Genomic DNA, 144179 nt, shown 5'->3' with positions numbered 1-144179 from the left:
TTTTGCCCGCTTGCCCTTATGGGGACGAAAGGACTGAGGCTGAAAAGACGTTGTCTTTTTCTCCTTTATACGGCAATACTTCCATGTGCCGTTTGGAATCTGCATCACCTGACCACTGTCGTGTCCATAAACAACTTCTGGCAGATATGGACATCGCACTTACTCTTGATGCCAGAGTGCAAATATCCCTCTGTGCATCTCGCATATATAGAAATGCATCCTTTAAATGCTCTATAGTCAATAAAATACTGTCCCTGTCAAGGGTATCAATATTTTCAGTCAGGGAATCCGACCAAGCCACCCCAGCGCTGCACATCCAGGCTGAGGCGATCGCTGGTCGCAGTACAACACCAGTATGTGTGTATATACTTTTTAGGATATTTTCCAGCCTCCTATCAGCTGGCTCCTTGAGGGCGGCCCTATCTGGAGACGGTACCGCCACTTGTTTTGATAAGCGTGTGAGCGCCTTATCCACCCTAAGGGGTGTTTCCCAACGCGCCCTAACTTCTGGCGGGAAAGGGTATACCGCCAATAATTTTCTATCGGGGGAAACCCACGCATCATCACACACTTCATTTAATTTATCTGATTCAGGAAAAACTACAGGTAGTTTTTTCACACTCCACAAAATACCCTTTTTTGTGGTACTTGTAGTATCAGAAATATGTAACACCTCCTTCATTGCCCTTAACAAGTAACGTGTGGCCCTAAAAGAAAAATACGTTTGTTTCTTCACCGTCGACACTGGAGTCAGTGTCCGTGTCTGTGTCTGTGTCGACCGACTGAGGTAAAAAGACGTTTTAACGCCCCTGACGGTGTTTAAGACGCCTGGACAGGTACTAATTGGTTTGCCGGCCGTCTCATGTCGTCAACCGACCTTGCAGCGTGTTGACATTATCACGTAATTCCTTAAATAAGCCATCCATTCCGGTGTCGACTCCCTAGAGAGTGACATCACCATTACAGGCAATTGCTCCGCCTCCTCACCAACATCGTCCTCATACATGTCGACACACACGTACCGACACACAGCACACACACAGGGAATGCTCTGATAGAGGACAGGACCCCACTAGCCCTTTGGAGAGACAGAGGGAGAGTTTGCCAGCACACACCAAAACGCTATAATTATACAGGGACAACCTTTATATAAGTGTTTTCCCTTATAGCATCTTAATATATATAATCATATCGCCAAATAAGTGCCCCCCCCTCTCTGTTTTAACCCTGTTTCTGTAGTGCAGTGCAGGGGAGAGCCTGGGAGCCTTCCCACCAGCATTTCTGTGAGGGAAAATGGCGCTGTGTGCTGAGGAGAATAGGCCCCGCCCCCTTTTCGGCGGGCTTCTTCTCCCGTTTTTCTGAGACCTGGCAGGGGTTAAATACATCCATATAGCCCCAGGGGCTATATGTGATGTATCTTTTAGCCAGTATAGGTATTTCATTGCTGCCCAGGGCGCCCCCCACAGTGCCCTGCACCCTCAGTGACCGCTGGTGTGAAGTGTGTGACAACAATGGCGCACAGCTGCAGTGCTGTGCGCTACCTCATGAAGACTGAAAAGTCTTCTGCCGCCGGTTTCTGGACCTCTTCACTTTTCGGCATCTGCAAGGGGGTCGGCGGCGCGGCTCCGGGACCGGACTCCATGGCTGGGCCTGTGTTCGATCCCTCTGGAGCTAATGGTGTCCAGTAGCCTAAGAAGCCAATCCATCCTGCACGCAGGTGAGTTCACTTCTTCTCCCCTAAGTCCCTCGTTGCAGTGAGCCTGTTGCCAGCAGGACTCACTGTAAAATAAAAAACCTAAAAACTTTTTCTAAGCAGCTCTTTAGGAGAGCCACCTAGATTGCACCCTGCTCGGACGGGCACAAAAACCTAACTGGGGCTTGGAGGAGGGTCATAGGGGGAGGAGCCAGTGCACACCACCTGATCCTAAAGCTTTATTTTTGTGCCCTGTCTCCTGCGGAGCCGCTAATCCCCATGGTCCTGACGGAGTCCCCAGCATCCACTAGGACGTCAGAGAAACCTTTTTTATCTTTTTATTGAGGTGGGACGCCATGTAGTCCACCTGAGGCAGTTCCCATCAATTTGCAAACTGCGTGAAGACTTCCTGATGAAGTCCCCACTTTCCCGGGTGGAGGTCGTGCCTGCTGAGGAAGTCTGCTTCCCAGTTGTCCACTCCCGGAATGAACACTGCTGACAGTGCGCTTACTTGATTCTCCGCACAGCGAAGAATTCTGGTGGCTTCTACTCTCGCCACCCTGCTCCTTGTGCCGCCTTGGCGGTTTACATGAACCCCTGCGGTCTGACTGGATCAGAACCGGTTGGTCGCGAAGCAGGATCTCCGCTTGACTTAGGGCGTTGTATATGGCCCTTAGTTCCAGGATATTGATGTGGAGGCAAGTCTGTTGACTTGACCACAGACATTGGAAATTTCTTCCCTGTGTAACTGCCCCCCACCCTCGGAGGCTTGCATCCGTGGTCACCAGGATCCAGTCCTGAATGCCGAATCTGCGGCCCTCGAGAAGGTGAGCACTCTGCAGCCACCACAGGAGATACACCCTGGCCCTGGGGGATAGGGTGATTAACCGATGCATCTGAAGAGGTGATCCGGACCACTTGTCCAGTAAGTCCCATTGGAAGGTCCTCGCACGGAACCTGCCTAAGGGGATGGCCTCGTATGATGCCACCATCCTTCCCAGGACTCAAGTGCAGTGATGCACTGACACCTGTTTTGGTTTTAATAGATTCCTGACCAGTGTCATGAGCTCCTGAGCTCTCTCTATCGGGAGATAAACCCTTTTCTGGTCTGTGTCTAGGATCGTGCCTAGGAGAGGCAGATGAGCTGTAGGAACCAACTGCGACTTTGGAATATATAGAATCCAGCCGTGTTGCCGTTACACTTCCAGAGAAAGTGATACGCTGTTCAGCAACTGCTCTCTTGATCTCGCTTGTATGAGGAGATCATCCAAGTACGTGATAATAGTGACACCTTGCTTCCGCAGGAGCACAATCATATCCGCCATTACCTTGGTTATGACAATCCCGTACCGCAATTCTAAAGTACGCCTAATGAGGTGGATAAATGGGGACATGAAGGTATGCATCCCTTATGACCCAATTCACGATAAAGTCTCCCTCATTTTAGGCTTGCCCTGACCGCTCTTAGCGATTCCATCTTGAACTTGAACCTTCTCAGGTCTATGTTCAGGGATTTTTAATTCAATATGGGTCTGACCGAACCATCTGGTTTCTCGATTACAACATGGTCGAATAATAACACCCTCTTGTTGAAGGAGGGGACCCTTGACCACCACCTGTTAAAGATACAATTTGTGAATTGCAGTTAACACTGGCTCCCTCTCTTGGGGGGAAGCCCGCAGGGCCGTCGGTGAGGGGGCATCTTCTCACAGTCCAGCTTGTATCCCTGAGACACAATATCTATTGCCCAGGGACCTAACAGGGAGTGAACCCACTTGTGGCTGAACTTACGAAGGCGTGTCCCCACCGGGCCTAGCTCTGCCTGTGGAGCCCCAGCGGCATAGGTGGATTTTTGTAGGGGCCGGGGAGGACTTCTGTTCCTGGGAACTAGCTGTGTTGATCCCGGCTCTGACAAGAAAGGACGCACCTCAGACTTTCTTGTTTCTTTATTCGAAAGGCTGCATTTAATAATGTCGTGCTTTCTTAGGCTGTGCAGGAATATAAGGCAAACTAGCAGAATTACCAGCTATAGCTGTGGAGACCAGGCCCGAGAACCCTTCTCCACACAATCCTCTGTTATGCACACCAGTGCCAGCAGGAATGTACTGGTGTCTGAACGGTGAGGGATGCAAAACAAATGAACTCACAGACAGACTGGGGAATATGACATTACATACACAGAAGGTGATAGGGTAACAAAATAAACACAAAGTGAACAGAGAAGCCCAAAGGCTAAGAAACTGGGTGTCTCCCTAGTATTAGGAATGCTCAGATGGAAAGAAGCGAGATGTAGTGATTTAATACGTAGAGAACCCGAAATGCTGTTGCTAAGGGCAACAGCAAAACCCTAAAGGGTTACCAACGGGTGTGCAGTAAACTCCTTGGTCAGAGATGGAATAATAGACACAAGGAGAGTCTCCACAATCCTAGTCCTCACTTGCAGTGCACTGGTTCAGCTTACTGCCACTAAACTGACACCTGAACACCTTGCACAGTGAGAAAGGATTTTGGCAGGCAAGTCTGAGAATACAGTCGCAAACTTGCTAGGTTCACAGAGTAGCAAAAGAACCCCAGCAGGTTAAACGACTGACTCCAGTCTTACTGCTAGGTCTGGATTGGCAGAGTGTAATACCAAATCCCAAGGCCTATTTGCAGTAAGCAACAAACAAATACAAAGTTTACACAGTACTAGCTAGCTTTCAGGAACTGACTAACCAACAAAGATTCAGCAGCATCTGCCTAACCTGAGAAGAGGGTTTATATAGCAGGTGCTGTCCACGCCCCACACAGACCTCACAGACTGTGAGCACAAAAACCAGCACCGGATCCCCTGCCGTGCACAGAGCCTGTAACCACTGCACAGCAAAAGACCCGAACCGGAGTATCCGCTACGCTCAGGTTACTCCGCTAGCACTTGTCTCCCGGTTGCCATGACGACGTGGCAGCACAGAGCAGGAGACCCTAACAGTACCCCCCCTCTGACGAGGGGTCAAAGAACCCCTACCACCCGATTTATCGTGGAACTGCGAGAAGAAAGAGCGTAACAGTCTGGGGGCATGAAGATCACAACTGCGCACCCACGACCGCTCCTCCGGGCCATACCCCTTACAGTGCACCAAAAATGACAGCCGACCCCGAACCATCTTGGAGTCAAGAATCCTTTCAACAACAAACTCCCTCTGGCCACGTATCAGAAGAGGGGAAGGTCTTCCACTGGAAGAAGGATTACTAATCGCCCATTTTAAAAGGGAACAATGAAATGTTTTATTGATACCCAAAGAACGGGGTAGATCTAACTGAAATGCCACCGGATTGATAACCCTAGTGATCTTATAAGGACCGATGAACCGGGGGCCTAACTTATGAGATGGCTGTCTCAACTTCAAATTCTTGGTAGACAACCAGACGCAGTCTCCTAATTTGAAGCTGCAGGGTCTTTTCCGCTTATCAAAAACCCTTTTGGTCACTAATGACACAGACACAAGGGCTTTCTTCACTTTCCTCCAAATACCTCTAAGGACCGAAACCACAGAGGAACCACCAGGCGTGGAGTCCAGGGGGTCAAAAGAATTGGCCTTAGGATGATGCCCATACACACAAAGGAAGGGAGAGATCCCTGTAGCAGAGTGAGCCGCGTTGTTATAGGCAAACTCCGCCATGGACAGATGAGCAACCCAGTCAGTCTGACACTTGGAGACATAACACCTGAGGAACTGCTCCAAGGACTGGTTCACCCTTTCAGTCTGCCCATTAGACTGCGGATGGTAGCCTGACGACAAGCTGACAGAAATCTGGAGATCGGAACAAAATGCCCTCCAGAATTTGGCCACAAACTGGGATCCGCGGTCAGAGACCACATCAAGCGGCAACCCGTGGAGGCGCACAACATGCAGCATAAATAATTCAGACAGGCGTCTGGCCGATGGCAGCCCAACCAATGGAACGAAGTGCGCCATCTTCGAAAACCTGTCAACGACAACCCAGATGGCTGTCATCCCCGAGGATTTGGGCAAGTCCACCACAAAATCCATTGAAATGTGGGTCCATGGCTTAGATGGAATAGAGAGTGGATGTAATGGGCCAACAGGAACCCCTCTAGGAGTCTTATTTCGGGCACAGATGTCACATGCCCGAACCCACTGATCCACATCCCTAGCCACCGAGGGCCACCACACCGCCCTAGATAGCAACTCCCGAGTTCTGGCAATACCCGGGTGACCTGCCGACTTCTTGGCATGGAATTCCAGGAACACTCGCTGTCTTAACCTAGGAGGCACAAACAAAAGACCTACCGGAAGGTCTGGAGGAGCCTGCTCCTGTGCTCTAAGGACTAATGACAAGAGGTCCTGGGTAATGCCCACTTTAATACATGATGGGGACACAATGGGCAATGGCTCCTCAGTGGTCTCCTGGATTGGAGCAAAACTCTGCGAGAGCGCATCAGCCTTGATGTTTTTTGACCCAGGGCGATATGTTATCAAAAAATTAAAGCGAGCAAAAAACAAAGCCCATCGTGCCTGCCTGGCATTGAGGTGCTTCGCTGACTCTAAATATGCCAAATTCTTATGGTCGGTGAGAATTGAGACCACAAACTTAGCCCCCTCATGCCAGTGTCTCCACTCCTCGAGTGCATCCTTAATAGCCAACAATTCACTTCCGGTTCCGGCCTCATGCTGTGAGGAAGCTTCACAGCAGAGCTCCGCTGAATCCCGACTCCGGCACCGCTATATCGACTGATTTCTCAGTCTCCAAGAGCCGGTATTCTACCCACAGCCTCAGCTGACCCGTCACGCAGGCCCCCGCTGGTTTCAAGTACCGGCGACGAGCTGCCCTCCTGCGGCGAGAGACTCCCGTCAGCCGGCGCGTCACTGCAGTGAATCTCGTGGAGCGATCAGTGTCACAGACCAGACACCACGGTCTGTAGCGCTCCCTGCACCCAAACGAGCCTGCAGAACATCCCGAAGACGGAGTGAAACCAAGCGTCTCACGGACATAACCAGGTGTGGTATCCATAGCAACCGCAGCAGGGCGTCTATTACTACACTGCCTCTCCACGCTGTCTCTGGGCTCCCTCAGCTAGTTAATAATCAATAACAGCTGCACACGTAGGGTTATAAAATACAAAGACCAAGTGCCTCCTCACGGACCCCCTTTTCATTACACTGACGGGGAGTTTTATTATCTGTACGATAACTCCCGCCACGCGGCTCACAGCAGCAGAATCCGTCTCAGAGCGTGAGAAGCACAGACCAGTTGCCACGGTCTATAGCGCTCCCAGCACCCGCACTTACTCAGAACACCGCCGGCTGATCTCCACATAGACGGGCTCAATAATCTCCCGTCTCACGATCAGATTGGTAACCATAGCAACCGTAGTACGGAGATTATTCTTACACCTCTCTTCACTATTACTAGGCTCTCCCTGCCTACCAACCATCTACAGCAGCTACCCACCAAGTGCTGCTCATTCTTATAATTCCGCACCACACCTCAGTGGACGCAATAGGGAACGATCCGCACTGCAAAACACTATCCTCCAATATATATGACAATTCATCTCAGGATTTAACCACAATAATTCACGTTGCAAGCTCAGTTCTCGCAGCTCCCAGTCTCCTCAATTTATTAAACAGGAACAATCCTCTTTCATAAGACACCCAGCCTGTTCGTATTTTACAAGACAGAGAAATTTGTTATCTGATCCTTCCTCACCCCCATTTGTCAATGGACCGTTTCCTTTCTCCCAACCCTGCAGCCACGGCAACTCCTTCTTCCCTCCCGGTTAGACAAGAAAAAAGAAGAGCCAACTCTACCATGGCTCCTGGCATAACCACCCCCCCTTCGTCTCCAGCTCCAAAAAAATTAATTGCGTCTCAATCTTCCTCCCGTAATACTCCTAATAACAGATCTCCTGATTCACCTATCACGTATGCAGACCTTACTGAAGCCATAACCCAAGCTATCTCTCCATTATTGTCGAAAGCAGTCTCAGATATTTCACTTCAACTGCAACACCTCTCGCATAAAGTCTCTGTTAACGAAAATAGAATTGGGGGCCTTTGCCACGATATGGCTGATGTTCAGGGCTGTGTCAAACGTCTTGAGAAAGAGAACTACCAGCTATGGATGAAGCTAGACGACGCAGAGAACAGGTCCAGACGGAATAACATTAGGCTAGTAGGACTACCAGAATCGGTAAAAGGAGATGAACTATCCCACTTTGTACAGACAACTCTCCCAGCACTCCTCGGTATTACCGAATCATGCAAAGACCTAGTGATTGAACGCGTACACCGTGTTGGTCCCCCACCTCGTTCCGCTGAAGGCCGTCCCAGAGTTACCCTGTTCAGATGCCTCAACTATCTTCACAAAGTTGCCATTTGGTCTGCGTCTAGAAAAATTCGGTCCTTACAATGGGAAAACAACCGCCTTCTCATATTCCAAGACTTTTCCGCTGAACTTTCAAGAGCAAGGAAGGCCTTCAATCCAATCTGCTCCAGATTGGTGTCCTCCAAGCGTAAATTCTCTTTACTCTACCCAGCGAAACTGCGGATTTACGATGGAGACAAACACTTGGATTTCTCCACTCCAGAAGACGCAACTTCATACCTTCAAGAAAGATCTACAGAAGACCATGATGACATCGCTGACGCCGCCCCATCCTCTAATACTTGATTTTAAGGTTCACATCATAATGTTGCTATCTTGAGGCCTTCTACCTCTGTTTGTTCTTACCTAATTCACTTCACCTAATTCAGTTTTATTGTGCTATAAATCTTGTGATAATTCTTAGCTTGATGGTTAATGCCCTTCAAGGCTTTAAACCCATTATAGTCTCTTGTAAACCATTTTAACAAGTTACCGTCAATAATATTGATCCGAGTTTTCAGACCATCTTATAGTCTACCAATGATTATCACAACATTTACGCTTATTGATACCTGTTATTTAATATAAATATATTCCTTAATATACCCTATGCCTACCGTTTCATCTCTTAGAATAGCTCTACCATATTTTAGAGCAACTTTACCCAGATGCCGTAGTCGGGAATTCATCTGGAGTGTTGAACCGGAATAGTAGTAATGTTTGGAATAATTTCTATTATTATTTTGAATTACTGGCCCGGAAGTTTGTTTGCATGCCAAACGTTAATTAAATCTTCTTGTATATATGTGTATTTTCCCCATGCCCCTCCCCCTCCTATCCCCAAGCCATACTCCCCTCACCGAATCCAATCATTTGATACTCGGTTGATCTTTGTATTCTTTTACCTCTACTGGTTATTTCAATGTCTAACCTAAAGATTGGCACCCTGAATGTCGGTGGAATTAATTCTCCGTCTAAACGCCGCAGGATCCTCATGTATTTATCCAAAATGAATATCAATGTAGCATTTCTGCAAGAATCCCATTTGTCTCTCCAGGAATCCATGAAATTGCAGATGTCACATTGGTCCCTAATAGCAGCAGCCCCATACAACTCTAAATCTAGAGGAGTCGTCCTACTAGCAAAACGTAATCTTAATATCACACTATTATCCTCTGACATCGACCCCAACGGCCGATATTTAATCGTCAGTCTCTCTATTGAGTCGTATGTTCTGGTCCTTTGCAATATTTACGCTCCCACTACGTACAAAAAATCCTTTTTTCAGATGTTAATAGCCAAATTATCCCCATTTTCTAATGATAATCTCATTGTATGTGGAGATTTCAATTTAGTATCTTCTAATTATTTAGACCGCTCTAACACCTCTAGAAATCCCCAACGCCTCCCTAAACTTGGTATACCTACCTTTTCGGAAGCCTTACAGCTAATCGATATATGGCGTGCACTTAATCCCATAGAAAGAGAGTTTTCCTGCCACTCCTCTGCACATGACACGTTTTCTAGAATTGATTATACGTTTGTCACCCAAAAGCTTTTTCCCTCAGTCACAGATTCAACCATCGAACCCATTATTATTTCTGACCATGCCTTGATTTGGTTTACTCTCACTTTACATCCCTCTCAGTCTCCATCCCCCCAATGGAAATTCCCCTCTCATCTTTCTAACTCTAAAAAATTTTGTGATTCTCTGCAGGCGTCTTGGGACACCTTTTACTTCTCAAATAACCAACACTCAGAATCAGACCCCTCTTTATTTTGGCAAACAGCCAAATCGGTCCTTCGGGGCAATATTATTTCATACTCCTCTGCCTTAAAGAAAAATTATACCAAATCTTACCTAGAAATACAACGTGCACTTTCCTCAGCCTTCCAAGTGTTCAAATCCCACCCCTCCCCTTCTAATAAATCCTCATATTTAACATTAAAACTCCAATTTAACGAGTTTCTTTCTCAGATGGGTGATAAATATAAATTTAAAGTCGATTACCGGTTCCACAAATTCGGGAATAAAACAGGGAAGCTTCTCACAAATATGTTGAAAGGTTCTTCCCCCCCCTTGTTAGTACATCCTTTGAAACTCCCTGATGGGTCCTTAACTAACGACCCCCAATCCATCACATCTCTAATGAAATCATTTTATGAAGAATTATTTTCTAATCCATCTCTCCCCACTGATGAGCTCCCACAACCTTGGTCTTTTCCCCTTCTTCCCCAGATCCCGTCTACATTTCTTGTCTCCCTAAATGAACCCATCACATTAGAAGAAGTTCGCTCAGCTATTACTCACTTGAAACCTAACAAAGCTCCAGGCCCAGACGGCTTTTCTAATGAGTTTTATAAACTCTTGATAGATAAAATTGATAGACACCTTCTGGCATTGTTCAACTCAATAATTAACTCAAAATCCATTCCCCTATATTTTAATAGTGCCATAATCAAAGTTCTTTTGAAGCCAGGTCGCGACCCTTCCCTCCCAAGCTCCTACCGCCCAATTTCACTATTAAATTCTGACTATAAAATCTTCACAAAAATCTTAGCCGACCGTCTAAAATTCTCTCTCCCCCACATAATCCACCCAGACCAAACCGGGTTTATATGGGGCCGTCACTCTGTGACTAATGTCCGCAAAGTGCTTTCTATAATCCAACATTCAAAATTGCATTCGACCTTATCAGATAACTTCGTTTTAGCCTTAGACGCAGAAAAGGCGTTTGACCTCTTGGAATGGCCACACCTGTTTAGATCCATGCATCTTTTTGGTTTTCCCTCATCCTTCATCTCGGTTATCCAATCCCTATACTCCTCTCCGTCCTCCCAGCTCTATTGCAATGGTCACATATCTACTCCTTTCGTAATATCTCGAGGTACCCGCCAGGGATGCCCCCTTTCTCCACTACTCTTCGCCATTGCTATTGAACCATTGGCAATCTCTATTAGAAACTCCCCTAACATCCACGGGATCCAAATCGGAAATATCCCATTAAAACTGGCTTTATATGCGGACGACCTATTACTTTTTCTATCTAATCCCTCTTCCTCTTTACCTAATTTGTTTTCACTGATAAATAATTTTGGAGCTCAAGCAGGATTCAAAATAAATATGTCTAAATCTGAATCCCTACAACTTGAAGGCCCTAATACTAGCACTCTTCATCCTACACCCCCTCTTCTCTCTCCTATTCTCAAAACAGAAATTAAATATCTAGGTTTACACATCCCCTCTGATCTCTCCTCTTTATATAAACTGAACTTTACTCCGTCCCTCATCAAAATTTCTTCACTATATGATTCATGGCTAAACCTCCCATTATCTATCATTGGAAGAATAGCGGTAGTCAAAAGTATAATTTTTCCTAAGATATTTTACTTATTACAAATGCTTCCTATTAGCCTCTCTATATCTGACTTGAAACGCTTTGACCAAATTACCTCCCGATTTATATGGCAAAACAAACGTCCTCGAATTGCTTTCCAAAAGCTACAGTCTCACAAATCTCACGGAGGTATGTCTCTTCCAAACCTGAAATTATATACTTTAGCGATTCATTTCAGATATATTTCAGATTGGCTCCTTTCTAAATCCACATATACTTCAACTCCTCTAGACACCGCTCTCTTTAATCCATACTCTCCAAGCGCCCTTCTTCACTCCAAAAAGTCTGATATTCCTTCTAACATTTTGCATCATATCATGTTTCACGACACCTACTTTTCATGGATTTCAATCAATAAAAAATTAACAAGACACGCATCTTCTTCTCCATATAATACACTCTGGGGTAACCCGTCATTTCATCCCTCATTATCCAACCCAACTTTCCACACATGGAAAGAAAAGGGCCTCTCCCTCACCTCCCAGGTTTTCGACCCAGGAGGCCAGATAATACCTTTCTCTACTCTCCAAGCGCAGTTTTCTCTACATACCTCTGACTTCTACATGTACTTACAGTCACGGCACTACGTTTATTCTCTGGACCCCAAAACAAGACATCAGAACTCTCTTGATCCCATTAATTCCCTGCTACGCCTACTATATTCTTCCCCCTACCGTATAAAATATATATATACTCTGTTATTACCGACCTCCAACACTAAACCTTGGCAATTACTGGCACTAACCTGGCGAAGTGATATCCCGGACATTGACTCCCCCTCAACTCTTTTTACACATAGCTCTAAAACCATGAAGTTTCTGAAATCCTCTTACCTTCAGGAAGTTCACTGGAGAACATTACATAGAGCCTATATTTCCCCTGCTCAAAGAAGTCATATGTTTCCAAACTCCTCAGGCTCCTGTTTCAAATGCCATAGCTCTCATGCAAATTTTTTCCACTGCTTCTGGGAATGTGGGAAAATAAAACGTTTTTGGAATAAACTAATTGTTTACCTAAACTCTTTATTCTCTACACACATTTTCCCTGACCCATTAGCGTGTTTGTGTGCAAATTTTAAAAATTGGCTCCCCAACAGCGATATCTCCCCCTATATCCCGCTACTGGCCATCACCGTGACACTTGCAAAGAAAATCATTCTCATCCATTGGATCTCTTCATCATCTCCCTCCCTACAAGAATTGAAATTGAAACTCTTACAACTACTCTATTTTGACAGAAATAGTACCTTCCCTGAAATAGATAAACATGTTGATCGATTCTATTCCAAATGGTCCCCATTCATACTCTCTTTAGACTCGTCTACCCAAGACAGAATTATGAAAGTTTACGAAAATTCTGATTGGCATCATCTACGTATTATTGCAAATTCCTAATTCCACTATACAATGATCTACTAACAGTACCGATTAGGCGACTACAAACCATTTCGACCCTCTCTTGAAGATAAAGATTGGACCCTTCCTCTCCTCCCTCCCCCCTCCTCCGTCCTCCCCCCTCTTCTTCAATAATTTCTCTTATTTTCCCTATTTCTCTTTTCTCTTTCTCTCAACATTATCAATCTCTAGTTATTACATCGTCTCTATGCTATAAGGATAATTATATTTGAACCTTCAATTTGCAATCCAATCTACAATATATTTCTCAGTGTTTGCTCCCAAAGTATTGTACAATAATTGGAACTGTTTTTTCATGTCAAGAGACTATGTTCTCCCAGATTTCTGTTCTACACATATCTGACGATGCATCCTCTGTTTATATATCTTTATATTTGTACAATAAGCAAAATAAAAATGTATTTACAAAAAAAATAGCCAACAATTCCCGGTTACCCACGTCATAATTCATCTCGGCAAGCGAAAATTTACAGGAAAAGTAAGCACAGGGATGAAGGCGATTATCAGACACCCCCATCTGAGAGAGCACTACCCCAATACCCATCTCAGAGGCATCCACCTCCACCACAAAAGGACGCTCTGGATCTGGGTGTCGCAGCACCTTGGCCGAGACAAATGCCCTTTTGAGACGGGCAAAAGCCGCTTTGGCCTCACAAGACCAGTGAGCAACATCCGCCCCTTTCTTAGTGAGTGCCACCAAGGGCGCCACTATAGACGAAAATCCAGCGATAAATCGTCTATAAAAATTCGCAAAGCCCAGAAAACGCTGAAGCGCCTTCAAACTAGTGGGCTGCACCCAATCCAGGACTGCCTGTACCTTGGAACCCTCCATTTGGAAACCTTCTGGGGAGATAATATATCCTAGAAATGCGATTTGCTGAACTTCAAATTCGCACTTCTCCAGCTTCGCCCCAAGCCGGTGGTCTCTGAGTTTCTGGAGGACTAAGCGTACATGCTTCCGATGTTCCTCCAGGGAATGGGAGAAGATTAGGATGTCATCTAAGTATACAACTAAGAATCTATCCAAATATTCCCTGAGCACATCGTTCATGAAGTCCTGGAAGACTGCCGGGGCATTACAGAGCCCAAAAGGCATCACCAAATATTCATAATGCCCTGAGTGGGTATTAAAGGCAGTCTTCCATTCATCCCCCTCTCTTATTCGGATTAGATTGTACGCACCGCGTAGGTCAATCTTAGAAAAAATGGTGGCAGTACGAAGCTGGTCAAACAAGACCGAAATGAGAGGCAGTGGGTATGAGTTTTTAATCGTGATACGGTTCAATTCCCTGAAGTCAATGCAGGGTCGCAACGAACCGTCCTTTTTACCCACGAAGAAGAACCCCGACCCAACTGGAGACTGTGAAGGTCTGATAAATCCCTTAGCCAAGTTCTCCTGAATGTACTCTGCCATAGCCTGAGTCTCAGGATGTGACAGGGAGTACAACCTGCTCTTGGGAAGCTTAGCATTCGGCAACAAATCAATGGCACAGTCATAGGGGCGATGGGGAGGTAGTACCTCTGCAACTCTTTTGGAGAACACGTCCGCAAAATCTGCATAACATCCTGGCAATCCTGGCAAACTTAGCTGCGAAAGCCTGACTGGAAGGCTCAAGCAACTCCTGAAACAATCAGTACCCCAACTAAGAATCTCCCCAGAGACCCAGTCAAATTGAGGATTGTGGGCCCTTAACCAGGGTAACCCCAACACCAATGGGGCAAAAGTACAGACAGTCACATAAAAGGACAATTTTTCAGAGTGTGTGGCTCCAATAAACAAGGAAATCTGGCTAGTGCAAGAGGTAATTTTACCCTGGGATAATGGTTCCCCGTTTAACCCACAAATCTCAATTTCCGATGCCAAGGGTACTAAGGGAACAGAGTGTTTCAGGGCGAATTGGCGGTCCATAAAAACCCCGTCGGCCCCACTGTCCACAAAGGCCTCAGTCTTGACAGTTTGACCAAGGATCTTCAAGGTCACCGGAATGATAAAAGTCTTCTTGGGAAATTCTGACTTCTGGCCTGACAGGATATTTCCCATCACCCTCAGGCCCTGAAGTTTTCCGGCTTTTCTGGGCATGATACTACCACATGACCTTTATTCCCACAGTACAAACATAACCCCTGCTGTCTCCTCCGCGTCTTCTCATGCGAGGAGAGGCGGGTAGCCCCAATCTGCATAGGCTCCTCGGAAAATTCCTCAGAGTCTGAGGTTCCCTTGGGAAAGAAGGAAACCTCGGTCTCCCTTTCAAGCCTGCGCTCTCTCAGCCGTCTATCCACCCGAATGGATAACTGCATGAGCTGATCCAAGCTATCAGGCAAGGGATATTGTACCAGTTGGTCTTTTAACTGGTTAGAAAGACCTCTTCGGTACTGGTGTCTCAGGGCTGGGTCATTCCACTGGGTATCATGGGCCAACCTCCGAAACTCCGTACAATAAACCTCAACTGGCCTTCGCCCTTGCTTAAGGATCGAAATCTGAGCCTCGGCTGAGGCCGTCTTGTCAGGGTCATCATACAACATGCCCAGTGCCGTAAAAAAAGCATCAACACTTTTAAGCGACGGACAGTCAGGCTGCAACCCATATGCCCAGACCTGTGGGTCTCCTTGTAGCAAGGAAATCACTATGCCCACCCGCTGAATCTCCGACCCAGAAGACTGAGGCCTAAGCTGGAAATATAGCTTGCAGCTCTCCTTGAAACAAAAGAACTGCGAACGATCTCCAGAAAAACGATCCGGGAGATTTACTTTCGGCTCTTTAACCCCTGAAGGTACTGCTGCTGCGGGAGCTCCGCCAGCGGCCTGTGAGGTGTGCATTTTAATGGACAAATCATTAAATTGTCGAGTCAGGACCTGCACCTGATCGACCACCTGTTGCAAAGTATTTTGAGGGGTATGCTCCATATTCCCACAAAATTTCAACAGGAGTATTGGGCTGCTGAATATGTTATGCACACCAGTGCCAGCAGGAATGTACTGGTGTCTGAACGGTGAGGGATGCAAAACAAATGAACTCACAGACAGACTGGGGAATATGACATTACATACACAGAAGGTGATAGGGTAACAAAATAAACACAAAGTGAACAGAGAAGCCCAAAGGCTAAGAAACTGGGTGTCTCCCTAGTATTAGGAATGCTCAGATGGAAAGAAGCGAGATGTAGTGATTTAATACGTAGAGAACCCGAAATGCTGTTGTTAAGGGCAACAGCAAAACCCTAAAGGGTTACCAACGGGTGTGGCAGTAAACTCCTTGGTCAGAGATGGAATAATAGACACAAGGAGAGTCTCCACAATCCTAGTCCTCACTTGCAGTGCACTGGTTCAGCTTACTGCCACTAAACTGACACCTGAACACCTTGCACAGTGAGAAAGGATTTTGGCAGGCAAGTCTGAGAATACAGCCGCAAACTTGCTAGGTTCACAGAGTAGCAAAAGAACCCCAGCAGGTTAAACGACTGACTCCAGTCTTACTGCTAGGTCTGGATTGGCAGAGTGTAATACCAAATCCCAAGGCCTATTTGCAGTAAGCAACAAACAAATACAAAGTTTACACAGTACTAGCTAGCTTTCAGGAACTGACTAACCAACAAAGATTCAGCAGCATCTGCCTAACCTGAGAAGAGGGTTTATATAGCAGGTGCTGTCCACGCCCCACTCAGACCTCACAGACTGTGAGCACAAAAACCAGCACCGGATCCCCTGCCGTGCACAGAGCCTGTAACCACTGCACAGCAAAAGACCCGAACCGGAGTATCAGCTACGCTCAGGTTACTCCGCTAGCACTTGTCTCCCGGTTGCCATGACGACGTGGCAGCACAGAGCAGGAGACCCTAACATCCTCAGCCTTCCACATGCCTCTTAAGTCGGCATCATCTGTCCAATGCATATTCTACAGGACACGTCAAGCAGAGATCGACATAGCTTAGACTCTAGGACCCAGTATACTCATGTCTCTTTGGGCATGCTTTATAACTATATATCTATCGCTTAAGACAGCATCTTTAATATATTTACTAGGGTCTCAATCTCTGCTGATAAGGTACCTGTCCACACTGCCACAGCGCTATAAACCCATGCCAACACAATCGCCGGTCTGGGTAGTATACTAGAATGTGCACGCTATCTGCAGGATCCCTGAGAATAGCAAGTGCTACCATCTGTGCAAACAGGACACCCTAGGGGAAGATTCTCAACACATCCTGGCCCTAGTGGGGAAAGGATACAGCCTGAGAATTCTCTTGTGGGAAGCTGCCGTCTCTTGTCTGGAGATTCCCGCTCTTTTTCCTCATGAGAGGAGGGAAATTTACCTCAGCATTCTTCCCCTTAAACATGTGTACTCTCGTGTCAGGGACAGATGAGTCATCAGTGATATGCAAATCATCTTTTATTTCAATAATCATATATTGAATACCTTCTAGCCATCTTGGCTGTAACTTTGCATTGTCGTAGTCGACAGTGGAGTTAAACTCCGTGTCGATACCAGTGTTTGTTATTTTGGATAGTGAGCATTGTGAGACTCTGAAGGTCTCTGTGACATAGGGACAGACATGGGTAGATTTCCTGTCTGTTCCCTAACCATTTGTGCAATAAATTCACCTTAGCACTTACACATATCCAAACAGGTGTCGGCGTTGTCGACGGAGACACCCTCTCACACACATATCCGCTCTATCACCTCCTTAGAGGAGCCTTTTACCTCAGACATGTCGACACACGCGTACCGACACACCACAGACACAGGGGATGCTCTATTTGAGGACAGTTCCCCCACAAGGCCCTTTGGAGAGAAAGAGAGAGAGTATGCCAGCACACACCCCAGCGCTATATAACCCAGGGATTACACTACAACTCAGTGTTTACCCAGTAGCTGCTGTATATACAATTTTTGCGCCTAAATTTATGTGCCCCCCCCCCCCCCCCTCTCTTTTCACCCTTTGTGTACCAGGATACTGCAGGGGAGAGCCTGGGGAGCTTCCTTCCAGCGCAGCTGTGAAGAGAAAATGGCGCTGGTGTGCTGAGGAAGAAGGCCCCGCCCCCTCAGCGGCGGGCTTCTGTCCTGTTTCTGACTAAAAATGGCGGGGGTTTTACACATATACAGTCACAGACTGTATTATGTGTATTTTTATGCCAAAGGTATTTTTTATTGCTGCCCAGGCCCCCCCCCCCCCCCCCCCCAGCGCCCTGCACCCTACAGTGACGGGAGTGTGTGGTGTGCTGTGGGAGCAATGGCGCACAGCTGCGGTGCTGTGCGCTACCTTAATGAAGACAGGAGTCTTCTGCCGCCGATTTCATCACTTCTCTTCTGTCTTCTGGCTCTGCAAGGGGGACGGCGGCGCAGCTCCGGGAACGGACGATCGAGGTCAGGCCCTGTGTTTGAACCCTCTGGAGCTAATGGTGTCCAGTAGCCTAAGAAGCACAAGCTAGCTGCAAGCAGGTAGGTTTGCTTCTCTCCCCTCAGTCCCACGTAGCAGTGAGTCTGTTGCCAGCAGATCTCACTGAAAATAAAAAACCTAACAAATACTTTCTTTCTAGCAAGCTCAGGAGAGCCCACTAGGAGCACCCAGCTCAGGCCGGGCACAGATTCTAACTGAGGTCTGGCGGAGGGGCATAGAGGGAGGAGCCAGTGCACACCAGATAGTACCTAATCTTTCTTTTAGAGTGCCCAGTCTCCTGCGGAGCCCGTCTATTCCCCATGGTCCTTACGGAGTTCCCAGCATCCACTAGGACGTCAGAGAAATACACATAATACAGTCTGAAAACTGTATATGTGTAAAAAAACCCCGCCATTAAGTTACATAAAACGCAGGACAGAAGCCCGCCGCTGAGGGGCGGGGCCTTCTTCCTCAGCACACCAGCTCCATTTTCCCTTCACAGCTCCGCTGGAAGCAGCTCCCCAGGCTCTCCCCTGCAGTATCCTGATACAAGAAGGGTAAAAAAGAGAGGGGGGGGGCACATAAATATAGGCGCAAATAAGATATTTAAGCAGCTATTGGGTAAATCACTTTTTATAGTGTAAATCCCTGTGTTATATAGCGCTGTGGTGTGTGCTGGCATACTCTCTCTCTGTCTCCCCAAAGGACTTTGTGGGGTCTTGTCCTCAGTCTGAGCATTCCCTGTGTGTGTGCGGTGTGTCGGTACGGCTGTGTCGACATGTTTGATGAGGAGGGTTACGTGGAGGCGGAGCAGGGGCAGATAAGTGTGGTGTCGCCCCCGACGGGGCCGACACCTGATTGGATGGATATGTGGAAGGTCAACTCCTTACATAGTCAACTCCTTACATAAAAGGTTCGATGACGCAGCAGCCTTGGGACAGCCGGGGTCTCAGCCCGCGCCTGCCCAGGCGACTCAGAAGCCGTCAGGGGCTCATAAACGCCCGCTAGCTCAGATGGTAGACACAGATGTCGAAACGGAGTCTGACTCCAGTGTAGATGAGGATGAGACAAATGTACAGTCTACAAAAGCCATCCGATGCATTATTACTGCAATGAAAGATGTATTGTACATTTCTGATATTAACCCGGTTACCACCAAGAGGGGTATTATGTTTGGGGAGAAAAAGCAGCCAGTGACTTTTCCCCCATCTGATGAATTAAATGATTTGTGTGAAGAAGAGTGGAGTTCCCCTGATAAGAAACTAGTGATTTCTAAGAGGTTACTGATGGCGTACCCTTTCCCGCCAACGGATAGGTTACGTTGGGAAACATCCCCTAGGGTGGACAAGGCGCTAACACGCTTATCTAAAAGGGTGGCACTGCCGTCTCAGGATACGGCCGCCCTAAAGGAGCCTGCGGATAGAAAGCAGGAAGCTATCCTGAAGTCTGTGTATACAGTCACTCTGGTACTCTACTGAGACCTGCTATTGCTTCAGCCTGGATGTGTAGTGCTGCAGCAGCATGGACTGATACTAGAGATGAGCGCCTGAAATTTTTCGGGTTTTGTGTTTTGGTTTTGGGTTCGGTTCCGCGGCCGTGTTTTGGGTTCGAACGCGTTTTGGCAAAACCTCACCGAATTTTTTTTGTCGGATTCGGGTGTGTTTTGGATTCGGGTGTTTTTTTCAAAAAACACTAAAAAACAGCTTAAATCATAGAATTTGGGGGTCATTTTGATCCCAAAGTATTATTAACCTCAAAAACCATAATTTACATTCATTTTCAGTCTATTCTGAATACCTCACACCTCACAATATTATTTTTAGTCCTAAAATTTGCACCGAGGTCGCTGTGTGAGTAAGATAAGCGACCCTAGTGGCCGACACAAACACCGGGCCCATCTAGGAGTGGCACTGCAGTGTCACGCAGGATGTCCCTTCCAAAAAACCCTCCCCAAACAGCACATGACGCAAAGAAAAAAAGAGGCGCAATGAGGTAGCTGTGTGAGTAAGATTAGCGACCCTAGTGGCCGACACAAACACCGGGCCCATCTAGGAGTGGCACTGCAGTGTCACGCAGGATGGCCCTTCCAAAAAACCCTCCCCAAACAGCACATGACGCAAAGAAAAAAAGAGGCGCAATGAGGTAGCTGTGTGAGTAAGATTAGCGACCCTAGTGGCCGACACAAACACCGGGCCCATCTAGGAGTGGCACTGCAGTGTCACGCAGGATGTCCCTTCCAAAAAACCCTCCCCAAACAGCACATGACGCAAAGAAAAAAAGAGGCGCAATGAGGTAGCTGTGTGAGTAAGATTAGCGACCCTAGTGGCCGACACAAACACCGGGCCCATCTAGGAGTGGCACTGCAGTGTCACGCAGGATGTCCCTTCCAAAAAACCCTCCCCAAACAGCACATGACGCAAAGAAAAAAAGAGGCGCAATGAGGTAGCTGACTGTGTGAGTAAGATTAGCGACCCTAGTGGCCGACACAAACACCGGGCCCATTTAGGAGTGGCACTGCAGTGTCACGCAGGATGTCCCTTCCAAAAAACCCTCCCCAATCAGCACATGATGCAAAGAAAAAGAAAAGAAAAAAGAGGTGCAAGATGGAATTGTCCTTGGGCCCTCCCACCCACCCTTATGTTGTATAAACAAAACAGGACATGCACACTTTAACCAACCCATCATTTCAGTGACAGGGTCTGCCACACGACTGTGACTGATATGACGGGTTGGTTTGGACCCCCCCCAAAAAAGAAGCAATTAATCTCTCCTTGCACAAACTGGCTCTACAGAGGCAAGATGTCCACCTCATCATCACCCTCCGATATATCACCGTGTACATCCCCCTCCTCACAGATTATCTTCACGTCCAGTGTTGGGAAGGTCAGGCATCGCAACCGACACAATTGGACTCTCCTTGTGGATTTGGGATTTCGAAGAATGCACAGTTCTTTGCTGTGCTGCTTTTGCCAGCTTGAGTCTTTTCATTTTTCTAGCGAGAGGCTGAGTGCTTCCATCCTCATGTGAAGCTGAACCACTAGCCATGAACATAGGCCAGGGCCTCAGCCGTTCCTTGCCACTCCGTGTCGTAAATGGCATATTGGCAAGTTTACGCTTCTCCTCCGACAATTTTATTTTAGGTTTTGGAGTCCTTTTTTTTCTGATATTTGGTGTTTTGGATTTGACATGCTCTGTACTATGACATTGGGCATCGGCCTTGGCAGACGACGTTGCTGGCATTTCATCGTCTCGGCCATGACTAGTGGCAGCAGCTTCAGCACGAGGTGGAAGTGGATCTTGATCTTTCCCTAATTTTGGAACCTCAACATTTTTGTTCTCCATATTTTAATAGGCACAACTAAAAGGCACCTCAGGTAAACAATGGAGATGGATACTAGTATACAATTATGGACTGCCTGCCGAGTGCAGACACAGAGGTAGCCACAGCCGTGAACTACCGTACTGTACTGTGTCTGCTGCTAATATAGACTGGTTGATAAAGAGATGTCTATGTAACTATGTATGTATAAAGAAGAAAGAAAAAAAAACCACGGTTAGGTGGTATACAATTATGGACGGACTGCCTGCCGAGTGCAGACACAGAGGTAGCCACAGCCGTGAACTACCGTACTGTACTGTGTCTGCTGCTAATAATATAGACTGGTTGATAAAGAGATGTCGTAGTAGTATGTATGTATAAAGAAGAAAGAAAAAAAAAACCACGGTTAGGTGGTATACAATTATGGACGGACTGCCTGCCGAGTGCAGACACAGAGGTAGCCACAGCCGTGAACTACCGTACTGTACTGTGTCTGCTGCTAATATAGACTGGTTGATAAAGAGATGTCTATGTAACTATGTATGTATAAAGAAGAAAGAAAAAAAAACCACGGTTAGGTGGTATACAATTATGGACGGACTGCCTGCCGAGTGCAGACACAGAGGTAGCCACAGCCGTGAACTACCGTACTGTACTGTGTCTGCTGCTAATATAGACTGGTTGATAAAGAGATGTCTATGTAACTATGTATGTATAAAGAAGAAAGAAAAAAAAACCACGGTTAGGTGGTATACAATTATGGACGGACTGCCTGCCGAGTGCAGACACAGAGGTAGCCACAGCCGTGAACTACCGTACTGTACTGTGTCTGCTGCTAATATAGACTGGTTGATAAAGAGATGTCTATGTAACTATGTATGTATAAAGAAGAAAGAAAAAAAAAACACGGTTAGGTGGTATACAATTATGGACGGACTGCCTGCCGAGTGCAGACACAGAGGTAGCCACAGCCGTGAACTACCGTACTGTACTGTGTCTGCTGCTAATATAGACTGGTTGATAAAGAGATGTCTATGTAACTATGTATGTATAAAGAAGAAAGAAAAAAAAACCACGGTTAGGTGGTATACAATTATGGACGGACTGCCTGCCGAGTGCAGACACAGAGGTAGCCACAGCCGTGAACTACCGTACTGTACTGTGTCTGCTGCTAATATAGACTGGTTGATAAAGAGATGTCGTAGTAGTATGTATGTATAAAGAAGAAAAAAAAACCACGGTTAGGTGGTATACAATTATGGACGGACTGCCTGCCGAGTGCAGACACAGAGGTAGCCACAGCCGTGAACTACCGTACTGTGTCTGCTGCGACTGGATGATAAATGATATAAAAAATATATATATATCACTACTGCAGCCGGACAGGTATATATTATATATTATATAATGACGGACCTGCTGGACACTGTCTGTCAGCAGAATGAGTTTTATTTTTATAGAATAAAAAAAACAACAACACACAAGTGAAGTCACACGACGAGTGTTTAACTTTTTCAGGCAATCACAATATAAGTATACTACTAACTATACTGGTGGTCAGTGTGGTCAGGTCACTGGTCAGTCACACTGGCAGTGGCACTCCTGCAGCAAAAGTGTGCACTGTTTAATTTTAATATAATATTATGTACTCCTGGCTCCTGCTATAACCTATAACTGGCACTGCAGTGCTCCCCAGTCTCCCCCACAATTATAAGCTGTGTGAGCTGAGCAGTCAGACAGATATATAATATATATAGATGATGCAGCACACTGGGCTGAGCCTGAGCAGTGCACACAGATATGGTATGTGACTGAGTCACTGTGTGTATCGCTTTTTTCAGGCAGAGAACGGATATATTAAATAAACTGCACTGTCTGGTGGTCACTCACTATATAATATTATGTACTCCTGGCTCCTGCTATAACCTATAACTGGCACTGCAGTGCTCCCCAGTCTCCCCCACAATTATAAGCTGTGTGAGCTGAGCAGTCAGACAGATATATAATATATATAGATGATGCAGCACACTGGGCTGAGCCTGAGCAGTGCACACAGATATGGTATGTGACTGAGTCACTGTGTGTATCGCTTTTTTCAGGCAGAGAACGGATATATTAAATAAACTGCACTGTCTGGTGGTCACTCACTAGTAAACTCTCTGCACTCTCTACACTTCTACAGTACTCCTCCTAGTCCTAAGCTCCAGTAAATCTCTCTCTCTTATAATCTAAATGGAGAGGACGCCAGCCACGTCCTCTCCCTATCAATCTCAATGCACGTGTGAAAATGGCGGCGACGCGCGGCTCCTTATATAGAATCCGAGTCTCGCGAGAATCCGACAGCGTCATGATGACGTTCGGGCGCGCTCGGGTTAACCGAGCAAGGCGGGAGGATCCGAGTCTGCTCGGACCCGTGAAAAAAACCATGAAGTTCGGGCGGGTTCGGATTCAGAGAAACCGAACCCGCTCATCTCTAACTGATACCCTGTCAGACAACATTGATTCCCTCGACAGGGATACTGTTTTGCTAACCATCGAACATATAAAAGACGTCGTCTTATATATGCGGGATGCCCAGAGGGACATTTGCCTGCTGGCATCTAGAATTAATGCAATGTCCATTTCTGCCAGGAGAGTATTATGGACTCGGCAGTGGACAGGTGATGCTGATTCTAAAAAACACATGGAGGTTTTGCCTTATAACGGTGAGGAATTGTTTTGGGACGGTCTCTCGGACCTCGTATCCACAGCAACTGCTGGGAAGTCGACTTTTTTACCTCGGGTTCCCTCACAGCCTAAGAAAGCACCGTATTATCAAGTGCAGTCCTTTCGGCCTCAGAAAGGCAAGCGGGTCAGAGGAGCATCCTTTCTGGCCAGAGGCAAGGGTAGAGGAAAGAAGCTGCACCAGGCAGCCAGTTCCCAGGAACAAAAATCCTCCCCTGCTTCCACTAAGTCCACCGCATGACGTTGGGGCTCCACAGGTGGAGCCAGGTGCGGTGGGGGCACGTCTCCGAAACTTCAGCAACCAGTGGGTTCGCTCACAAGTGGATCTCTGGGCTGTACAAATTGTATCTCAGGGATACAAGCTGGAGTTCGAGGCGACTCCCCCTCGCCGTTACCTCAAATCAGCCTTGCCAGCTGCTCCCCGGGAAAGGGAAGTAGTACTGGCGGCAATTCACAAGCTGTACCTCCAGCAGGTGATAATCAAGGTCCCCCTCCTTCAACAGGGCAGGGGTTACTATTAGAGATGAGCGCCTGAAATTTTTCGGGTTTTGTGTTTTGGTTTTGGGTTCGGTTCCGCGGCCGTGTTTTGGGTTCGAACGCGTTTTGGCAAAACCTCACCGAATTTTTTTTGTCGGATTCGGGTGTGTTTTGGATTCGGGTGTTTTTTTCAAAAAACACTAAAAAACAGCTTAAATCATAGAATTTGGGGGTCATTTTGATCCCAAAGTATTATTAACCTCAAAAACCATAATTTACACTCATTTTCAGTCTATTCTGAATACCTCACACCTCACAATATTATTTTTAGTCCTAAAATTTGCACCGAGGTCGCTGTGTGAGTAAGATAAGCGACCCTAGTGGCCGACACAAACACCGGGCCCATCTAGGAGTGGCACTGCAGTGTCACGCAGGATGTCCCTTCCAAAAAACCCTCCCCAAACAGCACATGACGCAAAGAAAAAAAGAGGCGCAATGAGGTAGCTGTGTGAGTAAGATTAGCGACCCTAGTGGCCGACACAAACACCGGGCCCATCTAGGAGTGGCACTGCAGTGTCACGCAGGATGGCCCTTCCAAAAAATCCTCCCCAAACAGCACATGACGCAAAGAAAAAAAGAGGCGCAATGAGGTAGCTGTGTGAGTAAGATTAGCGACCCTAGTGGCCGACACAAACACCGGGCCCATCTAGGAGTGGCACTGCAGTGTCACGCAGGATGTCCCTTCCAAAAAACCCTCCCCAAACAGCACATGACGCAAAGAAAAAAAGAGGCGCAATGAGGTAGCTGTGTGAGTAAGATTAGCGACCCTAGTGGCCGACACAAACACCGGGCCCATCTAGGAGTGGCACTGCAGTGTCACGCAGGATGTCCCTTCCAAAAAACCCTCCCCAAACAGCACATGACGCAAAGAAAAAAAGAGGCGCAATGAGGTAGCTGACTGTGTGAGTAAGATTAGCGACCCTAGTGGCCGACACAAACACCGGGCCCATCTAGGTGTGGCACTGCAGTGTCACGCAGGATGTCCCTTCCAAAAAACCCTCCCCAATCAGCACATGATGCAAAGAAAAAGAAAAGAAAAAAGAGGTGCAAGATGGAATTGTCCTTGGGCCCTCCCACCCACCCTTATGTTGTATAAACAAAACAGGACATGCACACTTTAACCAACCCATCATTTCAGTGACAGGGTCTGCCACACGACTGTGACTGATATGACGGGTTGGTTTGGACCCCCCCCCAAAAAAGAAGCAATTAATCTCTCCTTGCACAAACTGGCTCTACAGAGGCAAGATGTCCACCTCATCTTCACCCTCCGATATATCACCGTGTACATCCCCCTCCTCACAGATTATCAATTCGTCCCCACTGGAATCCACCATCTCAGCTCCCTGTGTACTTTGTGGAGGCAATTGCTGCTGGTCAATGTCTCCGCGGAGGAATTGATTATAATTCATTTTAATGAACATCATCTTCTCCACATTTTCTGGATGTAACCTCATACGCCGATTGCTGACAAGGTGAGCGGCGGCACTAAACACTCTTTCGGAGTACACACTTGTGGGAGGGCAACTTAGGTAGAATAAAGCCAGTTTGTGCAAGGGCCTCCAAATTGCCTCTTTTTCCTGCCAGTATAAGTACGGACTGTGTGACGTGCCTACTTGGATGCGGTCACTCATATAATCCTCCACCATTCTATCAATGTTGAGAGAATCATATGCAGTGACAGTAGACGACATGTCCGTAATCGTTGTCAGGTCCTTCAGTCCGGACCAGATGTCAGCATCAGCAGTCGCTCCAGACTGCCCTGCATCACCGCCAGCGGGTGGGCTCGGAATTCTGAGCCTTTTCCTCGCACCCCCAGTTGCGGGAGAATGTGAAGGAGGAGATGTTGACAGGTCGCGTTCCGCTTGACTTGACAATTTTGTCACCAGCAGGTCTTTCAACCCCAGCAGACTTGTGTCTGCCGGAAAGAGAGATCCAAGGTAGGCTTTAAATCTAGGATCGAGCACGGTGGCCAAAATGTAGTGCTCTGATTTCAACAGATTGACCACCCGTGAATCCTTGTTAAGCGAATTAAGGGCTGCATCCACAAGTCCCACATGCCTAGCGGAATAGCTCCCTTTTAGCTCCTTCTTCAATGCCTCCAGCTTCTTCTGCAAAAGCCTGATGAGGGGAATGACCTGACTCAGGCTGGCAGTGTCTGAACTGACTTCACGTGTGGCAAGTTCAAAGGGCATCAGAACCTTGCACAACGTTGAAATCATTCTCCACTGCACTTGAGACAGGTGCATTCCACCTCCTATATCGTGCTCAATTGTATAGGCTTGAATGGCCTTTTGCTGCTCCTCCAACCTCTGAAGCATATAGAGGGTTGAATTCCACCTCGTTACCACTTCTTGCTTCAGATGATGGCAGGGCAGGTTCAGTAGTTTTTGGTGGTGCTCCAGTCTTCTGTACGTGGTGCCTGTACGCCGAAAGTGTCCCGCAATTCTTCTGGCCACCGACAGCATCTCTTGCACGCCCCTGTCGTTTTTTAAAAAATTCTGCACCACCAAATTCAAGGTATGTGCAAAACATGGGACGTGCTGGAATTTGCCCATATTTAATGCACACACAATATTGCTGGCGTTGTCCGATGCCACAAATCCACAGGAGAGTCCAATTGGGGTAAGCCATTCCGCGATGATCTTCCTCAGTTGCCGTAAGAGGTTTTCAGCTGTGTGCGTATTCTGGAAAGCGGTGATACAAAGCGTAGCCTGCCTAGGAAAGAGTTGGCGTTTGCGAGATGCTGCTACTGGTGCCGCCGCTGCTGTTCTTGCGGCGAGAGTCCATACATCTACCCAGTGGGCTGTCACAGTCATATAGTCCTGACCCTGCCCTGCTCCACTTGTCCACATGTCCGTGGTTAAGTGGACATTGGGTACAACTGCATTTTTTAGGACACTGGTGAGTCTTTTTCTGACGTCCGTGTACATTCTCGGTATCGCCTGCCTAGAGAAGTGGAACCTAGATGGTATTTGGTAACGGGGGCACACTGCCTCAATAAATTGTCTAGTTCCCTGTGAACTAACGGCGGATACCGGACGCACGTCTAACACCAACATAGTTGTCAAGGCCTCAGTTATCCGCTTTGCAGTAGGATGACTGCTGTGATATTTCATCTTCCTCGCAAAGGACTGTTGAACAGTCAATTGCTTACTGGAAGTAGTACAAGTGGGCTTACGACTTCCCCTCTGGGATGACCATCGACTCCCAGCGGCAACAACAGCAGCGCCAGCAGCAGTAGGCGTTACACGCAAGGATGCATCGGAGGAATCCCAGGCAGGAGAGGACTCGTCAGAATTGCCAGTGACATGGCCTGCAGGACTATTGGCATTCCTGGGGAAGGAGGAAATTGACACTGAGGGAGTTGGTGGGGTGGTTTGCGTGAGCTTGGTTACAAGAGGAAGGGATTTACTGGTCAGTGGACTGCTTCCGCTGTCACCCAAAGTTTTTGAACTTGTCACTGACTTATTATGAATGCGCTGCAGGTGACGTATAAGGGAGGATGTTCCGAGGTGGTTAACGTCCTTACCCCTACTTATTACAGCTTGACAAAGGGAACACACGGCTTGACACCTGTTGTCCGCATTTCTGGTGAAATACCTCCACACCGAAGAGCTGATTTTTTTGGTATTTTCACCTGGCATGTCAACGGCCATATTCCTCCCACGGACAACAGGTGTCTCCCCGGGTGCCTGACTTAAACAAACCACCTCACCATCAGAATCCTCCTGGTCAATTTCCTCCCCAGCGCCAGCAACACCCATATCCTCCTCATCCTGGTGTACTTCAACACTGACATCTTCAATCTGACTATCAGGAACTAGAGATGAGCGGGTTCGGTTTCTTTGAATCCGAACCCGCACGAACTTCACTTTTTTTTCCACGGGTCCGAGCGACTCGGATCTTCCCGCCTTGCTCGGTTAACCCGAGCGCGCCCGAACGTCATCATGACGCTGTCGGATTCTCGCGAGGCTCGGATTCTATCGCGAGACTCGGATTCTATATAAGGAGCCGCGCGTCGCCGCCATTTTCACTCGTGCATTGAGATTGATAGGGAGAGGACGTGTCTGGCGTCCTCTCCATTAGAATAGAGATAGATAGATTAGATAGAGAGAGATTGTGCAGAGTCGCAGACAGAGTTAGTTTACCACAGTCAGTGACCAGTGCAGTTGCTAGTTAACTTTTATTTAATATAATATATCCGTTCACTTCTCTCTGCTATATCCGTTCTCTGCCTGAAAAAAAAAACGATACACAGCACAGTCAGTCACACAGTGTGACTCAGTCTGTGTGCACTCAGCTCAGCCCAGTGTGCTGCACAGTCATCAATGTATAAATTAAAAGCTTATAATTAATTGTGGGGGAGACTGGGGAGCACTGCAGGTTGTTAGCAGGAGCCAGGAGTACAATTATATTAATTAACAGTGCACACTTTTGCTGCAGGAGTGGTGACCAGTGCCTGACCACCAGTATAGTATTGTTGTATACTACTAATATCTCTTTAAATATCAACCAGTCTATATTAGCAGCAGACACAGTACAGTGCGGTAGTTCACGGCTGTGGCTACCTCTGTGTCGGCACACGGCAGGCAGTCCGTCCGACCAGAATTGTATTATTTATTATTATATACCTACCACCTAACCGTGGTTTTTTTTTCATTCTTTATACCGTCATAGTGTCATCCTAATTGTTACGAGTATACTACTATCTCTTTATCAACCAGTGTACAGTGCGGTAGTTCACGGCTGTGGCTACCTCTGTGTCGGCACACGGCAGGCAGTCCGTCCGACCAGAATTGTATTATTTATTATTATATACCTACCACCTAACCGTGGTTTTTTTTTCATTCTTTATACCGTCATAGTGTCATCCTAATTGTTACGAGTATACTACTATCTCTTTATCAACCAGTGTACAGTGCGGTAGTTCACGGCTGTGGCTACCTCTGTGTCGGCACACGGCAGGCAGTCCGTCCGACCAGAATTGTATTATTTATTATTATATACCTACCACCTAACCGTGGTTTTTTTTTCATTCTTTATACCGTCATAGTGTCATCCTAATTGTTACGAGTATACTACTATCTCTTTATCAACCAGTGTACAGTGCGGTAGTTCACGGCTGTGGCTACCTCTGTGTCGGCACACGGCAGGCAGTCCGTCCGACCAGAATTGTATTATTTATTATTATATACCTACCACCTAACCGTGGTTTTTTTTTCATTCTTTATACCGTCATAGTGTCATCCTAATTGTTACGAGTATACTACTATCTCTTTATCAACCAGTGTACAGTGCGGTAGTTCACGGCTGTGGCTACCTCTGTGTCGGCACACGGCAGGCAGTCCGTCCGACCAGAATTGTATTATTTATTATTATATACCTACCACCTAACCGTGGTTTTTTTTTCATTCTTTATACCGTCATAATGTCATCCTAATTGTTACGAGTATACTACTATCTCTTTATCAACCAGTGTACAGTGCGGTAGTTCACGGCTGTGGCTACCTCTGTGTCGGCAGTCGGCAGGCAGTCCGTCCATCCATAATTGTATTATTATTATAATATATACCACCTAACCGTGGTTTTTTTTTCATTCTTTATACCGTCATAGTGTCATACTAGTTGTTACGAGTATACTACTATCTCTTTATCAACCAGTGTACAGTGCGGTAGTTCACGGCTGTGGCTACCTCTGTGTCGGCAGTCGGCAGGCAGTCCGTCCATCCATAATTGTATTATTATTATAATATATACCACCTAACTGTGGTTTTTTTTGCATTCTTTATACCGTCGTCATAGTGTCATACTAGTTGTTACGAGTATACTACTATCTCTTTATCAACCAGTGTACAGTGCGGTAGTTCACGGCTGTGGCTACCTCTGTGTCGGCAGTCGGCAGGCAGTCCGTCCATCCATAATTGTATTATTATTATAATATATACCACCTAACCGTGGTTTTTTTTTCATTCTTTATACCGTCGTCATAGTGTCATACTAGTTGTTACGAGTATACTACTATCTCTTTATCAACCAGTGTACAGTGCGGTAGTTCACGGCTGTGGCTACCTCTGTGTCGGCAGTCGGCAGGCAGTCCGTCCATCCATAATTGTATTATTATTATAATATATACCACCTAACCGTGGTTTTTTTTTCATTCTTTATACCGTCGTCATAGTGTCATACTAGTTGTTACGAGTATACTACTATCTCTTTATCAACCAGTGTACAGTGCGGTAGTTCACGGCTGTGGCTACCTCTGTGTCGGCAGTCGGCAGGCAGTCCGTCCATCCATAATTGTATTATTATTATAATATATACCACCTAACCGTGGTTTTTTTTTCATTCTTTATACCGTCGTCATAGTGTCATACTAGTTGTTACGAGTATACTACTATCTCTTTATCAACCAGTGTACAGTGCGGTAGTTCACGGCTGTGGCTACCTCTGTGTCGGCAGTCGGCAGGCAGTCCGTCCATCCATAATTGTATTATTATTATAATATATACCACCTAACCGTGGTTTTTTTATACCACCTAACCGTGGCAGTCCGTCCATAATTGTATACTAGTATCCAATCCATCCATCTCCATTGTTTACCTGAGGTGCCTTTTAGTTCTGCCTATAAAATATGGAGAACAAAAAAGTTGAGGTTCCAAAATTAGGGAAAGATCAAGATCCACTTCCACCTCGTGCTGAAGCTGCTGCCACTAGTCATGGCCGAGACGATGAAATGCCAGCAACGTCGTCTGCCAAGGCCGATGCCCAATGTCATAGTACAGAGCATGTCAAATCCAAAACACCAAATATCAGAAAAAAAAGGACTCCAAAACCTAAAATAAAATTGTCGGAGGAGAAGCGTAAACTTGCCAATATGCCATTTACCACACGGAGTGGCAAGGAACGGCTGAGGCCCTGGCCTATGTTCATGGCTAGTGGTTCAGCTTCACATGAGGATGGAAGCACTCAGCCTCTCGCTAGAAAACTGAAAAGACTCAAGCTGGCAAAAGCACCGCAAAGAACTGTGCGTTCTTTGAAATCCCAAATCCACAAGGAGAGTCCAATTGTGTCGTTTGCGATGCCTGACCTTCCCAACACTGGACGTGAAGAGCATGCGCCTTCCACTATTTGCATGCCCCCTGCAAGTGCTGGAAGGAGCACCCGCAGTCCAGTTCCTGATAGTCAGATTGAAGATGTCAGTGTTGAAGTACACCAGGATGAGGAGGATATGGGTGTTGCTGGCGCTGGGGAGGAAATTGACCAGGAGGATTCTGATGGTGAGGTGGTTTGTTTAAGTCAGGCACCCGGGGAGACACCTGTTGTCCGTGGGAGGAATATGGCCGTTGACATGCCAGGTGAAAATACCAAAAAAATCAGCTCTTCGGTGTGGAGGTATTTCACCAGAAATGCGGACAACAGGTGTCAAGCCGTGTGTTCCCTTTGTCAAGCTGTAATAAGTAGGGGTAAGGACGTTAACCACCTCGGAACATCCTCCCTTATACGTCACCTGCAGCGCATTCATAATAAGTCAGTGACAAGTTCAAAAACTTTGGGTGACAGCGGAAGCAGTCCACTGACCAGTAAATCCCTTCCTCTTGTAACCAAGCTCACGCAAACCACCCCACCAACTCCCTCAGTGTCAATTTCCTCCTTCCCCAGGAATGCCAATAGTCCTGCAGGCCATGTCACTGGCAAGTCTGACGAGTCCTCTCCTGCCTGGGATTCCTCCGATGCATCCTTGCGTGTAACGCCTACTGCTGCTGGCGCTGCTGTTGTTGCCGCTGGGAGTCGATGGTCATCCCAGAGGGGAAGTCGTAAGCCCACTTGTACTACTTCCAGTAAGCAATTGACTGTTCAACAGTCCTTTGCGAGGAAGATGAAATATCACAGCAGTCATCCTACTGCAAAGCGGATAACTGAGTCCTTGACAACTATGTTGGTGTTAGACGTGCGTCCGGTATCCGCCGTTAGTTCACAGGGAACTAGACAATTTATTGAGGCAGTGTGCCCCCGTTACCAAATACCATCTAGGTTCCACTTCTCTAGGCAGGCGATACCGAGAATGTACACGGACGTCAGAAAAAGACTCACCAGTGTCCTAAAAAATGCAGTTGTACCCAATGTCCACTTAACCACGGACATGTGGACAAGTGGAGCAGGGCAGGGTCAGGACTATATGACTGTGACAGCCCACTGGGTAGATGTATGGACTCCCGCCGCAAGAACAGCAGCGGCGGCACCAGTAGCAGCATCTCGCAAACGCCAACTCTTTCCTAGGCAGGCTACGCTTTGTATCACCGCTTTCCAGAATACGCACACAGCTGAAAACCTCTTACGGCAACTGAGGAAGATCATCGCGGAATGGCTTACCCCAATTGGACTCTCCTGTGGATTTGTGGCATCGGACAACGCCAGCAATATTGTGTGTGCATTAAATATGGGCAAATTCCAGCACGTCCCATGTTTTGCACATACCTTGAATTTGGTGGTGCAGAATTTTTTAAAAAACGACAGGGGCGTGCAAGAGATGCTGTCGGTGGCCAGAAAAATTGCGGGACACTTTCGGCGTACAGGCACCACGTACAGAAGACTGGAGCACCACCAAAAACTACTGAACCTGCCCTGCCATCATCTGAAGCAAGAAGTGGTAACGAGGTGGAATTCAACCCTCTATATGCTTCAGAGGTTGGAGGAGCAGCAAAAGGCCATTCAAGCCTATACAATTGAGCACGATATAGGAGATGGAATGCACCTGTCTCAAGTGCAGTGGAGAATGATTTCAACGTTGTGCAAGGTTCTGATGCCCTTTGAACTTGCCACACGTGAAGTCAGTTCAGACACTGCCAGCCTGAGTCAGGTCATTCCCCTCATCAGGCTTTTGCAGAAGAAGCTGGAGGCATTGAAGAAGGAGCTAACACGGAGCGATTCCGCTAGGCATGTGGGACTTGTGGATGCAGCCCTTAATTCGCTTAACAAGGATTCACGGGTGGTCAATCTGTTGAAATCAGAGCACTACATTTTGGCCACCGTGCTCGATCCTAGATTTAAAGCCTACCTTGGATCTCTCTTTCCGGCAGACACAGGTCTGCTGGGGTTGAAAGACCTGCTGGTGACAAAATTGTCAAGTCAAGCGGAACGCGACCTGTCAACATCTCCTCCTTCACATTCTCCCGCAACTGGGGGTGCGAGGAAAAGGCTCAGAATTCCGAGCCCACCCGCTGGCGGTGATGCAGGGCAGTCTGGAGCGACTGCTGATGCTGACATCTGGTCCGGACTGAAGGACCTGACAACGATTACGGACATGTCGTCTACTGTCACTGCATATGATTCTCTCAACATTGATAGAATGGTGGAGGATTATATGAGTGACCGCATCCAAGTAGGCACGTCACACAGTCCGTACTTATACTGGCAGGAAAAAGAGGCAATTTGGAGGCCCTTGCACAAACTGGCTTTATTCTACCTAAGTTGCCCTCCCACAAGTGTGTACTCCGAAAGAGTGTTTAGTGCCGCCGCTCACCTTGTCAGCAATCGGCGTACGAGGTTACATCCAGAAAATGTGGAGAAGATGATGTTCATTAAAATGAATTATAATCAATTCCTCCGCGGAGACATTGACCAGCAGCAATTGCCTCCACAAAGTACACAGGGAGCTGAGATGGTGGATTCCAGTGGGGACGAATTGATAATCTGTGAGGAGGGGGATGTACACGGTGATATATCGGAGGGTGAAGATGAGGTGGACATCTTGCCTCTGTAGAGCCAGTTTGTGCAAGGAGAGATTAATTGCTTCTTTTTTGGGGGGGGTCCAAACCAACCCGTCATATCAGTCACAGTCGTGTGGCAGACCCTGTCACTGAAATGATGGGTTGGTTAAAGTGTGCATGTCCTGTTTTGTTTATACAACATAAGGGTGGGTGGGAGGGCCCAAGGATAATTCCATCTTGCACCTCTTTTTTCTTTTCTTTTTCTTTGCATCATGTGCTGATTGGGGAGGGTTTTTTGGAAGGGACATCCTGCGTGACACTGCAGTGCCACTCCTAGATGGGCCCGGTGTTTGTGTCGGCCACTAGGGTCGCTAATCTTACTCACACAGCTACCTCATTGCGCCTCTTTTTTTCTTTGCGTCATGTGCTGTTTGGGGAGGGTTTTTTGGAAGGGACATCCTGCGTGACACTGCAGTGCCACTCCTAGATGGGCCCGGTGTTTGTGTCGGCCACTAGGGTCGCTAATCTTACTCACACAGTCAGCTACCTCATTGCGCCTCTTTTTTTCTTTGCGTCATGTGCTGTTTGGGGAGGGTTTTTTGGAAGGGCCATCCTGCGTGACACTGCAGTGCCACTCCTAGATGGGCCCGGTGTTTGTGTCGGCCACTAGGGTCGCTTATCTTACTCACACAGCGACCTCGGTGCAAATTTTAGGACTAAAAATAATATTGTGAGGTGTGATGTGTTCAGAATAGGCTGAAAATGAGTGTAAATTATGTTTTTTGAGGTTAATAATACTTTGGGATCAAAATTACCCCCAAATTCTATGATTTAAGCTGTTTTTTAGGGTTTTTTTTAAAAAACACCCGAATCCAAAACACACCCGAATCCGACAAAAAAAATTCGGTGAGGTTTTGCCAAAACGCGGTCGAACCCAAAACACGGCCGCGGAACCGAACCCAAAACCAAAACACAAAACCCGAAAAATTTCCGGCGCTCATCTCTATCAGGAACTGGACTGCGGGTGCTCCTTCCAGCACTTGCAGGGGGCGTGCAAATGGTGGAAGGCGCATGCTCTTCACGTCCAGTGTTGGGAAGGTCAGGCATCGCAACCGACACAATTGGACTCTCCTTGTGGATTTGGGATTTCGAAGAATGCACAGTTCTTTGCTGTGCTGCTTTTGCCAGCTTGAGTCTTTTCATTTTTCTAGCGAGAGGCTGAGTGCTTCCATCCTCATGTGAAGCTGAACCACTAGCCATGAACATAGGCCAGGGCCTCAGCCGTTCCTTGCCACTCCGTGTGGTAAATGGCATATTGGCAAGTTTACGCTTCTCCTCCGACAATTTTATTTTAGGTTTTGGAGTCCTTTTTTTTCTGATATTTGGTGTTTTGGATTTGACATGCTCTGTACTATGACATTGGGCATCGGCCTTGGCAGACGACGTTGCTGGCATTTCATCGTCTCGGCCATGACTAGTGGCAGCAGCTTCAGCACGAGGTGGAAGTGGATCTTGATCTTTCCCTAATTTTGGAACCTCAACATTTTTGTTCTCCATATTTTAATAGGCACAACTAAAAGGCACCTCAGGTAAACAATGGAGATGGATACTAGTATACAATTATGGACTGCCTGCCGACTGCAGACACAGAGGTAGCCACAGCCGTGAACTACCGTACTGTACTGTGTCTGCAGCTAATATAGACTGGTTGATAAAGAGAAGATGTCTATGTAACTATGTATGTATAAAGAAGACTGAAAAAAATCCACGGTTAGGTGGTATACAATTATGGACGGACTGCCTGCCGAGTGCAGACACAGAGGTAGCCACAGCCGTGAACTACCGTACTGTACTGAGTCTGCAGCTAATATAGACTGGTTGATAAAGAGAAGATGTCTATGTAACTATGTATGTATAAAGAAGAATGAAAAAAAACCACGGTTAGGTGGTATACAATTATGGACGGACTGCCTGCCGAGTGCAGACACAGAGGTAGCCACAGCCGTGAACTACCGTACTGTACTGTGTCTGCAGCTAATATAGACTGGTTGATAAAGAGAAGATGTCTATGTAACTATGTATGTATAAAGAAGAATGAAAAAAATCCACGGTTAGGTGGTATTACAATTATGGACGGACTGCCTGCCGAGTGCAGAGACACAGAGGTAGCCACAGCCGTGAACTACCGTACTGTGTCTGCTGCGACTGGATGATAAATGATATAAAAAATATATATATATCACTACTGCAGCCGGACAGGTATATATTATATATTATATAATGACGGACCTGCTGGACACTGTCTGTCAGCAGAATGAGTTTTATTTTTATAGAATAAAAAAAAAAAAAACACACAAGTGAAGTCACACGACGAGTGTTTAACTTTTTCAGGCAATCACAATATAAGTATACTACTAACTATACTGGTGGTCAGTGTGGTCAGGTCACTGGTCAGTCACACTGGCAGTGGCACTCCTGCAGCAAAAGTGTGCACTGTTTAATTTTAATATAATATGTACTCCTGGCTCCTGCTATAACCTATAACTGGCACTGCAGTAGTGCTCCCCAGTCTCCCCCACAATTATAAGCTCTGTGTGAGCTGAGCAGTCAGACAGATATATAATATATATAGATGATGCAGCACACTGGCCTGAGCCTGAGCAGTGCACACAGATATGGTATGTGACTGACTGAGTCACTGTGTGTATCGCTTTTTTCAGGCAGAGAACGGATATATTAAATAAACTGCACTGTGTGTCTGGTGGTCACTCACTATATAATATATTATGTACTCCTGGCTCCTGCTATAACCTATAACTGGCACTGCAGTAGTGCTCCCCAGTCTCCCCCACAATTATAAGCTGTGTGAGCTGAGCAGTCAGACAGATATATATAATATTATATATAGATAATAGATGATGCAGCACACTGGCCTGAGCCTGAGCAGTGCACACAGATATGGTATGTGACTGACTGAGTCACTGTGTGTATCGCTTTTTTCAGGCAGAGAACGGATATATTAAATAAACTGCACTGTGTGTCTGGTGGTCACTCACTATATAATATATTATGTACTCCTGGCTCCTGCTATAACCTATAACTGGCACTGCAGTAGTGCTCCCCAGTCTCCCCCACAATTATAAGCTGTGTGAGCTGAGCAGTCAGACAGATATATATAATATTATATATAGATAATAGATGATGCAGCACACTGGCCTGAGCCTGAGCAGTGCACACAGATATGGTATGTGACTGACTGAGTCACTGTGTGTATCGCTTTTTTCAGGCAGAGAACGGATATATTAAATAAACTGCACTGTGTGTCTGGTGGTCACTCACTATATAATATATTATGTACTCCTGGCTCCTGCTATAACCTATAACTGGCACTGCAGTAGTGCTCCCCAGTCTCCCCCACAATTATAAGCTGTGTGAGCTGAGCAGTCAGACAGATATATATAATATTATATATAGATAATAGATGATGCAGCACACTGGCCTGAGCCTGAGCAGTGCACACAGATATGGTATGTGACTGAGTCACTGTGTGCTGTGTATCGCTTTTTTCAGGCAGAGAACGGATTATAAAGTAAACTGCACTGTCCTCACTAGTAAACTCTCTCCACTCAGTCTCTACACTTCTACAGTAACAGTACTCCTCCTAGTCAGCTCCAGTAAATCTCTCTCAGTCTCTTATAATCTAAATGGAGAGGACGCCAGCCACGTCCTCTCCCTATCAATCTCAATGCACGTGTGAAAATTAGAGATGAGCGGGTTCGGTTTCTTTGAATCCGAACCCGCACGAACTTCACTTTTTTTTTCACGGGTCCGAGCGACTCGGATCTTCCCGCCTTGCTCGGTTAACCCGAGCGCGCCCGAACGTCATCATGACGCTGTCGGATTCTCGCGAGACTCGGATTCTATATAAGGAGCCGCGCGTCGCCGCCATTTTCACACGTGCATTGAGATTGATAGGGAGAGGACGTGGCTGGCGTCCTCTCCATTTAGATTAGATTTAGAAGAGAGAGAGAGAGAGAGAGATTGCTGTGATACTGTAGATTAGAAGAGAGTGCAGAGTGCAGACAGAGTTTAGTGACTGACGACCACAGTGACCAGTGACCACCAGAGACAGTGCAGTTGTTTGTTTTATTTAATATATCCGTTCTCTGCCTGAAAAAAACGATACACAGTCACACAGTGACTCAGTCTGTGTGCACTGCTCAGCCCAGTGTGCTGCACATCAATGTATTGTATATAAAGCTTATAATTGTGGGGGAGACTGGGGAGCACTGCAGGTTGTTATAGCAGGAGCCAGGAGTACATGATAAATAATATTATATTAAAATTAAACAGTGCACACTTTTGCTGCAGGAGTGCCACTGCCAGTGTGACTAGTGGTGACCAGTGCCTGACCACCAGTATATTAGTAGTATTGTATACTATCTCTTTATCAACCAGTCTATATTAGCAGCAGACACAGTACAGTGCGGTAGTTCACGGCTGTGGCTACCTCTGTGTCGGCACTCGGCAGGCAGTCCGTCCATCCATAATTGTATTATATACCACCTAACCGTGGTTTTTTTTTTCTTTCTTTATACCGTCGTCATAGTCATACTAGTTGTTACGAGTATACTACTATCTCTTTATCAACCAGTGTACAGTGCGGTAGTTCACGGCTGTGGCTACCTCTGTGTCGGAACTCGGCAGGCAGTCCGTCCATCCATAATTGTATTATAATATATACCACCTAACCGTGGTTTTTTTTCCGTTCTTTATACCGTCGTCATACTAGTTGTTACGAGTATACTACTATCTCTTTATCAACCAGTGTACAGTGCGGTAGTTCACGGCTGTGGCTACCTCTGTGTCGGAACTCGGCAGGCAGTCCGTCCATCCATAATTGTATTATAATATATACCACCTAACCGTGGTTTTTTTTTCGTTCTTTATACCGTCGTCATACTAGTTGTTACGAGTATACTACTATCTCTTTATCAACCAGTGTACAGTGCGGTAGTTCACGGCTGTGGCTACCTCTGTGTCGGCACTCGGCAGCCCGTCCATAATTGTATATACCAGTGACCTAACCGTGTTTTTTTTTTCTTTCTTTATACATACATACTAGTTACGAGTATACTATCTCTTTATCAACCAGTCTATATATTAGCAGCAGACACAGTACAGTGCGGTAGTTCACGGCTGTGGCTACCTCTGTGTCGGCACTCGGCAGCCCATCCATAATTGTATATACCACCTAACCGTGGTTTTTTTTTCTTTCTTTATACATACATACTAGTTACGAGTATACTATCTCTTTATCAACCAGTCTATATATTAGCAGCAGACACAGTACAGTGCGGTAGTTCACGGCTGTGGCTACCTCTGTGTCGGCACTCGGCAGCCCGTCCATAATTGTATATACCACCTAACCGTGGTTTTTTTTTCTTTCTTTATACATACATACTAGTTACGAGTATACTATCTCTTTATCAACCAGTCTATATATTAGCAGCAGACACAGTACAGTGCGGTAGTTCACGGCTGTGGCTACCTCTGTGTCGGCACTCGGCAGCCCGTCCATAATTGTATATACCACCTAACCGTGGTTTTTTTTTCTTTCTTTATACATACATACTAGTTACGAGTATACTATCTCTTTATCAACCAGTCTATATATTAGCAGCAGACACAGTACAGTGCGGTAGTTCACGGCTGTGGCTACCTCTGTGTCGGCACTCGGCAGCACGTCCATAATTGTATATACCAGTGACCTAACCGTGGTTTTTTTTTCTTTCTTTATACATACATACTAGTTACGAGTATACTATCTCTTTATCAACCAGTCTATATATTAGCAGCAGACACAGTACAGTGCGGTAGTTCACGGCTGTGGCTACCTCTGTGTCGGCACTCGGCAGCCCGTCCATAATTGTATATACCAGTGACCTAACCGTGGTTTTTTTTTCTTTCTTTATACATACATACTAGTTACGAGTATACTATCTCTTTATCAACCAGTCTATATATTAGCAGCAGACACAGTACAGTGCGGTAGTTCACGGCTGTGGCTACCTCTGTGTCGGCACTCGGCAGCCCGTCCATAATTGTATATACCAGTGACCTAACCGTGGTTTTTTTTTCTTTCTTTATACATACATACTAGTTACGAGTATACTATCTCTTTATCAACCAGTCTATATATTAGCAGCAGACACAGTACAGTGCGGTAGTTCACGGCTGTGGCTACCTCTGTGTCGGCACTCGGCAGCCCGTCCATAATTGTATATACCAGTGACCTAACCGTGGTTTTTTTTTCTTTCTTTATACATACATACTAGTTACGAGTATACTATCTCTTTATCAACCAGTCTATATATTAGCAGCAGACACAGTACAGTGCGGTAGTTCACGGCTGTGGCTACCTCTGTGTCGGCACTCGGCAGCCCGTCCATAATTGTATATACCAGTGACCTAACCGTGGTTTTTTTTTCTTTCTTTATACATACATACTAGTTACGAGTATACTATCTCTTTATCAACCAGTCTATATATTAGCAGCAGACACAGTACAGTGCGGTAGTTCACGGCTGTGGCTACCTCTGTGTCGGCACTCGGCAGCCCGTCCATAATTGTATATACCACCTAACCGTGGTTTTTTTTTCTTTCTTTATACATACATACTAGTTACGAGTATACTATCTCTTTATCAACCAGTCTATATATTAGCAGCAGACACAGTACAGTGCGGTAGTTCACGGCTGTGGCTACCTCTGTGTCGGCACTCGGCAGCCCGTCCATAATTGTATATACCAGTGACCTAACCGTGGTTTTTTTTTCTTTCTTTATACATACATACTAGTTACGAGTATACTATCTCTTTATCAACCAGTCTATATATTAGCAGCAGACACAGTACAGTGCGGTAGTTCACGGCTGTGGCTACCTCTGTGTCGGCACTCGGCAGCCCGTCCATAATTGTATATACCACCTAACCGTGGTTTTTTTTTCTTTCTTTATACATACATACTAGTTACGAGTATACTATCTCTTTATCAACCAGTCTATATATTAGCAGCAGACACAGTACAGTGCGGTAGTTCACGGCTGTGGCTACCTCTGTGTCGGCACTCGGCAGCCCGTCCATAATTGTATATACCAGTGACCTAACCGTGGTTTTTTTTTCTTTCTTTATACATACATACTAGTTACGAGTATACTATCTCTTTATCAACCAGTCTATATATTAGCAGCAGACACAGTACAGTGCGGTAGTTCACGGCTGTGGCTACCTCTGTGTCGGCACTCGGCAGCCCGTCCATAATTGTATATACCAGTGACCTAACCGTGGTTTTTTTTTCTTTCTTTATACATACATACTAGTTACGAGTATACTATCTCTTTATCAACCAGTCTATATATTAGCAGCAGACACAGTACAGTGCGGTAGTTCATGGCTGTGGCTACCTCTGTGTCGGCACTCGGCAGCCCGTCCATAATTGTATACTAGTATCCAATCCATCCATCTGCATTGTTTACCTGAGGTGCCTTTTAGTTGTGCCTATTAAAATATGGAGAACAAAAATGTTGAGGTTCCAAAATTAGGGAAAGATCAAGATCCACTTCCACCTCGTGCTGAAGCTGCTGCCACTAGTCATGGCCGAGACGATGAAATGCCAGCAACGTCGTCTGCCAAGGCCGATGCCCAATGGCATAGTACAGAGCATGTCAAAACCAAAACACCAAATATCAGTAAAAAAAGGACTCCAAAACCTAAAATAAAATTGTCGGAGGAGAAGCGTAAACTTGCCAATATGCCATTTACCACACGGAGTGGCAAGGAACGGCTGAGGCCCTGGCCTATGTTCATGGCTAGTGGTTCAGCTTCACATGAGGATGGATGCACTCAGCCTCTCGCTAGAAAACTGAAAAGACTCAAGCTGGCAAAAGCACCGCAAAGAACTGTGCGTTCTTTGAAATCCCAAATCCACAAGGAGAGTCCAATTGTGTCGGTTGCGATGCCTGACCTTCCCAACACTGGACGTGAAGAGCATGCGCCTTCCACCATTTGCACGCCCCCTGCAAGTGCTGGAAGGAGCACCCGCAGTCCAGTTCCTGATAGTCAGATTGAAGATGTCAGTGTTGAAGTACACCAGGATGAGGAGGATATGGGTGTTGCTGGCGCTGGGGAGGAAATTGACCAGGAGGATTCTGATGGTGAGGTGGTTTGTTTAAGTCAGGCACCCGGGGAGACACCTGTTGTCCGTGGGAGGAATATGGCCGTTGACATGCCAGGTGAAAATACCAAAAAAATCAGCTCTTCGGTGTGGAGGTATTTCACCAGAAATGCGGACAACAGGTGTCAAGCCGTGTGTTCCCTTTGTCAAGCTGTAATAAGTAGGGGTAAGGACGTTAACCACCTCGGAACATCCTCCCTTATACGTCACCTGCAGCGCATTCATAATAAGTCAGTGACAAGTTCAAAAACTTTGGGTGACAGCGGAAGCAGTCCACTGACCAGTAAATCCCTTCCTCTTGTAACCAAGCTCACGCAAACCACCCCACCAACTCCCTCAGTGTCAATTTCCTCCTTCCCCAGGAATGCCAATAGTCCTGCAGGCCATGTCACTGGCAAGTCTGACGAGTCCTCTCCTGCCTGGGATTCCTCCGATGCATCCTTGCGTGTAACGCCTACTGCTGCTGGCGCTGCTGTTGTTGCCGCTGGGAGTCGATGGTCATCCCAGAGGGGAAGTCGTAAGCCCACTTGTACTACTTCCAGTAAGCAATTGACTGTTCAACAGTCCTTTGCGAGGAAGATGAAATATCACAGCAGTCATCCTACTGCAAAGCGGATAACTGAGTCCTTGACAACTATGTTGGTGTTAGACGTGCGTCCGGTATCCGCCGTTAGTTCACAGGGAACTAGACAATTTATTGAGGCAGTGTGCCCCCGTTACCAAATACCATCTAGGTTCCACTTCTCTAGGCAGGCGATACCGAGAATGTACACGGACGTCAGAAAAAGACTCACCAGTCTCCTAAAAAATGCAGTTGTACCCAATGTCCACTTAACCACGGACATGTGGACAAGTGGAGCAGGGCAGGGTCAGGACTATATGACTGTGACAGCCCACTGGGTAGATGTATGGACTCCCGCCGCAAGAACAGCAGCGGCGGCACCAGTAGCAGCATCTCGCAAACGCCAACTCTTTCCTAGGCAGGCTACGCTTTGTATCACCGCTTTCCAGAATACGCACACAGCTGAAAACCTCTTACGGCAACTGAGGAAGATCATCGCGGAATGGCTTACCCCAATTGGACTCTCCTGTGGATTTGTGGCATCGGACAACGCCAGCAATATTGTGTGTGCATTAAATATGGGCAAATTCCAGCACGTCCCATGTTTTGCACATACCTTGAATTTGGTGGTGCAGAATTTTTTTAAAAACGACAGGGGCGTGCAAGAGATGCTGTCGGTGGCCAGAAAAATTGCGGGACACTTTCGGCGTACAGGCACCACGTACAGAAGACTGGAGCACCACCAAAAACTACTGAACCTGCCCTGCCATCATCTGAAGCAAGAAGTGGTAACGAGGTGGAATTCAACCCTCTATATGCTTCAGAGGTTGGAGGAGCAGCAAAAGGCCATTCAAGCCTATACAATTGAGCACGATATAGGAGATGGAATGCACCTGTCTCAAGTGCAGTGGAGAATGATTTCAACGTTGTGCAAGGTTCTGATGCCCTTTGAACTTGCCACACGTGAAGTCAGTTCAGACACTGCCAGCCTGAGTCAGGTCATTCCCCTCATCAGGCTTTTGCAGAAGAAGCTGGAGGCATTGAAGAAGGAGCTAAAAGGGAGCGATTCCGCTAGGCATGTGGGACTTGTGGATGCAGCCCTTAATTCGCTTAACAAGGATTCACGGGTGGTCAATCTGTTGAAATCAGAGCACTACATTTTGGCCACCGTGCTCGATCCTAGATTTAAAGCCTACCTTGGATCTCTCTTTCCGGCAGACACAGGTCTGCTGGGGTTGAAAGACCTGCTGGTGACAAAATTGTCAAGTCAAGCGGAACGCGACCTGTCAACATCTCCTCCTTCACATTCTCCCGCAACTGGGGGTGCGAGGAAAAGGCTCAGAATTCCGAGCCCACCCGCTGGCGGTGATGCAGGGCAGTCTGGAGCGACTGCTGATGCTGACATCTGGTCCGGACTGAAGGACCTGACAACGATTACGGACATGTCGTCTACTGTCACTGCATATGATTCTCTCAACATTGATAGAATGGTGGAGGATTATATGAGTGACCGCATCCAAGTAGGCACGTCACACAGTCCGTACTTATACTGGCAGGAAAAAGAGGCAATTTGGAGGCCCTTGCACAAACTGGCTTTATTCTACCTAAGTTGCCCTCCCACAAGTGTGTACTCCGAAAGAGTGTTTAGTGCCGCCGCTCACCTTGTCAGCAATCGGCGTACGAGGTTACATCCAGAAAATGTGGAGAAGATGATGTTCATTAAAATGAATTATAATCAATTCCTCCGCGGAGACATTGACCAGCAGCAATTGCCTCCACAAAGTACACAGGGAGCTGAGATGGTGGATTCCAGTGGGGACGAATTGATAATCTGTGAGGAGGGGGATGTACACGGTGATATATCGGAGGGTGAAGATGAGGTTGACATCTTGCCTCTGTAGAGCCAGTTTGTGCAAGGAGAGATTAATTGCTTCTTTTTTGGGGGGGGTCCAAACCAACCCGTCATATCAGTCACAGTCGTGTGGCAGACCCTGTCACTGAAATGATGGGTTGGTTAAAGTGTGCATGTCCTGTTTTGTTTATACAACATAAGGGTGGGTGGGAGGGCCCAAGGATAATTCCATCTTGCACCTCTTTTTTCTTTTCTTTTTCTTTGCATCATGTGCTGATTGGGGAGGGTTTTTTGGAAGGGACATCCTGCGTGACACTGCAGTGCCACTCCTAAATGGGCCCGGTGTTTGTGTCGGCCACTAGGGTCGCTAATCTTACTCACACAGTCACCTACCTCATTGCGCCTCTTTTTTTCTTTGCGTCATGTGCTGTTTGGGGAGGGTTTTTTGGAAGGGACATCCTGCGTGACACTGCAGTGCCACTCCTAGATGGGCCCGGTGTTTGTGTCGGCCACTAGGGTCGCTAATCTTACTCACACAGCTACCTCATTGCGCCTCTTTTTTTCTTTGCGTCATGTGCTGTTTGGGGAGGGTTTTTTGGAAGGGACATCCTGCGTGACACTGCAGTGCCACTCCTAGATGGGCCCGGTGTTTGTGTCGGCCACTAGGGTCGCTAATCTTACTCACACAGTCAGCTACCTCATTGCGCCTCTTTTTTTCTTTGCGTCATGTGCTGTTTGGGGAGGGTTTTTTGGAAGGGCCATCCTGCGTGACACTGCAGTGCCACTCCTAGATGGGCCCGGTGTTTGTGTCGGCCACTAGGGTCGCTAATCTTACTCACACAGTCAGCTACCTCATTGCGCCTCTTTTTTTCTTTGCGTCATGTGCTGTTTGGGGAGGGTTTTTTGGAAGGGCCATCCTGCGTGACACTGCAGTGCCACTCCTAGATGGGCCCGGTGTTTGTGTCGGCCACTAGGGTCGCTAATCTTACTCACACAGCTACCTCATTGCGCCTCTTTTTTTCTTTGCGTCATGTGCTGTTTGGGGAGGGTTTTTTGGAAGGGACATCCTGCGTGACACTGCAGTGCCACTCCTAGATGGGCCCGGTGTTTGTGTCGGCCACTAGGGTCGCTTATCTTACTCACACAGCGACCTCGGTGCAAATTTTAGGACTAAAAATAATATTGTGAGGTGTGAGGTATTCAGAATAGACTGAAAATGAGTGTAAATTATGGTTTTTGAGGTTAATAATACTTTGGGATCAAAATGACCCCCAAATTCTATGATTTAAGCTGTTTTTTAGTGTTTTTGGAAAAAAACACCCGAATCCAAAACACACCCGAATCCGACAAAAATAATTCGGTGAGGTTTTGCCAAAACGCGTTCGAACCCAAAACACGGCCGCGGAACCGAACCCAAAACCAAAACACAAAACCCGAAAAATTTCAGGCGCTCATCTCTAGTGAAAATGGCGGCGACGCGCGGCTCCTTATATAGAATCCGAGTCTCGCGATAGAATCCGAGCCTCGCGAGAATCCGACAGCGTCATGATGACGTTCGGGCGCGCTCGGGTTAACCGAGCAAGGCGGGAAGATCCGAGTCGCTCGGACCCGTGAAAAAAAAACATGAAGTTCGGGCGGGTTCGGATTCAGAGAAACCGAACCCGCTCATCTCTAGTTACTATTCCACAATGTTTGTGGTAGAGAAACCGGACGGTTCGGTGACACCCATTCTGAATAGAGATGAGCGGGTTCGGTTTCTCTGAATCCGAACCCGCCAGAACTTCATGTTTTTTTTCACGGGTCCGAGCGACTCGGATCTTCCCGCCTTGCTCGGTTAACCCGAGCGCGCCCGAACGTCATCATGACACTGTCGGATTCTCGCGAGGCTCGGATTCTATCGCGAGACTCGGATTCTATATAAGGAGCCGCGCGTCGCCGCCATTTTCACACGTGCATTGAGATTGATAGGGAGAGGACGTGGCTGGCGTCCTCTCCGTTTAGAATTAGAATAGATTAGAGAGACACTTGATTTACTAATTTTGGGGAGCATTAGGAGTACTCAGTAGTGTACAGTGCAGAGTTTTGCTGATAGTGACCAGTGACCACCACTTTTATTTATAATCCGTTCTCTGCCTGAAAAAAGCGATACACAGCACACAGTGACTCAGTCACATACCATATCTGTGTGCACTGCTCAGGCTCAGGCCAGTGTGCTGCATCATCTATTATCTATATATAATATTATATATATCTGTCTGACTGCTCAGCTCACACAGCTTATAATTGTGGGGGAGACTGGGGAGCACTACTGCAGTGCCAGTTATAGGTTATAGCAGGAGCCAGGAGTACATAATATAATCCGTTCTCTGCCTGAAAAAAGCGATACACAGCACACAGTGACTCAGTCACATACCATATCTGTGTGCACTGCTCAGGCTCAGGCCAGTGTGCTGCATCATCTATTATCTATATATAATATTATATATATCTGTCTGACTGCTCAGCTCACACAGCTTATAATTGTGGGGGAGACTGGGGAGCACTACTGCAGTGCCAGTTATAGGTTATAGCAGGAGCCAGGAGTACATAATATATTATATAGGTGAGTGACCACCAGACACACAGTGCAGTTTATTTAATATATCCGTTCTCTGCCTGAAAAAAGCGATACACACAGTGACTCAGTCAGTCACATACCATATCTGTGTGCACTGCTCAGGCTCAGGCCAGTGTGCTGCATCATCTATATATATTATATATCTGTCTGACTGCTCAGCTCACACAGCTTATAATTGTGGGGGAGACTGGGGAGCACTACTGCAGTGCCAGTTATAGGTTATAGCAGGAGCCAGGAGTACATAATATTATATTAAAATTAAACAGTGCACACTTTTGCTGCAGGAGTGCCACTGCCAGTGTGACTAGTGACCAGTGACCTGACCACCAGTATATAATATTAGTAGTATACTATCTCTTTATCAACCAGTCTATATTAGCAGCAGACACAGTACAGTGCGGTAGTTCACGGCTGTGGCTACCTCTGTGTCGGCACTCGGCAGCCCGTCCATAATTGTATATACCACCTAACCGTGGTTTTTTTTTCTTTCTTTATACATACATACTAGTTACGAGTATACTATCTCTTTATCAACCAGTCTATATATTAGCAGCAGACACAGTACAGTGCGGTAGTTCACGGCTGTGGCTACCTCTGTGTCGGCACTCGGCAGCCCGTCCATAATTGTATATACCACCTAACCGTGGTTTTTTTTTCTTTCTTTATACATACATACTAGTTACGAGTATACTATCTCTTTATCAACCAGTCTATATATTAGCAGCAGACACAGTACAGTGCGGTAGTTCACGGCTGTGGCTACCTCTGTGTCGGCACTCGGCAGCCCGTCCATAATTGTATATACCACCTAACCGTGGTTTTTTTTTCTTTCTTTATACATACATACTAGTTACGAGTATACTATCTCTTTATCAACCAGTCTATATATTAGCAGCAGACACAGTACAGTGCGGTAGTTCACGGCTGTGGCTACCTCTGTGTCGGCACTCGGCAGCACGTCCATAATTGTATATACCACCTAACCGTGGTTTTTTTTTCTTTCTTTATACATACATACTAGTTACGAGTATACTATCTCTTTATCAACCAGTCTATATATTAGCAGCAGACACAGTACAGTGCGGTAGTTCACGGCTGTGGCTACCTCTGTGTCGGCACTCGGCAGCCCGTCCATAATTGTATATACCACCTAACCGTGGTTTTTTTTTCTTTCTTTATACATACATACTAGTTACGAGTATACTATCTCTTTATCAACCAGTCTATATATTAGCAGCAGACACAGTACAGTGCGGTAGTTCACGGCTGTGGCTACCTCTGTGTCGGCACTCGGCAGCCCGTCCATAATTGTATATACCACCTAACCGTGGTTTTTTTTTCTTTCTTTATACATACATACTAGTTACGAGTATACTATCTCTTTATCAACCAGTCTATATATTAGCAGCAGACACAGTACAGTGCGGTAGTTCACGGCTGTGGCTACCTCTGTGTCGGCACTCGGCAGCCCGTCCATAATTGTATATACCACCTAACCGTGGTTTTTTTTTCTTTCTTTATACATACATACTAGTTACGAGTATACTATCTCTTTATCAACCAGTCTATATATTAGCAGCAGACACAGTACAGTGCGGTAGTTCACGGCTGTGGCTACCTCTGTGTCGGCACTCGGCAGCCCGTCCATAATTGTATACTAGTATCCAATCCATCCATCTCCATTGTTTACCTGAGGTGCCTTTTAGTTGTGCCTATTAAAATATGGAGAACAAAAATGTTGAGGTTCCAAAATTAGGGAAAGATCAAGATCCACTTCCACCTCGTGCTGAAGCTGCTGCCACTAGTCATGGCCGAGACGATGAAATGCCAGCAACGTCGTCTGCCAAGGCCGATGCCCAATGGCATAGTACAGAGCATGTCAAAACCAAAACACCAAATATCAGTAAAAAAAGGACTCCAAAACCTAAAATAAAATTGTCGGAGGAGAAGCGTAAACTTGCCAATATGCCATTTACCACACGGAGTGGCAAGGAACGGCTGAGGCCCTGGCCTATGTTCATGGCTAGTGGTTCAGCTTCACATGAGGATGGAAGCACTCAGCCTCTCGCTAGAAAACTGAAAAGACTCAAGCTGGCAAAAGCACCGCAAAGAACTGTGCGTTCTTTGAAATCCCAAATCCACAAGGAGAGTCCAATTGTGTCGGTTGCGATGCCTGACCTTCCCAACACTGGACGTGAAGAGCATGCGCCTTCCACCATTTGCACGCCCCCTGCAAGTGCTGGAAGGAGCACCCGCAGTCCAGTTCCTGATAGTCAGATTGAAGATGTCAGTGTTGAAGTACACCAGGATGAGGAGGATATGGGTGTTGCTGGCGCTGGGGAGGAAATTGACCAGGAGGATTCTGATGGTGAGGTGGTTTGTTTAAGTCAGGCACCCGGGGAGACACCTGTTGTCCGTGGGAGGAATATGGCCGTTGACATGCCAGGTGAAAATACCAAAAAAATCAGCTCTTCGGTGTGGAGGTATTTCACCAGAAATGCGGACAACAGGTGTCAAGCCGTGTGTTCCCTTTGTCAAGCTGTAATAAGTAGGGGTAAGGACGTTAACCACCTCGGAACATCCTCCCTTATACGTCACCTGCAGCGCATTCATAATAAGTCAGTGACAAGTTCAAAAACTTTGGGTGACAGCGGAAGCAGTCCACTGACCAGTAAATCCCTTCCTCTTGTAACCAAGCTCACGCAAACCACCCCACCAACTCCCTCAGTGTCAATTTCCTCCTTCCCCAGGAATGCCAATAGTCCTGCAGGCCATGTCACTGGCAATTCTGACGAGTCCTCTCCTGCCTGGGATTCCTCCGATGCATCCTTGCGTGTAACGCCTACTGCTGCTGGCGCTGCTGTTGTTGCCGCTGGGAGTCGATGGTCATCCCAGAGGGGAAGTCGTAAGCCCACTTGTACTACTTCCAGTAAGCAATTGACTGTTCAACAGTCCTTTGCGAGGAAGATGAAATATCACAGCAGTCATCCTACTGCAAAGCGGATAACTGAGTCCTTGACAACTATGTTGGTGTTAGACGTGCGTCCGGTATCCGCCGTTAGTTCACAGGGAACTAGACAATTTATTGAGGCAGTGTGCCCCCGTTACCAAATACCATCTAGGTTCCACTTCTCTAGGCAGGCGATACCGAGAATGTACACGGACGTCAGAAAAAGACTCACCAGTGTCCTAAAAAATGCAGTTGTACCCAATGTCCACTTAACCACGGACATGTGGACAAGTGGAGCAGGGCAGGGTCAGGACTATATGACTGTGACAGCCCACTGGGTAGATGTATGGACTCCCGCCGCAAGAACAGCAGCGGCGGCACCAGTAGCAGCATCTCGCAAACGCCAACTCTTTCCTAGGCAGGCTACGCTTTGTATCACCGCTTTCCAGAATACGCACACAGCTGAAAACCTCTTACGGCAACTGAGGAAGATCATCGCGGAATGGCTTACCCCAATTGGACTCTCCTGTGGATTTGTGGCATCGGACAACGCCAGCAATATTGTGTGTGCATTAAATATGGGCAAATTCCAGCACGTCCCATGTTTTGCACATACCTTGAATTTGGTGGTGCAGAATTTTTTAAAAAACGACAGGGGCGTGCAAGAGATGCTGTCGGTGGCCAGAAAAATTGCGGGACACTTTCGGCGTACAGGCACCACGTACAGAAGACTGGAGCACCACCAAAAACTACTGAACCTGCCCTGCCATCATCTGAAGCAAGAAGTGGTAACGAGGTGGAATTCAACCCTCTATATGCTTCAGAGGTTGGAGGAGCAGCAAAAGGCCATTCAAGCCTATACAATTGAGCACGATATAGTAGGTGGAATGCACCTGTCTCAGGCGCAGTGGAGAATGATTTCAACGTTGTGCAAGGTTCTGATGCCCTTTGAACTTGCCACACGTGAAGTCAGTTCAGACACTGCCAGCCTGAGTCAGGTCATTCCCCTCATCAGGCTTTTGCAGAAGAAGCTGGAGGCATTGAAGAAGGAGCTAAAAGGGAGCGATTCCGCTAGGCATGTGGGACTTGTGGATGCAGCCCTTAATTCGCTTAACAAGGATTCACGGGTGGTCAATCTGTTGAAATCAGAGCACTACATTTTGGCCACCGTGCTCGATCCTAGATTTAAAGCCTACCTTGGATCTCTCTTTCCGGCAGACACAGGTCTGCTGGGGTTGAAAGACCTGCTGGTGACAAAATTGTCAAGTCAAGCGGAACGCGACCTGTCAACATCTCCTCCTTCACATTCTCCCGCAACTGGGGGTGCGAGGAAAAGGCTCAGAATTCCGAGCCCACCCGATGGCGGTGATGCAGGGCAGTCTGGAGCGACTGCTGATGCTGACATCTGGTCCGGACTGAAGGACCTGACAACGATTACGGACATGTCGTCTACTGTCACTGCATATGATTCTCTCAACATTGATAGAATGGTGGAGGATTATATGAGTGACCGCATCCAAGTAGGCACGTCACACAGTCCGTACTTATACTGGCAGGAAAAAGAGGCAATTTGGAGGCCCTTGCACAAACTGGCTTTATTCTACCTAAGTTGCCCTCCCACAAGTGTGTACTCCGAAAGAGTGTTTAGTGCCGCCACTCACCTTGTCAGCAATCGGCGTACGAGGTTACATCCAGAAAATGTGGAGAAGATGATGTTCATTAAAATGAATTATAATCAATTCCTCCGCGGAGACATTGACCAGCAGCAATTGCCTCCACAAAGTACACAGGGAGCTGAGATGGTGGATTCCAGTGGGGACGAATTGATAATCTGTGAGGAGGGGGATGTACACGGTGATATATCGGAGGGTGAAGATGAGGTGGACATCTTGCCTCTGTAGAGCCAGTTTGTGCAAGGAGAGATTAATTGCTTCTTTTTTGGGGGGGGTCCAAACCAACCCGTCATATCAGTCACAGTCGTGTGGCAGACCCTGTCACTGAAATGATGGGTTGGTTAAAGTGTGCATGTCCTGTTTTGTTTATACAACATAAGGGTGGGTGGGAGGGCCCAAGGACAATTCCATCTTGCACCTCTTTTTTCTTTTCTTTTTCTTTGCATCATGTGCTGATTGGGGAGGGTTTTTTGGAAGGGACATCCTGCGTGACACTGCAGTGCCACTCCTAGATGGGCCCGGTGTTTGTGTCGGCCACTAGGGTCGCTAATCTTACTCACACAGTCAGCTACCTCATTGCGCCTCTTTTTTTCTTTGCGTCATGTGCTGTTTGGGGAGGGTTTTTTGGAAGGGACATCCTGCGTGACACTGCAGTGCCACTCCTAGATGGGCCCGGTGTTTGTGTCGGCCACTAGGGTCGCTAATCTTACTCACACAGTCAGCTACCTCATTGCGCCTCTTTTTTTCTTTGCGTCATGTGCTGTTTGGGGAGGGTTTTTTGGAAGGGACATCCTGCGTGACACTGCAGTGCCACTCCTAGATGGGCCCGGTGTTTGTGTCGGCCACTAGGGTCGCTAATCTTACTCACACAGTCAGCTACCTCATTGCGCCTCTTTTTTTCTTTGCGTCATGTGCTGTTTGGGGAGGGTTTTTTGGAAGGGACATCCTGCGTGACACTGCAGTGCCACTCCTAGATGGGCCCGGTGTTTGTGTCGGCCACTAGGGTCGCTAATCTTACTCACACAGCTACCTCATTGCGCCTCTTTTTTTCTTTGCGTCATGTGCTGATTGGGGAGGGTTTTTTGGAAGGGACATCCTGCGTGACACTGCAGTGCCACTCCTAGATGGGCCCGGTGTTTGTGTCGGCCACTAGGGTCGCTAATCTTACTCACACAGTCAGCTACCTCATTGCGCCTCTTTTTTTCTTTGCGTCATGTGCTGTTTGGGGAGGGTTTTTTGGAAGGGCCATCCTGCGTGACACTGCAGTGCCACTCCTAGATGGGCCCGGTGTTTGTGTCGGCCACTAGGGTCGCTAATCTTACTCACACAGCTACCTCATTGCGCCTCTTTTTTTCTTTGCGTCATGTGCTGTTTGGGGAGGGTTTTTTGGAAGGGCCATCCTGCGTGACACTGCAGTGCCACTCCTAGATGGGCCCGGTGTTTGTGTCGGCCACTAGGGTCGCTAATCTTACTCACACAGCTACCTCATTGCGCCTCTTTTTTTCTTTGCGTCATGTGCTGTTTGGGGAGGGTTTTTTGGAAGGGACATCCTGCGTGACACTGCAGTGCCACTCCTAGATGGGCCCGGTGTTTGTGTCGGCCACTAGGGTCGCTTATCTTACTCACACAGCGACCTCGGTGCAAATTTTAGGACTAAAAATAATATTGTGAGGTGTGAGGTATTCAGAATAGACTGAAAATGAGTGTAAATTATGTTTTTTGAGGTTAATAATACTTTGGGATCAAAATGACCCCCAAATTCTATGATTTAAGCTGTTTTTTAGTGTTTTTGGAAAAAAACACCCGAATCCAAAACACACCCGAATCCGACAAAAAAAATTCGGTGAGGTTTTGCCAAAACGCGTTCGAACCCAAAACACGGCCGCGGAACCGAACCCAAAACCAAAACACAAAACCCGAAAAATTTCAGGCGCTCATCTCTAATTCTGAATTTAAAATCCTTGAACACTTATATAAAGAAGTTCAAGTTCAAAATGGAATCGCTCAGGGCGGTTATTGCAAGCCTGGAAGAGGGGGATTTTATGGTGTCGCTGGACATCAAGGATGCTTACTTGCATGTCCCCATTTACCCACCTCACCAGGAATACCTCAGGTTTGTGGTACAGGACTGTCATTACCAATTCCAGACGTTGCCGTTTGGTCTCTCCACGGCACCGAGAATATTTACCAAGGTAATGGCCGAAATGATGATACTCCTTCGGAAGAAGGGAGTTATAATTATCCCGTACTTGGACGATCTCCTCATAAAGGCGAGGTCCAGAGAGCAGTTGTTGGTCAGCGTAGCACTCTCTCAGGAAGTGTTGCAACAGCACGGCTGGATTCTGAATATCCCACAGTCGCAGCTGATTCCTGCGACGCGTCTGCTTTTCCTGGGCATGATTCTGGACACAGAACAGAAGAAGGTGTTTCTCCCGGTGGAGAAGGCCCAGGAATTGTCATCTCTGGTCAGGGACCTCCTGAAACAAAAACAGGTGTCGGTGCATCACTGCACGCAAGTCCTGGGAAAGATGGTGGCTTCTTACGAAGCAATTCCCTTCGGCAGGTTCCATGCAAGGATCTTTCAGTGGGATCTGTTGGACAAATGGTCCGGATCGCATCTTCAGATGCATCGGTTGATCACCCTGTCCCCGAGGGCCAGGGTGTCTCTGCTGTGGTGGCTGCAGAGTGCTCATCTTCTCGAGGGCCGCAGGTTCGGTATACAGGACTGGGTACTGGTGACCACGGATGCAAGCCTCCGAGGATGGGGGGCAGTCACTCAGGGAAGAAACTTCTAAGGACAGTGGTCAAGTCTGGAGACTTCACTACACATAAATATACTGGAACTAAGGGCCATTTACAACGCCCTGAGTCAAGCAGAGCCCCTGCTTCAAAACCACCCAGTACTGATTCAGTCAGACAACATCACGGCGGTCGCCCATGTAAACCGCCAGGGCGGCACGAGAAGCAGGATGGCAATGGCAGAAGCCACAAGGATTCTTCGATGGGCGGAGAATCACGTGCTAGCACTGTCAGCAGTGTTCATTCCGGGAGTGGACAACTGGGAAGCAGACTTCCTCAGCAGGCACGACCTCCACCCGGGAGAGTGGCGACTTCATCAAGAAGTCGTCACACAGATTGTAAATCGCTGGGAACTGCCACTGGTGGACATGATGGCGTCCCGCCTCAACAAAAAGCTAAAAAAATATTGCGCCAGGTCAAGGGACCTTCAGGCGATAGCTGAGGACGCACTAGTGACACCGTGGGTGTACCAGTCGGTTTATGTGTTCCCTTCTCTTCCTCTCATACCCAAGGTACTGAGGATAGTAAGGAAGAGAGGAGTAAGAACTATACTCATCGTTCCGGATTGGCCAAGAAGAACTTGGTACCCAGAACTACAAGAAATGATCTCAGAGGACCCATGGCCTCTGCCTCTCAGACAGGACCTGTTACAGCAGGGGCCCTGTCTGTTCCAAGACTTACCGCGGCTGCGTTTGACGGCATGGCGGTTGAACGCCGGATCCTAACGGAAAAGGGGATTCCAGATGAAGTGATTCCTACGCTGATAAAAGCTAGGAAGGATGTGACAGCAAAGCATAATCACCGCATATGGCGGAAATATGTCGCTCGGTGTGAGGCCAGGAAGGCCCCAACAGAGGAATTCCAGCTGGGTCGATTTCTGCACTTCCTACAGTCAGGGGTGACTATGGGCCTAAAATTGGGGTCCATAAAGGTCCAGATTTCGACCCTATCTATTTTCTTTCAAAAAGAACTGGCTTCACTGCCTGAAGTTCAGACGTTTGTAAAGGGAGTGCTGCATATTCAGCCCCCTTTTGTGCCTCCAGTGGCACCTTGGGATCTTAACGTTGTGTTGGATTTCCTGAAATCACACTGGTTTGAGCCACTTAGGACCGTGGAGCTAAAGTATCTCACGTGGAAGGTGGTCATGCTGTTGGCCTTAGCTTCAGCTAGGCGTGTGTCAGAATAGGCGGCTTTGTCATGTAAAAGCCCATATCTGATCTTCCATATGGACAGGGCAGAATTGAGGACTCATCCCCAATTTCTCCCAAAGGTGGTATCAGCGTTTCATTTGAACCAACCTATTGTGGTGCCTGCGGCCACTCGGGACTTGGAGGATTCCAAGTTGCTGGACGTAGTCCGGGCTTTGAAAATGTATGTTTCCAGGACGGCTGGAGTCAGGAAAACTGACTCGCTATTTATCCTGCATGCACCCAACAAGCTGGGTGCTCCTGCTTCAAAGCAAACTATTGCTCGCTGGATCTGTTGCACGATTCAGCTGGCACATTCTGCGGCTGGACTGCCGCATCCTAAATCAGTGAAAGCCCATTCCACAAGGAAGGTGGGCTCTTCTTGGGCGGCTGCCCGAGGGGTCTCGGCTTTACAGCTTTGCCGAGCTGCTACTTGGTCGGGTTCAAACACATTTGCTAAATTCTACAAGTTTGATACCCTGGCTGAGGAGGACCTTGAGTTTGCTCATTCGGTGCTGCAGAGTCATCCGCACTCTCCCGCCCGTTTGGGAGCTTTGGTATAATCCCCATGGTCCTTACGGAGTTCCCAGCATCCACTAGGACGTCAGAGAAAATAAGAATTTACTCACCAGTAATTCTATTTCTCGTAGTCCGTAGTGAATGCTGGGCGCCCGTCCCAAGTGCGGACTCTCTGCAATACATGTATATAGTTATTGCTTCACTAAAGGGTTATTGTTATGAGCCATCCGTAAAAGGAGGCTCAGTTATTGTTCATACTGTTAACTGGGTATGGTTATCACAAGTTGTACAGTGTGATTGGTGTGGCTGGTATGAGTCTTACCCTGGATTCCAAATCCTTTCCTTGTTGTGTCAGCTCTTCCGGGCACAGTTTCCCTAACTGAGGTCTGGAGGAGGGGCATAGAGGGAGGAGCCAGTGCACACCAGATAGTACCTAATCTTTCTTTTAGAGTGCCCAGTCTCCTGCGGAGCCCGTCTATTCCCCATGGTCCTTACGGAGTTCCCAGCATCCATTACGGACTACGAGAAATAGAATTACCGGTGAGTAAATTCTTATTATTAACGCATCTTATCTGTGGGTAACCAAGTGCTACATTTTGGAACTGTCTTTGAGTGGCAGCCACCATTGATAACATACAGTAGCACAAACACACATACACATACAGTATATACACACACACACACACACACACACAGCAGAGGCACACACACACACCGATAATAGAAAAAAAAAACTGCCTCCCCCCAAATACACAGCATACATACACATAGCAAAGACACAAATACACACCAATAACTGAAAGCACAACCTCCCCCCGAACCTCCTCCAGGAATCGGTAACCGGTATGTGACTCACTCGGCTGCTACCTTGCGCCTTCCACGGCAGTCTCTAAGCAAGCACTGCCTGAGAGGAGCTGAGTGTACGCTGCCGCTGCAGCTCCCCCTGCATGCGGCCGACGGCCAGCCTCCAAGTGACACTGTAAGGAGGCAGCTGCCGAAGCCGTGTTAGATACACAGCGGCCCGAGTGCCTCCATTTAAAAAAAATAAGAATTTACTCACCGGTAATTCTATTTCTCGTAGTCCGTAGTGGATGCTGGGTACTCCGTAAGGACCATGGGGTATAGACGGGCTCCGCAGGAGACTGGGCACTCTTAAAAGAAAGATTAGGTACTATATCTGGTGTGCACTGGCTCCTCCCTCTATGCCCCTCCTCCAGACCTCAGTTAGGGAAACTGTGCCCGGAAGAGCTGACATTACTAGGAAAGGATTTGGAATCCAGGGTAAGACTCATACCAGCCACACCAATCACACCGTACAACTCGTGATAACTATACACAGTTAACAGTATGAACAATAACTGAGCCTCTCTCAACAGATGGCTCATACAATAACCCTTTAGTTAAGCAATAACTATATACATGTATTGCAGAGAGTCCGCACTTGGGACGGGCTCCCAGCATCCACTACGGACTACGAGAAATAGAATTACCGGTGAGTAAATTCTTATTTTCTCTGACGTCCTAGTGGATGCTGGGGACTCCGTAAGGACCATGGGGATTATACCAAAGCTCCCAAACGGGCGGGAGAGTGCGGATGACTCTGCAGCACCGAATGAGCAAACTCAAGGTCCTCCTCAGCCAGGGTATCAAACTTGTAGAATTTTGCAAAAGTGTTTGAACCCGACCAAGTAGCAGCTCGGCAAAGTTGTAAAGCCGAGAGCCCTCGGGCAGCCGCCCAAGAAGAGCCCCCTTCCTCGTGGAATGGGCTTTTACTAATTTAGGATGCGGCAGTCCAGCCGCAGAATGTGCAAGCTGAATCGTGCTACAGATCCAGCGAGCAATAGTCTGCTTTGAAGCAGGAGCACCCAGCTTGTTGGGTGCATGCAGGATAAATAGCGAGTCAGTTTTTCTGACTCTAGCCGTCCTGGAAACATAAAGTTTCAGGGCCCGGACTACGTCCAGCAACTTGGAATCCTCCAAGTCCCTAGTAGCCGCAGGCACCACAATAGGTTGGTTCAAATGAAACGATGATACCACCTTAGGGAGAAATTGGGGACGAGTCCTCCATTCTGCCCTTTCCATATGGAAGATCAGATATGGGCTTTTACATGACAAAGCCGCCAATTCTGACACACGCCTAGTCCAAGCTAAGGCCAAAAGCATGACCACTTTCCACGTGAGACATTTTAGCTCCACGGTCTTAAGTGGCTCAAACCAGTGGGATTTTAGGAATACAACACACGTTAAGATCCCAAGGTGCCACTGGAGGCACAAAAGGGGCTGTATATGCAGCACCCCTGTAACAACGTCCGAACTTCAGGCAGTGAAGCCAGTTCTTTTTGAGAGAAAAAGGGATAAGGCCGAAATCTTGGCCTTTATGGATCCTAATTTTAGGCCCATAGTCACTCCTGACTGTAGGAAGTGCAGGAATCGACCCCCCTGGAATTCTTCTGTAGGGCCTTCCCGCCACACACCAAGCGACCTATTTTCGCCATATACAGTGAAAAAGTCTTGCTGTCACGTCTTTCCTAGCCTTTATCAGCGTAGGAATAACTGCATCCGGAACGCCCTTTTCCGCTAGGATCCGGCGTCCAAACGCCATGCCGTCCAACGCAGCCGCGGTAAGTCTTGTATCAGACAGGGTCCCTGTTGCAACATGTCCTGACTGAGAAGGCAGAGGCCATGGGTCCTCTGAGAGCATTTCTTGCAGTTCCGGGTACCGAGTCCTTCTTGGCCAATCCGGAGCAAAGAATATTGTTCACACTCCTCCGTTTATTACAATTCTCAGCCCTTGGGTCTGAGAAGAAGAGGAGGGAATATATAGACCGACTGGAACACCCACGGTGTTACTAGTGCGACCACAGCTATCGCCTGAGAGTCCCTTGACCCAGCGTAAAACCTATTTTATCTTTTTATTGAGGTGGGACGCCATGTAGTCCACCTGAGGCAGTTTCCATCAATTTGCAAAACTGTGTGAAGACTTCCTGATGAAGTCACCACTTTCCCGGGTAGAGGTCGTGTCCACTCCCGGAACGAACACTGCTGACAGTGCGTTTACTTGATTCTCCGCCCAGCTAAGAATTCTGGTGGCTTCTACCCTCGCCACCCTGCTCCTTGTGCCGCCCTGGCGGTTTACATGAGCCCCTGCGGTCTGCCTGGATCAGAACCGGTTGGTCGCGAAGCAGGAACTCCGCTTGACTTAGGGCGTTGTATATGGCCCTTAGTTCCAGGATATTGATGTGAAGGCAAGTCTGTTGGCTTGACCACAAACCTTGGAATTTTCTTCCCTGTGTAACTGCCCCCCACCCTCGGAGGCTTGCATCCGTGGTCACCAGGACCCAGTCCTGAATGCCGAATCTGCGGCCCTCGAGAAGGTGAGCACTCCGCAGCCACCACAGGAGAGACACCCTTGCCCTGGGGGATAGGGTGATTAACCGATGCATGTGAAGATGTGATCCGGACCACTTGTCCAGTAAGTTCCATTGTCCTTGCATGGAACCAGCCGAAGGGGATAGCCTCGTATGATGCCATCATCCTTCCCAGGACTCGAGTGCAGTGATGCACTGACACCTGTTTTGGTTTTCAATGGATTCCTGACCAGTGTCATGAGCTCCTGAGCTCTCTCTATCGGGAGATAAACCCTCTTCTGGTCTGTGTTTAGGATCATGCCTAGGCGAGGCAGATGAGCTGTAGGAACCAACTGCGACTTCGGAATATATAGAATCCAGCCGTGTTGCCGTTACACTTCCAGAGAAGATGATATGCTGTCCAGCAACTGCTCTCTTGATCTCGCTTTTATGAGGAGATCATCCAAGTATGTGATAATAGTGACGCCTTGCTTCCGCAGGAGCACCATTATATCCGCCATTACCTTGGTGAAATTGGTAATGACAATCCCGTACTGCAATTCTGAGGTACGCCTGATGAGGTGGATAAATGGGGATACGAAGGTATGCATCCCTTATGTCCCGATTCATTTCAGGCTTGCAATGACCGCTCTTAGCGATTCCCTCTTGAACCTGAACCTTTTCAGGTATATGTTCAGGGATTTTAATACAATATGGGTCTAACCGAACCGTCTGGTTTCGGGATTATAACATGGTCGAATAATAACACCCTCTTGTTGAAGGAGGGGACCCTTGACCACCACCTGTTGAAGATACAATTTACGAATTGCAGTTAACACTGGCTCCCTCTCTTGGGGGGAAGCCCGCCGGGTCCTCGGTGAGGGGGCATCTTCTCACAGTCCAGCCTGTATCCCTGCGATACAATTTCTATTGCCCAGGGATCTAACAGGGAGTGAACCCACTTGTGGCTGAACTTACGAAGGCGTGTCCCCACTGGGCCTAGCTCCGCCTGTGGAGCCCCAGCGACATGCGGTGTATTTTTGTAGAGGCCGGGGAGGATTCTGTTCCTGGGGACTAGCTGTGTTGTACAGCTTCTTTCCTCTGCCCCCGGCTCTGACAAGAAAGGACGCACCTCAGACTTTCTTGTTTCTTTATTCGAAAAGCTGCATTTAATAATGTCGTGCTTTCCTAGGCTGTGCAGGAATATAAGGCAAAATATCAGAATCACCAGCTATAGCTGTGGAGACCAGGCCCGAGAACCTTTCTCCACACAATCCTCAGCCTTCCATATGCCTCTTAAGTCGGCATCATCTGTCCAATGTATATTCTACAGGACACGTCAAGCAGAAATCGACATAGCTTTTGTCTCTAGGACCCAGTATACTCATGTCCCTTTGGGCATGCTTTATAATTATATATCTATCACTTAAGACAGCATCTTCAAATATTTATATGCATACTAGGGTCTCAATCTCCGCTGATAAGGTACCTGTCCACGCTGCCACAGCGCTATAAACCCATGCCGACACAATCGCCGGTCTGGGTAGTATACTAGAATGTGCACACTATCTGCAGGATCCCTCAGAATAGCTAGTGCAAACAGGACACCCAAGGGGAAGATTCTCAACACATCCTGGCCCTAGTGGGGAAAGGATACAGCCTGAGAATTCTCTTGTGGGAAGCTGCCGTCTCTTGTCTGGAGATTCCCGCTCTTTTTCCTCATGAGAGGAGGGAAATTTACCTCAGCATTCTTCCCCTTAACATGTGTACTCTCGTGTCAGGGACAGATGAGTCATCCGTGATATGCAAATCATCTTTTATTCCAATAATCATATATTGAATATCTTTTAGCCCTCTTGGCTGTAACTTTGCATTATCGTAGTCGACAGTGGAGTTAAACTCCGTGTCGATACTTTGTTATTTTGGATAGTGAACATAGAGAGACTCTGAAGGACTCTGTGACATAGGGACAGACCAGGGTAGATTTCCTTTCTGTTCCCTAACCTTTTGTGCAATAATTTTACCTCAGCACTTACACATATCCAAACAGGTGTCGGCGTTGTCGACGAGACACCCTCCCACACACATATCCGCTCTATCACCTCCTTAGAGGAGCCTTTTACCTCAGACATGTCGACACACGCGTACCGACACACCACACACACAGGGGATGCTCTATTTGAAGACAGTTCCCCCACCAGGCCCTTTGGAGAGACAGAGAGAGAGTATGCCAGCACACACCACAGCGCTATATAATACAGGGATGTACACTATACTGAGTGATTTTTCCCCTATAGCAGCTTATATACACAGTTTTGCGCCTAAATTTATGTGCCCCCCCCTCTCTTTTTTACCCTTTGTGTACCAGGATACTGCAGGGGAGAGCCTGGGGAGCTTCCTTCCAGCTGAGCTGTGAAGAGAAAATAGCGCCGGTGTGCTGAGGAAGAAGGCCCGGCCCCCTCAGCGGCGGGCTTCTGTCCTTTTATGTACTTTAATGGCGGGGGTTAATGCACATATACAGTTTATCAGACTGTATTATGTGCTTTTCGCCAAGTAAGGTAATCTAATTGCTGCCCAGGGCGCCCCCCCCCCCAGCGCCCTGCACCCATCAGTGACCGGAGTGTGTGGTGTGCTAAGGGAGCAATGGCGCACAGCTGCAGTGCGCTACCTTAATGAAGACCGGAGTCTTCAGCCGCCGATTTTCAACTTCTCTTCGTTCTTCTGGCTCTGCAAGGGGGACGGCGGCGCGGATCCGGGACCGGACGACCGAGGACTGGGCCTGTGTTCGATCCCTCTGGAGCTAATGGTGTCCAGTAGCCTTAGAAGCCCAAGCCAGCTGCAAGCAGGTAGGTTCGCTTCTCTCCCCTCAGTCCCACGTAGCAGTGAGTCTGTTGCCAGCAGATCTCACTGAAAATAAAAAACCTAACAAATACTTTCTTTTCTAGGAAGCTCAGGAGAGCCCCTAGGGTGCATCCTGCTCTGGCCGGGCACAGATACTAACTGAGGTCTGGAGGAGGGGCATAGAGGGAGGAGCCAGTGCACACCAGATATAGTACCTAATCTTTCTTTTAAGAGTGCCCAGTCTCCTGCGGAGCCCGTCTATACCCCATGGTCCTTACGGAGTACCCAGCATCCACTAGGACGTCAGAGAAATATATATATCGGTCAGCAGCGCACTGATAGAACGGCGGCCGGGGGGTTTCTAGGTACTTGGAAACCCCCCCCCCCCCCCCCCCCTGCATGCGCGTGTGTTAATAACCCTTGGGAAAGTTTTGAGATAGGCAGGCACCTAAATTCAGCCACTTTGTCTTATGAATTTTCTTACATGTATTCAAAATTGTAACTCAGTAATTGTTTGTTACCCACAGCTGGACGCCCAGTCAGAATTCCATTTAAATTGTGGATTAATGACACATTGATAGAGGATGAAAAACAATTACCCAATTTATGTGTACAGTAATATAGGAACTCTCACAAGTGAGGGGGACACCTCCAAGTTACACTGTCATTTTAGTCCATTGAAATAGTTTGCAAATTTTCCACATTGCAGTTACATATTTTGGACTGAATGATCACAAAACAAGTACAAAGATAGTATTTCCCACTTATAACCAATCCATACAATGATCAAAATCACCCATTATACCAAATTACCTATTACACCAAATCACCCATTGCACCAAACTATGGGGTAATTCAGACCTGATCGCAGCAGCAAATTTGTTAGCAGTTGGGCAAAACCATGGTGGCCATTCCGAGTTGTTCGCTCATTGACGATTTTCGCTATGCTGCGATTTGTTGCTAATTGCGCATGCGCAAGGCATGCATGCGCTTAGTTATTTAACTAAAAACGTAGAAGTTTTGCTGTGGATCCTGCGGCGCTATTCAGTCGCACTGCTGATCGGTGAATGATTGACAGGAAAGGGGCGTTTCTGGGTGGCAACTGAGCGTTTTCCAGGAGTGTGCTAAAAAACGCAGGCGTGTCAGGGAAAACCGCGGGAGTGTCTGGAGAAACGCGGGAGTGTCTGGAGAAACGGGGGAGTGTCTGGCCGAACGCAGGGCGTGTTTGTGACGTCAAAGCAAGAACTAAACGGACCGAGCTGATCGCAATTTGTGAGTAGGTCTGGGGCTACTCAGAAACTGCAAGGAATTATTTAGTAGCAATTCTGGTAATCTTTCGCTCGCTATTCTGCTAAGCTAAGATACACTCCCTGAGGGCGGCGGCCTAGCGTGTGCAATTCTGCTAAAAGCAGCTAGCGAGCGAACAACTCGGAATGAGGGCCTATGTGTACTGCAGGTGGGGCAGATGTAACATGCAGAGAGAGTTAGATTTGGGTGGGGTGTGTTCAAACTGAAATCTAAATTGCAGTGTAAAATTAAAGCAGCCAGTATTTACCCTGCACAGAAACAACATAACCCACCCAAATCTAACTCTCTCTGCACATGTTATATCGGGTGGTCTTCTGTTTGCCGGCGGTCGGGCTCCCGGCGCTCAGTATACCGGCGCCGGGAGCCCGACAGCCGGCATACCGACACTTATTTTCCCTCGTGGGGGTCCACGACTCCCATAGAGGGAGAATAAAATAGTGTGGCGCGCGTAGCGCGCCACCGTGCCCGTAGCGTGGCGAGCGCAGCGAGCCCGCAAGGGGCTCATTTGCGCTCGCCAAGCTGTCGGTAAGCCGGCGGTCGGGCTCCCGGCGCCGGGATGCTGGTCGCCGGGAGCCCGACCGCCGGCCAGCCATAGTGAACCCGTTATATCTGCCCACCTGCAGTGCACATGGGGGGTCATTCCGAGTTGTTCGCTCGGTAAAAATCTTCGCATCGCAGCGATTTTCCGCTTAATGCGCATGCGCAATGTCCGCACTGCGACTGCGCCAAGTAAAATTGCTATGCACTTAGGAATTTTACTCACGGCTTTTTCATCGTTCTGGCGATCGTAATGTGATTGACAGGAAATGGGTGTTACTGGGCGGAAACAGGCCGTTTTATGGGCGTGTGGGAAAAAAACGCTACCGTTTCCGGAAAAAACGCAGGAGTGGCTGGAGAAACGGGGGAGTGTCTGGGCGAACGCTGGGTGTGTTTGTGACGTCAAACCAGGAACGACAAGCACTGAACTGATCGCAGATGCCGAGTAAGTTTGAAGCTACTCAGAAACTGCTACGAGGTGTGTAATCGCAATATTGCGAATACATCGTTCGCAATTTTAAGATGCTAAGATTCACTCCCAGTAGGCGGCGGCTTAGCATGAGCAAATCTGCTAAAATCCGCTTGCGAGCGAACAACTCGGAATGACCCCCATGGTTTTAACCAACTACTAACAAATTTGCTGCTACGATCAGGTCTGAATTACCCCGTATGGGCCTAAATCAGATCTGATGGTAGATGTGCTAAATTTAGCACATCTACAATCAGTTTCTCAGACATGCAGGGCGGACTAGCCCTGTGCTGGGCGTCACCCTACCCCCCCCCCCCCCCCCACACACACACACACACACACACAAGGGTGCAAAAGCATCACACAGCGGCGATGCTTTTGCACCCTCTGAGTAGCTCCCTGCCAGCGAAGCTCCTGCGCGCTGGCAGGGGGCTAACCGCCGCGTCCCGGGATGTAGCGGCTGCATGTGATGTCACGCATCCGCCGCGGAACACCCCCGAAATGGACGGAAAAGGAGTGCTGACTAAAATAGCCATAGCCCCCGGGAGCAATAGTGCTGGCCGCATCCAGCAAGACACAGCATGTTGCGGTCCCATGTCGCTGCGTTCTGGCAGTGGGGGCGCTGCATGCTGGTTCACCAAAACAAGGAGGACAGGGAGAATAGGAAGAACAGATAAGGAGTACAGGGAGCAGCATAAAGAACAAAAGCTAGAGAGGGAGAAATAAAGGCCTGGAGAAACTAAGTAAAGGAAGAAAGACAATTGACAGCAAAAACATTTAAACACCAACTTTATTCAAATAATAGAAATATTTATAATAAATGATTCTTTTATAATAAAAAGAAATGAGCAATGTGACTACACAGACAGTGTCACCTCTGGTACAGCAAAGCCTAGAACCCCATCCCTAAAAAAACCTAACTGGATAAAAATAAACTGTGTATCTCACACAATCCCCCCATATAGCCTCGTAGTTTAACCCACGATAGGCCTACTCTGCTTTCTGTTATTATTGTGTTATGGAAAAATATAGTAGGACACAAAAAATTAAAATGTTAAAAAAAAAAAAAAAAAAAGCCGGCCTCCAAACCTCCCCCTCTAGCCGGGCCAATCACACACCTTATTTTGTGTTGTTATGGTTTGATGGAAAAATACATTTTAACTCAGGGGCCCATTTATCAAGGGTTGCATATAATGCGATCTGGATTGGATCTTAACACCCAGAATCGCATTGCAATATGTGTGAATGTATCACCTGGCACCCGCAGGGACAGGGATCCTGGGCCTAATTCAGATCTGTTCGCTCGCTAGCGTTTTTCGCTGCCCATCGATCAGGTAACTACTGCGCATGTGTATGCGCCGCAATGCACAGGCGCGCCGTACGGTTACAAAGCGGATCATTGTTGTGCACTGGTTCTAGAGAAGAAACCATTTGCACAGCCGTTCGCAAGGAGATTGACAGGAAGAGGGCGTTTATGGGGGGCAACTGATCGTTTTCTGGGAGTGGTTGGAAACACGCAGGCGTGTCAAAGCGTTTGCAGGGCGGGTGTCAGACGTCAATTCCGGGCTCGAATAGGCTGAAGTGATCGCAGCGGAAGAGTAAGATCAGAGCTACTCAGAAACTGCACGAGCTGTTTTTGTACAAGGCGGCTGCACACGCGTTTGTACACTTGCAGAGCTTAAGTACACTCCCCAATAGGCGGCGTCTATCTGTTCGCAGCGCTGCAAAAAATAGCGAGCGAACAGATCTGAATTAGGCCCCCTGTGCATGCGTGCACAGAGGCATTTCAGATGGAGGGTTCCCAGGGAACCCAGACGGATTTACTTTTCGTGATCCGTAGCCCATAGGCTACAATAGGCTATCGCAATCAAAAGATTATGGTAGCTGTGGGGGTGACCGCAATGCACAGAGGCATTTCCAGCGGAGGGTTCCCAGGGAACCCAGCCGTATCTACTTTTCGCGATCCATAGCCCATAGGCTACAATGGGTCACCGCAATACTGCGAGGGACAATGGGGGTAATTCAGACTGCATTGCTGCATCGGCAGGGATTGCTGTCTGAATTACTATGCGCAGTACGCTCGCGCGGTGGTGCACTGTGCATGTGCAGCCAGTGAGATGAGAAAGCATCTCACTGGTGCGATCGCCTGAGTGACAGGCAGAGGCAGTCGCGGGGCGGGAGGGGGCGTGCCAACGGCATTAGAACGCCGTTGGTGGGGCACTGTCCGAACAATGGAGGCGTGTCTGGACTGTTGGGTGGGCGGGCCGCAGTGGTTGCGTGATGTCACACGCAGCCGCTGCGACCCGGGACATGGCAGTTAGCCCTCTGCCAGCTAGCAGGAGCTGCGCAGGCAGGGAGCTACATGTCAGGTACAAAAGCATCACCGCTGTGCGATGCTTTTGTACCTGTGTAGGGGGGAGCAGGGCCTGACATGCGGGGCGGACTAGCCCTGTGCTGGGCGTCCCCCCGCATGTCAAAGTAAAGGGTCGTAGATGTGCTAAATTTAGCCCATCTACGATCAACTTTGAATTACCCCTAATATTGGGAATGCTTTGCGTTCCCGATATTGATACATTGGCCAGCATCACATCCCCCATAGAAACCTATGGGGAATGTGGCTGCGAGCAGAAATGGAGGGATTGCAGCAGGTATAGCTCAAATATTATTTGATAAATGGGCCCCTAACTATTAAAATGTAAAAAAAAAAAAATGCCGGCCTCCAAGCCGCCCCCTCTAGCCGGCCCATCACACACCTGATGTTATGCTTGTATTAAAAAAATTGAAAATTGAAAAATGTAAAAAATGTTAAAAACTTTCAAATAAAATTTACATAATACGTCTAAAATCTAATAATTAAAATGTAAATGTAAAATGGTAAATACAAAAATGTAAAAATAGTAAAATTTAAAATTGTTTAATTACAAAATACTTATACCCTCCAACTAAATTTTAAAATGTAAATTTAAAAAAATGTTAATATTAAAATTTAAAAAAAAGTAACATTTAAAAATGTATAACAAATAAGAAAATAATAAACAATCTTCCAAGATGTAATCAATCTTCTTATTTCAGATGTTCTATATAATTACAAAAAATACATATCAGTACATTGGTAACATCTTAGAACAAGATACAATATAACATAATATACATCTTTAACTCCATGCAGAACAAATATAGACTTTTTTAAACAAGAACATAAGATGCTTTGTGATGCTTCTTTTTGCAGTAATGTGCTTATTTATAAAATAAGCACCTGGACCTGCACATCAAGGGGGGCCAATTTCATTGGTGTGGAGCAACATCGTAATGGGAAAAGCTGGATGGAACAGAGTGTTTGTAGCTAAATTTTGGGTGGCTGCATTTACTGGACACAATATATCAATAAGACTGAAGGGGCGGAGACTGAGAATCTACAGAGGCATTATTTGGCTAGCAAGAGGTCACAGAGTCTCTTCCCTGCTTAAGGATCTTTCTTTTACAGGTTCTCAGAAGATGCTGGTAAGTCAGAGATGTTCTTTCAGTAGGACGGCTTTTGTATCAACCAGGCACTTTTGATATAAGTGTCTTACTAGGTGCACAAATACTCATTGTAATAAAAGCATTGATATGTAAAAGGGAAACACACAGTAAGGACGGTCCACATCCCCTACAGTCCCCTCACTCATGATTAATGTCAAGTGATGCTTGTTTTAGAAGAAAGTGCAATATGGGAAAATAACGGTAATAGTAGGTAGGAAAATAAATTAGTGATACACAAAAGTGGCAAGTTGGGCAAAAAAAATCAATGTATTGGCCTATTCCCAGTGCTTGCAAGGAAGGGGGTAGATCCAGACACAAACACAGAATTCCCCCATCCTATATGATAGCAGTAATGCAGAAAAGTCAGGTTATATATGTATCTGAGTTCTGTACATTACTACTACCATACATGTATTCCAATGCACTGATCACACTATTGCTGTATATACCATCTATGTATATTACATCATACTTCATGAGCGCTGGAATACATTTACCAGCGTCTCTTCCCCTTGGATCACACACCAGGAGGACCATGAAACAATGGATTATGTAGGGTTACATTGCTTCTTCTGAGCATGCAGCAGGTGCACCTTACTCTTCCTCCTCCTCCCTTTGTTCTCCCTCTAGTAACACCCCTGACATGCCCCTTTTCCTCACCCACTGTCCTCCATTCCCCCTCTACCATTGTTATATCTCTTACGCTATATCTCTGTTTATGTAATAATCTGCAGACGGTGATTGTTTCTGCATTGCTTTGTGTGAGGAGCTTTTTGTACAACTTTCCATTAGGAAAATGTATTAATGCTTCTTACAATACTGCTATACCCAGCTCTATCTACCTTTCTCTTTCTTTATTCTTCCTCCGTTTAATATTGAAAACTTCAATTAAACATGTTTACAACATAAGACAAATAAATCCATAATGTACATACCTGCAGAAACGCCAACTCATGCATCCAGCAGTGCTGCTGCCTCAGCTAGATGTTCTTAGGCCCGGTGCCTTTGGGGGGGTTCTCTAGGTGGAGGTAGTAAATGAGAACCCTGCAAACTGGTCCTGCTCAGCAGCTGTTATTGGCGGATAAAGGGCCTCTTCTGCCTCCATTACTTCTAGATGGTTACGTCTGGAGGCAGAGGGTGGAAAGGTCGGCTACAGAAATAAGAAGTAAAAGTGTATCAGTGATTACTACATCTTTCATATGACTTGTAAGATAGAAAAAAATAAGATTTTACTCACCGGTAAATCTATTTCTCGTAGTCCGTAGTGGATGCTGGGGACTCCGTAAGGACCATGGGGGATTAGCGGCTCCGCAGGAGACTGGGCACAACTGAAGAAAGCTTTAGGACTACCTGGTGTGCACTGGCTCCTCCCACTAAGACCCTCCTCCAGACCTCAGTTAGGATACTGTGCCCGGAAGAGCTGACACAATAAGGAAGGATTTTGAATCCCGGGTAAGACTCATACCAGCCACACCAATCACACCGTATAACTCGTGATACTATACCCAGTTAACAGTATGATAACAACTGAGCCTCTCAACAGATGGCTCAACAATAACCCTTTAGTTAGGCAATAACTATATACAAGTATTGCAGACAATCCGCACTTGGGATGGGCGCCCAGCATCCACTACGGACTACGAGAAATAGAATTACCGGTGAGTAAAATCTTATTTTCTCTAACGTCCTAAGTGGATGCTGGGGACTCCGTAAGGACCATGGGGATTATACCAAAGCTCCCAAACGGGCGGGAGAGTGCGGATGACTCTGCAGCACCGAATGAGCAAACTCTAGGTCCTCCTCAGCCAGGGTATCAAACTTGTAGACTCTTGCAAGAGTGTTTGAACCCGACCAAGTAACAGCTCGGCAAATTTGTAAAGCCGAGACCCCTCAGGCAGCCGCCCAAGAAGAGCCCACTTTCCTCGTGGAATGAGCTTTCACAGATTTAGGGTGCGGCAGTCCAGCCGCAGAATGTGCAAGTTGAATCGTGCTACAGATCCAGCGAGCAATAGTCTGCTTAGAAGCAGGAGCACCCAGCTTGTTGGGTGCATACAGGATAAATAGCGAGTCAGTTTTCCTGACTCCAGCCGTCCTGGAAACATATACTTTTCAGGGCCCTGACTACGTCCAGAAACTTGGAATCCTCCAAGTCCCAAGTAGCCGCAGGCACCACAATAGGTTGGTTCACATGAAAAACTGCTACCACCTTAGGAAGGAATTGGGAACGAGTCCTCAATTCTGCCTTATCCATATAAAATACAGATAAGAGCTTTTGACAAAGCCGCCAATTCTGATACACGCCTGGCCGACGCCAAGGCCCACAGCATGACCACTTTCCACATGAGGTATTGTAGCTCCACGGATTTAAGTGGCTCAACTCAATGCGACTTCAGGAAATCCAACACTACTTTGAGATCCCACGGTGCCACTGGAGGCACAAACGGGGGCTGGCTATGCAGCACTCCCTTAACAAAAGTCTGAACTTCAGGCAGTGAAGCCAGTTCTATTTTGGAAGAAAATCGATAGAGCCGAAATCTGGACCTTAATGGAACCCAATTTTAGGCCCATAGTCACCTCTGACTTGTAGGAAGTGCAGAAATCGACCTAGCTGAAATTCCTCCTTTGGGGCCTTACTGGCCTCACAGCACGCAACATATTTCCGCCATATGCGGTGATAATGGTTTGCGTTCACTTCTTTCCTAGCTTTAAATAGCATAGGGATAACTTCCTCCGGAATGCCTTTTTCCTTCAGGATCCGGCGTTCAACCGCCATGCCGTCAAACGCAGCCGCGGTACGTCTTGGAACAGACAGGCCCCCTGCTGCAGCAGGTCCTGTCTGAGCGGCAGAGGCCATGGGTCCTCTGAGATCATTTCTTGGAGTTCTGGGTACCAAGCTCTTCTTGGCCACCCGGAACAATGAGTATAGTTCTTACTCCTCTCCTTCTTATTATTCTCATTACCCTGGGTATGAGAGGCAGAGAAGGGAACACATACACCGACTGGTACACCCACGGTGTTACCAGAGCGTCCACAGCTATCGCCTGAGGGTCCCTTGACCTGGCGCAATATCTTTGTAGCTTTTTGTTGAGGCGGGACGCCATCCTGTCCACCTGTGGCCTTTCCCCACGGTGTACAATCATTTGGAAGACTTCTGGATGAAGTCCCCACTCTCCCGGGTGGAGGTCGTGTCTGCTGAGAAAGTCTGCTTCTCAGATGTCCACTCCGGGAATGAACACTGCTGACAGTGCTAACACATGATTTTCCGCCCATCGGAGAATCCTTGTGGCTTCTGCCATCGCCATCCTGCTTCTTGTGCCGCCCTGTCGGTTTACATGAGCGACCGCCGTGATGTTGTCTGACTGGATCAGCACCGGCCGGTGTTGAAGCAGGGGTCTAGCCTGACTTAGGGCATTGTAAATGGCCCATAGTTCCGGAACATTTATGTGTAGGGAAGTCTCCTGACTTTTCCATAGGCCTTGGAAGTTTCTTCCCTGTGTGACTGCCCCCCAGCCTTGAAGGCTGGCATCCGTGGTCACCAGGACCCAGTCCTGTATGCCGAATCTGCGGCCCCCTAGAAGATGAGCACTCTGCAGTCACCACCACAGCGACAGCCTGGCCCTTGGAGACAGGGTTATCCGCCGATGCATCTGAGGATGCGACCCGGACCACTTGTCCAACAGATCCCACTGGAAGATCCTTGCATGGGACTTGGCGAATGGAAATTCTTCGTAAGAAGCTACCATCTTTCCCAAGGCTCGCGTGCATTGAAGCACCGATACCTGTATTTGTATTAGGAGGTCTCCGTCTAGAGACGCCAACTCCTTGGACTTCTCCTCTGGGAGAAACCCTTTTTATCCTGTTCTGTGTCCAAAACCATACCCAGGAACAGTAGACGCGTCGTAGGAACCAGCTGCGACTTTGGAATATTCAGACTCCAGCCGTGCTGTTGTAGCACTTCCCGAGATAGTGCTACTCCGACGAACAACTGCTCCCTCGACCTCGCCTTTATAAGGAGATCGTCCAAGTACGGGATAAGTACTTCGGCCATTACCTTGGTAAATACCCTCGGTGCCGGGGACAGACCAACGGCAACGTCTGGAATTGGTAATGACAATCCTGTACCACAATTTTGAGGTACACCTGGTGAAGAGGGTAAATAGGGACATGCAGGTAAGTATCCTTGATGTCCAGTGATACCCTGAAATTTTCCAGGCTTGCAATAATCGCCCTGAGCGATTCCATTTTGAACTTGAACCTTCGTATATAAGTGTTCAAGGATTTCAATTTTAGAATGGGTCTCACCGAACCGTCTGGTTTCGGTACCACAACATTTTGGAATAGTAACCACGGCCTTGTTGAAGGAGGGGTACCTTGATTTCACCTGCTGGAAGTACAGCTTGTGAATTGCCGCCAGTACTACCTTTCTCCGAGGGCAGCAGGCAAGGCTGATGTGAGGCAACGGCGAGGGGGAGTCGTCTCGAACTCCAGCCTGTATCCCTGTGATACTACTTGCAGAACCTAGGGATCCACCTGTGGGCAAGCCCACTGGTCCCTGCAGTTCCCGAGACGCGCCCCCACCGCACCTGTCTCCACCTGTGGAGCCCCAGCGTCATGCCGTGGACTCAGAGGAAGCGAGGGAAGATATTTGATCCTCGGAACTGGCTGACTGGTGCAGCTTTTTCCTTCTTCCCTTGTCTCTGTGCAGAAAGGAAGCGCCTTTGACCCGCTTGCTTTTCTGAAGCCGAAAGGACTGTACCTGAAAATACGGTGCTTTCTTAGGCTTTTGTGAGGAAACCTGAGGTAAAAAATTTTCTTCTCAGCTGTTGCTGTGGATACGAGGTTCCAGAGACCATCCCCAAACAATTCCTCACCCTTATAAGGCAGAATCTCCATGTGCCTTTTAAATGCAGCATCACCTGTCCACTGCCGGGTTTCTAATACCCTCCTGGCAGAATGGACATTGCATTAATTCTGGATGCCAGCCGGCAAATATCCCTCTGTGCATCCTTTATATATAAGACAACGTCTTAAATATGCTCAATGTTAGCAAAATATTATCCCTGTCTTAGCGTATTAATATTATCTGACAGGGTATCAGACCACGCTGCAGCAGCACTATTTATGCGGAGGCAATTGCAGGTTTCAGTATATAACCTGAGTGTTTAAATACAGACTTCAGGATCGCCTCCTGCTTTTTATCAGCAGGTTCCTTCAAGGTGGCCGTATCCTAAGACGGCAGTGCCACCTTTTGACAAACGTGTGAGCGCCTTATCCACCCTAAGGGATATCTCCCAACGTGACCTATCCTCTGGCGGGAAAGGGTACGCCATCAGTAACTTTTTAGAAATTACCAGTTTCTTATCGGGGGAAACCACGCTTCTTTACCCACTTCATTCATTCATCTGATGGGGGAACAAAACACTGGCTGCTTTTTCTCCCCAAAAATAAAACCCCTTTTATGTGGTACTTGGGTTCATGTCAGAAAATGCGTAACACATTTTTCATTGCCGAGATCATGTAACGGATGTTCCTAGTGGATTGTGTATATGTCTCAACCTCGTCGACACTGGAGTCAGACTCCGTGTCGACATCTGTGTCTGCCATCTGAGGTAACGGGCGTTTTTTTTTTTTGAGCCCCTGATGGCCTTTGAGACGCCTGGGCAGGCGCGGGCTGAGAAGCCGGCTGTCCCACAGCTGTTACGTCATCCAGCCTTTTATGTAAGGAGTTGACACTGTCGGTTAATACCTTCCACCTATCCATCCACTCTGGTGTCGGCCCCACAGGGGGCGACATCCCATTTATCGGCCTCTGCTCCGCCTCCACGTAACCTTCCTCATCCAACATGTCGACACAGCCGTACCGACACACCGCACACACACAGGGAATGCTCTGACTGAGGACAGGACCCCACAAAGTCCTTTGGGGAGACAGAGAGAGAGTATGCCAGCACACACCAGAGCGCTATATAATGCCGGGATTAACACTATAACTGAGTGATTTTTCCCCAAATAGCTGCTTGTATACATATATTGCGCCTAAATTTAGTGCCCCCCCTCTCTTTTTAACCCTTTGAGCCTGAAAACTACAGGGGAGAGCCTGGGGAGCTGTCTTCCAGCTGCACTGTGAAGAGAAAATGGCGCCAGTGTGCTGAGGGAGAAGCCCCGCCCCTTTTCCAACTGACTTTCTCCCGCTTTTTCTGGAATACTGGCAGGGGTAATTTTACATCTATATAGCCTCTAGGACTATATATGATGTAGATTTGCCAGCCAAGGTGTCATATATTGCCCTCAGGGCGCCCCCCCCAGCGCCCTGCACCCATCAGTGACCGGAGTGTGAGGTGTACATGAGGAGCAATGGCGCACAGCTGCAGTGCTGTGCGCTACCTTGGTGAAGACCGAAGTCTTCTGCCACCGATTTTCCGGACTCTTCATGCTTCTGGCTCTGTAAGGGGGACGGCGGCGCGGCTCCGGGAACGAACACCAAGGTCGGGTCCTGCGGTCGATCCCTCTGGAGCTAATGGTGTCCAGTAGCCTAAGAAGCCCAAACTACCACCTGTTAGGTAGGTTCGCTTCTTCTCCCCTTAGTCCCTCGCTGCAGTGAGTCTGTTGCCAGCAGATCTCACTGTAAAATAAAAAACCTAATTATACTTTCTTTCTAGGAGCTCAGGAGAGCCCCTAGTGTGCATCCAGCTCAGCCGGGCACAAGAATCTAACTGAGGTCTGGAGGAGGGTCTTAGTGGGAGGAGCCAGTGCACACCAGGTAGTCCTAAAGCTTTCTTTAGTTGTGCCCAGTCTCCTGCGGAGCCGCTAATCCCCCATGGTCCTTACGGAGTCCCCAGCATCCACTTAGGACGTTAGAGAAAAGGAAATTTCCAAACTCCCTATTGTAGAGGTTATTTACAGTAGTTACATATTAGACCCTGACAACATATCTATATAAAGCTAAAGGAAGAGGCATTACAGGTGCACAAATATAACACTGTCGCTCAACAGATATATAGGGATACGTTTAATTTGCCGGCTGTCGGGATCCCGGCGGTCAGGATACAGGTGCCGGAATCCCGTCAGCTGGCAATGTCGCCAGACGGAATACCGGCGTTACAGGACTATTCCCACTTGTGGGTGACGATGACACCCATAGAGTGGGAATAGATCCTGTGGTGAGCACAGCGAGCCACTGAGCCTGCAGCGCGGTGAGCGAAGTGAGATCACAAGGGGACTCTTTGCGCTTGCACTGCTGCCGGCCGGATGCCGCTGTCGGTATATTGACAGCCGGCATCCCGGCCACTGGTAAATCATACTGAATCCCATATATAACCACAGTATTGCAGTAGGCACAAGTTGCTCTGGGACAAGTGAAGGTGTCTGTCTGCTCTGTGCCCTCAGGAGAAGGCAGCGTAACTACAAGTGCAGAGAGGAGACTGAATTTCCAGAGGATCACTATGGAAAAGTGTAAACTTTACTCTAACGTCCACTTGGTCTTCCTATGAGCCTATTATGAGCTGCAGGATAATCAGTTACATAAAACAGATACATAGAGCTGAATTCCCATATGTGACAATAACGTATTGGTAAAGTAGTAATTATGGGGGTCATTCCGAGTTGTTCGCTCGGTAAATTTTTCGCATTGCAGCGATTTTCCGCTTAGTGCGCATGCGCAATGTCCGCAGTGCGACTGCGCCAAGTAAATTTGCTATGCAGTTAGGAATTTTACTCACGGCTTTTTCATCGTTCTGTTGATCGTAGTGTGATTGACAGGAAGTGGGTGTTTCTGGGCGGAAACTCGCCGTTTTATGGGTGTGTGTGAAAAAACGCTACAGTTTCTGGGAAAAACGCGGGAGTGGCTGGAGAAACGGGGGAGTGTCTGGGCGAACGCTGGGTGTGTTTGTGACGTCAAACCAGGAACGACAAGCACTGAACTGATCGCAGATGCCGAGTAAGTCTGGAGCTACTCAGAAACTGCTGAGAGGTGTAATCGCAATATTGCGAATACGTCGTTCGCAATTTTAAGAAGCTAAGATTCACTCCCAGTAGGCGGCGGCTTAGCGTGAGTAAATCTGCTAAAAGCAGCTTGCGAGCGAACAACTCGGAATGAGGGCCTAAGTCCTTTCTACTTCTGTGTGTCCCCTGGTAGAAAGAAAACTCTTAAACATGTGTCTGTCAGTCATTGTTATGTGGCCCTGACCACTAAGAGAACTTATTTTCCATTTTCTATTTATAGTTGTGTAAGAGCAGACATGTTTTATTCATTAAAAGAGGATAGCCCAGTGGCACATTGGTCAGCATTGCTACCTCACAGTGCTGGGGTCATGATCTCAGTTCTCAATCAAGGCTCTATTTGTGTGGAGTTTGGATGTTCTCACAGTGCTTGTGTGGGTTTCCTCAAGTTATCCCAGCTACCGCCCACACTTCTACCACATACTGGCAGGTTAGTGACTAGTGACTGAAATGTACCCTAGTGTGTGTGTTGTGTGTATGTGTGTTAGGGAATTTACACTGTAAGCTCCAATAAGGCCGGGACTGATGTGATTACAACTGCTCTTTGTATAGTTCTGCATAATTGGTGGCACTGTATAAATAATAATAAATGTCAATTGGCTGAGTGACAACTGGAATATACATACACATGTGTACCTGTCTCTAGCTCTGTGGGTATAGGGATAGACACTGTATAGATAGACAGTTCATAGGTCAACACCAAAAGGTTGACATTTAATAGGTAGGCAGGGTCACTAGGTAGACAGTCACTATGTAGAGAGGGTCACTAGGTAGACAGTCACTATGTAGACAGGGTCACTAGGCAGACAGTCACTATGTAGACAATGTCTCAGAAAAGCAGAACCAAAAGACCAACAGAAAAATGGTAACACAAAAATATGTAAACACACAGTTTTTCATGATTTTTCATCATTTTTAGGGTTAGGGTTAGGCACTTGGCAGAGGGGTAGGGTTAGGCTGTGGAAGGGGACAGTTACTGTTAGTCACTAGAATAAGGTTAGGCAGGGTTAGGGTTAGGCTGTGGAAGGGGCCAGTTACTGTTAGTCACTAGAATAAGGTTAGGCAGGGTTAGGGTTAGGCTGTGGAAGGGGACAGTTACTGTTAATCACTAGAATAAGGTTAGGCAGGGTTAGGGTTAGGCTGTGGAAGGGGACAGTTACTGTTAATCACTAGAATAAGGTTAGGCAGGGGTAGGGTTAGGCTGTGGAAGGGGACAGTTACTGTTAGTCACTAGAATGAGGTTAGGCAGGGGTAGGGTTAGGCTGTGGAAGGGGACAGTTACTGTTAGTCACTAGAATTAGGTTAGGCAGGGGTAGGGTTAGGCTGTGGAAGGGGACAGTTACTGTTAGTCACTAGAATAAGGTTAGGCAGGGGTAGGGTTAGGCTGTGGAAGGGGACAGTTACTGTTAGTCACTAGAATAAGGTTAGGCAGGGGGTTAGGGTTAGGCTGTGGAAGGGGACAGTTACTGTTAGTCACTAGAATAAGGTTAGGCTGTGGAAGGGGACAGTTACTGTTAGTCACTAGAATAAGGTTAGGCAGGGGTAGGATTAGGCTGTGGAAGGGGACTGTTACTGTTAGTCACTAGAATAAGGTTAGGCAGGGGTAGGGTTAGGCTGTGGAAGGGGACAGTTACTGTTAGTCACTAGAATAAGGTTAGGCAGGGGTAGGGTTAGGCTGTGGAAGGGGACAGTTACTGTTAGTCACTAGAATAAGGTTAGGCAGGGGGTTAGGGTTAGGCTGTGGAAGGGGACAGTTACTGTTAGTTACTAGAATAAGGTTAGGCAGGGGTAGGGTTAGGCTGTGGAAGGGGACAGTTACTGTTAGTCACTAGAATAAGGTTAGGCAGGGGTAGGGTTAGGCTGTGGAAGGGGACTGTTACTGTTAGTCACTAGAATAAGGTTAGGCAGGGGTAGGGTTAGGCTGTGGAAGGGGACAGTTACTGTTAGTCACTAGAATAAGGTTAGGCAGGGGTAGGGTTAGGCTGTGGAAGGGGACTGTTACTGTTAGTCACTAGAATAAGGTTAGGCAGAGGGTTAGGGTTAGGCTGTGGAAGGGGACAGTTACTGTTAGTCACTAGAATAAGGTTAGGCAGGGGTAGGGTTAGGCTGTGGAAGGGGACAGTTGCTGTTAGTCACTAGAATAAGGTTAGGCAGGGGGTTAGGGTTAGGCTGTGGAAGGGGACAGTTACTGTTAGTTACTAGAATAAGGTTAGGCAGGGGTAGGGTTAGGCTGTGGAAGGGGACAGTTACTGTTAGTCACTAGAATAAGGTTAGGCAGGGGTAGGGTTAGGCTGTGGAAGGGGACTGTTACTGTTAGTCACTAGAATAAGGTTAGGCAGGGGTAGGGTTAGGCTGTGGAAGGGGACAGTTACTGTTAGTCACTAGAATAAGGTTAGGCAGGGGTAGGGTTAGGCTGTGGAAGGGGACAGTTACTGTTAGTCACTAGAATAAGGTTAGGCAGGGGTAGTGTTAGGCTGTGGAAGGGGACAGTTACTGTTAGTCACTAGAATAAGGTTAGGCAGGGTTAGGGTTAGGCTGTGGAAGGGGACAGTTACTGTTAGTCACTAGAATAAGGTTAGGCAGGGTTAGGGTTAGGCTGTGGAAGGGGCCAGTTACTGTTAGTCACTAGAATAAGGTTAGGCAGGGTTAGGGTTAGGCTGTGGAAGGGGACAGTTACTGTTAGTCACTAGAATAAGGTTAGGCAGGGGTGGGGTTAGGCTGTGGAAGGGGATAGTTACTGTTAGTCACTAGAATAAGGTTAGGCAGGGTTAGGGTTAGGCTGTGGAAGGGGACAGTTACTGTTAGTCACTAGAATAAGGTTAGGCAGGGGTAGGGTTAGGCTGTGGAAGGGGACAGTTACTGTTAGTCACTAGAATAAGGTTAGGCAGGGGTAGGGTTAGGCTGTGGAAGGGGACAGTTACTGTTAGTCACTAGAATAAGGTTAGGCAGGGGTGGGGTTAGGCTGTGGAAGGGGACAGTTACTGTTAGTCACTAGAATAAGGTAGGCAGGGTTAGGGTTAGGCTGTGGAAGGGGACAGTTACTGTTAGTCACTAGAATAAGGTTAGGCAGGGGTAGGGTTAGGCTGTGGAAGGGGACAGTTACTGTTAGTCACTAGAATAAGGTTAGGCAGGGGTGGGGTTAGGCTGTGGAAGGGGACAGTTACTGTTAGTCACTAGAATAAGGTTAGGCAGGGGTAGGGTTAGGCTGTGGAAGGGGACAGTTACTGTTAGTCACTAGATTAAGGTTAGGCAGGGTTAGGGTTAGGCTGTGGAAGGGGACAGTTTGGGTAAGGCACTAGGGGGAGGTTAGGGCTAAAATAACAGTGTCAACAATTTGTCTGTTGACCTTTTGACTCTGTCTACTTATAAACTGTCTAATTAGTGAACCTATTTACCTACTGCATGTCAAACTCTTTGTGTCGACCTTTTGACTGTCTACCTAGACAGTGCCTATCCTTCAATTCACACCCAAATGTACATGTCTGACATCTATACATTATCTGCTGACCGGCATTGAGTAGCTCATGGAAGGTCTGCTTTATACTTACTGGTGCAGGGATGTATGGGGGCTCAATCTCAAGGGCCTCCAAGGCGACCCAGTTGATATGCTGGAAGAAACGATGGTGGCGGATGTTATCATTATCTCCTGGGTGTTTGGCTGGATTGTAATTGAAGAGCTGAAAAAGTAATTTGTATTTAATGACTTATACAGCACAGCTGCTCAATACAATCATGTTACAAACATTTCTACTGCCTGGTACAGGGGAATATAAAGTGATTGTTCCATGGCCACAGTATGTAATTACTGAGATTGTATCTGGGGTCTGTAGTGTGTCTCACATTGTTACCCCCTCCCCCCTCCATACCACAAACATCTAACCACTGAGCCATTTCTTGTCATATTTGCCCTAATGTTGATTTATCTGTGCAACAATGGGTGGTCAGGTCTTGCTGTCTCACAATTGTATAGAACTTTGCAAATGAGAATATTACTTCTATACATCGTATTAAATACAACATATAAATATAGGCAACATCATGGTACTAAGCCAAGTGGACACGGCCAGAGCTTTCCAATACCTGTGATCACTAGAAATATATTTATTGGGCTTTGTAAGAAACATTTCTGGAATGATTTGTATTGTCTCCAGTTTGTCTCACTATACAATAGTCTTCCATTACTTATCTGATTAAGGGCCTAATTCAGACCTGATTGCTAGCAAGCAATTTTTGCAGCCCTGCGATCAGATAGTTGCCGGCTACAGGGGGATTGTATTTTAGCTGTGCAAGTGTGTGAACGCATGTGCAGCAGAACTGTGTAGATTTTGTGCAGTCTCTGCGCAGCCCAGGACTTACTCAGCCGCTGCGATCACTTCAGCCTGTCCGGGACCGGAATTGACGTCAGGAATCCGCCCTGCAAACGCTTGGACACGCCTGCGTTTTTCCAACCACTCCCAGAAAACGGTCAGTTGCCACCCACAAACGGCCTCTTCCTGTCAATCTCCTTGCGAACGCCCGTGCGAATGGATCCTTCACACAAACCCATTGCTGAGCGGCGATCCACTTTGTACCTGTGTGACGTGCCTGCGCATTGCGGTGCATACACATGCGCAGTTTAGACCTGATCGGCCACTGTGCAAAAACGCAGCCTAGCGATCAGGTCTGAATTACCCCCTAAATGTCTTTCTCTATCAAGGATGACTGCAGAGAAGCAAAGGAATGATGCAGTTAGCTGTGTATGAACTCCACTGAAATGCATGTTCTATTTATAAAGCCTATTTATCAAATGGAGAAAAGTCCACGCTCAATGAAAAAAATAAGATTTTACTTACCGGTAAATCTATTTCTCGTAGTCCGTAAAGGATGCTGGGGACTCCGTAAGGACCATGGGGAGAGACAGGCTCCGCAGGAGACATGGGCACTTTAAGAAAGAATTTAGTTCCTGGTGTGCACTGGCTCCTCCCTCTCTGCCCCTCCTCCAGACCTCAGTTAGAGAACTGTGCCCAGAGGAGATGGACAGTACGAGGAAAGGATTTTTGTTAATCCAAGGGCAAGATTCGTACCAGCCACACCAATCACACCGTATAACTTGTGATAACAATCCAGTAAACAGTATGACAATAACATAGCATCAGTTCACGCCCGATGCAACAATAACGTAACCCTTATTGAAGCAATAACTATATACAAGTATTGCAGAAGAAGTCCGCACTTGGGACGGGCGCCCAGCATCCTCTACGGACTACGAGAAATAGATTTACCGGTAAGTAAAATCTTATTTTCTCTAACGTCCTAGAGGATGCTGGGGACTCCATAAGGACCATGGGGATTATACCAAAGCTCCCAAACGGGCGGGAGAGTGCGGATGACTCTGCAGCACCGATTGAGCAAACATGAGGTCCTCCTCAGCCAGGGTATCAAACTTATAGAATTTTGCAAAGGTGTTTGTACCCGACCAAGTAGCAGCCCAACACAGCTGTAGTGCCGAGACCCCTCGGGCAGCCGCCCAAGAAGAGCCCACTTTCCTAGTGGAATGGGCCTTGATCGATTTAGGTAACGGCAATCCTGCCGTAGAATGCGCCTGCTGAATCGTGAGACAGATCCAGCGAGCAAGAGTCTGCTTTGAAGCAGGGCCGCCAAGCTTGTTGGCTGCATACAGAACAAACAGTGCTTCTGTTTTTCGGACTCTAGCCATCCTGGCTACATAAATTTTCAAAGCCCTGACCACATCAAGGGACTCGGAATCCTCTAAGTCCCGTGTAGCCACAGGCACCACAATAGGTTGGTTCATATGAAAGAATGAAACCACTTTTGGCAGGAACTGAGGACGTGTCCGCAATTCCGCTCTATCCATATGGAAAACCAGATAGGGGCTTTTATGAGATAAAGCCGCTAATTCCGACACTCGCCTAGCCGAAGCCAGGGCTAATAACATGACCACCTTCCAAGTGAGATATTTCAACTCCACCGTTTTCAGTGGTTCAAACCAGTGTGACTTTAGGAAGTCCAAGACCACATTAAGGTCCCAAGGCGCCACCGGAGGCACAAACGGAGGCTGAATATGCAGTACTCCCTTAACAAAAGTCTGAACTTCTGGGAGAGAAGCCAATTCTTTTTGAAAGAAAATGGATAGGGCCGAAATCTGGACCTTAATGGAGCCTAATTTAAGGCCCAAATCCACTCCAGTTTGTAGGAAGTGAAGGAAACGGCCCAGATGGAATTCTTCCGTAGGAGCATTCCTGGCCTCACACCAAGAAACATATCTTCGCCATATACAGTGATAATGTTTTGCTGTTACTTCCTTCCTAGCCTTTATCAGCGTAGGGATAACCTCAACCGGAATACCTTTTTCCGCTAGGACCCGGCGTTCAACCGCCATGCCGTCAAACGCAGCCGCGGTAAGCCTCGGAACAGACAGGGTCCCTGTTGCAACAGGTCCTGCCTTAGAGGAAGAGGCCACGGATCTTCCGTGAGCATTTCCTGCAGATCTGGATACCAGGTCCGTCGTGGCCAATCTGGAACAACGAGGATTGTTCTCACTCCTTTTCTTCTTACTATTCTCAACACCTTGGGTATGAGAGGAAGAGGAGGAAATACATAGACGGACCGGAACACCCACGGTGTCACGAGGGCGTCTACCGCTACTGCCTGAGGGTCCCTGGACCTGGCGCAATACCTCTGTAGCTTTTTGTTGATGCGGGACGCCATCATGTCTATCTGTGGCAGTTCCCACCGACTCACAATCTGTGCGAAGACTTCTGGATGAAGTCCCCACTCTCCCGGGTGTAGGTCGTGTCTGCTGAGGAAGTCTGCTTCCCAGTTGTCCACTCCCGGAATGAAGGTTAGTGACTGTAGTACTGGTCGCACAGGTTTAATAACTTCTATGAAAATGACCCCTTATTTATTTTGTCCCAAACACATCTGTGTTATTCATGACAGTTTAGGGGGTGCTACCACGGGCAAAATAAATCTGCACAAAAAAAGGGAAGAAAGAGGGTTCGGAATGCCCTAAAGTGGTGCACACAATCTTATATTAAAATATAACTTTTAACCCGGAATGAACACTGCTGACAGTGCGCTTACATGATTCTCCGCCCAGCGAAGAATCCTGGTAGCTTCCGCCATTGCCGCTCTGCTCCTTGTGCCACCTTGTCGGTTTACATGAGCCACTGCGGTGATGTTGTCTGACTGGATCAGAACTGGTTGGTCGCGAAGTAAGGCCTCCGCTTGACGTAGGGCGTTGTATATGGCCCTTAGTTCCAGGATGTTGATGTGCAAACAAGTCTCCTGACTTGACCAAAGACCCTGGAAATTTCTTCCCTGTGTGACTGCTCCCCAACCTCGGAGGCTTGCGTCCGTGGTCACCAGGATCCAATCCTGAATGCCGAATCTGCAGCCCTCGAGAAGGTGAGCACTCTGCAGCCACCACAGGAGCGACACCCTGGCTCTGGGGGACAGGGTGATCAACCGATGCATCTGTAGATGTGATCCGGACCACTTGTCCAACAGATCCCATTGGAAAGTCCTTGCATGGAACCTGCCAAAGGGAATGGCCTCGTATGAGGCCACCATCTTTACCAGGACTTGAGTGCAATGATGCACGGACACCTGTCTTGATTTCAAAAGGTTCCTGACCAGAGTCATAAGTTCCTGGGCTTTTTCTATCGGAAGATAAACCCTTTTCTGGGTCGTGTCCAGAATCCTGCCCAAGAAAGGCAGACGAGTCGAAGGAACCAACTGCGACTTTGGGATATTGAGAATCCAGCCGTGTTGTTGTAACACTTTCAGTGAAAGAGATACGCTGTTCAGCAACTGCTCTCTTGATCTCGCTTTTATGAGGAGATCGTCCAAGTACGGGATAATTGTGACACCTTGCTTGCGCAGGAGCACCATCATTTCCGCCATTACCTTGGTGAAAATCCTCGGAGCCGTTGAGAGACCAAACGGCAACGTCTGAAATTGGTAATGACAGTCCTGTACCGCAATCTTAGGTACGCCTGATGAGGTGGATAAATGGGGACATGAAGGTACGCATCCTTTATGTCCAGTGACACCGTAAAATCCCCCCCTTCCAGGCTGGCGATGACCGCTCTTAGCGATTCCATCTTGAACTTGAACCTCTTCAAGTATAGGTTCAGAGATTTTAAATTCAATATGGGTCTGACCGAACTGTCCGGTTTCGGAACCACAAACATGGTCGAATAATAACCCCTTCCCTGTTGAAGGAGGGGAACCTTGACCACCACCTGCTGAAGATACAATTTTTGTATTGCATTTAACACTATCTCCCTCTCTAGGGGGGAAGACGGTAGGGCCGATTTGAAAAACCGGCGAGGAGGCACCTCTTCGAATTCCAGCTTGTAACCCTGAGACACAATTTCTATTGCCAGGGATCCACCTGGGAGTGAACCCACATGTGGCTGAAATTCCGAAGACGCGCACCCACTGGCGCCGACTCTGCCAGTGGAGTCCCAGCGTCATGCGGTGGATTTAGCAGAGGCCGGGGAGGACTTCTGTTCCTGGGAACTAGCTGTATTGTGCAGCTTCTTTCCTCTGCCCCTCCCTCTGGCAAGAAAGGACGCACCTCGGACTTTCTTGTTTCTTTGTGAATGAAAGGACTGCATTTGATAATGCGGTGCTCTCTTAGGCTGTGAGGGAACATAAGGCAAAAAATTTGACTTTCCAGCCGTAGCTGTGGAGACCAGGTCCGAGAGACCTTCACCGAACAATTCCTCACCCCTGTAAGGTAAAACCTCCATATGTCGTTTTGAGTCGGCATCACCTGTCCATTGCCGAGTCCACAGGACCCTTCTGGCAGAAATCGACATAGCGTTTATTCTAGAACCCAGCAGACTAATGTCTCTTTGAGCATCTCTCATATAAAGGACAGCGTTTTTAATATGCCCCAGGGTCAATAAAACAGTATCCCTATCTAGGGTATCAAACGCCTCTGATAAGGTATCAGTCCATGCTGCTACTGCACTACAGACCCAGGCGGACGCAATTGCCGGTCTGAACAAGGTACTTGAATGTGTATAAATGGACTTCAGGGTACCCTCCTGTTTGTGATCAGCAGCATCCTTGAGGGTAGCCGTATCCTGGGACGGCAGGGCTACCTTTTTGGATAAGCGTGTTAAAGCTTTGTCCACCCTAGGGGAGGATTCCCATCGTAACCTGTCCGTTGGCGGGAAAGGATACGCCATAAGAATCCGTTTGGAAATCTGTAGTTTTTTTATCTGGAGATTCCCAAGCTTTTTCACATAACTCATTCAGTTCGTGTGAGGGGGGAAAAGTTACCTCAGGTTTCTTTCCCTTATACATATAAACCCTTGTGTCAGGGACAGGGGTTTCCTCTGTGATGTGCAAAACCTCCTTAATTGCTATAATCATATATCGGAGTGATTTAGCCAACTTTGGCTGTAACTTTGCATCATCGTAATCGACACTGGAGTCAGAATCCATGTCGGTATCTGTGTCAACAATTTGGGATAGTGGGCGCTTATGAGACCCCGACGGTCCCTGCGACGTAGGATCAGGCACGGGTTGAGACCCTGCCTGTCCCAATGCATCAGCCTTGTCTAATCTTTTATGCAAGGAATTTACATTATCATTTAAAACCTTCCACATATCCATCCAATCAGGTGTTGGCGCCGTCGGCGGAGATACCACATTCATTTGCTCCCGCTCCTCTCCCACATAGCCTTCCACATCAGACATGTCGACAAAAGCGTACCGACACACCACACACACAGAAAAAGTCCTTTCTGAAGACAGTTCCCCCACGAGGCCCTTTGGAGAGACAGAGAGAGAGTATGCCAGCACACACCCCAGCGCTATATAACCCAGGAATAACACAGTAACTTAATGTTAACCCAGTAGCTGCTGTTTATATACTTTTTTGCGCCTAATTATGTGCCCCCCCCTCTCTTTTCAACCCTCTTCTACCGTGTATCAGCAGGGGAGAGCCTGGGGAGCTTCCACTCAGCGTGCTGTGGAGAAAAAATGGCGCTGGTGAGTGCTGAGGGAGAAGCCCCGCCCCCTCGGCAGCGGGCTTCTGTCCCGCTTAAATTTTATTTCTTTGGCGGGGGCTCCTACATATATACAGTGCCCAGCTGTATATATGTGTTCATTTGCCAGAATGAGGTCCCAAATGCTGCCCAGGGCGCCCCCCCCCCCCCCCCCCCCCCCCCCTGCGCCCTGCACCCTAACAGTGACCGGAGTATGTGTAGGTGTGTGGAGCAATAGCGCACAGCTGCAGTGCTGTGCGTTACCTCCAGTGAAGATCACGAAGTCTTCTGCCGCCTGTGAAGTCTTCTTGCTTCTCATACTCATTACTCACCCGGCTTCAGTCTTCCGGCTCTGCGAGGGGGACGGCGGCGCGGCTCTGGGACGGACGGCGAGGGTGAGATCCTGCATACCAATCCCTCTGGAGCTAATGGTGTCCAGTAGCCTAAGAAGCAGGACCTAGCTTCAGAGAGTAGGTATGCTTCTCTCCCCTCAGTCCCACGATGTAGGGAGTCTGTTGCCAGCAGAGCCCCTGAAAATAAAAAACCTAACAAAAAACTTTCTATCAGCAAACTCAGGAGAGCTCACTGAAAAGCACCCAGCTCCTCTGGGCACAGAATCAAACTGAGGTCTGGAGGAGGGGCAGAGAGGGAGGAGCCAGTGCACACTAGGAACTAAATTATTTCTTAAAGTGCCCATGTCTTCTGCGGAGCCCGTCTCTCCCCATGGTCCTTACGGAGTCCCCAGCATCCTCTAGGACGTTAGAGAAACACCCATTTAGATCGTCTACCTAACAAAGGGCCCAATTCAGACCTGATCCCAGCAGCAAAATTGTTAAAAAAAGAGTTAGATTTGGGTGGGGTGTGTACAAACTGAAATCTAAATTGCAGTGTAAAAATAAAGCAACCAGTATTTTCCCTGCACAGAAACAAAATAACCCGCCCAAATCTAACTCTCTCTGCACATGTTACAACAGCTGCCCCACCTGCAGTGCACATGGGGGTGATTCGGACTAGGTCGCTGCTGTGCGTTTTCGTACAGCCTGCGATCAGGTCTGAACTGCGCACACATATGCACCGAAATGCGCAGGCGTGTCGGTCTGCAGCTACGGGGAGAACCATGTAGCGTCGGGATGGTGTGAAAAAAGCAATCGCAAGGGCGATCGCAAGGTGACTGTCAGGAAGAGGCCGTTTGTGGGTGGCAACTGACCGTTTTACAGGAGTGTCCGGAAAAACGCAGGAGGTTCCAGGCGTTTAGAGGGAGGGTTTGTGACGTCAGCTCCGGCCCCGATCATCGCACTGGAAGAGTAAGTCCTGGGCTGTGCAGAGACTGCACAAACTTCTGTCTGCAGCTCTCCTGCACATGCGATCGCACCCCTGCACAGCGATTTCCCCTCCCCTGTAGGCGGCGACTACTTGATCACAAGGAAAAAAGCGCACCCTAGAGATCAGGTGTGAATTAGGCCCATGGTTTTGCCATTAGAGAACAATTTTGCTGCTGTGATCAGGTATGAATTAGGCCCAATAGTTATAGAATTGCTAATAGTAACTGCAGCCCTCGCCAGAGAAGAGATTAGTCTATTTCCCATAAAGGTACAGTCACAATCTTTCTTCTCTTGACGCCAGTATCATTAAAATAGCATTACACCATAAATATATTGTTTTACTATTTGTTTTCTATTATTATTTTTTTTTCATTTTTAAGTGGGCCTGAACAGCCAGGGCTGGGTATTCAGTTCCATTGTGCATGTGTGACCCAGCTTACCGCTGAGACTGACCCAGGGAAGAAGTAAGTTAGGCCTTACAGCTCCTGCCCAGTAGTGAGAAGCATCTGAGTATCACTCAGCTGATCAGGGGATATTTTATTAATAAACTGCATCAATACTGACTTTCTGCAACAAAAAAGAGACAGAAAAACTCCCACATCATATGAAGTTATATATAGCCAATTCCCTCATTTACAGTAATAATTTATAAATGTAATATCTTATTTACCTCGTCAATGATGTCTCTAACTTCGGTGCCTGGTGCATAAGATGTTCCATTAACCATTTGGCTTAAGATGACAGCGACGCCAGCCCAGTCTTCACCAAAACGGCTCTCCTCGCCTGAACGCACCTACCAGAAGAGAGAGTCAGGATCAAGTTTTTAACGATCACCTCAATTGCTCAATATAAAGGGGCAAACACGAGATTTTGTTTTGGGGTATACATACATATACTGTATATGTATGTAGATATATATCTACATATATATATATATATGCCAAAGAAATTGAAGAAGCAGGGAGCGCCAATAGTGCATTAAAAGAGTAAAGGAATTTTATTTTTTTTAAAATCCAAATTGGTAACAAGTAAAACCCGTACCATAAAAGGCGGTCAAACCACCGCTCGTATAACCGGCATAAGATTTACCCCACTGTGCAAAGCAGCATTCTTTAATTCCAAATCCAAATGTCAGACCACGCCCATACGCGTTTCGTCATTCGACTTCGTCAGTAGGCCTGGTCTTTTTGTTGTTCACAGCAGTTATATCAATCCTCCCAATAGGGTGTCAGTGCTCACGTCGCCTTGCGCTCATACTATCTGTTTTTATATATATATATATATATATATATAATGTGTGTATATATATATATATATATATATATACACACACACACACACACACACACACACACACACACACACACACACACACACACACACACACTATTTGTCTTGTCAGCCATAACATTACAAGCACTTGTCTAATATTGAGTAGGTCCCCCTCATGCTACCAAAACAGCTCTGACCCAGCGAGGAAGGAGCAAGATGTTAGCAGTAGATCCTTTAAGTCCTGTAAGTTGTGAGGTGGGGCCTCCATGGCTTGAACTTATTTTCCCAGCCATTCCCATAGATGCTCAATCAGACTGAGATCTGGGGAATTGGAGGCCAAGTCAACACCTTGAACTCTTTGTCCTGTTTCTCAAATCATTCCTGAACAATATTTTCCCACTGGAAGAGGCCACTGCCATCAGGGAGTACCACTGACATTAAGGGTGTATTGATCTTCAACAAAGTATAGGTAGGTGCTGCGTGTCAAAGTAACATTTACATGAATTGCAGGACCCAAGGTTTCCCAGCAGAACAGTGCCCAGGGCATTACACTGCCTCCACCGCTTGTCTTCCCATAGTGCATCCTGGTGCTATCTCTATAAATATATTATATAACACAATAACACACACATACACACTATAATAGTATGCAGGGTGTCTATAATTAAAGTTCTCCTATTCTAAACAGTCTACAACAAAAACTACTTATCGTAATGTTGCCTAATTTTCAGTGCATCTTAATGAGGCCATGGAACAGAAATTAATTCACCCTGTACATACATATTACAGGGACATCATATCAGTAGGCTCTACCTCCTTGTGGCATAATGTTGCAATTCGTTGGGATATGGGAGATGTCACATTAGCCCCGCGCCCTAACTGCGGCCACTGGGAAAGGGGTATCGGCCCATGAATAGGGAGGTTTCTTGGTACTTAGAAACCAGGCCTACATGCACCAGTGGTATATGTGCTTATGTGGAGACAGGATATGTGAAGGTAGAATCAAAATATGTAATAGTTGCTGTCTTGGGGGTATATTTAATAAGTGTTGGAAGCTGCCGTCTTGTCGGAAAGCTGTCGGATTACACGCAGATCGGTGGCTTCAGCCACTGAGCTGCGTGTATTGTTGGAAGTGCAGTCAAACCTGACAGGCTTTATCCCCGTTTCCGTATTGAATATACCCCTTGGTCTCCTACCTTGCTCGCCATTTCTTACTATTAGTTTAGTGACCTCACAAGACCTAACGTTATAAATCACTTCATGATGATCGCCATGTTAAAAATCTAAATAAGTAATAAAATCTCTCCCATGCTCTCATAATATATTACCAGCACCAGTGCTATAGCCAGTGCTTTGTACTGCTAAAGCAGGGGGGCAATGGGTGCGGGAATTAGCTCCTCAGTATTGGATAGTTTGCAGATGCAGTTAATGGGCCTAATTCAGACCTGATCACAGCAGAAAATGTGTTCTCTAATGGGCAAAACCATGTGCACTGCAGGGATGGGGGGCAGATATAACATGTGCAGAGAGAGTTAGATTTGGGTGGGTTATTTTGTTTCTGTGCAGGGTAAATACTGGCTGCTTTATTTTTACACTGCAATTTAGATTTCAGTTTGAACACACCCCACCCAAATCTAACTCTCTCTCCACCAGTTATATTTGCCCCCCACCCTGCAGTGCACATGGCTTTGCCCACCAGAGAACAAATTTACTGCTGCGATCATGTCTGAATTAGGCCCTATGTACGGCTATCCCTAAAGTGTGCCTTTTGTAGCCATACTGCACTCTCCAGGCCTGTCTAAAAACGTCTGAGTAGCACCCAACTCTGTAGGTGTCCGCATTCATAACGCAGATATATTGCTAACGGAATAGTAACGTGACTATATGCAGGTCTTCATGTGTATGCATTGCACTGCCCCACTGTTTCTGTCTGCTAGCATAGCTGTCATCAGTATCCGCACATCTACCCTATGATCAGTGGGGAAGACCTGTCAGAGATAGGTGTCCCTCATGCATAAGCGTGACACTGCCACCAGACGCTCCTCTTCTCTGCTTCCTCCCAGTTACCACCCAGAAACACCCATTTCACATATGGAGAGAAATGGGCAACATCCAGACTCAGAATCACCCAGAAATACACAAAGATGCATGTGTGCTACAGTGCATGCCCAGCATGCCCTTATTGGCTACATGCGGCCGCATACAGGGATATGTGTACCTTTAGAAAAAGGCCCGGTGTATATTCTGCAGAATTTGCAATCCTTTGAATCGCATGCTGGGGGCCCCCTATCGCAGGGCAAGGTCGCCCAGCATGCAGCCCACACCCCACCCACTGCGATCACGCTGAAATTGCGTTCGTACTGCAATTACAGTAATCACTGAAATTGTGGATGCCTCCTGCCAGTGCCTCCTGGCTGTGACGACAGGATACCCGCCGCCATTTTTTAGTTCGAAACGGCTGTGTGTGACGACATGCACCTGCCCCAAAAACACCGCCGCCACGCCCCCTGTTCACGCTGCCACGCCCCGTTAGTTAAGCTCCTGCCCCACAATGCTACGTTTCTGCCTAGAAGATTGAGCATTGCCACCTCACGAACATCTCTGCTTGTCAATCAGGCGTTCAATTTACTGCGGGTCATTTGAAAAAAATACGCTCGCATCACAATCACTGAATGCTTCCCTTACATGAGTACACAGTAGGAAACCCTTTACATCTCACCTCAGGAGTAATGTCATCACATCTTCCAGCACAGCCGGTGGCACTCCAGTCTCTAGGTGTGATGTTACTTGCGAGACCGAAGTCGGCGATCTTGAGGTGGCCTGTTGCAGCCACTAAGATGTTATCTGGCTTGAGGTCGCTGTGAAGAAAATAACATCTTTGTAGGCAGTGCGCTTTCATACAAACATGATTTATCTTGATATACATACATTGATATTGCGCTTTATATGTGTATGTTCTAAATAATAGTAGCTTTGGATGTATGTTTAGTAGAGATGAGCGGGTTCGGTTTCTCTGAATCCGAACCCGCCCGAACTTCATGGTTTTTTTCACGGGTCCGAGCAGACTCGGATCCTCCCGCCTTGCTCGGTTAACCCGAGCGCGCCCGAATGTCATCATGACGCTGTCGGATTCTCGCGAGACTCGGATTCTATATAAGGAGCCGCGCGTCGCCGCCATTTTCACACGTGCATTGAGATTGATAGGGAGAGGACGTGGCTGGCGTCCTCTCCATTTAGATTATAAGAGAGAGAGATTTACTGGAGCTTAGGACTAGGAGGAGTACTGTAGAAGTGTAGAGAGTGCAGAGAGTTTACTAGTGAGTGACCACCAGACAGTGCAGTTTATTTAATATATCCGTTCTCTGCCTGAAAAAAGCGATACACACAGTGACTCAGTCACATACCATATCTGTGTGCACTGCTCAGGCTCAGCCCAGTGTGCTGCATCATCTATATATATTATATATCTGTCTGACTGCTCAGCTCACACAGCTTATAATTGTGGGGGAGACTGGGGAGCACTGCAGTGCCAGTTATAGGTTATAGCAGGAGCCAGGAGTACATAATATTATATAGTGAGTGACCACCAGACAGTGCAGTTTATTTAATATATCCGTTCTCTGCCTGAAAAAAGCGATACACACAGTGACTCAGTCACATACCATATCTGTGTGCACTGCTCAGGCTCAGCCCAGTGTGCTGCATCATCTATATATATTATATATCTGTCTGACTGCTCAGCTCACACAGCTTATAATTGTGGGGGAGACTGGGGAGCACTGCAGTGCCAGTTATAGGTTATAGCAGGAGCCAGGAGTACATAATATTATATTAAAATTAAACAGTGCACACTTTTGCTGCAGGAGTGCCACTGCCAGTGTGACTGACCAGTGACCTGACCACACTGACCACCAGTATAGTTAGTAGTATACTTATATTGTGATTGCCTGAAAAAGTTAAACACTCGTCGTGTGACTTAACTTGTGTGTTGTTTTTTTTTTTTATTCTATAAAAATAAAACTCATTCTGCTGACAGACAGTGTCCAGCAGGTCCGTCATTATATAATATATAATATATACCTGTCCGGCTGCAGTAGTGATATATATATATTTTTTATATCATTTATCATCCAGTCGCAGCAGACACAGTACGGTAGTTCACGGCTGTGGCTACCTCTGTGTCTGCACTCGGCAGGCAGTCCGTCCATAATTGTATACCACCTAACCGTGGTTTTTTTTTTTTCTTTATACATACATACTACTACGACATCTCTTTATCAACCAGTCTATATTAGCAGCAGACACAGTACAGTACGGTAGTTCACGGCTGTGGCTACCTCTGTGTCTGCACTCGGCAGGCAGTCCGTCCATAATTGTATACCACCTAACCGTGGTTTTTTTTTCTTTCTGCTTTATACATACATAGTTACATAGACATCTCTTTATCAACCAGTCTATATTAGCAGCAGACACAGTACAGTACGGTAGTTCACGGCTGTGGCTACCTCTGTGTCTGCACTCGGCAGGCAGTCCGTCCATAATTGTATACCACCTAACCGTGGTTTTTTTTTCTTTCTTCTTTATACATACATAGTTACATAGACATCTCTTTATCAACCAGTCTATATTAGCAGCAGACACAGTACAGTACGGTAGTTCACGGCTGTGGCTACCTCTGTGTCTGCACTCGGCAGGCAGTCCGTCCATAATTGTATGCCACCTAACCGTGGTTTTTTTTTCTTTCTTCTTTATACATACATAGTTACATAGACATCTCTTTATCAACCAGTCTATATTAGCAGCAGACACAGTACAGTACGGTAGTTCACGGCTGTGGCTACCTCTGTGTCTGCACTCAGCAGGCAGTCCATAATTGTATACTAGTATCCATCTCCATTGTTTACCTGAGGTGCCTTTTAGTTGTGCCTATTAAAATATGGAGAACAAAAATGTTGAGGTTCCAAAATTAGGGAAAGATCAAGATCCACTTCCACCTCGTGCTGAAGCTGCTGCCACTAGTCATGGCCGAGACGATGAAATGCCAGCAACGTCGTCTGCCAAGGCCGATGCCCAATGTCATAGTACAGAGCATGTCAAATCCAAAACACCAAATATCAGAAAAAAAAGGACTCCAAAACCTAAAATAAAATTGTCGGAGGAGAAGCGTAAACTTGCCAATATGCCATTTACGACACGGAGTGGCAAGGAACGGCTGAGGCCCTGGCCTATGTTCATGGCTAGTGGTTCAGCTTCACATGAGGATGGAAGCACTCAGCCTCTCGCTAGAAAAATGAAAAGACTCAAGCTGGCAAAAGCAGCACAGCAAAGAACTGTGCATTCTTCGAAATCCCAAATCCACAAGGAGAGTCCAATTGTGTCGGTTGCGATGCCTGACCTTCCCAACACTGGACGTGAAGAGCATGCGCCTTCCACCATTTGCACGCCCCCTGCAAGTGCTGGAAGGAGCACCCGCAGTCCAGTTCCTGATAGTCAGATTGAAGATGTCAGTGTTGAAGTACACCAGGATGAGGAGGATATGGGTGTTGCTGGCGCTGGGGAGGAAATTGACCAGGAGGATTCTGATGGTGAGGTGGTTTGTTTAAGTCAGGCACCCGGGGAGACACCTGTTGTCCGTGGGAGGAATATGGCCGTTGACATGCCAGGTGAAAATACCAAAAAAATCAGCTCTTCGGTGTGGAGGTATTTCAACAGAAATGCGGACAACAGGTGTCAAGCCGTGTGTTCCCTTTGTCAAGCTGTAATAAGTAGGGGTAAGGACGTTAACCACCTCGGAACATCCTCCCTTATACGTCACCTGCAGCGCATTCATAATAAGTCAGTGACAAGTTCAAAAACTTTGGGTGACAGCGGAAGCAGTCCACTGACTAGTAAATCCCTTCCTCTTGTAACCAAGCTCACGCAAACCACCCCACCAACTCCCTCAGTGTCAATTTCCTCCTTCCCCAGGAATGCCAATAGTCCTGCAGGCCATGTCACTGGCAATTCTGACGATTCCTCTCCTGCCTGGGATTCCTCCGATGCATCCTTGCGTGTAACGCCTACTGCTGCTGGCGCTGCTGTTGTTGCTGCTGGGAGTCGATGGTCATCCCAGAGGGGAAGTCGTAAGCCCACTTGTACTACTTCCAGTAAGCAATTGACTGTTCAACAGTCCTTTGCGAGGAAGATGAAATATCACAGCAGTCATCCTGCTGCAAAGCGGATAACTGAGGCCTTGACAACTATGTTGGTGTTAGACGTGCGTCCGGTATCCGCCGTTAGTTCACAGGGAACTAGACAATTTATTGAGGCAGTGTGCCCCCGTTACCAAATACCATCTAGGTCCCACTTCTCTAGGCAGGCGATACCGAAAATGTACACGGACCTCAGAAAAAGACTCACCAGTGTCCTAAAAAATGCAGTTGTACCCAATGTCCACTTAACCACGGACATGTGGACAAGTGGAGCAGGGCAGGGTCAGGACTATATGACTGTGACAGCCCACTGTGTAGATGTATGGACTCCCGCCGCAAGAACAGCAGCGGCGGCACCAGTAGCAGCATCTCGCAAACGCCAACTCTTTCCTAGGCAGGCTACGCTTTGTATCACCGCTTTCCAGAATACGCACACAGCTGAAAACCTCTTACGGCAACTGAGGAAGATCATCGCGGAATGGCTTACCCCAATTGGACTCTCCTGTGGATTTGTGGCATCGGACAACGCCAGCAATATTGTGTGTGCATTAAATATGGGCAAATTCCAGCACGTCCCATGTTTTGCACATACCTTGAATTTGGTGGTGCAGAATTTTTTAAAAAACGACAGGGGCGTGCAAGAGATGCTGTCGGTGGCCAGAAGAATTGCGGGACACTTTCGGCGTACAGGCACCACGTACAGAAGACTGGAGCACCACCAAAAACTACTGAACCTGCCCTGCCATCATCTGAAGCAAGAAGTGGTAACGAGGTGGAATTCAACCCTCTATATGCTTCAGAGGTTGGAGGAGCAGCAAAAGGCCATTCAAGCCTATACAATTGAGCACGATATAGTAGGTGGAATGCACCTGTCTCAAGCGCAGTGGAGAATGATTTCAACGTTGTGCAAGGTTCTGATGCCCTTTGAACTTGCCACACGTGAAGTCAGTTCAGACACTGCCAGCCTGAGTCAGGTCATTCCCCTCATCAGGCTTTTGCAGAAGAAGCTGGAGACATTGAAGGAGGAGCTAACACGGAGCGATTCCGCTAGGCATGTGGGACTTGTGGATGGAGCCCTTAATTCGCTTAACAAGGATTCACGGGTGGTCAATCTGTTGAAATCAGAGCACTACATTTTGGCCACCGTGCTCGATCCTAGATTTAAAGCCTACCTTGGATCTCTCTTTCCGGCAGACACAAGTCTGCTGGGGTTGAAAGACCTGCTGGTGACAAAATTGTCAAGTCAAGCGGAACGCGACCTGTCAACATCTCCTCCTTCACATTCTCCCGCAACTGGGGGTGCGAGGAAAAGGCTCAGAATTCCGAGCCCACCCGCTGGCGGTGATGCAGGGCAGTCTGGAGCGACTGCTGATGCTGACATCTGGTCCGGACTGAAGGACCTGACAACGATTACGGACATGTCGTCTACTGTCACTGCATATGATTCTCTCAACATTGATAGAATGGTGGAGGATTATATGAGTGACCGCATCCAAGTAGGCACGTCACACAGTCCGTACTTATACTGGCAGGAAAAAGAGGCAATTTGGAGGCCCTTGCACAAACTGGCTTTATTCTACCTAAGTTGCCCTCCCACAAGTGTGTACTCCGAAAGAGTGTTTAGTGCCGCCGCTCACCTTGTCAGCAATCGGCGTACGAGGTTACATCCAGAAAATGTGGAGAAGATGATGTTCATTAAAACGAATTATAATCAATTCCTCCGCGGAGACATTGACCAGCAGCAATTGCCTCCACAAAGTACACAGGGAATGAGATGGTGGATTCCAGTGGGGACGAATTGATAATCTGTGAGGAGGGGGATGTACACGGTGATATATCGGAGGGTGATGATGAGGTGGACATCTTGCCTCTGTAGAGCCAGTTTGTGCAAGGAGAGATTAATTGCTTCTTTTTTGGGGGGGGTCCAAACCAACCCGTCATATCAGTCACAGTCGTGTGGCAGACCCTGTCACTGAAATGATGGGTTGGTTAAAGTGTGCATGTCCTGTTTTGTTTATACAACATAAGGGTGGGTGGGAGGGCCCAAGGACAATTCCATCTTGCACCTCTTTTTTCTTTTCTTTTTCTTTGCATCATGTGCTGATTGGGGAGGGTTTTTTGGAAGGGACATCCTGCGTGACACTGCAGTGCCACTCCTAAATGGGCCCGGTGTTTGTGTCGGCCACTAGGGTCGCTAATCTTACTCACACAGTCAGCTACCTCATTGCGCCTCTTTTTTTCTTTGCGTCATGTGCTGTTTGGGGAGGGTTTTTTGGAAGGGACATCCTGCGTGACACTGCAGTGCCACTCCTAGATGGGCCCGGTGTTTGTGTCGGCCACTAGGGTCGCTAATCTTACTCACACAGCTACCTCATTGCGCCTCTTTTTTTCTTTGCGTCATGTGCTGTTTGGGGAGGGTTTTTTGGAAGGGCCATCCTGCGTGACACTGCAGTGCCACTCCTAGATGGGCCCGGTGTTTGTGTCGGCCACTAGGGTCGCTAATCTTACTCACACAGCTACCTCATTGCGCCTCTTTTTTTCTTTGCGTCATGTGCTGTTTGGGGAGGGTTTTTTGGAAGGGACATCCTGCGTGACACTGCAGTGCCACTCCTAGATGGGCCCGGTGTTTGTGTCGGCCACTAGGGTCGCTTATCTTACTCACACAGCGACCTCGGTGCAAATTTTAGGACTAAAAATAATATTGTGAGGTGTGAGGTATTCAGAATAGACTGAAAATGAGTGTAAATTATGGTTTTTGAGGTTAATAATACTTTGGGATCAAAATGACCCCCAAATTCTATGATTTAAGCTGTTTTTTAGTGTTTTTTGAAAAAAACACCCGAATCCAAAACACACCCGAATCCGACAAAAAAAATTCGGTGAGGTTTTGCCAAAACGCGTTCGAACCCAAAACATGGCCGCGGAACCGAACCCAAAACCAAAACACAAAACCCGAAAAATTTCAGGCGCTCATCTCTAATGTTTAGGCGCAAGAACTAGAGTGTGAGTACCTACTGTAATCATTTGTAGGTTAGTGTCCATGTGATTCCACTATGTCATGTACATTTATATGTGTTCAGCAGAATTCTATGTTATTTAATAGTGTAGGCCTACTCAGCCCATTAACCCTTTTGATGCTAATATGTGTGATTACTGCATAAATAATTAGTGATATTGATGTCACACAGGGAGCGACAACTGGAGGCTGCACCTCTCATACCCTCTATTACCCTGCACTTCTCACTCCCTCCTTTTACCTCCTTCCTCTGCACTTCTCACTCCCTCCTTCCACCTCCTTCCTCTGCACTTCTCACTCCCTCCTTCTACCTCCTTCCTATGCACTTCTCACTCCCTCCTTCTACCTCCTTCCTCTGCACTTCTCACTCCCTCCTTCTACCTCCATCCTCTGCACTTCTCACTCCCTCCTTCCACCTCCTTCCTCTGCACTTCTCACTCCCTCCTTCTACCTCCTTCCTCTGCACTTCTCACTCCCTCCTTCCCTCTATCATCCCTACACCTCTCCTTCCCTCTCTCACTCCATGTGAGACCCAGATTGGATGGTAGGGAAGGCACATTCTGGGTGTACATGATCTGGGGTCTCAGTGCAGCCCCCCCATGACCTGCTAGGTGTATATAGTTACAGAGCTGGGTGGCAGGTGTGTGGTAAAGTAATAAAATGTATATAAAAATGTCTAAAAAATAATGTTTCACTCCTCTTCCTCAGGGGTCCTCTCTGACAGCATTAGACAAGTGCAGGAAGAGTGTGACATCACTATAGTACAGGAGAAAGGGACTTCCCTAAGCAGAGAGCAGGGGTTTCTGAAACTCCGCTTGCAGACAACTAAGCAGTAGAGATGAGCGCCTGAAATTTTTCGGGTTTTGTGTTTTGGTTTTGGGTTCGGTTCCGCGGCCGTGTTTTGGGTTCGAACGCGTTTTGGCAAAACCTCACCGAATTTTTTTTGTCGGATTCGGGTGTGTTTTGGATTCGGGTGTTTTTTTCAAAAAACACTAAAAAACAGCTTAAATCATAGAATTTGGGGGTCATTTTGATCCCAAAGTATTATTAACCTCAAAAACCATAATTTACACTCATTTTCAGTCTATTCTGAATACCTCACACCTCACAATATTATTTTTAGTCCTAAAATTTGCACCGAGGTCGCTGTGTGAGTAAGATAAGCGACCCTAGTGGCCGACACAAACACCGGGCCCATCTAGGAGTGGCACTGCAGTGTCACGCAGGATGTCCCTTCCAAAAAACCCTCCCCAAACAGCACATGACGCAAAGAAAAAAAGAGGCGCAATGAGGTAGCTGTGTGAGTAAGATTAGCGACCCTAGTGGCCGACACAAACACCGGGCCCATCTAGGAGTGGCACTGCAGTGTCACGCAGGATGGCCCTTCCAAAAAACCCTCCCCAAACAGCACATGACGCAAAGAAAAAAAGAGGCGCAATGAGGTAGCTGACTGTGTGAGTAAGATTAGCGACCCTAGTGGCCGACACAAACACCGGGCACATCTAGGAGTGGCACTGCAGTGTCACGCAGGATGTCCCTTCCAAAAAACCCTCCCCAAACAGCACATGACGCAAAGAAAAAAAGAGGCGCAATGAGGTAGCTGTGTGAGTAAGATTAGCGACCCTAGTGGCCGACACAAACACCGGGCCCATCTAGGAGTGGCACTGCAGTGTCACGCAGGGTGTCCCTTCCAAAAAACCCACCCCAATCAGCACATGATGCAAAGAAAAAGAAAAGAAAAAAGAGGTGCAAGATGGAATTATCCTTGGGCCCTCCCACCCACCCTTATGTTGTATAAACAAAACAGGACATGCACACTTTAACCAACCCATCATTTCAGTGACAGGGTCTGCCACACGACTGTGACTGATATGACGGGTTGGTTTGGACCCCCCCCAAAAAAGAAGCAATTAATCTCTCCTTGCACAAACTGGCTCTACAGAGGCAAGATGTCCACCTCATCTTCACCCTCCGATATATCACCGTGTACATCCCCCTCCTCACAGATTATCAATTCGTCCCCACTGGAATCCACCATCTCAGCTCCCTGTGTACTTTGTGGAGGCAATTGCTGCTGGTCAATGTCTCCGCGGAGGAATTGATTATAATTCATTTTAATGAACATCATCTTCTCCACATTTTCTGGATGTAACCTCGTACGCCGATTGCTGACAAGGTGAGCGGCGGCACTAAACACTCTTTCGGAGTACACACTTGTGGGAGGGCAACTTAGGTAGAATAAAGCCAGTTTGTGCAAGGGCCTCCAAATTGCCTCTTTTTCCTGCCAGTATAAGTACGGACTGTGTGACGTGCCTACTTGGATGCGGTCACTCATATAATCCTCCACCATTCTATCAATGTTGAGAGAATCATATGCAGTGACAGTAGACGACATGTCCGTAATCGTTGTCAGGTCCTTCAGTCCGGACCAGATGTCAGCATCAGCAGTCGCTCCAGACTGCCCTGCATCACCGCCAGCGGGTGGGCTCGGAATTCTGAGCCTTTTCCTCGCACCCCCAGTTGCGGGAGAATGTGAAGGAGGAGATGTTGAAAGGTCGCGTTCCGCTTGACTTGACAATTTTGTCACCAGCAGGTCTTTCAACCCCAGCAGACCTGTGTCTGCCGGAAAGAGAGATCCAAGGTAGGCTTTAAATCTAGGATCGAGCACGGTGGCCAAAATGTAGTGCTCTGATTTCAACAGATTGACCACCCGTGAATCCTTGTTAAGCGAATTAAGGGCTGCATCCACAAGTCCCACATGCCTAGCGGAATCGCTCCGTGTTAGCTCCTCCTTCAATGCCTCCAGCTTCTTCTGCAAAAGCCTGATGAGGGGAATGACCTGACTCAGGCTGGCAGTGTCTGAACTGACTTCACGTGTGGCAAGTTCAAAGGGCATCAGAACCTTGCACAACGTTGAAATCATTCTCCACTGCACTTGAGACAGGTGCATTCCACCTACTATATCGTGCTCAATTGTATAGGCTTGAATGGCCTTTTGCTGCTCCTCCAACCTCTGAAGCATATAGAGGGTTGAATTCCACCTCGTTACCACTTCTTGCTTCAGATGATGGCAGGGCAGGTTCAGTAGTTTTTGGTGGTGCTCCAGTTTTCTGTACGTGGTGCCTGTACGCCGAAAGTGTCCCGCAATTCTTCTGGCCACCGACAGCATCTCTTGCACGGCCCTGTCGTTTTTTAAAAAATTCTGCACCACCAAATTCAAGGTATGTGCAAAACATGGGACGTGCTGGAATTGGCCCAGATTTAATGCACACACAATATTGCTGGCGTTGTCCGATGCCACAAATCCACAGGAGAGTCCAATTGGGGTAAGCCATTCCGCGATGATCTTCCTCAGTTGCCGTAAGAGGTTTTCAGCTGTGTGCGTATTCTGGAAAGCGGTGATACAAAGCGTAGCCTGCCTAGGAAAGAGTTGGCGTTTGCGAGATGCTGCTACTGGTGCCGCCGCTGCTGTTCTTGCGGCGGGAGTCCATACATCTACCCAGTGGGCTGTCACAGTCATATAGTCCTGACCCTGCCCTGCTCCACTTGTCCACATGTCCGTGGTTAAGTGGACATTGGGTACAGCTGCATTTTTTAGGACACTGGTGACTCTTTTTCTGAGGTCTGTGTACATTTTCGGTATCGCCTGCCTAGAGAAATGGAACCTAGATGGTATTTGGTACCGGGGACACAGTACCTCCAACAAGTCTCTAGTTGGCTCTGCAGTAATGATGGATACCGGAACCACGTTTCTCACCACCCAGGATGCCAAGGCCTCAGTTATCCGCTTTGCAGTAGGATGACTGCTGTGATATTTCATCTTCCTCGCAAAGGACTGTTGAACAGTCAATTGCTTACTGGAAGTAGTACAAGTGGGCTTACGACTTCCCCTCTGGGATGACCATCGACTCCCAGCGGCAACAACAGCAGCGCCAGCAGCAGTAGGCGTTACACGCAAGGATGCATCGGAGGAATCCCAGGCAGGAGAGGACTCGTCAGACTTGCCAGTGACATGGCCTGCAGGACTATTGGCATTCCTGGGGAAGGAGGAAATTGACACTGAGGGAGTTGGTGGGGTGGTTTGCGTGAGCTTGGTTACAAGAGGAAGGGATTTACTGGTCAGTGGACTGCTTCCGCTGTCACCCAAAGTTTTTGAACTTGTCACTGACTTATTATGAATGCGCTGCAGGTGACGTATAAGGGAGGATGTTCCGAGGTGGTTAACGTCCTTACCCCTACTTATTACAGCTTGACAAAGGGAACACACGGCTTGACACCTGTTGTCCGCATTTGTGGTGAAATACCTCCACACCGAAGAGCTGATTTTTTTGGTATTTTCACCTGGCATGTCAACGGCCATATTCCTCCCACGGACAACAGGTGTCTCCCCGGGTGCCTGACTTAAACAAACCACCTCACCATCAGAATCCTCCTGGTCAATTTCCTCCCCAGCGCCAGCAACACCCATATCCTCCTCATCCTGGTGTACTTCAACACTGACATCTTCAATCTGACTATCAGGAACTGGACTGCGGGTGCTCCTTCCAGCACTTGCAGGGGGCATGCAAATAGTGGAAGGCGCATGCTCTTCACGTCCAGTGTTGGGAAGGTCAGGCATCGCAAACGACACAATTGGACTCTCCTTGTGGATTTGGGATTTCAAAGAACGCACAGTTCTTTGCGGTGCTTTTGCCAGCTTGAGTCTTTTCAGTTTTCTAGCGAGAGGCTGAGTGCTTCCATCCTCATGTGAAGCTGAACCACTAGCCATGAACATAGGCCAGGGCCTCAGCCGTTCCTTGCCACTCCGTGTGGTAAATGGCATATTGGCAAGTTTACGCTTCTCCTCCGACAATTTTATTTTAGGTTTTGGAGTCCTTTTTTTTCTGATATTTGGTGTTTTGGATTTGACATGCTCTGTACTATGACATTGGGCATCGGCCTTGGCAGACGACGTTGCTGGCATTTCATCGTCTCGGCCATGACTAGTGGCAGCAGCTTCAGCACGAGGTGGAAGTGGATCTTGATCTTTCCCTAATTTTGGAACCTCAACTTTTTTGTTCTCCATATTTTATAGGCAGAACTAAAAGGCACCTCAGGTAAACAATGGAGATGGATGGATTGGATACTAGTATACAATTATGGACGGACTGCCACGGTTAGGTGGTATAAAAAAACCACGGTTAGGTGGTATATATTATAATAATAATACAATTATGGATGGACGGACTGCCTGCCGACTGCCGACACAGAGGTAGCCACAGCCGTGAACTACCGCACTGTACACTGGTTGATAAAGAGATAGTAGTATACTCGTAACAATTAGGATGACACTATGACGGTATAAAGAATGAAAAAAAAACCACGGTTAGGTGGTAGGTATATAATAATAAATAATACAATTCTGGTCGGACGGACTGCCTGCCGTGTGCCGACACAGAGGTAGCCACAGCCGTGAACTACCGCACTGTACACTGGTTGATAAAGAGATAGTAGTATACTCGTAACAATTAGGATGACACTATGACGGTATAAAGAATGAAAAAAAAAACCACGGTTAGGTGGTAGGTATATAATAATAAATAATACAATTCTGGTCGGACGGACTGCCTGCCGTGTGCCGACACAGAGGTAGCCACAGCCGTGAACTACCGCACTGTACACTGGTTGATAAAGAGATAGTAGTATACTCGTAACAATTAGGATGACACTATGACGGTATAAAGAATGAAAAAAAAAACCACGGTTAGGTGGTAGGTATATAATAATAAATAATACAATTCTGGTCGGACGGACTGCCTGCCGTGTGCCGACACAGAGGTAGCCACAGCCGTGAACTACCGCACTGTACACTGGTTGATAAAGAGATAGTAGTATACTCGTAACAATTAGGATGACACTATGACGGTATAAAGAATGAAAAAAAAACCACGGTTAGGTGGTAGGTATATAATAATAAATAATACAATTCTGGTCGGACGGACTGCCTGCCGTGTGCCGACACAGAGGTAGCCACAGCCGTGAACTACCGCACTGTACACTGGTTGATAAAGAGATAGTAGTATACTCGTAACAATTAGGATGACACTATGACGGTATAAAGAATGAAAAAAAAACCACGGTTAGGTGGTAGGTATATAATAATAAATAATACAATTCTGGTCGGACGGACTGCCTGCCGTGTGCCGACACAGAGGTAGCCACAGCCGTGAACTACCGCACTGTACACTGGTTGATAAAGAGATAGTAGTATACTCGTAACAATTAGGATGACACTATGACGGTATAAAGAATGAAAAAAAAACCACGGTTAGGTGGTAGGTATATAATAATAAATAATACAATTCTGGTCGGACGGACTGCCTGCCGTGTGCCGACACAGAGGTAGCCACAGCCGTGAACTACCGCACTGTACACTGGTTGATAAAGAGATAGTAGTATACTCGTAACAATTAGGATGACACTATGACGGTATAAAGAATGAAAAAAAAAACCACGGTTAGGTGGTAGGTATATAATAATAAATAATACAATTCTGGTCGGACGGACTGCCTGCCGTGTGCCGACACAGAGGTAGCCACAGCCGTGAACTACCGCACTGTACACTGGTTGATAAAGAGATAGTAGTATACTCGTAACAATTAGGATGACACTATGACGGTATAAAGAATGAAAAAAAAAACCACGGTTAGGTGGTAGGTATATAATAATAAATAATACAATTCTGGTCGGACGGACTGCCTGCCGTGTGCCGACACAGAGGTAGCCACAGCCGTGAACTACCGCACTGTACACTGGTTGATAAAGAGATAGTAGTATACTCGTAACAATTAGGATGACACTATGACGGTATAAAGAATGAAAAAAAAACCACGGTTAGGTGGTAGGTATATAATAATAAATAATACAATTCTGGTCGGACGGACTGCCTGCCGTGTGCCGACACAGAGGTAGCCACAGCCGTGAACTACCGCACTGTACACTGGTTGATAAAGAGATAGTAGTATACTCGTAACAATTAGGATGACACTATGACGGTATAAAGAATGAAAAAAAAACCACGGTTAGGTGGTAGGTATATAATAATAAATAATACAATTCTGGTCGGACGGACTGCCTGCCGTGTGCCGACACAGAGGTAGCCACAGCCGTGAACTACCGCACTGTACTGTGTCTGCTGCTAATATAGACTGGTTGATATTTAAAGAGATATTAGTAGTATACAACAATACTATACTGGTGGTCAGGCACTGGTCACCACTCCTGCAGCAAAAGTGTGCACTGTTAATTAATATAATTGTACTCCTGGCTCCTGCTAACAACCTGCAGTGCTCCCCAGTCTCCCCCACAATTAATTATAAGCTTTTAATTTATACATTGATGACTGTGCAGCACACTGGGCTGAGCTGAGTGCACACAGACTGAGTCACACTGTGTGACTGACTGTGCTGTGTATCGTTTTTTTTTTCAGGCAGAGAACGGATATAGCAGAGAGAAGTGAACGGATATATTATATTAAATAAAAGTTAACTAGCAACTGCACTGGTCACTGACTGTGGTAAACTAACTCTGTCTGCGACTCTGCACAATCTCTCTCTCTCTATCTAATCTATCTCTATTCTAATGGAGAGGACGCCAGACACGTCCTCTCCCTATCAATCTCAATGCACGAGTGAAAATGGCGGCGACGCGCGGCTCCTTATATAGAATCCGAGTCTCGCGATAGAATCCGAGCCTCGCGAGAATCCGACAGCGTCATGATGACGTTCGGGCGCGCTCGGGTTAACCGAGCAAGGCGGGAAGATCCGAGTCGCTCGGACCCGTGAAAAAAAACATGAAGTTCGGGCGGGTTCGGATTCCGAGGAACCGAACCCGCTCATCTCTACTAAGCAGCTGCCATGACAATTCCCAATGTGAGGGTGCACAACCAATAGACCCCACGTGATGCCACTGAGTGAAAAGCTTCTGGGATGAATGTTACTACAAATGTTTCAAAACTCTCCTCACCCACAAATGACATTATAAGAATAGAGCACGTGTGCAGAGAGATCCTCTGTAAATAAAGATTGTACATTACTGCGGAAGGGAGACAGCGTGTAACATGTAAGTGGAAGCTATGTGCCAGTGAATAAATGTATAACATGTAGAAAGTATATTACATTCTGCATATTAGAATACATAGTAATATCACTTTATTATACTATTGTTATAGTGTAACTCTATACTTACCCATGGACGATGCCCTTGGAATGCAGGAATTGAACCCCACATACAAGCTCTGCACAATAGAATCTGTTGGATAGAAAATAAGTTCATGTTACATTGTTAGGATGTGTAAATAATGGCTGAGGGATTTCCAGCCAACACTCCCCACATTTACTGACAATTTCCCCATTTATTTTGTTTCAAATTTACCAGCTGCCTAATATGATGTTTCTGTGTTACTGCATTGGTGCAAGTCACTATATATTGTACATGGCTGTAACTGTTTATGTAAGAGGAGTATTGGGATGTTTTCAAGATGACGCTCACAAAGTATTTTTCTATAATAACAGCTGCTTTATTTATCAGGATGGAAGACAACTTACAGAAACATTTATCTCTAGGGATCCCTATCACTAATCTAGCAGCACTCATCCCTCTATTAGATCGGGCAGGTTCCACACCCACAGGAAAGCAGCACCTTTATAAGCCATAAGCTCATCCCCAGCTGTTTCCTAAGTGGCTGGTGTTACACCCAAGTTTTCTTCTCCCTGAGGTAACTAAAGCACACCCGTGATGATTAAATAAAAGTGTAGAGCCACATAATAAATAAAATGAAGAGGGCCCCAGTAATAAAATAAGAATTTACTTACCGATAATTCTATTTCTCATAGTCCGTAGTGGATGCTGGGGACTCCGAAAGGACCATGGGGAATAGCGGCTCCGCAGGAGACTGGGCACAAAGTAAAAGCTTTAGGACTAGCTGGTGTGCACTGGCTCCTCCCCCTATGACCCTCCTCCAAGCCTCAGTTAGGATACTGTGCCCGGACGAGCGTACACAATAAGGAAGGATTTTGAATCCCGGGTAAGACTCATACCAGCCACACCAATCACACCGTACAACTTGTGATCTGAACCCAGTTAACAGCATGATAACAGAAGGAGCCTCTGAAAAGATGGCTCACAACAACAATAACCCGATTTTTGTAACAATAACTATGTACAAGTAATGCAGACAATCCGCACTTGGGATGGGCGCCCAGCATCCACTACGGACTATGAGAAATAGAATTATCGGTAAGTAAATTCTTATTTTCTCTAACGTCCTAGTGGATGCTGGGGACTCCGAAAGGACCATGGGGATTATACCAAAGCTCCCAAACAGGCGGGAGAGTGCGGATGACTCTGCAGCACCGAATGAGAGAACTCCAGGTCCTCCTCAGCCAGGGTATCAAATTTGTAGAATTTAGCAAACGTGTTTGCCCCTGACCAAGTAGCTGCTCGGCAAAGTTGTAAAGCCGAGATCCCTCGGGCAGCCGCCCAAGATGAGCCCACTTTCCGTGTGGAATGGGCTTTTACAGATTTTGGCTGTGGCAGGCCTGCCACAGAATGTGCAAGCTGAATTGTACTACAAATCCAACGAGCAATCGTCTGCTTAGAAGCAGGAGCACCCAGCTTGCTGGGTGCATACAGGATAAACAGCTAATCAGATTTTCTGACTCCAGCCGTCCTGGAAACATATATTTTCAGGGCCCTGACTACGTCCAGCAACTTGGAATCCTCCAAGTCCCTAGTAGCCGCAGGCACCACAATAGGCTGGTTTAAGTGAAATGCTGAAACCACCTTAGGAAGAAATTGAGGACGAGTCCTCAATTCTGCCCTGTCCGTATGAAAAATTAGGTAAGGGCTTTTATAGGATAAAGCCGCCAATTCTGAGACACGCCTGGCTGAAGCCAGGGCTAACAGCATTACCACTTTCCATGTGAGATATTTTAAGTCCACAGTGGTGAGTGGTTCAAACCAATGTGATTTTAGGAATCCCAAAACTACATTGAGATCCCAAGGTGCCACTGGAGGCACAAAAGGAGGCTGTATATGCAGTACTCCCTTGACAAACGTCTGAACTTCAGGAACAGAAGCCAGTTCTTTTTGGAAGAATATTGACAGGGCCGAAATTTAAACCTTAATGGACCCTAATTTGAGGCCCATAGACAGTCCTGTTTGCAGGAAATGCAGGAAACGACCCAGTTGAAATTCCTCTGTAGGGGCCTTCCTGGCCTCGCACCACGCAACATATTTACGCCAAATACGGTGATAATGTTGTATGGTTACATCCTTCCTGGCTTTGATCAGGGTAGGGATGACTTCATCCGGAATGCCTTTTTCCTTCAGGATCCGGCGTTCAACCGCCATGCCGTCAAACGCAGCCGCGGTAAGTCTTGGAACAGACATGGTCCCTGCTGGAGCAGGTCCTTTCTTAGAGGTAGAGGCCACGGGTCTTCCGTGAGCGTCTCTTGAATTTCCGGGTACCAAGTCCTTCTTGGCCAATCCGGAGCCACGAGTATAGTCTTTACTCTTCTCCTTCTTATGATTCTCAGTACTTTTGGTATGAGAGGAAGAGGAGGGAACACATACACTGACTGGTACACCCACGGTGTTACCAGAGCGTCCACAGCTATTGCCTGAGGGTCCCTTGACCTGGCGCAATATCTGTCCCGTTTTTTGTTGAGGCGGGACGCCATCATGTCCACCTTTGGTTTTTCCCAACGGTTCACAATCATGTGGAAGACTTCTGGGTGAAGTCCCCACTCCCCCGGGTGAAGATCGTGTCTGCTGAGGAAGTCTGCTTCCCAGTTGTCCACTCCCGGAATGAACACTGCTGACAGTGCTATCACATGATTCTCCGCCCAGCGAAGAATCCTTGCCACTTCCATCATTGCCCTCCTGCTTCTTGTGCCGCCCTGTCTGTTTACGTGGGCGACTGCCGTGATGTTGTCCGACTGGATCAACACCGGCTGACCCTGAAGCAGAGGTCTTGCCTGACTTAGGGCATTGTAAATGGCCCTTAGTTCCAGGATATTTATGTGAAGTGACGTTTCCATGCTTGACCACAAGCCCTGGAAATTTCTTCCCTGTGTGACTGCCCCCCAGCCTCTCAGGCTGGCATCCGTGGTCACCAGGACCCAATCCTGAATGCCGAATCTGCATCCCTCTAGGAGATGAGCACTCTGTAACCACCACAGGAGAGACACCCTTGTCCTTGGAGACAGGGTTATCCGCTGATGCATTTGAAGATGCGATCCGGACCATTTGTCCAGCAGATCCACTGAAAAGTTCTTGCGTGGAATCTGCCGAATGGAATCGCTTCGTAAGAAGCCACCATCTTTCCCAGGACCCTTGTGCATTGATGTACTGACACTTGGCCTGGTCTTAGGAGGTTCCTGACTAGGTCGGATAACTCCTTGGCTTTCTCCTCCGGGAGAAACACCTTTTTCTGTGCTGTGTCCAGAATCATCCCTAGGAACAGCAGACGTGTCGTCGGAATCAGCTGTGATTTTGGAATATTTAGAATCCATCCGTGCTGTCGTAGTACTACTTGAGATAGTGCTACTCCGACCTCTAACTGTTCTCTGGACCTTGCCCTTATCAGGAGATCGTCCAAGTAAGGGATAATTAAGACGCCTTTTCTTCGAAGAAGAATCATCATTTCGGCCATTACCTTGGTAAAGACCCGGGGTGCCGTGGACAATCCAAACGGCAGCGTCTGAAACTGATAGTGACAGTTCTGTACCACAAACCTGAGGTACCCTTGGTGAGAAGGGCAAATTGGGACATGGAGGTAAGCATCCTTGATGTCCAGAGACACCATATAGTCCCCTTCTTCCAGGTTCGCTATCACTGCTCTGAGTGACTCCATCTTGAACTTGAACCTTTTTATGTAAGTGTTCAAGGATTTCAGATTTAAAATGGGTCTCACCGAGCCGTCCGGCTTCGGTACCACAAACAGCGTGGAATAATACCCCTTTCCCTGTTGTAGGAGGGGTACCTTGATTATCACCTGCTGGGAATACAGCTTGTGAATGGCTTCCAATACCGCCTCCCTGTCGGGGGGAGACGTTGGTAAAGCAGACTTCAGGAACCGGCGAGGGGGAGACGTCTCGAATTCCAATTTGTACCCCTGAGATACTACCTGCAGGATCCAGGGGTCCACTTGCGAGTGTGCCCACTGCGCGCTGAAATTCTTGAGACGGGCCCCCACCGTGCCTGAGTCCGCTTGTAAGGCCCCAGCGTCATGCTGAGGACTTGGCAGAAGCGGGGGAGGGCTTCTGTTCGTGGGAAGAGGCTGTTTGCTGCAGTCTTTTTCCCCTTCCTCTGCCCCGGGGCAGATATGAGTGGCCTTTTGCCCGCTTGCCCTTATGGGGACGAAAGGACTGAGCCTGAAAAGACGGTATCTTTTTCTGCTGCGAGGTGACTTGGGGTAAAAAGGTGGATTTTCCAGCCGTTGCCGTGGCCACCAGGTCCGATAGACCGACCCCAAATAACTCCTCCTCCTTTATACGGCAATACTTCCATATGCCGTTTGGAATCCGCATCCCCTGACCACTGTCGCGTCCATAATCCTCTTCTGGCAGAAATGGACATCGCACTTACTCTTGATGCCAGAGTGCAAATATCCCTCTGTGCATCTCGCATATATAGAAATGCATCCTTTAAATGCTCTATAGTCAATAATATATTGTCCCTGTCCAGGGTATCAATATTTTCAGTCAGGGAATCCGACCAAGCCACCCCAGCACTGCACATCCAGGCTGAGGCGATTGCTGGTCGCAGTATAATACCAGTATGTGTGTATATACTTTTAAGGATATTTTCCAGCTTCCTCTCAGCTGGTTCCTTGAGGGCGGCCGTATCAGGGGACGGTAACGCCACTTGTTTTGATAAGCGTGTGAGCGCCTTATCTACGCTAGGGGGTCTTTCCCAACGCGCCCTAACCTCTGGTGGGAAAGGGTATAATGCCAATAATTTTTTAGAAATTAGCAGTTTTTTATCGGGGGAAACCCACGCTTCATCACACACCTCATTTAATTCATCTGATTCAGGAAAAACTACGGGTAGTTTTTTCACACCCCACATAATACCCTTTTTTGTGGTACTTGTAGTATCAGAAATGTTCAAAACCTCCTTCATTGCCGTGATCATGTAACGTGTGGCCCTACTGGAAAATACGTTTGTTTCCTCACCGTCGACACTGGAGTCAGTGTCCGTGTCAGTGTCTGTATCGACCTGAGGTAACGGGCGTTTTATAGCCCCTGACGGTGTTTGAGACGCCTGTACAGGTATTAACTGATTTGCCGGCTGTCTCATGTCGTCAACAGTCTTTTGTAAAGTGCCGACACTATCACGTAATTCTTTCCATAAGACCATCCAGTCAGGTGTCGACTCCCTAGGGGGTGACATCACTAACACAGGCAATTGCTCCGCCTCCACACCATTTTCCTCCTCATACATGTCGACACAGCGTACCGACACACAGCACACACACAGGGAATGCTCTGATAGAGGACAGGACCCCACTAGCCCTTTGGGGAGACAGAGGGAGAGTTTGCCAGCACACACCAGAGCGCTATATATATACAGGGATAACCTTATATAAGTGTTTTTCCCTAATATAGCTGCTGTATATATTAATATGCCAATTTAGTGCCCCCCCTCTCTTGTTTTACCCTGTTTCTGTTGTGCAGGACTGCAGGGGAGAGTCAGGGAGCCTTCCTCCAACGGAGCTGTGAGGAAAAAATGGCGCTTGTGTGCTGAGGAGATAGGCTCCGCCCCTTTTTCGGCTGCCTTTCTCCCGCTTTTTTGTGGAAAACTGGCAGGGGTTAAATACATCCATATAGCCCAGGAGCTATATGTGATGTATTTTTAGCCATTTAAGGTATTTTCATTGCGTCCCAGGGCGCCCCCCCCCCCCAGCGCCCTGCACCCTCAGTGACCGGAGTGTGAAGTGTGCTGAGAGCAATGGCGCACAGCTGCGGTGCTGTGCGCTACCTTATTGAAGACAGGACGTCTTCTGCCGCCGATTTTCCGGACCTCTTCACTCTTCTGGCTCTGTAAGGGGGCCGGCGGCGCGGCTCCGGGACCCATCCATGGCTGGGCCTGTGATCGTCCCTCTGGAGCTAATGTCCAGTAGCCTAAGAAGCCCAATCCACTCTGCACGCAGGTGAGTTCGCTTCTTCTCCCCTTAGTCCCTCGATGCAGTGAGCCTGTTGCCAGCAGGTCTCACTGAAAATAAAAAAACCTATTTAAACTTTTACTCTAAGCAGCTCAGGAGAGCCACCTAGATTGCACCCTTCTCGTTCGGGCACAAAATCTTAACTGAGGCTTGGGGAGGGTCATAGGGGGAGGAGCCAGTGCACACCAGCTAGTCCTAAAGCTTTTACTTTGTGCCCAGTCTCCTGCGGAGCCGCTATTCCCCATGGTCCTTTCGGAGTCCCCAGCATCCACTAGGACGTTAGAGAAATAAGGAGTAGGTCCCCTGTAATAAATAACATAAAGTGTAAAGCTCGTTTGATAAACAATAGAGTAATGACCAGTGACAAATAAAGTATATAGTAGGGTCTCCATGCTAAATAAAAATAAGAATTTACTTACCGATAATTCTATTTCTCGTAGTCCGTAGTGGATGCTGGGAACTCCGTAAGGACCATGGGGAATAGCGGCTCCGCAGGAGACAGGGCACATCTAAAGAAAGCTTTAGGATCACCTGGTGTGCACTGGCTCCTCCCCCTATGACCCTCCTCCAAGCCTCAGTTAGGATACTGTGCCCGGACGAGCGTACACAATAAGGAAGGATTTTGAATCCCGGGTAAGACTCATACCAGCCACACCAATCACACTGTACAACTTGTGATCTGAACCCAGTTAACAGCATGATAATAGAGAAGCCTCTCGAAAAGATGGCTCACTACAACAATAACCCGAATTTTTTGGTAACAATAATTATGTACCAGTATTGCAGACAATCCGCACTTGGGATGGGCGCCCAGCATCCACTACGGACTACGAGAAATAGAATTATCGGTAAGTAAATTCTTATTTTCTCTGACGTCCTAGTGGATGCTGGGAACTCCGTAAGGACCATGGGGATTATACCAAAGCTCCCAAACGGGCGGGAGAGTGCGGATGACTCTGCAGCCCCCAATGAGAGAACTCCCGGTCCTCCTCAGCCAGGGTATCAAATTTGTCGAATTTTACAAACGTATTTGCTCCTGACCAAGTAACTGCTCGGCAAAGTTGTAAAGCCGAGACCCCTCGGGCAGCTGCCCAAGATGAGCCCACCTTCCTTGTGGAGTGGGCATTTACAGATTTTTGGCTGTGGCAGGCCTGCCACAGAATGTGCAAGCTGAATTGTACTACAAATCCAACGAGCAATAGTCTGCTTAGAAGCAGGAGCACCCAGCTAGTTTGGTGCATAGAGGATAAACAGCGAGTCAGATTTCCTGACTCCAGCCGTCCTGGAAACATATATTTTCCGGGTCCTGACAACGTCTAGCAACTTGGAGTCCTCCAAGTCCCTAGTAGCCGCAGGCACCACAATAGGTTTGGTTCAGGTGAACGCTGAAACCACCTTAGGGAGAAACTGAGGACGAGTCCTCAATTCCGCCCTGTCCGAATGGAAAATCAGATAAGGGCTTTTACAGGATAAAGCCACCAATTCTGACACGCGCCTGGCCCAGGCCAGAGCCAACAGCATGACCACTTTTTCTGTGAGATATTTTAACTCCACAGATTTAAGTGTGTCAAACCAATGTGACTTTTGGAACCCAAAAACCACCTGGAGATCCCAAAAGTGCCACTAAAGGCACAAAAGGAGGCTGTATATGCAGTACCCCTTTAACAAATGTCTGAACTTCAGGGACTGAAGCTAGTTCTATTTTGGAAGAAAATTGACAGAGCCGAAATTTGAACCTTAATGGACCCCAATTTCAGGCCCATAGATACTCCTGTTTGCAGGAAATGTAGGAATCGACCCAGTTGAATTTCCTCCGTCGAGCCTTACTGGCCTCGCACCACGCAACATATTTTCGCCAAATGCGGTGATAATGTTTTGCGGTTACATCCTTCCTGGCTTTGATCAGGATAGGGATGACTTCATCCGGAATGCCTTTTTCCTTCAGGATCCGGCGTTAAACCGCCATGCCGTCAACGCAGCCGCGGTAAGTCTTGGAACAGACAAGGTCCTTGCTGGAGCAGGTCCCTTCTTAGAGGTAGAGGCTACGGATCCTCCGTGAGCATCTCTTGAAGTTCCGGTTACCAATTCCTTCTTGGCCAATCCGGAGCCACTAATATAGTGCTTACTCCTCTCCATCTTATCAATCTCAGTACCTTGGGTATGAGAGGCAGAGGAGGGAACCCATACACTGATTGGTACACCCACGGTGTTACCAGAGCATCTACAGCTATTGCCTGAGGGTCCCTTGACGTGGCGCAATACCTGTCGAGTTTTTCCCAACGGTTTATAATCATGTGGAAGACTTCTGGGTGAAGTCCTTACTCTCCCGGGTGGAGGTCGTGCTGAGGAAAACTGCTTCCCAGTTGTCCACTCCCGGAATGAAAACTGCTGACAGTGCTATCACATGGTTTTTCGCCCCGCGAAGAATCCTTGCAGCTTCTGCCATTGCCCTCCTGCTTCTTGTGGCACCCTGTCTGTTTACGTGGGTGACTGCCGTAATGTTGTCCGACTGGATCAACACCGGCTGACCTTGAAGCAGAGGTCTTGCTAAGCTTAGAGCATTGTAAATGGCCCTTAGCTTCAGGACATTTATGTGAAGTGATGTCTCCAGGCTTGACCATAAGCCCTGGATATTCCTTCCCTTGTGTGACTGCTCCCCAGCCTCGCAGGCTGGCATCCGTGGCCACCAGGACCCAGTCCCGCATGCCGAATCTGCGGCCCTCTAGAAGATGAGCACTCTGCAACCACCACAGGAGGGATACCCTTGTCCCTGGTGACAGGGTTATCCGCTGAAGCATCTGAAGATGCGACCCGGACCATTTGTCCAGTAGGTTCCACTGGAAAGTCTTGCGTGGAATCTGCCGAATGGGATTGCTTCGTAGGAAGCCACCATTTTTACCCAGAACCCTTGTGCATTGATGCACTGAGACTTGGTTCGGTTTTAGGAGGTTCCTGACTAGCTCGGATAACTCCCTGGCTTTCTCCTCCGGGAGAAACACCTTCTTTCTGGACTGTGTCCAGGATCATCCCTAGGAACAGAAGACAAGTCGTCGGAACCAGCTGCGATTTTGGAATATTGAGAATCCAATCGTGCTGCCGCAACACTACCTGAGGTAGTGATACACCGATCTCCAACTGTTCCCTGGATCTCACCCTTATCAGGGAATCGTCCAAGTAAAGGATAACTAAAATTCCCTCCCTTCGAAGGAATATCATCATTACGGTCATTACTTCAGTAAAGACCCGGGGTGCCGTGGACCATCCCTACGGCAGCGTCTGAACTGATAGTGACAGTTCTGTACCATAACCTGAGATACCCTTGGTGAGAAGGGTAAATTTTGACATGAAGGTAAGCATCCTTGATGTCCCGAGACATCATGTAGTCCCCTTCTTCCAGGTTTGCAATCACTGCTCTGAGTGACTCAATTTTGAATTTGAACCTCTGTATGTAAGTGTTCAAAGATTTTCGATTTTAGATTTTAAAATCGGTCTCACCGAGCCGTCTGGCTTCGGTACCACAATAGTGTGGAATAATACCCCGTTCCCTGTTGCAGGAGGGGTACCTTAATTATCACCTGCTGGGAATACAGCTTGTGAATGGCTTCCAAAACTGCCTCCCTGTCAGCGGGAGACGTCGGTAAAACAGACTTTTGGAAACGGCGAGGGGAATACGTCTCGAATTCCAATTTGTACCCCTGAAATATTACCTGAAGGATCCAGGGGTCTACTTGCGAGTGAGCCCACTGCGCACTGAAATTCATTGAGAACGGGCCCCCACCGTGCCTGAACTTGTAAAGCCCTAGCGTCATACTGAGAGCTTGGCAGAGGCGGAAAAGGGTTTCTGTTCCTGGCAACTGGCTGATCTCTGCAGCCATTTTCCTCTCCCTCTGTCACGAGCAGAAAAGAGGAACCCTTTTGTCCGCTTGCCAACCAGGACTGCGCCTGATAATACGGCGTCTTATTTTGAGAGGCGACCTGGGGTACATCCCCTTTTTTTTTTAAGGCAATACTTCCAAATGCCGTTTGGAATCCGCATCACCTGACCACTTTACTGGTATAATTGGACAACGCACTTATACTTGATGCCAGTCGGCAAATATTCCGCTGTGCATCATGCATATATAGAAATGCATCTTTTAATTGCTCTATAGGCAATAATATACTGTCCTTATCTAGGATATCAAATTTCCAGTCAGGGAATCCGACCACGCCAACCCAGCACTGCACATCCAGGCTGAGGCGATTGCTGGTCGCAGTATAACACCAGTATGTGTGTAAATACATTTTAGGATACCCTCCTGCTTTCTATCAGCAGGATCCCTAAGGGCGGCCATCTCCAGAGAGGGTAGAGCCCTTGTTCTTACAAGCGTGTGAGCGCCTTATCCCCCCTAGGGGGTGTTTCCCAACGCACCCTAACCTCTGGCGGGAAAAGGTATACTGCCAATAACTTTTTAGAAATTATCAATTGTTATCGGGGGGAAACCCACGCATCATCACACACCTCATTTTATTTCTCAGATTCAGGAAAACTACAGGAAGTTTTTCCTCACCAAACATAATACCCCTTTTTTTTGGTGGTATTTATATTATCAGAAGAGTGTAAACTTTTTCCATTGCCTCAATCATGCAATGTGTGGCCCTATTGGAAATCACGGTTGTCTCTTCACCGTCGACACAGGAGTCAGTATCCGTGTCGGCGTCTGTATCTGAGGTAACGGGCGCTTTAGAGCCCCTGTATGAGACGTCTGGACATGCACAAGCTGAGTAGCCGGCTGTCTCATGTCAACCACTGTCTTTTATACAATGCTGACACTGTCACGCAATTTCAACAGTACATCCACTCAGGTGTCGACCCCCCAGGGGGTGACAACACTATTACAGACACTCTACTCCGTCTCCTCATCATTTTTCTCCTCATACATGTCGACACAAACGTACCGACACACAGCACACACACAGGGAATGCTCTGATAGAGGACAGGACCCCACTAGCCCTTTGGGGAGACAGAGGGAGAGTTTGCCAGCACACACCAGAGCGCTATATATATACAGGGATAACCTTATATAAGTGTTTTTCCCTTTATAGCTGCTGTATTGTTTATACTGCGCCTAATTTGTGCCCCCCTCTCTTTTTTAACCCCTTTCTGTAGTGTAGTGACTGCAGGGGAGAGCCAGGGAGCTTCCCTCCAACTGAGCTGTGAGGGAAAATGGCGCCAGTGTGCTGAGGAGATAGGCTCCGCCCCTTTCTCGGCGTCCTTATCATCCGTTTTCTTGTATGTTTTGGCAGGGGTTAAATGCATCCATATAGCCCAGGAGTTATATGTGATGCATTTATTTTAGCCATAAAAGGTTTTCTATCGATTTATTGCGTCTCAGGGCGCTGCCCCCCCAGCGCCCTGCACCCTCAGTGACCGGAGTGTGAAGTGTGCTGAGAGCAATGGCGCACAGCTGCGGTGCTGTGCGCCTACCTTTATCTGAAGACAGGAAAGTCTTCTGCCGCCGATTTTTCCGGACCTCTTCGCTCTTCTGGCTCTGTAAGGGGGCCGGCGGCGCGGCTCCGGTGACCCATCCAGGCTGAACCTGTGATCGTCCCTCTGGAGCTAATGTCCAGTAGCCTAAGAAGCCCAATCCACTCTGCACGCAGGTGAGTTCGCTTCTTCTCCCCTTAGTCCCTCGATGCAGTGAGCCTGTTGCCAGCAGGTCTCACTGAAAATAATAAACCTAAACTAAAACTTTCACAAAGAGCTCAGGAGAGCCCCTAGTGTGCACTAGAGATGAGCGCCGGAAATTTTTCGGGTTTTGTGTTTTGGTTTTGGGTTCGGTTCCGCGGCCGTGTTTTGGGTTCGACCGCGTTTTGGCAAAACCTCACCGAATTTTTTTTGTCGGATTCGGGTGTGTTTTGGATTCGGGTGTTTTTTTAAAAAAACCCTAAAAAACAGCTTAAATCATAGAATTTGGGGGTAATTTTGATCCCAAAGTATTATTAACCTCAAAAAACATAATTTACACTCATTTTCAGCCTATTCTGAACACATCACACCTCACAATATTATTTTTAGTCCTAAAATTTGCACCGAGGTCGCTGTGTGAGTAAGATAAGCGACCCTAGTGGCCGACACAAACACCGGGCCCATCTAGGAGTGGCACTGCAGTGTCACGCAGGATGGCCCTTCCAAAAAACCCTCCCCAAACAGCACATGACGCAAAGAAAAAAAGAGGCGCAATGAGGTAGCTGACTGTGTGAGTAAGATTAGCGACCCTAGTGGCCGACACAAACACCGGGCACATCTAGGAGTGGCACTGCAGTGTCACGCAGGATGTCCCTTCCAAAAAACCCTCCCCAAACAGCACATGACGCAAAGAAAAAAAGAGGCGCAATGAGGTAGCTGTGTGAGTAAGATTAGCGACCCTAGTGGCCGACACAAACACCGGGCCCATCTAGGAGTGGCACTGCAGTGTCACGCAGGATGTCCCTTCCAAAAAACCCTCCCCAATCAGCACATGATGCAAAGAAAAAGAAAAGAAAAAAGAGGTGCAAGATGGAATTATCCTTGGGCCCTCCCACCCACCCTTATGTTGTATAAACAAAACAGGACATGCACACTTTAACCAACCCATCATTTCAGTGACAGGGTCTGCCACACGACTGTGACTGATATGACGGGTTGGTTTGGACCCCCCCCCAAAAAAGAAGCAATTAATCTCTCCTTGCACAAACTGGCTCTACAGAGGCAAGATGTCCACCTCATCTTCACCCTCCGATATATCACCGTGTACATCCCCCTCCTCACAGATTATCAATTCGTCCCCACTGGAATCCACCATCTCAGCTCCCTGTGTACTTTGTGGAGGCAATTGCTGCTGGTCAATGTCTCCGCGGAGGAATTGATTATAATTCATTTTAATGAACATCATCTTCTCCACATTTTCTGGATGTAACCTCGTACGCCGATTGCTGACAAGGTGAGCGGCGGCACTAAACACTCTTTCGGAGTACACACTTGTGGGAGGGCAACTTAGGTAGAATAAAGCCAGTTTGTGCAAGGGCCTCCAAATTGCCTCTTTTTCCTGCCAGTATAAGTACGGACTGTGTGACGTGCCTACTTGGATGCGGTCACTCATATAATCCTCCACCATTCTATCAATGTTGAGAGAATCATATGCAGTGACAGTAGACGACATGTCCGTAATCGTTGTCAGGTCCTTCAGTCCGGACCAGATGTCAGCATCAGCAGTCGCTCCAGACTGCCCTGCATCACCGCCAGCGGGTGGGCTCGGAATTCTGAGCCTTTTCCTCGCACCCCCAGTTGCGGGAGAATGTGAAGGAGGAGATGTTGACAGGTCGCGTTCCGCTTGACTTGACAATTTTGTCACCAGCAGGTCTTTCAACCCCAGCAGACCTGTGTCTGCCGGAAAGAGAGATCCAAGGTAGGCTTTAAATCTAGGATCGAGCACGGTGGCCAAAATGTAGTGCTCTGATTTCAACAGATTGACCACCCGTGAATCCTTGTTAAGCGAATTAAGGGCTGCATCCACAAGTCCCACATGCCTAGCGGAATCGCTCCGTGTTAGCTCCTTCTTCAATGCCTCCAGCTTCTTCTGCAAAAGCCTGATGAGGGGAATGACCTGACTCAGGCTGGCAGTGTCTGAACTGACTTCACGTGTGGCAAGTTCAAAGGGCATCAGAACCTTGCACAACGTTGAAATCATTCTCCACTGCACTTGAGACAGGTGCATTCCATCTCCTATATCGTGCTCAATTGTATAGGCTTGAATGGCCTTTTGCTGCTCCTCCAACCTCTGAAGCATATAGAGGGTTGAATTCCACCTCGTTACCACTTCTTGCTTCAGATGATGGCAGGGCAGGTTCAGTAGTTTTTGGTGGTGCTCCAGTCTTCTGTACGTGGTGCCTGTACGCCGAAAGTGTCCCGCAATTTTTCTGGCCACCGACAGCATCTCTTGCACGCCCCTGTCGTTTTTTAAAAAATTCTGCACCACCAAATTCAAGGTATGTGCAAAACATGGGACGTGCTGGAATTTGCCCATATTTAATGCACACACAATATTGCTGGCGTTGTCCGATGCCACAAATCCACAGGAGAGTCCAATTGGGGTAAGCCATTCCGCGATGATCTTCCTCAGTTGCCGTAAGAGGTTTTCAGCTGTGTGCGTATTCTGGAAAGCGGTGATACAAAGCGTAGCCTGCCTAGGAAAGAGTTGGCGTTTGCGAGATGCTGCTACTGGTGCCGCCGCTGCTGTTCTTGCGGCGGGAGTCCATACATCTACCCAGTGGGCTGTCACAGTCATATAGTCCTGACCCTGCCCTGCTCCACTTGTCCACATGTCCGTGGTTAAGTGGACATTGGGTACAACTGCATTTTTTAGGACACTGGTGAGTCTTTTTCTGACGTCCGTGTACATTCTCGGTATCGCCTGCCTAGAGAAGTGGAACCTAGATGGTATTTGGTAACGGGGGCACACTGCCTCAATAAATTGTCTAGTTCCCTGTGAACTAACGGCGGATACCGGACGCACGTCTAACACCAACATAGTTGTCAAGGACTCAGTTATCCGCTTTGCAGTAGGATGACTGCTGTGATATTTCATCTTCCTCGCAAAGGACTGTTGAACAGTCAATTGCTTACTGGAAGTAGTACAAGTGGGCTTACGACTTCCCCTCTGGGATGACCATCGACTCCCAGCGGCAACAACAGCAGCGCCAGCAGCAGTAGGCGTTACACGCAAGGATGCATCGGAGGAATCCCAGGCAGGAAAGGACTCGTCAGACTTGCCAGTGACATGGCCTGCAGGACTATTGGCATTCCTGGGGAAGGAGGAAATTGACACTGAGGGAGTTGGTGGGGTGGTTTGCGTGAGCTTGGTTACAAGAGGAAGGGATTTACTGGTCAGTGGACTGCTTCCGCTGTCACCCAAAGTTTTTGAACTTGTCACTGACTTATTATGAATGCGCTGCAGGTGACGTATAAGGGAGGATGTTCCGAGGTGGTTAACGTCCTTACCCCTACTTATTACAGCTTGACAAAGGGAACACACGGCTTGACACCTGTTGTCCGCATTTCTGGTGAAATACCTCCACACCGAAGAGCTGATTTTTTTGGTATTTTCACCTGGCATGTCAACGGCCATATTCCTCCCACGGACAACAGGTGTCTCCCCGGGTGCCTGACTTAAACAAACCACCTCACCATCAGAATCCTCCTGGTCAATTTCCTCCCCAGCGCCAGCAACACCCATATCCTCCTCATCCTGGTGTACTTCAACACTGACATCTTCAATCTGACTATCAGGAACTGGACTGCGGGTGCTCCTTCCAGCACTTGCAGGGGGCATGCAAATAGTGGAAGGCGCATGCTCTTCACGTCCAGTGTTGGGAAGGTCAGGCATCGCAAACGACACAATTGGACTCTCCTTGTGGATTTGGGATTTCAAAGAACGCACAGTTCTTTGCGGTGCTTTTGCCAGCTTGAGTCTTTTCAGTTTTCTAGCGAGAGGCTGAGTGCTTCCATCCTCATGTGAAGCTGAACCACTAGCCATGAACATAGGCCAGGGCCTCAGCCGTTCCTTGCCACTCCGTGTGGTAAATGGCATATTGGCAAGTTTACGCTTCTCCTCCGACAATTTTATTTTAGGTTTTGGAGTCCTTTTTTTTCTGATATTTGGTGTTTTGGATTTGACATGCTCTGTACTATGACATTGGGCATCGGCCTTGGCAGACGACGTTGCTGGCATTTCATCGTCTCGGCCATGACTAGTGGCAGCAGCTTCAGCACGAGGTGGAAGTGGATCTTGATCTTTCCCTAATTTTGGAACCTCAACTTTTTTGTTCTCCATATTTTATAGGCAGAACTAAAAGGCACCTCAGGTAAACAATGGAGATGGATGGATTGGATAGTTTACTAGTATACAATTATGGACGGACTGCCACGGTTAGGTGGTATAAAAAAACCACGGTTAGGTGGTATATATTATAATAATAATACAATTATGGATGGACGGACTGCCTGCCGACTGCCGACACAGAGGTAGCCACAGCCGTGAACTACCGCACTGTACACTGGTTGATAAAGAGATAGTAGTATACTCGTAACAACTAGTATGACACTATGACGACGGTATAAAGAATGAAAAAAAAACCACGGTTAGGTGGTATATATTATAATAATAATACAATTATGGATGGACGGACTGCCTGCCGACTGCCGACACAGAGGTAGCCACAGCCGTGAACTACCGCACTGTACACTGGTTGATAAAGAGATAGTAGTATACTCGTAACAACTAGTATGACACTATGACGACGGTATAAAGAATGAAAAAAAAACCACGGTTAGGTGGTATATATTATAATAATAATACAATTATGGATGGACGGACTGCCTGCCGACTGCCGACACAGAGGTAGCCACAGCCGTGAACTACCGCACTGTACACTGGTTGATAAAGAGATAGTAGTATACTCGTAACAACTAGTATGACACTATGACGGTATAAAGAATGAAAAAAAAACCACGGTTAGGTGGTATATATTATAATAATAATACAATTATGGATGGACGGACTGCCTGCCGACTGCCGACACAGAGGTAGCCACAGCCGTGAACTACCGCACTGTACACTGGTTGATAAAGAGATAGTAGTATACTCGTAACAACTAGTATGACACTATGACGACGGTATAAAGATTAAAGAATGGAAAAAAAACCACGGTTAGGTGGTATATATTATAATAATAATACAATTATGGATGGACGGACTGCCTGCCGACTGCCGACACAGAGGTAGCCACAGCCGTGAACTACCGCACTGTACACTGGTTGATAAAGAGATAGTAGTATACTCGTAACAACTAGTATGACACTATGACGGTATAAAGAATGAAAAAAAAACCACGGTTAGGTGGTATATATTATAATAATAATACAATTATGGATGGACGGACTGCCTGCCGACTGCCGACACAGAGGTAGCCACAGCCGTGAACTACCGCACTGTACACTGGTTGATAAAGAGATAGTAGTATACTCGTAACAATTAGGATGACACTATGACGGTATAAAGAATGAAAAAAAAACCACGGTTAGGTGGTAGGTATATAATAATAAATAATACAATTCTGGTCGGACGGACTGCCTGCCGTGTGCCGACACAGAGGTAGCCACAGCCGTGAACTACCGCACTGTACACTGGTTGATAAAGAGATAGTAGTATACTCGTAACAATTAGGATGACACTATGACGGTATAAAGAATGAAAAAAAAACCACGGTTAGGTGGTAGGTATATAATAATAAATAATACAATTCTGGTCGGACGGACTGCCTGCCGTGTGCCGACACAGAGGTAGCCACAGCCGTGAACTACCGCACTGTACACTGGTTGATAAAGAGATAGTAGTATACTCGTAACAATTAGGATGACACTATGACGGTATAAAGAATGAAAAAAAAACCACGGTTAGGTGGTAGGTATATAATAATAAATAATACAATTCTGGTCGGACGGACTGCCTGCCGTGTGCCGACACAGAGGTAGCCACAGCCGTGAACTACCGCACTGTACACTGGTTGATAAAGAGATAGTAGTATACTCGTAACAATTAGGATGACACTATGACGGTATAAAGAATGAAAAAAAAACCACGGTTAGGTGGTAGGTATATAATAATAAATAATACAATTCTGGTCGGACGGACTGCCTGCCGTGTGCCGACACAGAGGTAGCCACAGCCGTGAACTACCGCACTGTACACTGGTTGATAAAGAGATAGTAGTATACTCGTAACAATTAGGATGACACTATGACGGTATAAAGAATGAAAAAAAAACCACGGTTAGGTGGTAGGTATATAATAATAAATAATACAATTCTGGTCGGACGGACTGCCTGCCGTGTGCCGACACAGAGGTAGCCACAGCCGTGAACTACCGCACTGTACACTGGTTGATAAAGAGATAGTAGTATACTCGTAACAATTAGGATGACACTATGACGGTATAAAGAATGAAAAAAAAACCACGGTTAGGTGGTAGGTATATAATAATAAATAATACAATTCTGGTCGGACGGACTGCCTGCCGTGTGCCGACACAGAGGTAGCCACAGCCGTGAACTACCGCACTGTACTGTGTCTGCTGCTAATATAGACTGGTTGATATTTAAAGAGATATTAGTAGTATACAACAATACTATACTGGTGGTCAGGCACTGGTCACCACTCCTGCAGCAAAAGTGTGCACTGTTAATTAATATAATTGTACTCCTGGCTCCTGCTAACAACCTGCAGTGCTCCCCAGTCTCCCCCACAATTAATTATAAGCTTTTAATTTATACATTGATGACTGTGCAGCACACTGGGCTGAGCTGAGTGCACACAGACTGAGTCACACTGTGTGACTGACTGTGCTGTGTATCGTTTTTTTTTTCAGGCAGAGAACGGATATAGCAGAGAGAAGTGAACGGATATATTATATTAAATAAAAGTTAACTAGCAACTGCACTGGTCACTGACTGTGGTAAACTAACTCTGTCTGCGACTCTGCACAATCTCTCTCTATCTAATCTATCTATCTCTATTCTAATGGAGAGGACGCCAGACACGTCCTCTCCCTATCAATCTCAATGCACGAGTGAAAATGGCGGCGACGCGCGGCTCCTTATATAGAATCCGAGTCTCGCGATAGAATCCGAGCCTCGCGAGAATCCGACAGCGTCATGATGACGTTCGGGCGCGCTCGGGTTAACCGAGCAAGGCGGGAAGATCCGAGTCGCTCGGACCCGTGGAAAAAAAAGTGAAGTTCGTGCGGGTTCGGATTCAAAGAAACCGAACCCGCTCATCTCTAGTGTGCACCCTTCTCGTCGGGCACAGAAAATCTAACTGAGGCTTGGAGGAGGGTCATAGGGGGAGGAGCCAGTGCACACCAGGTGATCCTAAAGCTTTCTTTAGATGTGCCCTGTCTCCTGCGGAGCCGCTATTCCCCATGGTCCTTACGGAGTTCCCAGCATCCACTAGGACGTCAGAGAAATAAACAGTAGCACTTTTTAGGACCATGTTTCAGGTTCCCCCTAGCAGACCAGGCCGACACTGTGTAGGCTTGGCTCGTGCAGAGTATATGCCATTTAGGTGATCTACACTAAAAAGGTCTACAGTCAATAGGTCGACCACTAATGGTCGACATGCATAAGGTCAACAGGGTCAAAAGGTCAACAGGATCATAAGGTCGACCTGGAATAAGTAGACAGTAGAAAATGTCATCAGGGTCAAAAAGTCAACATTGAAACAGACGACCCAAAAAAAGGTTGACACAAAAATTTTTTTGGGGGGTTTTGTCACTTTCCTGCTACAAAAAAGCCCCATTAGTGTACCGCTTTGCTCGCCATGCTTCGGGCAAGGTGCCTCGCTCCGCTACCGATGTGCTCGGTGCAGGTTACTATTCCCGGTCGTAGTCCACATGGATGGTAAAGTATGCAAAAGTTGAAAAAAATAAATGAAAAAATGTGTGTCGATCATATGTGTATCGACTACTGTCATGACCACCTTTAGAACCTGTTGACATTTTAAACTGTCTACCTTTTACATGTCAACCTTTTGACCATGTCGAGTTAAAGCATGTCAGCCATTAGTGGTCGACCATTTGACTTTAGATTTTTTAGTGTAGATCTATACCCCAGATACCAGAGTATTAATAACCCAATTCTAAGATATGACGCGTATAATTCATGCCTTTAAATATTGTGTTATCTGTTTCTACACATCAGGAGATCCCTTTCCACTGAATAAAAAAGTATATTTATAATATATAATCTATCATTAAGTCCTTCCTCTATCCTGTGGCTCTAACAAGATATTATTCTATGTCCTCACCTTGCACTGGAGATGGTAACAGGCCCATTCCTCTTTAGGAGATGTTCTAAATCACCGCCACTCGCGTATTCCATCCCAAGGAGCACGTGTTCCTGTTTATGGGAGACTGAATAGTGTTATTATACATGGCAGGAAAGCCGGGGAAGGGGGGGGGGGGGGGGGGGGGGAGGTGGGCCGTGGGGAATGTCATCTTCTGACCAAAATAAGTAAAGATAAATTATATACATTATTCCTTTTAAAAAATGTACTTTACTTCTTTTCTCCTCATGGGAATATAATGTACAGTCATGGGGAGGACAAGGAGAACAGAAAGAGGACAGGGGACAAAAGGGGCAAAGTAGTATCTTACTATACTGCAGTTTATGGAACATGTTTACACTGAGTTATTAAGTCACAGCAGAAGAAAAGGAGTGTATACTAGAGATGAGCGCCTGAAATTTTTCGGGTTTTGTGTTTTGGTTTTTGGGTTCGGTTCCGCGGCCGTGTTTTGGGTTCGACCGCGTTTTGGCAAAACCTCACCGAATTTTTTTTGTCGGATTCGGGTGTGTTTTGGATTCGGGTGTTTTTTTAAAAAAACACTAAAAAACAGCTTAAATCATAGAATTTGGGGGTCATTTTGATCCCATATTATTATTAACCTCAAAAACCATAATTTCCACTCATTTTCAGTCTATTCTGAATACATCACACCTCACAATATTATTTTTAGTCCTAAAATTTGCACCAAGGTCGCTGGATGACTAAGCTAAGCGACACTAGTGGCCGACACAAACACCTGGCCCATCTAGGAGTGGCACTGCAGTGTCACGCAGGATGTCCCTTCCAAAAAACCCTCCCCAATCAGCACATGACGCAAAGAAAAAAAGAGGCGCAATGAGGTAGCTGACTGTGTGAGTAAGATAAGCGACCCTAGTGGCCGACACAAACACCGGGCCCATTTAGGAGTGGCACTGCAGTGTCACGCAGGATGTCCCTTCCAAAAAACCCTCCCCAATCAGCACATGACGCAAAGAAAAAAAGAGGCGCAATGAGGTAGCTGACTGTGTGAGTAAGATTAGCGACCCTAGTGGCCGACACAAACACCGGGCCCATTTAGGAGTGGCACTGCAGTGTCACGCAGGATGTCCCTTCCAAAAAACCCTCCCCAATCAGCACATGACGCAAAGAAAAAAAGAGGCGCAATGAGGTAGCTGACTGTGTGAGTAAGATTAGCGACCCTAGTGGCCGACACAAACACCGGGCCCATTTAGGAGTGGCACTGCAGTGTCACGCAGGATGTCCCTTCCAAAAAACCCTCCCCAATCAGCACATGACGCAAAGAAAAAAAGAGGCGCAATGAGGTAGCTGACTGTGTGAGTAAGATTAGCGACCCTAGTGGCCGACACAAACACCGGGCCCATTTAGGAGTGGCACTGCAGTGTCACGCAGGATGTCCCTTCCAAAAAACCCTCCCCAATCAGCACATGACGCAAAGAAAAAAAGAGGCGCAATGAGGTAGCTGACTGTGTGAGTAAGATTAGCGACCCTAGTGGCCGACACAAACACCGGGCCCATTTAGGAGTGGCACTGCAGTGTCACGCAGGATGTCCCTTCCAAAAAACCCTCCCCAATCAGCACATGACGCAAAGAAAAAAAGAGGCGCAATGAGGTAGCTGACTGTGTGAGTAAGATTAGCGACCCTAGTGGCCGACACAAACACCGGGCCCATTTAGGAGTGGCACTGCAGTGTCACGCAGGATGTCCCTTCCAAAAAACCCTCCCCAATCAGCACATAACGCAAAGAAAAAAAGAGGCGCAATGAGGTAGCTGACTGTGTGAGTAAGATTAGCGACCCTAGTGGCCGACACAAACACCGGGCCCATTTAGGAGTGGCACTGCAGTGTCACGCAGGATGTCCCTTCCAAAAAACCCTCCCCAAACAGCACATGACGCAAAGAAAAATAAAAGAAAAAAGAGGTGCAAGATGGAATTGTCCTTGGGCCCTCCCACCCACCCTTATGTTGTATAAACAAAACAGGACATGCACACTTTAACCAACCCATCATTTCAGTGACAGGGTCTGCCACACGACTGTGACTGATATGACGGGTTGGTTTGGACCCCCCCCCCCCCAAAAAAGAAGCAATTAATCTCTCCTTGCACAAACTGGCTCTACAGAGGCAAGATGTCCACCTCATCATCACCCTCCGATATATCACCGTGTACATCCCCCTCCTCACAGATTATCAATTCGTCCCCACTGGAATCCACCATCTCAGCTCCCTGTGTACTTTGTGGAGGCAATTGCTGCTGGTCAATGTCTCCGCGGAGGAATTGATTATAATTCATTTTAATGAACATCATCTTCTCCACATTTTCTGGATGTAACCTCGTACGCCGATTGCTGACAAGGTGAGCGGCGGCACTAAACACTCTTTCGGAGTACACACTTGTGGGAGGGCAACTTAGGTAGAATAAAGCCAGTTTGTGCAATGGCCTCCAAATTGCCTCTTTTTCCTGCCAGTATAAGTATGGACTGTGTGACGTGCCTACTTGGATGCGGTCACTCATATAATCCTCCACCATTCTTTCAATGGTGAGAGAATCATATGCAGTGACAGTAGACGACATGTCCGTAATCGTTGTCAGGTCCTTCAGTCCGGACCAGATGTCAGCATCAGCAGTCACTCCAGACTGCCCTGCATCACCGCCAGCGGGTGGGCTCGGAATTCTGAGCCTTTTCCTCGCACCCCCAGTTGCGGGAGAATGTGAAGGAGGAGATGTTGACAGGTCGCGTTCCGCTTGACTTGACAATTTTCTCACCAGCAGGTCTTTCAACCCCAGCAGACTTGTGTCTGCCGGAAAGAGAGATCCAAGGTAGGCTTTAAATCTAGGATCGAGCACGGTGGCCAAAATTTAGTGCTCTGATTTCAACAGATTGACCACCCGTGAATCCTTGTTAAGCGAATTAAGGGCTCCATCCACAAGTCCCACATGCCTAGCGGAATCGCTCCGTGTTAGCTCCTCCTTCAATGTCTCCAGCTTCTTCTGCAAAAGCCTGATGAGGGGAATGACCTGACTCAGGCTGGCAGTGTCTGAACTGACTTCACGTGTGGCAAGTTCAAAGGGCATCAGAACCTTGCACAACGTTGAAATCATTCTCCACTGCGCTTGAGACAGGTGCATTCCACCTCCTATATCGTGCTCAATTGTATAGGCTTGAATGGCCTTTTGCTGCTCCTCCAACCTCTGAAGCATATAGAGGGTTGAATTCCACCTCGTTACCACTTCTTGCTTCAGATGATGGCAGGGCAGGTTCAGTAGTTTTTGGTGGTGCTCCAGTCTTCTGTACGTGGTGCCTGTACGCCGAAAGTGTCCCGCAATTTTTCTGGCCACCGACAGCATCTCTTGCACGCCCCTGTCGTTTTTTAAATAATTCTGCACCACCAAATTCAAGGTATGTGCAAAACATGGGACGTGCTGGAATTTGCCCATATTTAATGCACACACAATATTGCTGGCGTTGTCCGATGCCACAAATCCACAGGAGAGTCCAATTGGGGTAAGCCATTCCGCGATGATCTTCCTCAGTTGCCGTAAGAGGTTTTCAGCTGTGTGCGTATTCTGGAAACCGGTGATACAAAGCGTAGCCTGCCTAGGAAAGAGTTGGCGTTTGCGAGATGCTGCTACTGGTGCCGCCGCTGCTGTTCTTGCGGCGGGAGTCCATACATCTACCCAGTGGGCTGTCACAGTCATATAGTCCTGACCCTGCCCTGCTCCACTTGTCCACATGTCCGTGGTTAAGTGGACATTGGGTACAGCTGCATTTTTTAGGACACTGGTGACTCTTTTTCTGAGGTCTGTGTAAATTTTCGGTATCGCCTGCCTAGAGAAATGGAACCTAGATGGTATTTGGTACCGGGGACACAGTACCTCCAACAAGTCTCTAGTTGGCTCTGCAGTAATGATGGATACCGGAACCACGGTTCTCACCACCCAGGATGCCAAGGCCTCAGTTATCCGCTTTGCAGTAGGATGACTGCTGTGATATTTCATCTTCCTCGCAAAGGACTGTTGGACAGTCAATTGCTTGGTGGAAGTAGTAAAAGTGGTCTTACGACTTCCCCTCTGGGATGACCATCGACTCCCAGCAGCAACAACAGCAGCGCCAGCAGCAGTAGGCGTTACACGCAAGGATGCATCGGAGGAATCCCAGGCAGGAGAGGACTCGTCAGAATTGCCAGTGACATTGCCTGCAGGACTATTGGCATTCCTGGGGAAGGAGGAAATTGACACTGAGGGAGTTGGTGGGGTGGTTTGCGTGAGCTTGGTTACAAGAGGAAGGGATTTACTGGTCAGTGGACTGCTTCCGCTGTCACCCAAAGTTTTTGAACTTGTCACTGACTTATTATGAATGCGCTGCAGGTGACGTATAAGGGAGGATGTTCCGAGGTGGTTAACGTCCTTACCCCTACTTATTACAGCTTGACAAAGGGAACACACGGCTTGACACCTGTTGTCCGCATTTCTGTTGAAATAGTTCCACACCGAAGAGCTGATTTTTTTGGTATTTTCACCAGGCATGTCAACGGCCATATTCCTCCCACGGACAACAGGTGTCTCCCCGGGTGCCTGACTTAAACAAACCACCTCACCATCAGAATCCTCCTGGTCAATTTCCTCCCCAGCGCCAGCAACACCCATATCCTCCTCATCCTGGTGTACTTCAACACTGACATCTTCAATCTGACTATCAGGAACTGGACTGCGGGTGCTCCTTCCAGCACTTGCAGGGGGCGTGCAAATGGTGGAAGGCGCATGCTCTTCACGTCCAGTGTTGGGAAGGTCAGGCATCGCAACCGACACAATTGGACTCTCCTTGTGGATTTGGGATTTCGAAGAACGCACAGTTCTTTGCGGTGCTACTGCTTTTGCCAGCTTGAGTCTTTTCATTTTTCTAGCGAGAGGCTGAGTGCCTCCATCCTCATGTGAAGCTGAACCACTAGCCATGAACATAGGCCAGGGCCTCAGCCGTTCCTTGCCACTCCGTGTGGTAAATGGCATATTGGCAAGTTTACGCTTCTCCTCCGACAATTTTATTTTAGGTTTTGGAGTCCTTTTTTTACTGATATTTGGTGTTTTGGATTTGACATGCTCTGTACTATGACATTGGGCATCGGCCTTGGCAGACGACGTTGCTGGCATTTCATCGTCTCGGCCATGACTAGTGGCAGCAGCTTCAGCACGAGGTGGAAGTGGATCTTGATCTTTCCCTAATTTTGGAACCTCAACATTTTTGTTCTCCATATTTTAATAGGCACAACTAAAAGGCACCTCAGGTAAACAATGGAGATGGATGGATACTAGTATACAATTATGGACGGACTGCCGAGTGCCGACACAGAGGTAGCTACAGCCGTGAACTACCGTACTGTGTCTGCTGCTAATATAGACTGGTTGATAAAGAGATGTCGTAGTATGTATGTATGAAGAAGAAAGAAAAAAAAACCACGGTTAGGTGGTATACAATTATGGACGGACTGCCGAGTGCCGACACAGAGGTAGCCACAGCCGTGAACTACCGTACTGTACTGTGTCTGCTGCTAATATAGACTGGTTGATAAAGAGATGTCGTAGTATGTATGTATAAAGAAGAAAGAAAAAAAAACCACGGTTAGGTGGTATACAATTATGGACGGACTGCCGAGTGCCGACACAGAGGTAGCCACAGCCGTGAACTACCGTACTGTACTGTGTCTGCTGCTAATATAGACTGGTTGATAAAGAGATGTCGTAGTATGTATGTATGAAGAAGAAAGAAAAAAAAACCACGGTTAGGTGGTATACAATTATGGACGGACTGCCGAGTGCCGACACAGAGGTAGCCACAGCCGTGAACTACCGTACTGTACTGTGTCTGCTGCTAATATAGACTGGTTGATAAAGAGATGTCGTAGTATGTATGTATAAAGAAGAAAGAAAAAAAAACCACGGTTAGGTGGTATACAATTATGGACGGACTGCCGAGTGCCGACACAGAGGTAGCCACAGCCGTGAACTACCGTACTGTACTGTGTCTGCTGCTAATATAGACTGGTTGATAAAGAGATGTAGTAGTATGTATGTATAAAGAAGAAAGAAAAAAAAACCACGGGTAGGTGGTATACAATTATGGATGGACTGCCGAGTGCCGACACAGAGGTAGCTACAGCCGTGAACTACCGTACTGTGTCTGCTGCGACTGGATGATAAATAATGATATAAAAAATATATATATATCACTACTGCAGCCGGACAGGTATATATATTATATAATGACGGACCTGCTGGACACTGTCTGTCAGCAGAATGAGTTTTTTATAGAATAAAAAAAAAAACACCAGTGAAGTCACACGACGAGTGTTTAACTTTTTCAGGCAATCACAATATAGTATACTACTAACTATACTGGTGGTCAGTGTGGTCAGGTCACTGGTCAGTCACACTGGCAGTGGCACTCCTGCAGCAAAAGTGTGCACTGTTTAATTTTAATATAATATGTACTCCTGGCTCCTGCTATAACCTATAACTGGCACTGCAGTGCTCCCCAGTCTCCCCCACAATTATAAGCTGTGTGAGCTGAGCACAGTCAGATATATAATATATACATAGATGATGCAGCACACTGGGCTGAGCAGTGCACACAGATATGGTATGTGACTGTCTTGTACTCCTGGCTCCTGCTATAACCTATAACTGGCACTGCAGTGCTCCCCAGTCTCCCCCACAATTATAAGCTGTGTGAGCTGAGCACAGTCAGATATATAATATATACATAGATGATGCAGGCATGCAGCACACTGGGCTGAGCAGTGCACACAGATATGGTATGTGACTGAGTCACTGTGTGTACCGTTTTTTTCAGGCAGAGAACGGATATATTAAATAAAACAACTGCACTGCTGGTGGTCACTGTGGTCAGTCACTAAACTCTGCACTCTCTTCTACAGTATCAGCCTCAGGTCAATCTCTCTCTCTCTCTCCTAATCTAAATGGAGAGGACGCCAGCCACGTCCTCTCCCTATCAATCTCAATGCACGTGTGAAAATGTCGGCGACGCGCGGCTCCTTATATAGAATCCGAGTCTCGCGTGAATCCGACAGCGTCATGATGACGTTCGGGCGCGCTCGGGTTAACCGAGCAAGGCGGGAAGATCCGAGTCGCTCGGACCCGTGAAAAAAAACATGAAGTTCGTGCGGGTTCGGATTCAGAGAAACCGAACCCGCTCATCTCTAGTGTATACATATATATATATATATATATACACATATATGTGTGTGTGAGTGTACATTTAGCAATAAAGAGGCAGTCACAGCCGTACCTTGGTCTGGTCAGCGAAGTGGCTGTGAATGAGGAAAGGGCACCCAGATGCAAGTTCTAACACTTTCCTCTCCACAAAGGCCATTTCAGGATCTATCTCTAGCAGTTGTTTCTTGCTCATTATCTTTACCGCCAACAACTGACTGGTGTGCGAGTCTGCTGCTAGCAGGACCTAGAGGAAATATTACAGTGTCAGCCTCATTAACAACACAGGGACATAAAAGCAAATACATTGTTGTCCAACAAGGATTATGTATTTAAGTCTTATTAATGTAAAAGAAAAAATAAGAAAAAATGCAGATGCACATTCATAGTACCAAGCACTGCTATTCTGGATAATTACAATGACCTCTGCAATCTAACATAGAACAAAATCAAGGTGCTTGGCATACTTTTTGGCCAATAAATACCAGTCCTCCAACCAGCGTCCAGGTGACCTCATCTTGTGAGTCCCTAACACTATGATTCAAGTCTGGAGAGCGGAACCCGCCAAGCCAGCAAAGGCCAGCAACCGCAAGGCACCACACTAGTGATAGATTAGAGTGTTAAGAAGAAAAATATTACTGTACATATGTGAAAGACAAATTATAAAGTGTTAAACTGGTAAATAAAATACTAACGCATACCTACCAACATCTGTATCTTGAGATCCCCCCAAGCTGCAAAGCCACATGTGTCACCAAAAGGGAGTGTGGCTTGTGGGGAAGGGGTGTGGCTTCACTGCAATGCCGCAATTGTGGGCCACGACTCCCATTTCAGTCACAGTGGGGGCATACCCAGTGCTCTGTGAGCTGCTGGCCATGCCTAGTCCCTCTAGCTCCTGTGTGTTTTCACTGCTGTTCTATTTTGCACTAAGCAGAGCAGTAGGTGACAGGGGGTCTCCCAACTGCCCCCACCACAGGACACTGCTGCCCGCAGAAGGGACAGTGGGACAGACCCAAAAAAAAGGGACTGTCCCGTGAAAATCAGGACAGTTGGGAGGTATGCTAAAGTGCTAAATAGAGTGTTACAATGTGATGCTCCAATTAGCCAGGCTACACCGACTCAGGGGCCCCCGTGCCTCAAGATCACATCCAAGACTGACAAACTGTATAAATATATTCAGGCCTTACCATAATCGTGCCTTTCCCAATCTGTAGTATGTCTGCGCTAAATACCCATGCTAATTAAAAACACCTTTGGGCAGGTGGCAACATTAATTAGTTATAACTGATGCTGCACTGAAAAGATAAGAATAAAAGTGGAAATGTAGAGTTAATAAAAGGGGTGACTATAGTGGTAGGAGGTCAGACTTTACACTTTTGCACAGTGCGTCTATCTTTCCAGGCTTCTATCACCCCACATATTGTCTCCTTATTATACCACAACCACACCACAGAGCACAATGACGTGACACTATCACCATCACAGCACTATAAATTACATGTGTGATTCCTCCAAAATGGGGATCATTTCACCCTTTACATCTTCCATTTTTACTCATCATCTTATCTGAGGAGCAGGGGAGCTGTGTGCCAGTCTGGCCGCCCTTATACCCCACCGGCTGCAGCTGTGGAGGAGCCGCTAGGAGCCACAGAACTGTCTGTGTGGGTAGAATGGTCATTACATAGAATGGTGAATCAAAACTGACACTGACTGAAATTGCACGGCAGCCTTGTTCATCTCTAATAACATCCACAATCAGACATATAGTAAATCCCCTGTGACAACTGAAACCTCATTGCTTACCTTCCCAAAAGCACCTTGGCCTAAGTGATGGTAAAACGTCAGTCTCTGGATGGTGCGAGAGACTGCATCTCTGAGGCAGGGGGATGAAGCACTGCTGGTTCCTAATGGAGGGAGAAAAGGGACATGAGACCATTGCAACAACTCCCATAGATTATACTGTAGAACATTAATAAGCTCACATCTTTATTACAGTAGAAAACCAGGGATATGAAGATTTCCATTCAATTATCCTTCTTCCTACTGAGTGCTCAGTGCAGTCATACATAGTAATTAATACTGCTTTCACATTGCTTTTAGCAGTTCGCACCTGAGACTGTGCACGGGTCCTTCCTTGGTGTGACCTGCTTGAGACCCCTATCAGACTGGCGGCCTTGACACAGCATATAGCCATGTCAATGACGTCACTGCGTCACATGCGATGGCCTCCAAGCTCCGCTTACACCCATAAAGTGAATGGGTAGAGGGTCTCATCAGCCCGGCAATCTGTTCACACCACACAGCAACTTATTATGTGATATGGAGGCACACTGGGGCATTTTATTTCAGGGAACACTGGGGCATATTGTATGATTTCAGGGGAACACTGGGGTGTTTGATGTGATTTGGGGGCACGGTGTGGCATATAATGTTAATTGGGGGCACATTGTTTCATTTAATTTTAATTGGGGGCACACTAGAGCATAATATGTGATATGGCAGCACATTGGGGTGTTTGGGGTGATTTGGGGCACAGTGTGGAGTATAATGTGAATTGGGGCACATTGTACAATATAATGGTAATTGGGGTCAGTATGCACAGTATATGAATTAAGAGCACTCTTTTGCGTAGTGGCGGTGGTGGTAGGGAGGGCCCAAAGCATATGTTTACACCTGGGCCCACCACTCGCTAGTTCTGCCTCTGGGGAGAAGTAGTTATCAAACTCCACGAAATATACCTTGACCTCGTTGTGTAATGCAATCTTTAGAAAGGGGAGGGTGTGCAACAAATAATTACTGGCTTAGTACATTACATGGTCAGAAGATTTGTAATATGGTTGGGTGGAGACTTCATCTGGGGGACACTTCGGTCTCACCTTTATTGGATGAGTATATGAGAAGGATGCTAGTAGCTGTTTTTTAAATTTAAACTGAGGAAGGGGTTGGGGGGAGGAGCTTATATACCGCTAGAAAATAGTTATCTCATTAATTGCTGACGCTTCTATCCCTCATGGTAAGACGTGTCCCCCAGATGAAGGAAAGAGATAATCATGCTTCCATCGTCCTGACCCCAGGTCATTGCTGGGTGACCCCATCATACAGCCCAACAAGAACCTTTGCAATCTGTTGGACCATTATGCAATATATAACACCTATCCTTGTGTATCAAGGCCTATTTCCCTATAGATTATAAACTTGCGGGCAGGGCCTTCTTACCTCTATGTCTGTCTGTTATTACCCAGTTTTGTTTTATTACTGTTGTTTCCAAATATAAAGCACAATGGAATTTGCTGCACTATGTAAGAAACTTAATAAATAAATATATCTGATTGAAAGTTAAAAATGTTTATGATTAAGGTGGCAATTCTGTATCCTGTATTTTATAATGCAATATTATGTTGACAAATATTAATGTAAATTAGTGTATGGGTTTCTCTCACCAGAACTGGATTAAAGCGGGGGCAACAGGGGAGGTCGTCCCTGGGCCCCAACACATTAGGGCCCCCCACATACTGCTGTGTCCCCCTGAGCCGGCAGCATGTAGTGTGGTGTGCGCTTGTCTTTCCGTTTGCTGCTCTGGGATTCCGGCCGCCGGCTACTGCTCCTCTGTGATGGTCTAGGGCAGTGAGTGTCTCATGCACAAGGGAGGGGTAGGGGGTCTCTGCGAGGTGTGTATGTGTCAAGCACAGGGTGTGAGGGGGGGTACCGGTGTCTCCGTGATGTATGTGTTCTGCACGGCATGGGGGGTGGTATGTGTATGTGACACGCACGGGGAGGAAGCGGGATCTCCTTGATGTATGGTGGGTTACACACGAGGGGGCCATTTAGCTTCTAGATATAAGACTTATACTGGCAAACTTGGTTTTGCTTTTTAGACTATTGCCGCTTTACATCTAAAGGTTAAGTCGCCAAAATCTCTCGGCTGCCTGCAACCCACAGACTTTACATTTAGCCCATAATCTTTACTTCTAATTCACATTAATCAGTATAGCTAATTACTATACACACTGCAAGTGACTGACGCTTCCTTGTCACTGGCAGCTCCACATTACCCTCTACACATACACTTACATCACCCGCATCCTATTCCTTACCCTGAGTATCATTACTCTAAACCAGAGCTCTTATTTGTCTCTGATTCCAAAGAGCAGAACTATGGCAAAAACAGATTGCACCATAATACATGTGGTGTAAATGGGGCTTTACCAATACTTGTGGAGGAGATACCATACATAAAAGTTGGGTTGTTATCCATGGGGCACAATATTTTATCCTGGATATAATTCAAACCTTATTACTAATAAATACAAATATTGTCATTTATAAGCATTCTTGGATTTACAAAAAAGCTTAGCATTGTGTAAATAAATTCACAGAAATGTATTTTCAGATATTAGTAGTAGAGGACTCAGCACTTGTCTACTATAGCACATCCTACCAAAATACATTCAGTGTCTGTATAAAACCAGTTTGTATGTATGGGTTACACTTACTCTTTCTTTCTGCAGCGCCTTTCATGCTACCATTGCTGGCACTCTCATCAGAGCTGGATGACAACTTTCTAGCTACTCTCTTTCTCTTGATGGAAACTTTCTCATTATCAGAGGAGTCAGAGGAAATCCTCCTCTTCCAAACAAAACTGGGCATGATGTTCATCTTTATCCCTGCAGATGTTGTAATTGACTTATCTGTCGCTGTCTTCTGTATGGCTCTCTTCTGCACCGCTGTCTACTGCACCACTGTCGTCTCCAATATGGCCGCCGGCTTCCTCTCTGGCCCAACTGTCACTCTGGCACCAGTGGTTGAATGTAAGCAGCTTGGTTGCCATGACGACAGCTGCCCATATCCCCATGCTACATACATGTTGTATGCTGGGTGTGTCTATATGCATGTAACATCAATTGGGAGGCATGTATGTGTGAAATTAGCACTGGACTAAATAGGGGTTTCCTAAATTATGGGGTGGGAGTAATTTTATCAATGCATACTGATTAGAATAAAATGTATTTTATTGAACTGGGTTTGTCAATTATTAATTTTTTTATTAAAAACATTAATGGATTATTTATTTATACATTATTACGTTATTTATATAGCATACACATGTTGGACAGTACTTCACCGGTAACATTTCAGTTACTGACATCAGCCCCTGTCCCAGTGGAGCTTACAATCTGTATTCCCTATCACAGTGGTACCAGGACACCACACAGGTCACATGTCCCAGTCCCCCGGCAGGTGCCCTGTGTATGACCAACTGTCACATGTTACATATCCACAGGTGACTAGGAAACAGGAACTGTGTGGGGTCCTGAGGGCCGAGTGTGGGAACCTGCGCCCTATCATATGGACAGTTTATAACTACACCAAATAGTTCTTAAAAAGATAAAACACAGGACAAACAGATGTAAAATAAATCACATTATTTACACTGAGAGGTGAACACAGATGTGTCTTACAGGTTACACTGAGAATGGTGCTCAGCCATGGACCTGTCCCCGCCGGCCGCTCAGAGGTGTTAAAAATAAACTAATAAATAAACATAAAAAATCACCTAAGCAGTAGAGATGAGCGGGTTCGGTTTCTCTGAATCCGAACCCGCCCGAACTTCATGTTTTTTTTCACGGGTCCGAGCGACTCGGATCTTCCCGCCTTGCTCGGTTAACCCGAGCGCGCCCGAACGTCATCATGACGCTGTCGGATTCTCGCGAGGCTCGGATTCTATCGCGAGACTCGGATTCTATATAAGGAGCCGCGCGTCGCCGCCATTTTCACACGTGCATTGAGATTGATAGGGAGAGGACGTGGCTGGCGTCCTCTCCATTTAGATTAGGGTTGAGAGAGAGAGAGATTGACCTGAGGCTGTGATACTGTAGAAGAGAGTGCAGAGTTTAGTGACTGACGACCACAGTGACCACCAGACAGTGCAGTTGTTTGTTTTATTTAATATATCCGTTCTCTGCCTGAAAAAAACGATACACACAGTGACTCAGTCACATACCATATCTGTGTGCACTGCTCAGCCCAGTGTGCTGCATCAATGTATATATATATCTGACTGTGCTCAGCTCACACAGCTTATAATTGTGGGGGAGACTGGGGAGCACTGCAGTGCCAGTTATAGGTTATAGCAGGAGCCAGGAGTACATAATATTATATTAAAATTAAACAGTGCACACTTTTGCTGCAGGAGTGCCACTGCCAGTGTGACTAGTGACCAGTGACCTGACCACCAGTATATATAATATTAGTAGTATACTATCTCTTTATCAACCAGTCTATAATAGCAGCAGACACAGTACAGTGCGGTAGTTCACGGCTGTGGCTACCTCTGTGTCGGCACTCGGCAGCCCGTCCATAATTGTATATACCACCTAACCGTGGTTTTTTTTTCTTTCTTTATACATACATACTAGTTACGAGTATACTATCTCTTTATCAACCAGTCTATATATTAGCAGCAGACACAGTACAGTGCGGTAGTTCACGGCTGTGGCTACCTCTGTGTCGGCACTCGGCAGCCCGTCCATAATTGTATATACCACCTAACCGTGGTTTTTTTTTCTTTCTTTATACATACATACTAGTTACGAGTATACTATCTCTTTATCAACCAGTCTATATATTAGCAGCAGACACAGTACAGTGCGGTAGTTCACGGCTGTGGCTACCTCTGTGTCGGCACTCGGCAGCCCGTCCATAATTGTATATACCACCTAACCGTGGTTTTTTTTTCTTTCTTTATACATACATACTAGTTACGAGTATACTATCTCTTTATCAACCAGTCTATATTAGCAGCAGACACAGTACAGTGCGGTAGTTCACGGCTGTGGCTACCTCTGTGTCGGCACTCGGCAGCCCGTCCATAATTGTATATACCACCTAACCGTGGTTTTTTTTTCTTTCTTTATACATACATACTAGTTACGAGTATACTATCTCTTTATCAACCAGTCTATATATTAGCAGCAGACACAGTACAGTGCGGTAGTTCACGGCTGTGGCTACCTCTGTGTCGGCACTCGGCAGCCCGTCCATAATTGTATATACCACCTAACCGTGGTTTTTTTTTCTTTCTTTATACATACATACTAGTTACGAGTATACTATCTCTTTATCAACCAGTCTATATATTAGCAGCAGACACAGTACAGTGCGGTAGTTCACGGCTGTGGCTACCTCTGTGTCGGCACTCGGCAGCCCGTCCATAATTGTATATACCACCTAACCGTGGTTTTTTTTCTTTCTTTATACATACATACTAGTTACGAGTATACTATCTCTTTATCAACCAGTCTATATATTAGCAGCAGACACAGTACAGTGCGGTAGTTCACGGCTGTGGCTACCTCTGTGTCGGCACTCGGCAGCCCGTCCATAATTGTATATACCACCTAACCGTGGTTTTTTTTTCTTTCTTTATAGTCATACTAGTTACGAGTATACTATCTCTTTATCAACCAGTCTATAATAGCAGCAGACACAGTACAGTGCGGTAGTTCACGGCTGTGGCTACCTCTGTGTCGGCACTCGGCAGCCCGTCCATAATTGTATATACCACCTAACCGTGGTTTTTTTTTCTTTCTTTATACATACATACTAGTTACGAGTATACTATCTCTTTATCAACCAGTCTATATATTAGCAGCAGACACAGTACAGTGCGGTAGTTCACGGCTGTGGCTACCTCTGTGTCGGCACTCGGCAGCCCGTCCATAATTGTATATACCACCTAACCGTGGTTTTTTTTTCTTTCTTTATACATACATACTAGTTACGAGTATACTATCTCTTTATCAACCAGTCTATATATTAGCAGCAGACACAGTACAGTGCGGTAGTTCACGGCTGTGGCTACCTCTGTGTCGGCACTCGGCAGCCCGTCCATAATTGTATATACCACCTAACCGTGGTTTTTTTTTCTTTCTTTATACATACATACTAGTTACGAGTATACTATCTCTTTATCAACCAGTCTATATATTAGCAGCAGACACAGTACAGTGCGGTAGTTCACGGCTGTGGCTACCTCTGTGTCGGCACTCGGCAGCCCGTCCATAATTGTATATACCACCTAACCGTGGTTTTTTTTTCTTTCTTTATACATACATACTAGTTACGAGTATACTATCTCTTTATCAACCAGTCTATATATTAGCAGCAGACACAGTACAGTGCGGTAGTTCACGGCTGTGGCTACCTCTGTGTCGGCACTCGGCAGGCAGTCCGTCCATAATTGTATACCACCTAACCGTGGTTTTTTTTTCTTTCTTCTTTATACATACATAGTTACATAGACATCTCTTTATCAACCAGTCTATATTAGCAGCAGACACAGTACAGTACGGTAGTTCACGGCTGTGGCTACCTCTGTGTCTGCACTCGGCAGGCAGTCCATAATTGTATACTAGTATCCATCTCCATTGTTTACCTGAGGTGCCTTTTAGTTGTGCCTATTAAAATATGGAGAACAAAAATGTTGAGGTTCCAAAATTAGGGAAAGATCAAGATCCACTTCCACCTCGTGCTGAAGCTGCTGCCACTAGTCATGGCCGAGACGATGAAATGCCAGCAACGTCGTCTGCCAAGGCCGATGCCCAATGTCATAGTACAGAGCATGTCAAATCCAAAACACCAAATATCAGAAAAAAAAGGACTCCAAAACCTAAAATAAAATTGTCGGAGGAGAAGCGTAAACTTGCCAATATGCCATTTACGACACGGAGTGGCAAGGAACGGCTGAGGCCCTGGCCTATGTTCATGGCTAGTGGTTCAGCTTCACATGAGGATGGAAGCACTCAGCCTCTCGCTAGAAAAATGAAAAGACTCAAGCTGGCAAAAGCAGCACAGCAAAGAACTGTGCATTCTTCGAAATCCCAAATCCACAAGGAGAGTCCAATTGTGTCGGTTGCGATGCCTGACCTTCCCAACACTGGACGTGAAGAGCATGCGCCTTCCACCATTTGCACGCCCCCTGCAAGTGCTGGAAGGAGCACCCGCAGTCCAGTTCCTGATAGTCAGATTGAAGATGTCAGTGTTGAAGTACACCAGGATGAGGAGGATATGGGTGTTGCTGGCGCTGGGGAGGAAATTGACCAGGAGGATTCTGATGGTGAGGTGGTTTGTTTAAGTCAGGCACCCGGGGAGACACCTGTTGTCCGTGGGAGGAATATGGCCGTTGACATGCCAGGTGAAAATACCAAAAAAATCAGCTCTTCGGTGTGGAGGTATTTCACCAGAAATGCGGACAACAGGTGTCAAGCCGTGTGTTCCCTTTGTCAAGCTGTAATAAGTAGGGGTAAGGACGTTAACCACCTCGGAACATCCTCCCTTATACGTCACCTGCAGCGCATTCATAATAAGTCAGTGACAAGTTCAAAAACTTTGGGTGACAGCGGAAGCAGTCCACTGACCAGTAAATCCCTTCCTCTTGTAACCAAGCTCACGCAAACCACCCCACCAACTCCCTCAGTGTCAATTTCCTCCTTCCCCAGGAATGCCAATAGTCCTGCAGGCCATGTCACTGGCAATTCTGACGAGTCCTCTCCTGCCTGGGATTCCTCCGATGCATCCTTGCGTGTAACGCCTACTGCTGCTGGCGCTGCTGTTGTTGCCGCTGGGAGTCGATGGTCATCCCAGAGGGGAAGTCGTAAGCCCACTTGTACTACTTCCAGTAAGCAATTGACTGTTCAACAGTCCTTTGCGAGGAAGATGAAATATCACAGCAGTCATCCTACTGCAAAGCGGATAACTGAGGCCTTGGCATCCTGGGTGGTGAGAAACGTGGTTCCGGTATCCATCATTACTGCAGAGCCAACTAGAGACTTGTTGGAGGTACTGTGTCCCCGGTACCAAATACCATCTAGGTTCCATTTCTCTAGGCAGGCGATACCGAAAATGTACACAGACCTCAGAAAAAGAGTCACCAGTGTCCTAAAAAATGCAGCTGTACCCAATGTCCACTTAACCACGGACATGTGGACAAGTGGAGCAGGGCAGGGTCAGGACTATATGACTGTGACAGCCCACTGGGTAGATGTATGGACTCCCGCCGCAAGAA

General features: G+C 47.2%; 1 protein-coding gene across 1 annotated transcript; it reads right to left on the bottom strand.

Moving 5' to 3' along the window:
- Nucleotides 1-68376: 68376 nt before the first annotated feature.
- Nucleotides 68377-138898, bottom strand: LOC134956715 (protein kinase C delta type-like). The gene is made up of 10 exons (XM_063938705.1): nucleotides 138610-138898; nucleotides 135920-136020; nucleotides 134193-134363; nucleotides 126854-126945; nucleotides 106990-107052; nucleotides 92276-92414; nucleotides 88955-89077; nucleotides 80504-80632; nucleotides 69893-70107; nucleotides 68377-68512 (listed from the first exon to the last, which is right to left on the bottom strand). Exons 1-9 carry the CDS (start codon nucleotides 138770-138772, stop codon nucleotides 69976-69978), a joined length of 1113 nt encoding a protein of 370 aa, XP_063794775.1. The 5' UTR covers nucleotides 138773-138898; the 3' UTR covers nucleotides 68377-68512; nucleotides 69893-69975.
- Nucleotides 138899-144179: the final 5281 nt, after the last annotated feature.

Source organism: Pseudophryne corroboree, chromosome 9, assembly GCF_028390025.1.
Source record: "Pseudophryne corroboree isolate aPseCor3 chromosome 9, aPseCor3.hap2, whole genome shotgun sequence".
Taxonomy (NCBI): Eukaryota; Metazoa; Chordata; class Amphibia; order Anura; family Myobatrachidae; genus Pseudophryne; species Pseudophryne corroboree.
This window is presented reverse-complemented; position numbering and strand designations above follow the sequence as displayed.

Excerpts from the sequence above, each read along its gene's own strand:
- LOC134956715 (XM_063938705.1), bottom strand. The coding sequence starts at position 138,772 with ATGAACATCATGCCCAGTTTTGTTTGGAAGAGGAGGATTTCCTCTGAC. Across the intron at positions 136,021-138,609 it reads AGGCGCTGCAGAAAGAAAGA|GAACCAGCAGTGCTTCATCC; the intron begins GTAAGTGTAACC and ends TCCCTCCATTAG. Across the intron at positions 80,633-88,954 it reads TTAGAGACATCATTGACGAG|CTCTTCAATTACAATCCAGC; the intron begins GTAAATAAGATA and ends TTACTTTTTCAG.